The 144,179-nt window shown below is 44.9% G+C and overlaps 3 protein-coding genes across 7 annotated transcripts; all 3 read right to left on the bottom strand.

Annotated features, from left to right (window-relative positions):
* Nucleotides 1-6,843: 6,843 nt before the first annotated feature.
* On the bottom strand, nt 6,844-53,866 carry LOC102449075 (complement factor H-related protein 5-like). Of its 3 annotated transcripts, none has more exons than XM_075936703.2 (13): nt 53,529-53,866; nt 49,447-49,623; nt 46,863-47,051; nt 46,531-46,713; nt 42,533-42,736; nt 39,802-39,984; nt 37,274-37,462; nt 34,197-34,397; nt 30,258-30,458; nt 27,185-27,385; nt 25,383-25,583; nt 15,938-16,138; nt 6,844-6,982 (listed from the first exon to the last, which is right to left on the bottom strand). In XM_075936703.2, exons 1-13 carry the CDS (start codon nt 53,731-53,733, stop codon nt 6,882-6,884), a joined length of 2,436 nt encoding a protein of 811 aa, XP_075792818.2. In that variant the 5' UTR covers nt 53,734-53,866; the 3' UTR covers nt 6,844-6,881. The 3 variants fall into 3 exon arrangements, with proteins under 3 accessions (XP_075792818.2, XP_075792819.2, XP_006110240.3); XM_075936704.2 differs by lacking the exon at nt 53,529-53,866 and adding an exon at nt 50,765-50,909; XM_006110178.5 differs by lacking the exon at nt 6,844-6,982 and adding an exon at nt 9,133-10,387 and having other exon boundaries at nt 53,529-53,858.
* Nucleotides 53,867-71,507: 17,641 nt separating this feature from the next.
* LOC102457151 (complement factor H-related protein 1-like) lies at nt 71,508-143,020 on the bottom strand. 3 transcript variants are annotated; one of them, XM_075936706.2, is made up of 14 exons: nt 142,836-143,012; nt 139,924-140,100; nt 138,615-138,803; nt 138,280-138,462; nt 136,778-136,981; nt 135,960-136,142; nt 128,291-128,470; nt 123,351-123,545; nt 107,836-108,012; nt 92,509-92,688; nt 89,506-89,679; nt 82,347-82,529; nt 74,019-74,219; nt 71,508-71,862 (listed from the first exon to the last, which is right to left on the bottom strand). In XM_075936706.2, the coding sequence occupies exons 1-14, from the start codon at nt 142,894-142,896 to the stop codon at nt 71,855-71,857; spliced, it is 2,295 nt and encodes a 764-aa protein (XP_075792821.2). In that variant the 5' UTR covers nt 142,897-143,012; the 3' UTR covers nt 71,508-71,854. The 3 variants fall into 3 exon arrangements, with proteins under 3 accessions (XP_075792821.2, XP_089636697.1, XP_075792823.2); XM_089780571.1 differs by lacking the exons at nt 107,836-108,012; nt 123,351-123,545; nt 128,291-128,470 and having other exon boundaries at nt 142,836-143,013; XM_075936708.2 differs by lacking the exons at nt 71,508-71,862; nt 74,019-74,219; nt 82,347-82,529; nt 89,506-89,679; nt 92,509-92,688 and adding an exon at nt 103,589-104,127 and having other exon boundaries at nt 142,836-143,020.
* Nucleotides 111,378-114,959, bottom strand: LOC142830603 (uncharacterized). The gene is made up of 2 exons (XM_075936722.2): nt 111,921-114,959; nt 111,378-111,667 (listed from the first exon to the last, which is right to left on the bottom strand). Exons 1-2 carry the CDS (start codon nt 112,428-112,430, stop codon nt 111,572-111,574), a joined length of 606 nt encoding a protein of 201 aa, XP_075792837.2. The 5' UTR covers nt 112,431-114,959; the 3' UTR covers nt 111,378-111,571.
* Nucleotides 143,021-144,179: the final 1,159 nt, after the last annotated feature.

The following is a 144,179-nucleotide window of genomic DNA, read 5'->3' as shown; positions in this document are numbered from 1 at the left end:
GACTACCCACACTGGGCACATCACACCACTCGGCCATCAGACCGGCTGCACTTGCCGCAGGCTGCCATCTGGGGAGAGAGGGCAATTGGGGGCCAAATGACTGGAAGTCAGATAATATTATGCCAAAGGGAGATCATGCCTTACTAATGTACTAAAATTCTTCAGTGGGGGGTCAATAAGCATGTGGACAAGGGGGAATCCAGTAGATATAGTGAACTTAGATTTACAGAAAGCATTTAACAAGTTCCTTCACCAAAGGTTCTTATGCCAAGTAAATTGTCATGGGAAAAGAAGGAAGGTCCTCTCATGGATTGATAACTGGTTGAAAGACAGGAAACAAAGGGTAGTAATAAATAGTAAGTAATCAGAATAGAGAGAGGTAACTAATGGTGCTCCACAGGAATCTGTACTGAGACCAATCCTATACAACATATATGATCTGCACAAAGGGGTAAACAGTGACGTGGCAAAATTTGTAGATGATACTAAACTGCTCAAGATAGTTAAGTCCAAAACAGACTGTGAAGAGCTTCGGAAGGACTGCACAAAATTAGGTGACTGGGCAACAAAATGGCAGACACATGTTAATGTTAATAAATGCAAAGTAATGCATATTGGAAAACATAATCCCAACTATATGAACAAATAATGGGAAGTAAAATTAGCTATTAGCACTGGAGAGATAGAGACATCTTGAAGACATTGTGGATAGTTCTCTGAAAACATCCATTCAGTGTTCAACGGCAGTCAAAAAAGCAAACAGAATTTTAGGAATCTTTAAAAAAGTGAAAGATACTAAGACAGAGCATTTCAGTGGGTCTGTCTACACTACAAAGTTAATTCAAACTAACAGCCATTAGTTCAAATTAACGTTAATAGGGGCTACACACACAAACTGCTAGTTCGAATTTAAATCGAACTAGCAGAGCGCTTAATTCGAACTAGGTAAACCTCATTCTATGAGGAGTAACTCCTAGTTCGAATTAAGTAGTAAGAATTAAGGGGTTACAGTGCTTGTGCCAGTTTCAAGCCTGATTGCACCCAGCCAGCAGACCCTGCACCTGGCATGGCATGAGCCAGCCACCTGCTTCCACCCAGCCCTCCACCTCTTCCCAGGACCAGGGTGGCAGCTCCCAGGAGCCTGGCTGGGGCCGCAAGAGGCAGGTGCCCGCCTGGTCTAGTGAGGAGATCGTGGACCTCATCAAGGTTTGGGGGGAGGCCTCCAACATCCACAATCCCCACACTAGGTACAGGAATGCATTAGTCTGGGGCAGTATAGCTGCCAGGCTGGCCACAAAAGGCCACATGCGAATCCAGGAGCAGGTTTGCATGAAAATCAAGTTGGTCCAGTGAGACCCCAGACCCAGAGCCCTGAGCTTAGAACATAAGAATATAAGAACGGCCGTACTGGGTCAGACCAAAGGTCCATCTAGCCCAGTAGCCTGTCTGCTGAGAGTGGCCAACACCAGGTACCCCGGAGGGGATGGACCGAAGACAATGACCAAGCCATTTGTCTCCTGCCATCCCTCTCTAGCCTTCCACAAACTTTGGGCAGGGACACCACTCCTACCCCCTGGCTAATACCACTCCATGGATCCAACCTCCATGACTTGATCTCTCTTCCCTTTAAACTCTGTTCTAGTTCTAGCCTTCACAGCCTCCTGCAGCAAGGAGTTCCACAGGTTGACTCTTTGCTTTGTGAAGAACAACTTTCTGTCACTAGTTTGAAGCCTGCTACCCATTCCTTTCCTTTGGTGTCCTCTAGTCCTTCTTTTTGGGAACCAATCAAGAACTTTTTTGTATGCACCCTCTCCACCCCACTCATACTTTGAGACCTCTATCCTGTCCCCCCTCCGTCTCCTCCTTTCTAAGCTGAAAAGTCCCAGTCTCTTTAGCTTCTCTTCATATGGGACCTATTCCCAACCCCTGATCATTTTAGTTGCTCTCCCCTCTCCCAGCCTCTCTCTTCCCCTCTCCCACCCCCTTTTCCCAGTCTCCCCCAGTTTTGTTCAATAAAGACAGATTCCATTTTGGAAGACACGTTATCTTTATTTTGTACATCAAGAAGAGGGGCTAGGGAAGGGTAAGTGGAAGGAGGTGAGGGAGGAATGGGGCAAGAGCTGAGCTGGCTCTGCGGGCTGAGGACTGAGCTGGCTGAGCTGGCTCTGAGCTGGCTCTGCGGACTGAGCTGGCTCTGCGGGCTTCTGGGGGTGGAAGCTCTCCTGCAGCCTCCCAATTGCCCCCTCTCCCCAGACGGCAGCCTGCGGCAAGTGCAGCCGGTCTGATGGCCGAGTGCTGTGATGTGCCCAGTGTGGGTAGTCCAGGTACTCCAAGCCAGGACTGCTTTGCAAGCAGGGCACCCCTGAGAACTGTCTGACCGGGGTGGGGGTCGGGACCCTTTAAGCGCAGCCCTCGGCTAGCCTGAGACAGCATTTCCACGCTCTAAGTCCTCCTCTGATGCCCTGCCAGCACTGCTTCCGGCCATCCTTAAGCCCGGTTCAGGGTCCACTTAATGTGGACATGCTAGTTCGAATTAACAAAACGCTAATTCGAACTAGTTTTTTAGTCTAGATCCGTTAGTTCGAATTAGCTTAGTTCAAATTAACTAATTCAAACTAAGTTAGTTCAAATTAACGTTGTAGTGTAGACATACACCGAGTTAGACAAGCAAGTGGGGAATCCTAAGAACTATCTGTCCGGGGTGGGGGTTGGGTCCCTTTAAGCACAGCCCTCAGTTAGCCTGAGGCAGCAGGTCCACACTCTGGCCGTGTCCAGACTCAGGGGTTTTTTCGGGAAAAGTAGCCTTTTCCCGAAAAAACTTCCCCTGCATCCAGACTCAAGCCACGTTCTTTCAAAATTATTTTGAAAGAACGCGGCTTTTCTTTCGATGGCGGTAAACCTCATTTCACGAGGAAGAACGCCTTCTTTCGAAAGTTCCTCTTTCGAAAGAAGGCGTTCTTCAATGTAAAGAGGCCGTCTTTGAAAGAGAGCATCCAGACTCGCTGGGTGCTCTCTTTCGAAAAAGCGGATTTCTCTTTCGAAAGATCCGCGTGCAGTCTAGACGTGATCTTTCGAAAGAGGCTCTTTCGAAAGATGCTTTCGAAAGAGCCTCTTTCGAAAGAAGCCTGCAGTCTAGACATAGCCTCTAAGTCCTAACCTGATGCCCTGCCGGCACTGCTTCTGGCCAGCCTTAACTTCAGTTCAGGGTCCACTCAATGTGGACATGCTAGTTTGAATTAGCAAAATGCTAATTTGAACTAGTTTTTAGGTCTAGATGCACTAGTTTGAATTAGCTTATTTCGAATTAACTAATTCGAATTAAGTTAATTTGAATTAGTGCTGTAGTGTAGACATACCCTTACTGCCTGTATAAAAATCCATGGTATGCCCACATGGTATGGATACTGTGTACACACGTGGTCACATGTTTTTAAAAAAGATTCCTTGGCTTTGGAGAAAGCTCAGAAAAGAGCAACAAATGATTAGTGGTTTAAAACATCTGCCATATGAGGAAAGACTCATAAACTTGGTACATTCCAACTTAGAAAAGAGGAGACTAAGGGGGAATATTATAGAGGTCTATAGAATCACAACCAATATGGAAAAATAGATAAGGACAAATATTTACTTGCTCCATAAACACAAGAACTAGGGGTCACCAAAAGAAATTAACAGGTAGCAGACTTAAAACAATCAAAAGAAAGTTTTTCTTCACACAATGCACAGTCAGCCTGTTCAATTCCTTGCCAGAGGATGTTGTGAAGAGCAGGACTTTAACATGCTTCAAAAAGAATTAGATAGATTCGCGGAGGACTGGTCCATCAGTGGCTATTATTCAGGTTGGGTGGGAATGGTGCCCATAGCCTTTGCTTGTCAGAGTCTGGGAAAGAGTGAAAGGGGAGAGATCACTTGACTATTACCTGTTTCTTTTCATTCCCTCTGGGGCACCTGGTATTGGCCACTGTTGGCAGACAGGATACTGGGCTGGATGGATCTTTTGTCTGACCCAGTCTGGTCGTTCTTATGTTCTTAGAAAAAGTGGAGCAGCTGAACAGGCACGTTTGAGGAAGGCATATCACAGAAGAGAAGGGGACAATAAGTAGCCAACAGGTTAGACACGGTTCACCAGGGTTAGCCCCTGGCAGGCCACCAAATGCTTTATTTATCTGCACATCTGTAAGTGTGGTCGCTGTGGCTCCCTTTGGCTCCAGTTCATCTTCAATGGGGGTACGTCTAAACTACATGCCTCTGTCAGTAGAGGCATGTAGATTTGTTTGTTCAGCAAAGGCAAATGAAGCCGCGATTTAAATGATCGCGGCTTCATTTACATTTACATGGCTGCCGCGCTGAGCCGACAAACAGCTGATCAGCTGTTTGTCGGCTCGCGCGCTAGTCTGAACGTTCCCCCTGTCGACATCAAAGCCCTTTGTCGGCAGCCCCGGTAAACCTCATTCCACGAGGAATAACGGGGCTGCTGACAAAGGGCTTTGATGTCAACAGGGGGAACGTCCAGACTAGCGGCAAGCCGACAAACAGCTGATCAGCTGTTTGTCGGCTCAGCGCGGCAGCCATGTAAATGTAAATGAAGCCGCGATCATTTAAATCACGGCTTCATTTGCCTTTGCTGATCTGTCTAATCTACATGCCTCTGCTGACAGAGGCATGTAGTCTAGACAGAGCCTGGGAGTAATGGAAGCTGCAGGAAGCAGTGGCCCAGCCCACAACACTTCCCCAGCTCCCATTGGCTAGGAATGGTGAAATGAGGCCTATTTATTGCCCAACCTGTATTAGAATAGCCCATTGCTTAAAGGGATGCCTGCTTAAAGGGATCCCCCTGGACAGCCGTTGCTCTGCTCCTGCTTCTGGCTTCCTACCTCCTAGTGGGAAAGCAAACTGCTGCAGTGCTTGCTCTGCTTCCTTGGACACCACAGCAGTTTATTTTCTGGGGGGGGTTTCTGCTTTCGGCTCTTTTTGGCCATGGAGCCTGAGCTGCCCCTGGGCAGGCAATGGCCCCATGCTGCTGTACTGCAGCTTCTGCTGCATCTGCATGACTCTATCATAAATTTCCTGTCCCATATGGACCCGGAAAGCACCGAGGAAACCCTCCTCTGGGATGCAGGAGCTCTGTTCTTGCCCCCAAATTTTTTGGGGGATAGGTAAATTTGGCGGCACAAGACGAGTTCGGACTGGTGGGACCGGCTTGTCATGCAGCTCTGGGACAATGAACACTGGCTCCGCTACTTCCGGATGTAGGAGGCTACATTCCAGAAGCTGTGTATCTGGCTTGCCTCTGCTCTGGAACACCAGGACACTCACCTGCGGCCCACCATCCCCCTGCAGAAGCAAGTCGCAATCGCCCTGTGGAAGATGGCCACCCCAATAGCTACCGCTCCATGGGACACCAGTTTGGTGTGGGGAGGTCTCCTGTCAAGACCGTCTTGATGGAGGTTAGTCACTGTCAGGGGACAGGCCCTGCTGAGGGGGGGTTGAGAAAGGGGGACTGCCAGGCAAGAGGGAGTGGGGGATGGAGTGGCACTTGAAGGCCACTCCTCAGCCACCCCTGCACTGATGCAGGGGAAGGGGGCATGCTGACAAGGGGAGGGGTGGGTGTGTTCTCCTCCCAAGTGCTTAGGTAACCTGTCCAACTCCCTGGTTTCTGTCTATTTGTCTCTTGCTGCAGGTGGTGAGGGACATCAATGAGGAGCTGCTGAAGAGGCTCATCTGTCTTGGGAACCTGGACAACATCATTGCCACATTTTCCGCCCTTGGCTTCTTTAACTGCGAAGGAGCCCTCGATGGAACACACATCGCAATCCGCGCACCGCCCCATTGAACAGCCCAGTTTATAAACAGGAAGGGCTACTATTCCATGGTGCTACAGGCCCTCGTCGACCACCAGAGACACTTTATAGACATTTGTGTCAGGTGGGCGAGGTAGGCACATGATGTCCGCATATTCAGGAACTCCTACCTTTATCACAGTTGTGCCCTCCATAACCTGGTGGAGAGGAAAGGGGAGGCCTTCCTTCCAGGTTGGGGGATAGGTCCTTATGCTGAGGAGAGGCAATTTCAGCAGCCCCGGATAGCTGCCATCTGCCAGGCTCACCAGGCTGGTGTCCAAATCTGAGAGGACCTGAGGGAGAGATTATCAGAGGGAGCCCACTGACTCTCCTCACCATGGCTTGGCCTGGCCCATCCCTACCTTTCCCTTCACAACCCTCACTCTCTGCCCATTAAGAAGACATATGAGAGCCAGTTTTCTTTGTAAACAGAAATTCATTTTATTAGAAACACTAGCAGTAAAGAAAAAGTGTGCACTGTTTAACAAAACTTTCTATTTTTACTCTTCAACTGTTTATAAACAAAGTAAATCTGTCAATCAAAATTTAAGATTTTGTAACATAACTGAAATGTCCTTTAACTGGGATGGTAGGGTGCTGAGAACCTGGAGGGGGAAGGAGCTCAAGTAGGCTGCTGCTTCGCTGATCGCAGGGTCCTGCCACCTTCTGGCAGCCTGGCATCACCACAGTCTTGGGATCAGGTGGAGCAAGAGCCAGTCCTGGCCTGGGCAGGAGGAAGGACAGCTGTTGTGCCTGTGAGGGCTCGGGTGCAGGAGGGGCTGGGGCAGATGAGGGGGCTGGAGGAGCAGTGGGGCTGGGGGGAAGAGGAGGCTGGAGGAGCAGGGGCAGCAGGGGCCTGGAGTGCTGGAGGAACGGTGCCCATGACAGGAGCAGGCAAGGTGAAGACCTCCCGCATTGTGGCACAGATGTCAGTGCACTGCTGAACCAGCTCATCTAGCAGCCTGGTGAACTACTCGGCCTCTGCCTCTATCCTCTGCTGGAGGGTCCTGTTGAGGTCCTGCAGGGCCACTATGTGCTCCATCAGCAGGTCCGTGTAGACACACCAGTGTCTGCGGGTGCCATGGGTCCAGGATGGTGGTCGGGCGGGTGTGGTGCTCTCCTGTTGGACAGCGGGTGTCTAGCTGTGGAGGAAAAGAGGAGGAGACAATCAATATCTGTGTGCACCCCTGCTGTCACCGAGAGCATGCCGTGGCTGTAAGGGTCTCTTTTGGACAGAAGACTCAGAGGTGTTAGATGTGACACCGTATGAGAGTTGGGCAGTGGCCTGAAACCCTCACAGGGCCCCACAGAGGCAATGGGACTAGATGGCCCCCCACACTGCCAACCCACTCGTGTGTGGTGATCCCTCAATGCACTAACCTGATGTTCCCTCCCCGCTGTCCATGGATGCCTGGGAGGCCTCTGGGGTCTGGAGGACCAGCTCCTGGGAGAGGGTCCCTGCTGCCTCCTCTTCCTTCTCCTCCTCCTCCTCCTTCTGGTGCAGCTCCCTCGCCTGGTCTTCCTCCCTCAGGGGTCATTCCACGATGTGGTGGGGTAACCCAGACTCCATCACACGCAGTGGAGTCTGGGCTTCCCCACCACCCAGGATCTGCTCCAACTCCTCATAGTAAGGGCAGTTCTGTGGGGCTGCCCCGGAGTGGGAGCTCTGGTCCTGGGCCTTGGCATATCCCTGCCGCAGCTCTTTAAACTTGGCCCTCATTTGTGCCATGGTCCAGGGGTGATGCCCTTTGGTGGCCAGTGCCTGGGCCAGGTGCTCATAAATGTCCACATTCCTGCGGCATTTGTAGGGCCCGCAGGGCTTCTTCCTGGCTCCAACAGGTTTTTGATTTCTGGCCCTGACCAGGCTGGTGTCCACCTTTTGTGTCCCTGGGTGGGTCCTCGTCTCTGTCCTGAGACTGGCCGGGGGGGCCTTGAGGCTGGGACATGGTTGGCATGGGTACTCTGGCTAGCTGCAGTACAGCAATGGCTGTCTGGGTGCCTGTGCCTTTAAGAGGCTGTGTCCAGGAACCACAGAGGTGCTCTACATGTAAAGGCTAGACTGTCCACTGGGGCCTCTTCTGTTTGTCGACAGAACTGGCTCCCTGCGTCCACACACACCCTTTTGTCGACAGATCTCTGTTGACAAAGGCGTTCTTCCTTAGGGTACGTCTAAACTACATGCCTCTGTCGGCAGAGGCATGTAGATTTGTTTGTTCAGCAAAGGCAAATGAAGCCGCGATTTAAATGATCGCGGCTTCATTTACATTTACATGGCTGCCACGCTGAGCCGACAAAAAGCTGATCAGCTGTTTGTCGGCTTGCGCACTAGTCTGGACGTTCCCCCTGTTGACATCAAAGCCCTTTGTCGGCAGCCCCAGTAAACCTCATTCCATGAGGAATAACGGGGCTGCCAACAAAGGGCTTTGATGTCGACAGGGGGAATGTCCAGACTAGCGCGCGAGCCAACAAACAGCTGATCAGCTGTTTGTTGGCTCAGCGCGGCAGCCATGTAAATGTAAATGAAGCCGCGATCATTTAAATCGCGGCTTCATTTGCCTTTGCTGATCTGTCTAATCTATATGCCTCTGCCAACAGAGGCATGTAGTCTAGACAGAGCCTTACTGTTGACAGAACACCATGGTAGTGTAGATGCAGGTGTAGTTTTTTCGACAAAAGGTCACTTTTGTCAAAAAATCCCTGCAGTATAGACACACCCTCAGTGGAGAACCTGAGTTTTAGTCCCTACTCCACATACCTAACTCCAGAAGAGAGTTCACCACTATGGCTCGTGCATACAGAAAGGTGCCCAAATCCCACTCTGGGCAAGACTTAGGCCACACTTTGTCTTTTGCATTCCCCGCTGTCTGGCTTAGGAGTCTCCTTTCTCAACCTTCTGGCTTTTGTGAATCTGCTGGCTTTTGTGAACCCCAGTCTAAGGGGGTCTCTACATTTGCAGTAGGAGATTTGAAGCCCAGCTCCCATGGATGTACTCACGCTAGCTCTGCCCAGTCTAGGACTTAAAAGTAGCATTTGCATCAGCAGCACCAGCCATAGTTGGGGCTCGCCACCCAAGAGGTAGCTGGGGTCTGGCAGAGCTGTACACAGGGAAGCGAGTCTGAGTGAGTGGCCGTGCAGTGCTAACCAATGTTATGTGAACATTTGAAGGCATCACACTATTTTGAGCAAAGTGTGTGTGTGTGTGTGTGCGTTTCTCTCAGTTTTTAGAGTGTAGGAGTTTGTTTGTTTGTGTTTGTCCCAGGTCTTGAATGTGAGTTATACACATAGAATCCCATCAGTGTTCACTCTCTCTTTATTAATTTGTCATGCTAGCTTCTGCAGAGTATGATACCTTCATCTCTGCCACAGGGATGGTACAATTTCCTGTTTGTTGCATACTGTGAAAGGTATGCAGAGTCAAATTATTCACATATTACCAAATGAATCATAGAACTCTAGAACTGGAAGGGACCTCGAGAGGTAATTGAGTCCAGTCCCCTCCCCTCATGGCAGGACCCAGTACTGTCTAGACAATCCCTATAGATGTCTATCCAACCTGCTTTTAAATATCTCCAATGATGGAGATTCCACAACCTCCCTAGGCAATTTATTCCAGTGTTTAACCACCATGACAGTTAGGAAGTTTTTCCTAATGTCCAACCTATCATCAAAAGACAAGGGAAAAAAATTTCTCCCTCCTCCTTGTGACACCCTTTTAGATACCTGAAAACTGCTATAATGTTCCTTCTCAGTCTCCTTTCCAAACTAAACAAGCCCAATTCTTTCAGAATGCATCATAGTGCTAGTCAAGTTAGATGCAAGCTTTTCTTTTTGTTCCAATTTTACAAAAAATCCAAAAATTCCTTCTGACTTTTCTTCACATTGGGGTAAAAATCCCCACCAAAATAGATTTTAAAAAATGATAAAAGAAATTTACAAATCTTTTATTTAAAAAAAAATAATAAGACACTATAATTTTAAATGTTAACTGGGAATTTCAATATTTTCTCTACCTTCGTGTTAGCTGTCTGGATAATATTTTGGTTGCATGAAATAAAACATGCAGCAGAACCATGACCAGAAGTTGTTAGTGATAGACAGAACTCAAAAACATCTCAGTCCATAAATAAACCTCTTTATGTGGCAAGTGGACTATAAACCTCCCAAGATTAAGGTTCCCAGTGAAACGTCCAGAAGTTACTGATTTGGGCCAGAGGAAAATACTGCTGCCTTCTGTTTCAGTAACAGGAAGTGCATAATTCAGGAAGTGAGGCTATGTTTACAATTTCTCTTCAACCTTCCTCTGCAAATATTCATATAAAAGCTACAGTTTGAATCTTTTTGCCCATCCTTTGTTACCATTTTATGATTAATTTAATATAAACTGTGACAAAAAATCAAAAGAAGTAATTAAATGTATCAATTCAGATTATCCACATTCAAATACTGACAAAGAATGTAATGTATGGACATTATATGTAACTGGTTAATGGATTCTGATCCTCTGATCTGGGTTAAAATTATTTGCTTGATGCTTCTTTTCATTCATTCTGTCAGAGAAAGAACAAACACAAGAAAAATAATTTCATACCCCTAAATTTTTTGAAACAATACACACAAATCCCTCATGGGTTTCTTACAGGATCAGTGCACCAATCAAAGCACAACTCCCTAAAATTCAGAACAGATGATTTTATCCATCTTGGGAAACTCAATGGAAACAAACTCCAACAAACACAATTGCAGTTAACCCTGGACTGTTGTGACTCAGCTACTGTTCATGTTTAAAACTAATATTTTATAAGCAGTGGAACTTAAATGCAGCATGGAAAACCAGGCATCTATTTCAGACATAATACAGTGTTTTATCAGGAACCATGGTGGAGCTACAAGCAATGGAAAATGAAATTTTTGAAGCGGGATCTTCAAACCTGTTTCATCCTTTGACAACTTATCAGCTTCTTTCAGACAGCTCCCTTTAGATACATGCATGATTTATTTGCTTCAGTCCCTAATGATTTAAAGGAAGTGCCATTTTCTGACTTTAGAAGACATGGTATGTGAATTGTCACATTACTATAGGCATAATCCTATTATAGAAGGAAGATCAGCAGAACATAGGAGAACTAGAATAATAGAAGATAAAACAGATCTTTCCATCAATAGGGTTTTGACAGTATTTTGTACTGGAGGTTAGTTAGGTCATGGTAAAGATGTCATTAATCTATTGCAAGTATCAGAGGGGTAGTAGTGTTAGGATTTCTTTGCCCATGAAAGCTTATGCACAAATAATCTTTAAAGTGCATTGGAATCTTTACTGTTAATCTCTGTATGTCTGTACAGCAATGTAAGCTGAGGGTTAATGAGACTCAGATCAGTTGACTTGTGTCAGGGAACCCTCATCTTGAACATCTACATTGCATTTTAACCCAAGGTTAAGAATTTTTTGATCTGTGCTTTAACTTAGGGTTCTAGCATCCACACAGTGCATAGTTCCAAGTCAAAATAACCCTACTGCAGAACATCTAGTACCTCATTCCCTCTGCCCAGTGTCGACACTCTAGCCTTAGGAATATGGTGCACTGTTGGACAACTCTACCACCTATCCAGTCGCCAGTGAAGGTGCTAATGACTCTACTCAGGTGCCCATGAAGAGCACATATGCTGCCTAATTGGTCTCAAGAAAGTGATGGCAATTTGAGAACACTTTATACCAAACTACCATCTAATCTGAGATTTGGGCTCTTTGCCTCTAGACTGAGTCACGTTGGCATGTGCTCATATTTTGAGGATAATTACGACACCAGTCTCCAGGGCCAACATACTAGTAAAAGGAAATTTTAATTTGTAAAAGGGGATGTTCAATGAAGATGGGCGTCTTGACTATTTTCTTCTTAATTTTGTCTGTTTTGAAGTTAGAAGGGTTCAGAAGAAAGACTCAGAGATACCCCGCCCCCCTCCTACCCCCCGGCTCCTGATGGCTGCAGTGTTGAAGCACATCTCCAGGGCTTGCGGTGCAGGATGCTCCACGGGAATCTCTTATCCATGTCTCCACTGCAGGGGACAGGACAAGGGATCCCTGAGAGACTGGTGCAGGCTCCGACTCTCTGACCTGACAGCAGGGAGTGGCCAGAATGAAGGGAGCCACCCCTTCCCCAGCTGAGCTAAGCTGGGAGCTCTGCTTTCAAACAATGGCTGGCTGAGACCTTGCTTTACTCTTGGGCCTCCCTGGGTCTGTATGTGCCAGGACAGCTAGGAAGCGTGTGCAAAATCTGGCTGTGCTCTTGTGAACAGGAAGCAGCTCTCTGTGCAAAAAGCTGTTTCTGATCCCTCTCCCCTGCACACCCTGCAGGTTGGCTGACAGCGCTGGTGTTCAGCAGGCAATGGAGTTAATGCTGGTCGCAGCTGCTGCCATTTTCAAAGGCAGGCCTGGGCTCCATTTGCAATAGGGTGCAGTAGCCAGCACCACGTGACAGGTATTGACAGGACTTTTGAGACTCATTCGGAGGATTTCCAGGACATGGATCAAAATGGGAACCTGTGGGCTACGTCTACATTGGCCCCTTTTCCGGAAGGGGCATGGTAATTTCAGAGATCGCAATAGGGAAATGCGCGGGGGATTTAAATATCCCCCGCGGCATTTAAATAAAAATGTCCGCCGCTTTTTTCCGGCTTTTAGAAAAGCCGGAAAAGAGCGTCTACACTGGCCCCGATCCTCCGGAAAAAGCGCCCTTTTCCGGAGGATCTTATTCCTACTTCAAAGTAGGCGCTTTTTCCGGAGGATCGGGGCCAGTGTAGACGCTCTTTTCCGGCTTTTCTAAAAGCCGGAAAAAAGCGGCGGACATTTTTATTTAAATGCCGCGGGGGATATTTAAATCCCCCGCGCATTTCCCTATTGCGATCTCTGAAATTACCATGCCCCTTCCGGAAAAGGGGCCAATGTAGACGAGCCCGTGCACACAGGAAATCAACACTTGGATGAGAGGAAAGTGATTAGGAATAGTCAGCATGGATTCACAAAAGGCAAGTCGTGCCTGACCAATCTGATTAGCTTCTATGATGAGGTAACTGGCTCAGTGGACATGGGAAAGTCAGTGGATGTTATATTCCTTTATTTTAGCAAGGCTTTTGATATGGTCTCCCACAATATTCTTGCCAGCAAGTTAAGGGAATGTGGATTGGATAAATGGACGGTAAGATAGATAGAAAGATGGCTAGAAGGCCGGGCCCAGTGGGTAGTGATCAACGGCTCAATGTCAGGATGGCGGTCGGTTTCTAGCGGAGTGCCCCAAGGTCCGGTTCTAGGACCGGTTTTGTTCAATATCTTTATTAATGACCTGGATGAGGGGATGAATTGCACCCTCAGCAAGTTTGCGGATGACACTAAGCTAGGGAGAGGGGTAGATATGCTTGAGGGCTGGGATAGGGTCCAGAGTGACTTAGACAAATTGGAGGATTGGGCCACAAGAAATCTGATGGGGTTCAACAAGGACAAGTGTAGAGTCCTGCACTTGGGATGGAAGAATCCCAAGCATTCTTAAAGGCTGGGGACCAACCAGATAAGTAGTAGTTCTGCAGAAAAGGACCTGGGGGTTACAGTCGATGAGAAGCTGGGTATGAGTCCTTGTAGCCAAGAAGGCTAATGGCATATTAGGTTGCAGTAAGAGGAGCATTGCTAGCAGATCCAGAGAGGTCATTATTCCCCTTTATTCGGCTTTGGTGAGGCCACATCTGTAGTATTGTGTCTAGTTCTGGGCCCCCCACTACAAAAAGGATGTGGACGCATTGGAGAGTGTCCAGCGGAGGGCAACCAAATTGATTAGGGGCCTGGAGCATATGACTTATGAAGAGAGGCTGAGGGAGTTGGGTCTGTTTAGTCTGCAGAAGCAGAGTGAGGGGGGATTTGATAGCAGCCTTCAACTTCCTGAAGGGAAGTTCCAAAGAGGATGGAGAGAGGCTGTTCTCAGTAGTGACAGATGGCAGAACAAGGAGCAATGGTCTCAAGTTGTGGTGGGAGAGGTCCAGGTTGAATATTAGGAAAAACTATTTCACTAGGAGGGTAGTGAAACACTGGAATGGGTTACCTAGGGAAGTTGTGGAGTCTCCATCCCTAGAAGTGTTTAAGTCTCAGCTTGACAAAGCCCTGGCCGGGTTGATTTAGATGGGATTGGTCCTGCCTAGAGCAGGAGGCTGGACTTGATGACCTTCTGAGGTCTCTTCCAGTTCTATGATTCTATGATAAGGGGATGGTTTGATGAGATAACATGATCTTGGTAACTAATTGACCATTCATTATCAGTGGGAAATAGGTCAATGGAGGGATGATAGGAGTTACTATAGAGAACTTTCTGGGTGTCTGGCTGATGAGTCTTGCCCACATGCTCAGGGTTTAGCTGATCGCCATATTTGGGGCCGGGAAGGAATTTTCCTCCAAGGTAAATTGGCAGAGACCCTGGAGGTTTTTCTCCTTCCTCTGTAGCATGGGGCACAGATCACAGCTGGAGGATTCTCTGCATCTTGGGGTCTTCAAACTATTTGAAGGCTTCAGTATCTGAGATACAGGTGAGAGGATTATTCTAAGAGGGGTGGGTGAGATTCTGTGGGCTGCACTGTGCAGGGGGTCAGACTAGATGATCATAATGGTCCCTTCTGACCTTAAAGTCTATGAGTCTATGAATAGGCGCAGATCCCTAAGGCCCAGCATCATAAGGGCCCAGACCTGCTAGCACTTCAGGGTCCTGGTGCTCGAGGTGGTAGCTCGAGGTTAACACGATTGATTCAAGGTGGGGATAGGCTTGAGCCAGGGTTCAAGACCAGACATACTCAGTGACATTGATATGAAAGAGAACTGCCATGCCCTCAGGCTAAATGACGAAGTAGTTACATGCCCCTTTTTTTAGTGACAACTGAAACTCTGGGAATGGCCAATGAGTAAATCACACGCCAGGCCTGGGCAAAGGCTGGAGCATTTCCAGTTGAGTGGCTTCTCTGGGGATTGATAATATGAGAGATGTAGGTTAAATGATGGAGCCGTATGTGGTGTCTGCAAGAAGCATCCAGAAAACTGTAGAGAGCCAGCAGACAGCACTAGATGTATTGGGAACAAGGCCCTCACAGAGATCCAAAAGAGACCTTCTTGATCAAAATGATGAATGAAAAACGAGGCTTGGATTGTGAGCAAGGAAACAGCCTGCTGTTCCCTGATCTAACAGGTCAGAGGAGCAGGACTTTGGGTATGTTATTTGTAAACAACAAGGATTGTGTCATGAAAACACTGGTTTCTTCTTCTATTTTTCCTCTGTAAAGAAAAATAAGACAAAAGACCCTAACTATCAGCTAAACACTTTGAACAAAAGGGGTAAGTAAAAGACGGGAAAAATAAATTGAAACAAGAGATGCAAAAAAACTATTGAAGCATTGGAGGAGTCATATATAGAGATATATATGAGAGATGACCTTCAGTTGGAGTTAAAATATTGATCGGAGCAGCAGATATGAAGTCCCTGGCAGCAGGTGAAGACTGGCTGTGACATCCCCAGTTTGAAATAGAAAGGTAGATAAATAAGGTGACCAGTAAATTGACCCTCGTGGATCAGAAGTTTTCAAAGGAACTATGGGAGATCACGAAAGTTTTCCTTGATGTGGAACGTGTTAGCGGTGATGCGCTCCAGCAAAGACTTAAGCAGAAAAAAAAAAACTGTGGGGAAACTGAAAGAGTGTAGATCAGAATGGAAATCCATTGGCTGAATTAAGTTATGCTCTACAAATTGGGAAGTCAGAGAATTTGAGTAAAAAAAACATGAAACTTATAAAACTCTTCCACTCTGTTGATAACTAGAAAAAACTAGATGTCAGAAGGAGATTGTCCAGTTCCAGAAATAGAACTCACAATCCAAGTATCTCCTTAACCTTCCATTTCTTTTCTCTGTTCAGATTGCCAGCTGCCTGAGTCAGGAAAACAACTTCCTACTTGTGTCTATGTTGCCCATCCCAATGTTGCCATGGTATTTTTTCTAACCTGTGAATTCCTCTGTAAAAATAAAAAAAATCTTTTACTCGGGTGATTTACTGATATTGTAGTTTCACTGGAGATTACATACCTCTTCTCTTGCACCTTGGATATGTCAATTTCCCCTCCACACACTGTACTCTAAATGCAGAAGAGGTTGGATCCGTCACAAATCCACTTTTACATTGAAATTCAACATAGTCTCCACTTTCTAAATTGATTCTTGTTTCCAAGCTCCATTTCAGAACAATATTGTTCTTCTCCATATCTGTTGAGGACGTCATGCATAACTCTGGAAATAGAAACATATAGTTCCAGTATGTACATATTGATTTATTATTGATTCATTAACTGTATTGAGACTGACCCTATCCCCAAGTGATTTACTTAGCTAGCTAAAACAGGGTAATACTCTCAGACAAGATTTGAAAAGAAAAGGAAAGGCAGTATATTTGAGAAAACAAGGAGCTCTATAGAAGGAGGCTTTCACACTAACAAGGGTCACACTGTGGGAAAGAACAGAGAGGCAATGGGGGCTAAATAAATAAAGAGAGAGACCGAGTCAGATCTTATTTTACAGTCTGGCCTCTTTGGGTACATCTACACAGCAAAGTTATTTTGGAATAACAGTCGATATTTATGCAGAATCCCAGCGGTCCACTGATTGTATGTGTTGTACCTATCAATGTTTCCAGTTTGTCAACCTCGCGGAGTCCCTGAAGATGTCTCGCGGAGCACTGGGGCTCTGTGGAGCACAGTTTGAGAAACACTGGCTTATTCCAAAATAACTTTGCAGTGTAGACGTGCCCTTTGTGTCACTTAGTTGATGCGAAAGGGACAGACCTTAGCCATAATTGACCAACAGTCAGTGATGCCATTTCAGATTCTGGTTGGGAGGGGGCAACCTTAACCATGGTTCTGCTTAGACATTTGAAGACTCACGATTTCTGGCAGATAGTTTAAAAGTTAGCTGACAGATGCCCTTTATCTAATTCCTTTGCAAAAGAAAGAGAAATAAATATTAAACCCACTCAGCTCCAATAATAACATGTTTGGACATCTTGTGGCAAGTTGCTTGAGGGACATGGTTATGTTTCGAATGTTTTAATATTCTTTCTTACTAACTCTGTGGGGAAAGAGATACCCCATCAGAACTCCTAAGTTCTAGCTCAGCTCTAGGAGGGGAGTGAGTTTTACTGTGTTTCTGCAGTGGGCACATATATCTGGGTTCTGCGTGAGAACATCAGAATGGCTGTACTGGTTGCATCTAGCCCAATATCCTACCTTCTGACAGTAGCCAATGCCAGGTGCCTCAGAGGCAATCATTGTGTGCTTCATCACCCTTCCCCAGCTTCTGGCAAACAAAGGCAGGGGACATGCAGAAGAGGGTACTGGATACCTGCCCTCACTGGCTAATAACCATTTATAGCCATTGAGGGACCCATTCTCCATGAATTTAGCTCATTCTTTTTTGAACCCTGTTATAATCTTGGCCATCACAACATGCTCTTGCAAAGAGTTCAACAGGTTGACTGTGAAAAGTACTTCCTTTTGTCTAAATCTGCTGCCTATTAATTTCATAGGGTGACTCCTAGTTCTTGTGTTGTTTGAAGGAGTAGATAACACTTCTGTGTGTAATTTCTCCACCATTCATGAGTTTATAGACCTCTGCCATATCTCCCCTTAGTCAGGGATGCTGACAGGGACAAGGAGGGCAGATAATTTACAAGGGGCCCAGGGCTCTGGGCTGCCATTGCCACTACCCCAGACACTTTAAATTGCCATCGGTGCCCTCCATGGTGCAGTAAAGTATAGTGCTGAGGGTTGGCTAGGGGAGCTACTCTCTAGCCCCAACCTTTCTGCCCAGGACACCACCCTTTTCGGAAAACTCAGAATGGAGCCACACACTCAGGATATGTCTACACTACAAAGTTAATTCGAAAGAACAGCAGTTATTTTGAATTGACTTTAATAGCGTCTACACAGGCAAACAACTATTTCAAAATAAATTCAAAATAGTGGAGCCTTTATTCTGAATTTGGTAAACCTCATTCTACAAGGAGTAACACCAAATTCCAAATAGCTATTTTGAATTAAGTGCTGTGTAGACACTTAATTCGAAATAGGGGGCTTCCAGCCCTTCCCAAGGAGCCCTGGTGGCCACTCTGGGCACAGCTAGGAAAACTTACTCTCCTCTCCCCCAGCCCCGGTGCCATTAAAGGGGTAGGCCCTGGCCACAGTGCCTGTGCCAGCTCCAAGCCTGCCAGCCCGAAGCCAGCAGTGGCCACTGGGGCCCCTGACCCAGTGGCCCCAAAATGTGAGCCAGCAAGCCACTGGCAGCCAGCCCTCCACCACTCCCCAGGAGCAGTCTGCCAGCTCCCAGAAGCCTGAGAGGGGCTAGAAAAGGCAGGCGCCTTCCTGGTCCAGGGTGGAGATCATGGATCTTTGATGAGGGATGCCCCCAACATCCATGATCTCTGCACTAGATGGAGGAATGCGGCCATCTATGGCAGAATAGCTGCCAGCCTGGCCACCAAAGGCCACATGCGAACCCAGGAGCAGGTTTGCATGAAAGTCAAGTTGGTCTGGCAAGACCCCCAAACCTGAGCCCTGAGCTTCTCCTCCCCCTTGTTCCCCTTGCTTCCTCCTTCCAGCTCTCTCCTCCAACGTTTCCCCCTCTCCTCTCTCACCCTCTGTCTTCCCTCTCCAACATTCTTTTCCCAGTCTCCCCAGAGGTTCATTCCCCCCCCCCCAGTTTTGTTCAATAAACCCAGTTTCTATTTTTGAACATACGTTTATTTTATTTGACATCAGGAAGGGGGGCTAGGGAGGAGTAAGTGGATGGACATGAGGGAATAATGGGGCACGAGCCCCTGGTGGGGAGGACCAGGGAGGCTCTGAGGGCTTCTCAGGGTGGATGCTCTCCTGCAGGGCCTTGTGGATCCTGACAGCCCCCTGATGGAGCCCCTGGATGGCAGCCTGCAGCAAGTGCAGCCAGGCTGATCGCAAGGACCCCACGAGATGCACCGGCATGCTCAGGGGCAGCTCTGGCTCCATGTGGCCAAGTGCTGTGGTGTCCCAAGTGTGGGCACTCAGGGCACTCCAAGACAGGACTGCTTTGCTGTCCCTCATTGAGATAGATAAGCAAGACACTAAGTCCTAACCTGATGCCCTGCCAGCACTGGTTCCTGTCAGCCTTAACTTTGGTTCAGGGTCCACTCAGTGTGAAAGTGCTATTTTGAAATAGCAAAACGCTATTTCGAAATACTTTTTGTGTATAGATGTGTTATTTCGAATTAGCTTAATTCGAATTAACTATTTCAAATTAAGTTAATTTGAAATAGCACTGTAGTGTAGATATACCCTTACACACACACTCACACACACACATTGCCTAGGACCCAGAGTCTGAAACCAGCCCTGCTCTTAATCCTCTCTTTTCCAAATGGAAAAGTCCCAGTCTTTCTAATCTTTCTTCATATGGGATGTGTTCAGTAACTTTTTTTGTGTGTGATGGGGTCTCCAAATCTGCACACAGTATTCAGTATATTGGCATATCATGGATATATAGAGGCAATATATATCTTCAGTCTTATTAGCTACCTCTTTCCTCATGAGCCTCAATAATCTGTTAGGTCTGGCAATCATGTTTTGATTGCCACTAGACATGGAGATGATATTTTCAGCCAACTATCCACAATGATGTCAAGATTTCTTTATTGACGAGGTCAGCTAATTTAGACCCTCATCATTTTCTATGCATATTTGGGATTATATTTTGCAATGTACATTGCTTTGCATTCATCAATATTGAATTTCATCTGTTATTGTGTTGCCTAGTCACCCATTAGACTTCATTATTTAAAATAAATTTTGTATCATCTCTTCCAACTGATATGTTATTTTAGCTCCTGTTTACTTACTCTTTAATATTTCTGTGCTTGACAGCATCTCACAAACTTCAGTACCATCAGTGACTTTCACTGGTGTGATGTTTATGTGCTCAAACCCTTCCAAAGTAATCCTCTGTATTTATCATAATTATTTCTATAAGCCCTTCCGTGCACATAAACCAAAACCAAGTTGTTTGTAACCCAAAATTTATTATAGATCCATGCTGCTGACTTTTAAAGAGCTTTTGAAAATATTGTCTCACCTAATTTTGAGCCATCATTAATTTTGTCCTCCCTCCTTCATTTGTACATACTTCATCCCTCATACTACTTTCCCCCTTGATAAACTTTTAAATGTTAATCTTGAACCCTGTAAAAACCAGGAGTAGTCCTATGCCACTCTAAAGACATCTACACAGCAACATTATTTCAAAATAATTTAGTTTGCATCTACACAGCAGGCAGTTATTTCAAAATAATGTCAAAATACTGTCAAGCTGGAGGACTTCTTACTCCAACTCCTGTAACCCTCATTGTATGAGGAGTAAGGAAAGTCAGAGGAATAGAGCTCTATTTCAGAATAAGTGCTGTGTAGATGCTCCCAATTTCAAAAAAATCTATTTTGAAATAAGCTACTCAATTTGCATAGTTTATTTCAAGTTAAGCCCTGCTATGTAGTTATACTCTAAGTGTGCGTCTAGAATACACGGCTCCATTGGCGGAGCCATGTAAAGTAGTTTATTTGACACAGTCAATGAAGCGGGGATTTAAATAAAATAAAATATTTTATTTTATTTTAAATAAACAAAATAAAAATGGCCACCACGCTGTGCTGACAATTAGTTGATCTGGCACAGCGTGGCAGTCTAGACATGGCGCGGTTGACAAGGGAAGCTTTTGTCGACTGCTCCGGTATGCCTGAGGTTTACCGGAGTGATCGACAAAGGCTTCCCTTCATGACCGAGCCACATCTAGACTACTGCGCTGTGCTGGATCAGCTGATTGTCAGCACAGTGTGGCGGCCATTTTTATTTTAATGAAGCGGGGATTATTTAAATCCCCACTTCATTGACTATATCGAGTAAACTACTTTACATGGCTCCGTCGATGGAGCCATGTAGTCTAGATGCACTCTAAGGGTATGTCTACACTACAAAGTTAATTCAAACTAACAGACGTTAGTTAGAATTAAATTTGATAGGCGCTACACTAGAGATCCGCTAGTTCGAACTTAATTCGAACTAGCGGAGCGCTTAGTTCAAATTAGGTAAACCTCATTCCACGAGGACTAAGCCTAGTTCGAATTAAGCAGTTCTAATTAAGGGCTGTGTAGCCGCTTAATTCGAACTAGTGGGAGGCTAGCCCTCCCCAGCTTTCCCTGGTGGCCACTCTGGGCACCACTAGGGAAACTCTTCTGCCCCCCTCCCGGCCCCGGAGCCCTTAAAGGGGCATGGGCTGGCTACGGTGCCCGTGCCAGGTGCAAGCCTGCCAGCACCCAGCCAGCAGACCCTGTACCTAGCACGGCTCGAGCCAGCCACCCGCTGCCACCCAGTCCGCCCTCTCTTCCCGGGACCAGGCTGGCAGCTCACGGGAGCCTGCCCAGGTCCACAAGAGGCAGGCGCCCGCCTGGTCTAGTGCGGACATCATGGACCTCGTCCACAACCTCCGCACTAGGCACAGGAAAGTGGCCAGCTAGGGCAGGAGAGCTGCCAGCCTGGACACCCAGGAGCAGGTGTGCATGAAAATCAGGGTGGTCCACTGAGACCTCCGACCCCTGAGCCCTGAGCTTAGAATGGCCGTACTGGGTCAGACCAAAGGTCCATCTAGTCCAGTAGCCTGTCTGCTGACAGCAGCCAACTCTAGGTACTCTGGAGGGGATGGACTGAAGACAATGACCAAGCCATTTGTCTCGTGCCATCCATCTCCAGCCTTCCACAAACTTAGGGCAGGGACACCATTTCTACCCCCTGGCTAATACCACTCCATGGACCCAACCTCCAGGAATTTATCTAACTTCTCTTTAAACTCTGTTATAGTTCTAGCCTTCACAGCCTCCTGCAGCAAGGAGTTCCACAGATTGACTATTTACTTTGTGAAGAAGAATTTCTGTTACTAGTTTGAAGCCTGTTACCCATTCCTTTCCTTTGGTGTCCTCTAGTCCTTCTATTATAGGAACTAATGAAGAACTTTCCTTTATGCCCCTCCTCCACACCACTCATGCTTTTATAGACCTCTATCATATCCCCCGTCAGTCTCCTCTTTTCTAAGCTGAGAAGTCCCAGTCTCTTTAGCCTCTCTTCATATGGGACCTGTTCCAAACCCCTGATCATTTTAGTTGCCCTCGCCACTCCCACGCTCTCTCTTCCCCTCTCCCACCTCGTTTTCCCAGTCTCCCCGAGTTTTGTTCAATAAAGAGAGTTTCTATTTTTGACCACACGTGTCCTTTATTTTGTACATCAGGAAGGGGGGCTAGCGAGGGGTAAATGGAAGGAGGTGAGGGAGGAATGGAGCACGAGTCCCCGATGGGGAGGACTGGGGTGGCTCTGCAGGCTCCTCGGATGGAAGCTCTCCTGAAGCCCCCCAATTGACCCCCTCGGATGGCAGCCTGTGGCAAGTGCAGTCGGGCTGATGGCCGAGTGCTGTGATGTGCCCAGTGTGGGCACTCAGGGCACTCCAAGCCAGGACTGTTTGCAAGGGCGGAACCCCTGAGAACTGTCTGTCCGGGGTGGGGGTCGGGTCCCTTTAAGCTCAGCCTTTGGCTAGCCTGAGACAGCAGCTCCACGCTCTAAGTCCTCATCTGATGCCCTGCCGGCACTGCTTCCGGCCATCCTTAACCTCGGTTCAGGGTCCACTCAATGTGGACATGCTAGTTCGAATTAGCAAAATGCTAATTCAAACTAGTTTTTAAGTCTAGATGCACTAGTTCGAATTAGCTTAGTTTGAATTAACTAATTCGAACTAAGTTAGTTCGAATTAGCACTGTAGTGTAGACATACCCTAACAGATTTATTTGGGCAAAGCACTTTTTGCGGAAAAGCGTCCATACTAATTTAGACACGGTTTCGCTCAAGAAAGCCCTGTTTGCCATTTTCGCCATCGGAGCTTTTTTGCGCGAAACAGTTTTTAGCTGTCTACACTGGCCCTCTTGCACAAAAACATTTCCGGAAAAGGGCTTTTGCCTGAACGGGAACGTCAAAGCATTTGTGCAAGAAGCACTGATTTCGGACAGCAGAATGTCAGTGCTTTTGCGCAAAATCAAGTGGCCAGTGTAGACACCTGGCAAGTTTTTGCACAAAAGCAAGTGCTTTTGCGGAAAAACTTGCCAGTCTAGATGCAGCCCTTGTGAGATAGGATTAGAGAAGTCAGGGTAAGAAGTCTGACATCTTGAAAAAATTTTGAAATGCTGGCTTGCTGTGTAGACGTGCACTTTTTCTATTTTTAAATAATGTTAGTAATCTGAAATAATGCTGCTGTGCAGATGTACCCTAAGGTGTTGCAAGGCCATTTGTTCTTTTAAAAGTTTTTTTAATGAACATAAAACTAAGCCAATCTGAACAATTTGTATGATTTGGCTGCCAAAATTTGTTTGTTATGGATCTCTGCTACTAACATCCAAGATTTAATTCTATACTACAGAGTGATTCTTTTAAAATGCATTGACAGTAATGTGAATAAAGTGTTTAAATAAATAGATTGGCTATTTGGGACTAATTTTGAAGTTACTGTGGACAACTGACATATTACAAAATAGTCTCAGAAATACACACACCAAAATCTTAAATGGTGCCACTGCACCCATTGGGCACTACTAGAAGAAGAACAAGAAGGAATTTGAGAGAAGGGAAATTTCAAAAGAGTGGTCACATTCTGTAAAGGAACCATCTCTTGGAAGCTGGGGCCCCATGAGCACAGGAGACCACTACAGCCTGATTCTGTTTTACAGTCTGGCCCCTGCATGTCACTGAACTGATTCAAGGAGTTGCCTAGGCCTGAGATATGAATTCACAGGTAGAGGGACCTGAACTGTGGCCTAATTGCAGTTTGACAGGGCCAGAGCTTATTAGCACTGCTCGGTTACCCTATGGTCCAGACACAACACTACTGCCTCAAATTTGGATGGGATGACGCTAGGGGCTTATGGTCAATGGCAGTTAAACTGCTAGTTGTGGTGATACTAGTGGGGATCCTAGGAAGAGCAGATTCAGGAGGAAAGCACAATTATGTCTCACACAAACACACTTTAAATGCCTTTTCATAGCCTCTGCTCTTAGGTGTCGATGAACACAGGAACTAGGGATTAGTTGGTGGAGCTGTGTGTGTCTGAGTCACAAGCTTCCAGAAAGCCAATGGACAGCCAGAGAAGCCCTGGAAGAGTGGCCCTGAGGAAAAGCTGGAGAGCAGCTTTTCCATGGATGCTGAATGTGAAGGCAGACTTGGAACTCTGAGCAGAGAAATTGCCTCCTGATGTTTGTTTGTTTTGCTTTCAGAGAATCAGGACTATTTACATCCTTTGCTTATCGAAAACCTGTCTCTGTCCCTAATTTCTGTTCCTAACACAGACAACACAATGGAAACCTGCTATAACGACTAATCACTCAGGCCAAAATAGATTAAAGATGGTCAAAAGAAATAAAAACAAGACCTGAAACAGGATTTAGAGGTTTCACAAAGGAAATTAACATCGTATGGTTTCCTACAATGGTATGAGGCATGATTTGTCATCTGAGATAAAATATTTGTTGGGGGCAGCAACTACAATGTCTCTAGGTGATTGAGAAAATTGAGAAACCCACACTCCCAGTATGGAATGGACAGATAAAGTAGGTGACTAGAAATCTGCTCCTCTAAGATTTCCCAGGAACTCAAGAAGATCATGAAAACTTTCCCCAACTTGGATCCCCAAAATGGATCTTCTTAATAGTTCCAACAAGAACTGAAGAAGCTACAAAATCAGCTTCAGAGGGAAAGGAAATGAAGATACACAGCATGGACATCAGCAGCCTGAATGAAGAATTGGGCCAGCCAAAGAACTTAGGTAAGACAAAAACCCATATGGCTGCATCTAGACTGGCAAGTTTTTCTGCAAAAGCAACTGCTTTTGCAGAAAGACTTGCCAGCTGTCTACACTGGCCGCTTGATTTTGCGCAAAAGCACTGACATTCTACTGTCTGAAATCAGTGCTTCTTGCGCAAATGTTTTGATGTTCCCGTTCAGGCAAAAGCCCTTTTCTGGAAATGTTTTTGCACAAGAGGGCCAGTGTAGACAGCTAAAAACTGTTTTGCGCAAAAAAGCCCTGATGGCGAAAATGGCGATCAGGGCTTTTTTGCGGAAAAGCGTCCATGCCAATCTAGACGCTCTTTTTCGCAAATGCTTTTAATGGAAAAACTTTTCCGTTAAAAGCATTTGCTGAAAATCATGCCAGTCTAGACGTAGCCTACATGTTTAATTCACCATTTATCTTCATAATTCAGATTGCAAGTAGACTGGGTCAGCATCCATGACTGTCCACATGCTTCTATAGCACCCATCATAGTGGTGCCCTTGTACTTTTTCTAAATGGAAATTCCCCAATAAAATCTAAGAAACCTTAAGACTAACTTAATTGGTTAGTCTAGTGATTAACCAATATTAGAGATTTCTTACCTTTTCTCTTACACTTAGGATATGCCAGTTTTCCTTCCACACACTGTACTCTAAATTCAGAAGATGTTGGATCCTTCTTATATCCATTTTTACACTCAAATTCAACAAAGTCTCCAATTTCTAAGTTCAGTCTTTTTTCCGGGGTCCATTTCAGACCAATATTGTTTTTCTCCATTTCTTCTGGGGATGTTCTGCAAAATTCTGCAAATAGAAATATGTAATTTTAGTATGTACCTATGGACGTGTCATTAGATATTTGATGCACTACATGTATTGATGGCTCCCAATGATTTACATAGATAACAAAAACAGGGAAATACATTCAGATACAATTTGAAAAGAAAAGGAAAGATGGTACGGATGAGAAAATAAGAAGGAGCTCTAGAGACAGAAGCTCTCTCAATAACTGGGTCTCACTGTAGGTAGGAACAGAGAGGAGACTGGAACTAGAAACAAAATTTTACTGAGTTAGAATCTATTTTACAATTTGCCCCTTTGTGTCACTCAGTTGATGAAGATGGGCCAGAACTTAGCCATCACTGGCCAACAGAATATTCCCCATGCGGAAAGATACTTTCTGTTACTTGAGAAGGTATCAAGGACAATTTGCTTGTGCAGTGCTAGATAACTAGAGTAGGGTACAGGAAGTTGTGCAAAAAGATGCATGCACATGCTGAACAGACACTTCTATGTGACACCTCCGATCAGAAGAGCAAGGGGCACAAGTGTGCTGTGAAGGGGCACTGATCAGAACTGGCTCTTTAAGAGTTAAAGCCCAGCCCTGGGAGAGACCTGGAGTGGCAGAGCTGTAGAGCCAGCAGCTGTGGTAGGTCTGAGCCACTCAGGGCCCAGCAGTGGGCAGTATAAATAAAGGCTCCTGGAGGGGAGAAGACATAGACTCACTCTTGCTCTAGCAGCAGTGCAGTGGGATGTACCTGGCTGCTAGAGAATCTAGATGCTTTTGATGTAGAGCAGTGCTGGGGAAAGGCAGGCAGAGCTGGGGAAGCTCTGGCCAGGCAAGCTCCCAGGCTGGAGGGCCTAAAGCATGGTCTGAGGGAATGAGGACTGCAGAGAGGCAGTCGAGGTAGCCAGGGCAGAAGGTCCACACCCCCTTGCCAGTGATGAGTGGCCATTTCAGATGGCAGTTTGCCCTTGTGGCAGGGACTAGATGAAGACTGGCAGTGGGGCACTGAGGCAAGGTAGGCATAGGAGGCTGGGGGTGCCCAGAAGACAAAGACCCAGGAGTGTGGGGGCAGTGCAGGAGGGCAGTGCCACATTCTAGGAGAGATGTGGGTCCTAATACACAGAGGTGGAGAAAAAATAGGTAACAGTGGGCAAGACACCAGCTGAAAGGGGGCGGTCCGGCATTGAAAAGCTAATTCCCTGAGTGTCCAGCAGGAGGTGACTATGATGGTTAGGCTTGCCACATGCACCTAGAGGGAAGCAGTTATTGGGAAATTGCAAGGAAAAGAACAAGGATTTGAGAAAAGGAAGCTTTACAAAAAACTTTTATTTTTTAAACTGAGAAATCTTTTAGTAAGGTGATGCCCCAATATAGTAGTTTCACTGCAGATTCCTTACCTTTTCTCTTACACTTTTATTTGACAGCTCTATGTGTTTAACTCACATGTTATCTTCATAATTCAGACTGTAAGTAGACTGGGTCAGCAACCATGACTATCCACATGTTTCTATAGCACCCATCATAGTGGTGCCCTTCTAATTTTTTAAAGTGGAAATTCCTCAATAAAACGTAAGAAATCTTTTAGTCTAGTGATTAACTAATATTGGAGATTCCTTACCTTTTCTCTTACATTTAGGATATGCCAATTTTCCCTCCACACACTGTACTCTAAATTCAGAAGATGTTGGATCCCTCCTAAATCCATTTTTACACTCAAATTCAACAAAGTCTCCAATTTCTAAGTTTAGTATTTTTTCTGGGGTCCATTTCAGACCAATATTGTTTTTCTCCATTTCTTCTGTGGATGTTATGCAAAATTCTGTGAATAGAAATATGTAATTTTAGTATGTACCTATGGACATGTCATTAGATATCTGATGCACTACATGTATTGATGGATCTCCATAATTTACATAGGTAACAAACAGGACCGGCCCACAACATTTTGGCACCTGAGGCAGGGAGCTCAAATGACACCCCCATTCCCTCTCGCTTGGGCCAAAACTTTAAAAGGTCTCAATTCCTCCAGCACAGCACTCCGCCACCTCTGTGCATCTAAAGCAGAGAGAATACATATGCACCAGCAGCAGATACAATTTTCTACACTCTGGGTGCTAGTGCCACCCTCCCACAGTCTGGCACCCGAGGCAGTCGCCTCAGTTTGCCTCATGGTAACAAAAACAGGGAAATACTTTCAGATACAATTTGAAAAGAAAAGTAAAGTTGTTAAGGATGAGAAAACAAAGAGGAACTCTAGGGATGGAGGGATGGCAGAGGGTCACTGAGGCTGGGTGAGCATAGGGGGTTGCAGGTGCCCAGAGGGCGAGGACCCCACAGTGTGGGGGCAGTGAGGAAGGGCAGTACCCAGAGGGAAGGGTGCCACATTGTAGGAGGGACATGGGTCCTAATACCCAGAGGTGGAGAAAAAAATAGTTAACAACAGGCTCACCCTGTTACATGCACCTAGAGTGAAGCACCTATTGGGTCACTGCTAGGAATAGCACAAGAAGTCGAGGGAAGGAAGCTTTACAAAAAGCAATAGTCGTACTGTATAACAGAAAGTCTCTTGGGTGCTAGGACTAAATGAGCACTGGAAGAACCCCACAGGTGTTTCTGTTTTACACTCTGCCCCCTCTGTGTCATTCAGATGATGCAAGGAGTTGCCTAGATACCGGCTTTGAATTCAAAGGAAGGGGAACCTGCAGTGTGGCCTGATTGCATGTTGGCTGGGCCAGATCTGATCAGCACTGCTATCCTGTGCACCAAATCACAATCCCACTCCTTCACATTTCCAGGGGATGCAACTAGGGCCTCAGTGCCCCAGGAAGCTGTGCATTTGTGCAGCCATTTCTGAGAGATTTAAATGTGGACCAGATGACTAACAATGTGCCCTCAGCTCTTTTTTAAAAATTATTTGTACTTGTGGTCCACCATATCTAATGTATTATACACGTGACTGGAAAAATATCTGCACATGGATGGAAAGATTAGTGAAAACATTGGTTGTGGTGTTATCGGTGGGGAGGAAATTCAGGAGCAAAGCACGACTATGACTCACACAAACCCAGCTTAAATACACACTCCTGCCCTTAGGTATGGATCAACACCAGAGCTAGGGATTAATTGGCAGAGCTGAGTCACAAGCTGCAAGGAATCCAGGGACTCCACAAAAGAAATTAAAGCAACATTTTGTGGTTACCAATAAAGGTGAGAGTCATAACTTGCCATTGGCATAAATCATTTGTCGGGGCAGTAACTGCAACAGGCAGACAGAGAAGTCCAGCTGCAACTCTCACAGTGCAGAATGGCAAGGCAGATAAAATAGATGATCAGCAACTGCTCTTCATGGAGAGATGGTTTCCCAGGAATTCATAAAGATCAGGAAACTTTCCCCAATATGGAGCTTCTTCACAGTGATGAGCTCCAACAGGTACTGAAGGAGCTAAGCAGCGCAGGACAAAATTCCAGCCTGTCAAGCCACTGGAACTGGCCCATGAACTCAGTGGGCAGTCTCAGGGAGTTTCCATGCTTGCCCTGTACCCCCACCCCTACACTGCTCAGCAAAATGGCTGCCACAGCTATTTGTCTCTCTCAGCTGTGAGCCTGGGGGGAGTGGGTGCTTCTTGGGATGCTCCCGTCCCAAGCACAATCCCATTAGCCAATTTCTGGTCAATGAGAGCTGCCTGTTTTAAGAACCTGCAGCACAACAAGCTCGGGGTCTTAGTCCTCCTCGGGGTCTTAGTCACCAGCTCACATGGCCCCTGCAGCCTGTGTGGGGTGGGGCAGGCAGAGAAGCTGCTTGAGATCCCTGCTGGGCTGCTAGCCAGGAGTTGCCCAGATAAGTCTCCTTATCAAAGCTTATCTCTCTTCCCCCAACCCTCTGCCCCCCATTCCTGTCCCCCTACTCCACATACCCAAACCCTCTGCCCCCTCCTGAACCCATGCCTCCTCCCAGATCCTGCACCTCAATACCCTGCACAAGGTCACAACCCAAACACCTGCACCCCCTTCTGCATCTCAGTCTCCTACCTCAGTTCACAATACCCTCCTGCCGTAGGTCACAACTCAGAACCTGCACCCCAGTCCAGTGCCCCAGGTCACAATCACCTTCACCCAAACTCCATCAAGGACCCCACACTCTCTCCTGCATCCTAATCCCATAGCCCAAGATCCCTTCTGTACCCAATCTCCATCCCAGTCCCTACACCTCCTCCACTAATATCACAGAAGAGTGCGGACCTTGACCACTTTCCAAAATCTTGGAGTGGCCCCCCATCAAAAATTATTGTCAACCCCTGAGCTAAAGAATCAGCCTTAGAGGGAGAGCAAATGCATCCACAGTGCTATAGAAATCAGTGGCTTGAATGAGGAATAGGGCCAGGCAGAGAACTTAGGTAAGACAAGAACACTTACAAAATTATTCTGCCTTGATGATAATGTAAAGAGGATCAGATGTAAGAGGAAAATTGTACCAACTCAAGTAATATAGTGGGTATTTTGTGTGTTAGCTATATCTCTTTAACATACTATTTGTCTTCTCTATTCAGATTGCAAGTAGTCTGGTTCAGAAGCTATGATTTCCCATATGTTTATGTTGCATCTGACACAGTGATGCTATTTTATTTTTTAAACTGAGAAATCTTTCCGTCAAGTGACTCGCCAATATTGTAGTTTCACTGCAGATTTCTTACCTTTTCTTTTACACTTAGGATATGCCAATTTCCCCTCCATACACTGTACTCTAAATTCAGAAGATGTTGGATCCCTTCTATATCCATTTTTACACTCAAATTCAACAAAGTCTCCAATTTCTAAATTTAGTCTTGTTTCTGAAATCCATTTCAGACCAATATTGTTTGTCTCCATTTCTTCTGGGGATGTTACGCATCGTTCTGGAAACAGAAATATGAAATTTCAACTCAATGGATATACAATTGACTACATGTATTGAGACTAACCCGGGTCCAAATTATTTACTTAAGTAGCAAAAAGCAGAAAATGTTCTCAGATAAGATTTGAAAAGAAAAGGAAAGAATCATAGAATCATAGGTCGGGAAGAGACCTCAGAAGGTCATCAAGTCTAGCTCCCTGCCCAAAGCAGGACCAACCCCAACTAAATCATTCCAGTTAGGGGTTTGTCAAGCTGAGACTTAAAAAGATTCCACCACCTTCCTAGGTAACCCATTCTAGTGCTTGCCACCCTTCTAGTGAAATAGTTTTTCCTAATATCCAACCTAGACCTCCCCCACTTGAGACCATTGCTCCTTGTTCTGCCATCATCACTACTGAGAACAGCCTTTCTCCATCCACTTTGGAACCTCCCGTCAGGAAGTTGAAGGCTGCTATCAAATCACCCACCCCACCCCCCGACTTTTCTCTTCTGCAGGCTAAACAAATCCAAAGACTTCAGCCCCTCCTCATAGGTCATGTGCTCCAGCCCCCTAATCATTTTGATTGCCCTCTGCTGGACCCTCTCCAATGCGTCCACATCCTTTCTATGTTGGGGGAGGAGGGCAAAATTGGATACAATACTCCAGATGTGGTCTCATCAGAGTTGAATAAAGGGAAATAATCGCTTCCATAGATTGGCTGGCAATGTTCCTCCTAATATGTCATTAGCCTTCTTGGCTACCAGGGCACACTGTTGACTCATATCCAGCTTCTCATCTACTGTAATCCCCAAATCCTTTTCTGCCAAACTGCTACTTAGCCATTTGGTCTCCAGCCTGTAGCAATGCTTCGGATTCTTCCATCCCAAGTGCAGGACCCTGCATTTGTCTTTGTTGAACCTCATCAAATTTCTTTTGGCCCAGTCCTCTAATCTGTCCAGGTCACTCTGGACCCTATCCCTGCCCTCCAGTGTAGCTACCTCTCCCCCTAGCTTAGTGTCATCCACAAACTTGCTGAGGGTGCAATCCATCCTCTCATCCAGGTCATTAATAAAGGTGTTAAACAAAACCAGTCCCAGAACTGATTCTTGGGGCATTCCTCTAGAAACTGATGGCCCACCTGTTAATCACTACCTGTTGGGCCTAACAGTCTAGCCAGCTTTCTATCCATCTATCCAATCCATACTTCTTTAGCTTTCTGTCAAGAATATTGTGGGAGACTGGATCTAAAGCTTTGCTAATGTCAATTTATATCATATCCACCGACTTTCCCATATAAACAGAGCCAGTTACCTCATTCCGGGGTCGCTGGTAATGGGAAAGCAGAGCTGTCTGCCACCTGGCATGTCTCCAGGTGGCAGATAGGAGGCGGCCTCTCTGCTGAAAAATACGAACATCTCATTGTGCTAATATGCAGCTGCAGACCAACAGTGGCAATGTGACCACGGTGTGATGGGACATCGGTTGGCGTCCATTGTACTGATAAAAAAATCACATGTTCCCAATGATGGCGTTGTGACATGGAGAGTGTAGCCTGCCATTAAATAAGGTTGCCACCCCTACTGCTTTGTGGGTTAGCCCAGGAGGGTGTAAGGCTAAGGAAAGAAACCCCTGGTAGAAAATCTCTCACTGCCTTGTGAATAGTTCTGGGAGACTCAAAGGCTACAGGAGTAAACTCAAACAGAAAATAAGGAATGGAGACCCTAAGGCAGTTAGCAGGAAGGACATGTCCACTCTGTTTTCCGGCATCTCCTACAATCAGTCCAGTTCCAAATGTGTAGGCTTTTGTCTTTCCTTTGGGCTTAACTGGAAGGATCAAAAGGGGGATAGTGTCCTTGGGCAATGCACAATCTCCATATTATTTGCCCAGGCAATGCAGCAGAAGACAATATTGAGAGGACACTTCATCCTTGCTGTCAAGCATGGTCATAACAGAAAGTGGCAGATACGGGTTATAAGCCTTCCTAAATTGGTGAAGAGGAAGATGCCAGGGGACACTTTCGATGGTGGGAGGAGTCATTGCACTCCACTGGTCAACTACCACTGCCTTAAGCTGAGTAGCCCCAGGACAGTTAGGTGTTGACCTGCCACATCTGCTCGTCTCATTGGGAGCATGAGACTAGACCAAAGGTCAAAAAGCAGATGAAATCACATGCCTAGCAGTAATAGAAAAACCTCAGATTTCAGACTGGAATGTAGAACATAAGAGTCATGTGTCCTGGACTTAATAACAATTCCGATGATATGACCATAATCATCAGAAAATCTGTGCTAATAGAGCAACAATACATCAGGCTGAACATTGATATTGCTGCCCTTCAAGAGAATAGACTTGCAGATTCTGGATCCATAAGAGAGTTCCCCTTGTTTTGTCAAGGAAAACATAGTGTTGAGAAATGCTTGCATGGAGTTGGTTTCCCCCTTTGCAACTTGCTGCTCAAGTCAATAGACATGCCTAGTGCATTATGACTCTTCGACTATTCACTGAATCAGGCTACATCAACATTGTCAGTGCCTACTAACCAACTCTGACAACAAATAACACAGATAACGATCACTTTTATGAGAGCTTGCAGAAAGTAGTTGATTCATCAGGTGAATAGCATTTCTACAGACTGGGGACCAAACGGCTAAGTAGTAGTTCTGCAGAAAAGGACCTGGGGATTACAGTGGGTGAGAAGCTGGATATGATTAATCACTGTGCCCTTGTAGCCAAGAAGGCTAATGGCATATTAATGGCATATTAGGGTTTATTAGGAGGAGCATTGCCAGCAGATCTATGGAAGTGATTATTCCCCTTTATTCAGCATTGGTGAGGCCATATCTGGAGTATTGCATCCAATTCTGCCCCCCCCCTCCCATTACAGAAAGGATGTGGATGCATTGGAGAGGGTTCAGCAGAGGGAAACCAAAATGATTAGGGGGCTGGAGCACATGGAGGAGAAGCTGAGGGATTTGGGCTTATTTAGTCTACAGAAGAGAAAAGTGAGGGGGGAATTTGATAGCAGCCTTCAACTTCCTGAAGGGAGGTCCCAAAAAGGATGGAGAGAGGCTGTTCTCAGTAGTGACAGATGGCAGAACAAGGAACAATGGTCTCAAGTTACAGTGCGGGAGGTATAGGTTAGATATTAGGAAAAACTATTTCACTAGGAGGGCGGAGAAGCACATGAGTGGGTTACCTGGGATGGGTGGAATCTCCATCCCTAGAAGTTTTTAAGACTTGGCTTGAGAAAGTTCTGGCTGGGATGATTTAATTGGGATTGGTCTTGCTTTGGACAGAAGGCTGGACCTCTGAGGTCTCTTCCAGTCCTGTAATTCTAAGATTCTATAATTCCATGACTAACGGAGTTGAAGAATCAAGTTCAGAGAGAAAGCAAATGAGTGCACATCACAGTGAAAACCATCTTCCAGAATGAGAAATTGGGCCAGCCAAAGAATTTAGGTAAGACAGAAGCATATGCAAAACTTTTCTCCTCTGCTAGTAACCTAAAGATTACCAGATGTCAGAGAAATTGTCCCAGGTCAATATAACTCACAAGAAAAGTAAACAGTGAATCCCTTTAACCCACAATCTGTCTTTTCCAATGAGATTGCAAATTATCTGGGTCAAGAATCTTGATTTCCCACATGTCCTATGGTACCCATCATAATAATGTCTTTGTATTTATTAAAACTGAAATCCCCCCCAAAAATTAATGAATCTTTTAGTCCATTGATTGGTGAATATTGGAGATTTCTTACCTATTCTCTTGCACTTAGGATATGCCAATTTTCCTTCCATACACTGTACTCTAAATGCAGAAGATGTTGGTTCCCTCACATATTCATTTTTACACTCAAATTCAGCAAAGTCTCCACTTTCTAAATACAATTTTGTTTTCCAGGTCCATTTCAGATGAATATTGTTTTTCTCCATATCTTCTGGAATAATTGTACATGGCTCTGGAAACAGTAAAAATATATATTTTCAAGAGGTACACGTGGCTCTATAACTGAATTTTTGATTCATTAAGTGTATTGAAATTGATCCTGACCCCTCACGCTTTACATAGCTAAAGAAAGCAAGGAAATACTTTCAGATGAAAGTTTGATCAAAAAGAAGAAGAAGGAGCTCTAGAGTAGGAGGCTGTCACATCAACGGGAGGCATACTGTGAAAAGGAACAGAGAGGAGACTGAACAGAGAGAGAAACAGCATTAGAATCTATTTTACCATCTTTTGTCTTTATGCCACTCAGCTAATGCAAATGGGCTAGAACCTAGCTACACCTGGCCAACAGAATACCATGCATGTGCAAGTAGACTTACTTTTTCAACGTTTAAAGCTGGAAGATTGGTCTCCCATTGTCCTTCCTCCCCAAGCTTTGGGTAGGTGATATGGCATAAGAGAAAAGGAACATGACAGGCTAGTCCTAAGCTGTGAAGTCAGGTCCAGGATGACAAAGACTTAAGCAATCTATATATTTTAGAAACGTGCATCTATCTCTCAGTCTGTGGGTCTGTCCGTCTGTAAGTCCATTTGTTCTTGAACTCCTTCTAAACAGTAAGAGCTAGGACCACCAATTTTGTGGCAGGATAATGGGAAGTGCGTGGAATGTGATAGTTTTATATCATACAGAAAGATAGAGGTGTGATGGCTGGAACAATTATACTCATGCATAACCCTGACCCTAACCCTGGCAGCACCCGCCACCATGGCCTGCCTCAGGGAGCATCTACTGGCTGCTGCATGGCTCCTGCCTCCTTGGGTTGGCTCTGGCAAGTACCAACAGGCAGCTTGCGTGATCTACCTTTTGCCCATGGGCTGGGCCCGGGGACTGCTGGTGGCTGGGCCAGGAGCTGAGGTGCATTCCCCTTCCCCTCCGCCTCAGGCCAGTGGGGTGTGTGGACCCCCTGTCCCAGGGATAAGCCAGGAGGCATGGTGCATGGCCCCACCACCTCAGGCTACCCCCAGCAAAAAGCTGGCAGCCTCCCTTCCTCCTTCTTCTGAGTCTCTCACCCCCTACCCTAAGCCTCCCACGCTCTCCCCTGAGCTTCCCTTCCTCCCAACCCTCTGCCCTTAGCCCATCCTCATTCCCTGCTCTGACTCCTGCACTCCCCACCCCCTGCCCTGCACCCTCATCACCCTTACTCCCACCCCACCCTCATGTCCCCATCCACCTACCCTGAGCCCTTCCTCAACCTGCAACCCTGACTCCCTCACCTCCCCAATTTGCGGCCTCCTGTCCTGAGCCCCCCACACCTTCAAGTGTCTGTCCTGACTCCTACACCCAAGCAAGTAAGGTTCATCATTCGTTTAAGAACCACACACACAGAAAGCTGCTCATCTGGGGGTCACTGCACCTCAGTGTACTCTGGCCATCCCCTCACCTCTCACTCTAAGCTGATGGAGGTTGTAGAGATGGAGGTTTAGCGCAGACCACATTTGTTTTATGCCAGTTAACATTGCCCCTATGCGAAAGTGGAATGCCTAGCTAGTCTTGCCAGCCTCATGTCTACGCCTGGCATTGAAAAGCAGCAACCAATATTCCTCATCCTTTTCTGTATGCTATTGAATTGTATTTTACAGAATCTTCCATATTTGAAATCTTTTCAACTAACAGTGTATTTGAATATATCTTTTCACTTCCAATAAATGGTAGTTTCTTTATAATGCTTGTCACAGTTTTTAACTAAGATATATTTTGAGGGTGCATTATAAGTACTTATTATGGTGTGGATGCTTGCCATTTACCCATGTTTTCTTTTTAAAAAATCTGTATTAAATGTCCCTATGAAGAATCAGAGGAGTAGCTGTGTTAGTCTGTAACAGAAATAACTTAAAAAAAACAACAAACAGCACACCTTAAAGACAAACAAAATATGTAGATGGTATCAAAGGTATGAACAAAGACTCCCTGTTGTGTCAGGCCAATTCCACAAGCCAAATACACAGGGAAGTCTTAGAACTTAACTTCATTTACAGGTTTGGGACCCATCACAAAGATATGAACAAAGATATTACCTGGCTAGCACACTGCCATCCCCATCCTAATGACTTAAAAAACCAAGCAATGGGTACTTAAGAACAATTTGCACCTTCTTTATCAGCTTCATGTGGCATTAACACTCTAAGGGTATGTCTACACTACCCCCCTAGTTTGAACTAGGGGGGGTAATGTAGTCATACGGAGTTGCAAATGAAGCCCGGGATTTGAATTTCCCGGGCTTCATTTGCATATAGCCGGCCGGCGCCATTTTTAAATGGAAGCTTCCTAATTCAAACTAGCTAGTCTGTGCTGCGTGTAGCCAGGCGGCACGGGGTCCGAACTAGCCGGCATTTAAAAATGGCGCCGGCTGGCTTTATGCAAATGAAGCCCGGGAAATTCAAATCCCGGGCTTCATTTGCAACTCCGTATGACTACATTACCCCCCCAGTTCGAACTAGGGGGGTAGTGTAGACATACCCTCATTGACTATTTCTTTTCTCTCTTTTCCTTCTTCCCCGCCCCATCCCCTATTTATTTTGGAACTGGACCTTTATTAACTCCATTCCTCTGAAGAAGTGGGTTGTGCCCACAAAAGCTCATGATACTATCTACATGTTTTGTTGGTCTTTAAGGTGCTGCTAGACTATTCGTTGTTTTTAAAGTTTTTCCTATAAAGAATGTGAGCTTTCCCCACACATATCTTGTGTAAATCAGAAGTTATTCCATTCCAATTTGTGGAATTAATTTGGAATTACTCCAGTATACATGACTCCAGAACTGGGCCCATAATATGAAAAATATCAATTGAATAACTCACAGTTCTTTTCCATATCATAGATTCTTGAACCCACCTAAGCAAACTGGTGGATCTGTCCATTGACCAGACTCACAGCTAACAAATGCAGATCCCCTCATTCTATGAAAACTTTGGCATCTGTATTCCACTCTTGAACCGGATTCATATTCCTTCTGTGGAAGGATCTTGATATCTCCATTAATAATAGCAGGTGGTCTCCCACACTTTCTAGCAGCCTCTGAAACTAAGTGTAGATATAAAAAATATGCACATCAGTGATTATTTAAAGTAAATACTATCATATAACAAATATTACAGTGCTATCAATGTACTCTGATAGACTAAGAAAGATCTCAAGGTAAAAGTGAAAAAGTATCCTCTAGATATTGGAATTTAACACAAAATTCTATAAGATAAATCTTTAAAGTCGACAAAACATGGCACTTGTTCATGAACAACTGACAGTCAGGAGCATTTCCATGTGCAAGTCCTAGTCTCTCCATGGCCTTGTTACCATGTTTGATATACATAGCATTTGTCTCAGAGTATTGTGGATTATGACTTTACCATGGTATTTGCATATTGAAATACTGAGGGTAATATAATGGTTACAGGATTCATGCTAAAGAGAAGTTTGGATAATTCAAACCAAAAGAGTGAAATATGAAAAAGAGAATAACACTAAAGAGGTAAATGTGTGTGAATTGTACAAGAAAGAAATATTAAATGAATGAAGGGGAAAAAGGAAAGAAAGAACTGAAGGACATAGAAACCTCATGATGTACCTATAACTGATAAAATCATAAATGCAGCCCAGCTATGACCTTTACCAATACAGCAGTACACAGACAACCCAGGAAGTTTTTGAAGAATGTTGGGGACAACTTCCTGGTACCAGGACTGAAGGAACCGAGAAGGGGCCATGAACAGCTTTACCTGCTGGTCACAAACAGGGAGGAATTAGTAGGAGAAGTATACCGTAAATTAGCGTATATAACCTGCGGGTTGTACACTTTATTACAAACCCCACTCCCTGCCCACTCCATGGGGTATACATGTCCATGGGATATACAAGTTTATTTTTACTCATAAGCAGCTCTGCCCCTTTAGAATTGGGTCAGCTCTGCTCCGCTGGAGGGAGAGCCTAATGAGCTTCCAGCACGCCTGTGCTGTGCTCTCCATTCCCCCGCCCGGAGGAGGTGGGTTGCACCTGCCTGTGGCTGTGTAGGGCCTGGGCATGAGTACAGCTCCCCTCCTGCAGGCTGGCCAGCTTGCCTGCACTGTGCTCTCCATTCCCCCCGCTGGCAGCAGGATGGCTACCTAACAAAAGATGGGTGGAATGCAGGACATTGGCAGTTTATCCTGGTATGTGCAATTAACCATGAATTAGCCTATAGAACACGTGGGTTATACATGTCCGCAGGTAATCTAAGTTTTTTTTCACACAGCAAAGAAAAACCACAGAGTATACACGAGTGAGGGTTATACATGAGTGCGGGCTATATACGCTAAAACATGGTAGGTGGGTGACAGCCTGGGAAGCACTGATCATTGAGTATTCCTTGTAAACATTGTACTCTAAATGCAGATGATGTTTGATCCTGGCACATGGCCCATTAGCAATAAACTTCCATAAAGTTCTCAGCAGTAGAAGCAATTCTATCTGTACCTCTCCATCTTATTTCCAGAGCATTTGCCTCATCATTTCTGGGCTGCTGCAAATACCTTCTCAAAAATGAATTAAAGCTTATATAATATGGTGGAAATGTGTTTAGTCTAATGTAATTTTCTTTATTAAACCACGCTATTATGGTTATTGAACTTATCTATATCCTTTAATGATGGATTTCAAGAGAATATTGCTGATGGTTTTCTGAAACACTACACAGTAAAAATTGATTGTAACAATCGCAGAGTGGAGAAGAGCTGCACTGTTGCCTTCAGGCACCGATCTAGCCTGCACTTCAGCATGTGTGTAGTTTTAATCATGTTCCAATTATTCTGAGATAGGTGCTAGAAGCAGTTCTTAGCTCAGGATGTGCTAAATGGAAAACTGCATTCATGTGACATCTCTTTGAATTTCCACTGATCTTTCTCGATTTCCCTACACATGGCTTGTGTTAATAAAAGAAAGCCTGCCTGGCTTTATAGCTTGAGTTTTCAATGAATACCTGGCTCATGTGTGCTTGATTCGGTTCACTATTACACAGTTATATTTTGTGAATATAATTTCTATGAGGTATGAATGGATACAAAGTGACACTCAATTAGCAGGAAATGCTCTTTGTTCACACTGAATAGCGCTAAATGTTGTCCCATTAACATTCCTCTCCACATACTGTGCTCTGAAGTTTTATTTTTAAAGCCATTTCCATCAGACTTCTGTGTTCAGAATTTTGTCATTTGTATTTCCCCTAGTTGCTAGGAAAAACTGCAACACCAGATTAAATAGCCGTATAGCAAACTATTTAGTGTAGGCACAAATTCAGGTTCTTAAATGCCACTTTGGAAATCTAATAACTAGCACAGTCATGTAATTTACCATGCTCCTTTTTCATGTCACAAAGATAATTCTATATGTACCTGAACATACTGGTGGGGCTGTCCATTTGCCCAAGCGGCATGTGATTGTTGTGGATCCTGTCATTCCATGAAAACGTTGACATTTGTACTCCACTGAAGAACCTGCTGAATATACTGGCAATCGTTCAGAAATGATGTCTCCATTTTGAATAGAAGGTGGGGGACCACATCTTCCTAACTCATCTAAAACAAACACAGAGCATTGAAACAGAGAGTAATTGTACTGTCATATATATTAGGTACTTATATTATATTACTTACATTAGATATTTAAAGTGAAAATGCTGGTAGCACCATTCCCTTCCCTAATTTCATCTATGAAGTCTGAACCTTCAAGAAAGTAGATGCTCACTCCTGCTGTATTTTTAAAATTTAATATTTAACTTGCCTAATATCTTCCTTTTCTTCTAGAGCTCTCTTTATTCCTGATTCCAGGTAGTTACCTCTCACTGTATAGATAACATGGAAAGAAGGATAGTAATGTACAGTATTGGAATTACTCTTTATGGGGTGTGTTACTCTACCATGAGAGCCATTCTCTAGACAGGTTCAGTCATGTTTATGCGTCTTGGCTCGACTATATCTGTATACAGTACTCTATATTGAGGTGAGTAAGAAGATAGAGGGTGCGGTGTCCTATACTAGATGTGGTAGCGGTTACTGTGATATAGACACTTCTCCACTTAATTTAATATCATAGTCTAGACAAGCTGGAGGGGAGGGGAAATTTCCACCATCACTAAATGTTTGTGTCCCTCATCTGGTGTCCTTGTTACATGTTGTGCCCTACATTTGGACCTGGCATGTTGAGAGACTTTTCCTGATTGACTTAACTTCTTTCCATTCATCACTAATTAAACAAATCACTCATCACTAATTAAACTCTAGTAACCATACCCAGGCCTCTTTAAGGTCCTTTTGCACCATTGGAGTGATGCGGAAGAACTTTTAACCAATCTCTAACTGGGACAGGTGAAGATTTCCCCTGTGTAATGCAGTGGTTTGTCATGGGCAGCCTCTGAACCAATGGGATAGGGCTGTAATTTATAGCACCCCCACAAGACCTTCACTGGTAGAAGATTTCCTATGTGACTTCTCTTGTCAGCTTAGAACAGCCGTTGTACTGCTTCCAGGGTATGTCTACACTTGATTCCTCTCTCTCGAGAGAGGAATGCAAATGTAGACATCCGAAATTGCAAATGAAGCGGGGATTTAAATATCCCGTGCTTCATTTGCATAATTGCAGACTGCCGCTTTTCCACAATAGCACTATTTTGATACGTCAAACTCAGTCCTTGCAGGGTTATTTTGAGAGAAAACCCTTCCCTTGAAGTAACCCTTACTTATTTTTTGAGCACTCCATTTTTTTCTCCTGAAATAACCCCACGGGGACCGAGTTTGATGTCTCAAAATAACGCTATTGCAGAAAAGCAGCACTCGGCGATTATGCAAATGAAGTGTGGGATATTTAAATCCCCATTTCATTTCCAATTTCGGATGTGTACATTTGCATTCCTCTCTTGAGAGAGGACTCAAGTGTAGACATACCCCCAGTTATCCCAGGAAATGTTTTTCCCCTTCTCCATTATGTACTTGTGGCCCCAGATCTGGAAAGGTAGAAAGGTATTTGAATCCCCTTCTATTTGCTCAGCCTCATTAAGCATTGGCCCAAAGTTCCCATTGCCCAGCAAGTTTTCAACTTACATAGTATTTTATTCCTTATTCTGAGTACTTGTTTTTTTTAACAGATTCTTGTGAAGAACTTCACCGAGAACTAAAAACAAAGAAATTCTGTCTTCTGATCCCACTTATCCCATGTCTTACCAACTCTATACCAATGATAAAGGAATAGAGAAGCATCTCTGTTAGATTCATAAGCCCACCCCAGGGAACTCTGTATTTGCAAGAGAGCTAATTTACCTGTAACTACATCTAGTTTGACTTCTTCATTAAAGTCCATTTTTTCCCAATGCGTGCTGCTTTTTTTTACAGTATATCAGATAATACTTTAGGACAATAAATGCTTCTCTAAGAACATAAGAACTTAAGAACAGCCATACTGGGTCAGACCAAAGGTCCATCCTGCCCAGTATCCTGTCTTTCAACAGTGCCCAGTGCCAGGTTCCCCAGAAGGAATTAACAGAATAGGGAACCATCAATTCATCCCTCTCCTGTCACCCATTTCCAGCCCCTGACAAACAGAGACTAAGGACACTATTCCTAGCCATCCTGGCTAATAGCTCTTTTTTAACCCTGTTAAAGTCCTGGTCTTCTTAACACCACAACATCCTCTGGCAAGGATGTGGATAGATCTACTCTCTCCATTGCTTGCTCTCCCCTAGTCCCACTCACTTTTACTGGGCTTGCACAGAGGTTAGGGTTCAGAAGGGGGTGAGGGTGCAAGCTCTGGGAGGGAATTTGGGTACAAGAGGGGATTTTGGGCTGGGCAGAGTATTAGGGAGCAGAAGGGGGTAGAGGGTGCTGGTTCTGAGAGGGGGATCAGGGCTGGGATGGGGATATCTATTAAACTGTTGTTTTCTAAGAGCTAACAGTGAAGCCCTCTTAAATAAATACAAGGTAATTAATTTCACAAGTGTTATCTGTATATCACACTCTTTTTATAGTGACTTTTTTCTGCATTTATCAAATAAAAGCCTATGAAGTACTGATCTTCAGTTCCAAATTTGTTCAAAATATCTCAAGGAATAGTCATGTAATGAAGAATGCATACCTTTATTGCAGTGGGGATACACAATATTGCCTGAATTACACTGCACAGTAAAATTGGAAAGAGATAAAAATTCCTGGGGTACGTATCCTGGTTTGCAATTAAACACAACAAAATCGCGGTGCTGTATGTATGGTTTTCCATTGTATGTCTCAGTCAGTTCTATACCATGGTTTTGCATTTCTTCCTGAGAGATAATACATGGCTCTAGGAAAAAAACAAACAGTAATCTAATCATATACATATTGTTATTGTGGTATGATGAGCCAAATTAAACTATGAAGGTAAGATCACATTTTAAATTATTATGTTTTCCTTCTGGCCAATGCAAGAGCCGTAGTCACGTAATTAAGCACATTGCTTAAATGGAAGCAAAGTCAGAGGTTAGGATTGGCTCAAAGTAAAATTTTTTAAATGGGGAAGACAATGCCATGGTCAAACAGCCCAATCTAATACAGTGGTCTCCAACTTTTTTGTGCCCAAGAGCACTTTTTTAATTTAAGGGCAACCCAGGATCTAGCCCGCCCTTTCCCCGAGGCACCACCTCTTCCTCAAAAGCCTGTCCTGTTCAGATCACTCCATCCACCACCCTTTCACCATTGCTTGCTCTCCCCCACCCTCACCAGGGCCATCCCACAACATTTTGGCACCTTTTCTCTTGCCTGCCTGTTATATCTCTTGTGCCCTCGTTCCTCCAGCACAACACTCCACCATTTCTGTGCATCTAGAGCAGAAAGAATACATATGCACCAGGAGCAGACACTATTTTCTACACTCTGGGTCCTAGTGGCACCCCCCACAGTCTGGCACCTGAGGTGGCCACCTCAGTTTGCCTCATGGTAAGGCCAGCCCCTGACCCTCACTCACTTTCACTGAGCTGGGGCAGGGGTTTGGTAGTTGTTTGGGGTGCAAGCTCTAGAAGGAAGTTTGGTTACAAGAGGGGACTCTGAACTGGGCAGAGTGTTGGGGAGCAAAAGGAGGTGGAGGGTGCTGGTTCTGAGAGGGGGATAAGGGATGGGACGGGGTAGGGATGGAGGGTGCTGGCTCTGAGAGGAAGGTCTGGGGTAGAGGATATGAGATGCAGGAGGGGGCTGGACATTGGGATGTTTCCTGTCTGCCCTAGCCCCATGCTGCTCCTGGAACATGCACATTTGACCCCGGGGGTGGGAGTGGGGAGCGTTCCCTCTCTGTTCTGGCACTACCCCCTCAGTTCCCCATTCCCAGACAATGGGCATCACCAGTAGAAACAAAAAACTCTCCATAGACTATAGCTAGAGATAAACAACTCCTGTCAGGACATGTCAGGCATTTTGGAACTCACGACTCAAATATTTAAAATGTAAGGTAAATAAAAATGATTAAATGCATAGGTCAGTCAAAACATGGCACTACAGTTACAGAGAATGTTCAGAAATGTGCAGGAATGCAGGAAGCACCAAGCAGTAACAACAACACAAGTATGTGTTGGGAGGTGTATGTGAAAGAGGCAGTATGTGTAACCCAGATAGAGAGTGTGTGTGAGTGAGTGAGTGTGTTGGGGAATCTTAGGAAGAGTGCAATGTCACTAACACTCAGAGGAGACACACATACGTGGCTCCCAGTCCTGTCCTGACCCAGGCTGTGTTCTTTGTCCCCTGCTGTGCAGTGCTGGAGTCAGGGGCAGGGAGAAGGAAGGGAGAGAGAGAGAGAGTCAGTCAGAGAGCCAAAGTTCATGCCAATAAGAAAGAAAGAAAGAAAGAAAGAAAGAAAGAAAGAAAGAAAGAAAGAAAGAAAGAAAGAAAGAAAGAAAGAAAGAAAGAAAGAAAGAAAGAAAGAAAGAAAGAAAGAAAGAAAGAAAGAAAGAAAGAAAGGACACTGGGGCTATGTCTAGACTGCAAGCCTCTTTCGAAAGAGGCTCTTTCGAAAGAGAGCGTCTAGACTGCACGTTGAACTTTCGAAAAAGCGGCTTGCTTTTTCGAAAGAAAGCATCCAGTGAGTCTGGATGCTCTCTTTCGAAGAAGCCCTATTTACATTGAAGAACGCCTTCTTTTGAAAGAGGAACTTTCGAAAGAAGGCGTTCTTCCTCGTGAAATGAGGTTTACTGCCATCGAAAGAAAAGCCGCGTTCTTTCGAATTAATTTCGAAAGAACGCGGCTTGAGTCTGGACGCAGGTGAGGTTTTTTCGAAAAAAGGCTACTTTTTTCGAAAAAACCCCTGAGTCTGGACACAGCCTGTGTGAGCTGGCTAATGAGGAAATCTCAGAAAGAGTACATTGTCTCTTTTAAAAAATGCAGCACGTCTCCCATACTCAGGAAGTGCTCACGGTCCAGGGCAGTCAGGCTGGCCTCACTCTTTCCCATTCTGTGGAGGTGGGGTACAGAGGCAGAGGGACACCCTGACATCAGTGCCTGCGCTCCCTCCCTGTGCAGGAGGGTCTCTCCTAGGAACAACTGCAAAAGGAAATAAGATTGCAGGGTGTGGGGAGAGGGAAGGGAAGGAGCACTTGAACACATGCTGCTGGCCGTGTGTGCTCTGCTTAGCAGCAAGCCTGCCTTACTGACAGATTGCAAATGGCTGGGAGAGGCTCCAGGCTTGACCAGTCAATCACTATCAATGAGCTGGCAACCACTGATCTAAGATTGGCCACACTTCAGACTTCGCCAAAGAGGCCTGTATATAAGCCTTCCTGTTCCTGAGAGTGTCACACTGTATCCTTGCCAGTAGGGTTCCAGAGTGATGGTACAGGATAAGAACTTAAGTAGAATCCTGTCTCTGTGCATGTACCTTTCCTTACCTAGCGTACAGCTACACTGTGGGGGGGGGGGAGAAAGGGGGTTTGAAGAAGGTATCCAAATTGTGTTCGCATTTGCATACCTTCTTCCATTTTTTTTTCCTGGAAAAGGATTTTCCGGTATTTGTCCTGTCTACATGGGGCCAAATGCCAGGAAAAAACCCTCTTTCAAAAGTCCCTGTAAACATTGTTTTACAAGGAATAAGGGGGCTTTCGAAAGAGGGTTTTTTCCCCGACATTTGGCCCTGTGTAGATGGGCCAAATATCAGAAAATCCTCTTTTTAAAAAAAATGGAAGAAGGTATGCAAATGCAAGTGCAATTTGCATACCTTTTTTTACCCATCCCCTCCCCCACCGCCACCACAGTGTAGACGTACCCCTAGAGGGTAATTTGCCCCTGGGTAGAATCCAATACACCACTTCCATCTTACTTAAGACCCATCTAGTATAATGTAAGTGGTTCCCATCTTTGTGCACAGGAATTAATTTTACCCCCAATGAGGTTTAAGTGGTGTTATTGGTGTGGGATGGGAGAAAACTATCCGGATTGTCACGAACAAATGCTGAAGAAGACATTACTTAGCTTTCCCAATAATCTCAAATTTGTTTTGATATTAGTAATAGAAAGTTGATCTGACCAGGAACTTGGATTTGCCAGTCTAGATCAAATCAACAGGAAAGTGCAAGAGCCCTGAGGCAGGCAGAAATGGTATAAACTGCCATCCACCATTTTATACTGGATTTCAACTTGATGTCTAGTCATTACAAACTGTATTAACTCTGAAACATGAGGCTAATCATTGTTTCCAAATATATTTATCTGCATTAATCATGATATTAATATAGGCCATATAAACACTGAATCCCTCTTGATAACTTCTTGGCCTCAACCATTTCCAATGTCAATCAGTTGTCCCATCTAACTGTGTGTATTTCCTTTTATTAGTTTGAATTTTATACTTTGAAATTACATTGGATGTTCAGGAAATGCTGAATTTCAAGGAAATGCATGTTCCAAAAACAAATTCAATGGGTTTTGAACTCCCGTGAGAAATATTTAGATTTCTAACAATATAATCTCTGCATTCCCGAGTTCAAAATACTGTTACAAAACAATACGACAACAAAAATTGTATTTGAATAGTGAAGCATCTTTACCTACTATCAGGTATACTTACAGTTAGAAACATTGAAAAAAACATAGGCTTTGTTTTAGAAAACATCATCTTACCCTCACAAACTGGTATTTCTGTCCAGTTTCCATTGTCGCAGAAAGATTTATTTTGCCCTCTCAACGAATAAAGCTTTTGACATGTGTACTCCACAAAAGAGCCTGAGGTGTACTCTTTTTGGGAAAAAGTAGTTATATCTCCATTAGCAACAACAGGAGAGCGTCCACATTTCTTTCCTGCCTCTAAGCAAAAACAAAACAAAACAAAAATAACACTTGATGCACAAACATTGCTTGCTTCCCCTTAAGGCTACTTTGGATGAGATTTTCTTCATTATCTTCCCTTCATTTCATGTGATCTATAGACAGTGTCTGCAAATTACCATACTTACCAGAGATACACAATGGAAAATCCATGTGCCCATCAGAACACTTCCTGTTTGAGGGCACCATGAGGACATATCCTTCACTGCAAGAAAATTCCACAACTTGATCATTTAGAATCATTACTGTACGTCTACGGCCACTAGGCAGAAGCAGTTTTTTCTCCTCAAGCTGCTGTTTTGTGATAGTGCATGGTGCTAAATGAAAACAGGAAAAATTAAAGCAACATATTACTCATCACAAACCTTTAAGTTAATCCGTCCCAAAAATCAAAATCAGATTACATAAAATTAAAACTTTTTTATTTTTAATCTTTCACCATAATAAGAATCTCCTGTATGCTGTGGACTCAGAAAGCAATTATGTCACATACCAAAATAATCCATTACCTAAATCTCATTATTAATTTCATGAGTCTGCATTAGATATGGGACCTAATCCTACTTTCATTGGATACACCTAACATTTTTCAAACAACGGTAAAAGGGAGATGATGACGTGTTGTCTGCAAAGTAGCTGTTGCTGATTGAACATTTGGAACTGAAGTTACTGGAGAAGTCACAGAAGAAAATGCAAAGGTAAATTCAAATGACCGCTCTAAAATGACCACCTTTATTAAGCAGTTACTTTTATCGGGAGTTTATCCATAAGCACCTCAATATATACTGAATCCAATTCTGTTTAATTTTTATCAGGAGATCATTTCTGTTGACTCATTTTTATTAGTTCCTTGATGGATCACTTTTCTTGGGTTTCATTTTACTAGTGAAAATGTGCCACATGAGTTAAATTTATAACCAAGAATTTTAGTTGTAAAGGCTCAGTCAAATATACACAACACAAGGGTAAAGATTTACATGTCTTGGAAGGTGTATGTGGGAGAGGAAAGCAGTGGTTTAAAGGTTTGCCTTGTTACATTAAGTTATTAGGCTTTCTAATTTTTTTAATTACCAAAGATTTCAAATTACTATTTATAAATTGTCCTAAGAACTGGAGGAGGGAACGTCTGAACATAGATTACTGGGAGCGTGGGAAGTCAAGCCCCAAGAGGCGAGTTGTGTGAAGGAATTTGAAGGAGGAAATCTGCTCCAGGAATAAGGAATGAAGGTGACTCCACAGTTGTCAGCCGACGGTCAGGGCAGTGTGTGTGGGTATGTCTCCTAAGTCTTTGACTGCTAAGACACGAAGTCTCGTCGCAGCGGGCAGCCCAGAAGGCCGAGGTCCCGGCGCAGAGGGTAGCCAAACAGGCTAACAGACGCCCCAGTGTGTAGGAAGAGCTTATCACACCTTAGATTTTAGCTGCTAGAACACAAAGTTCCTTCCGCAGCGGGCAGCCTGGGAAAAGCTGGAAAGGTGCCCCAACGGATCTTGTCACCTGGGAGTTGACACAGATCCAAATGCCCAAGCTCTCCCTATGTCTGTCCCTTTATGACCGGCTGAAGTTCTTTTAAATTGTGCTTGGTTCTATTACAGCAACTGAAGGAGTCAGGTTAAAACTTAAACAGTTACAGGTTTATTAAAGGAACTTATAAATCATATGGTTACAATGGCTATTGCTCTATTTCTTAATTGCTAGCAAAATATATATATAGATCTTAAAAAGTGGTTACAGGAAAAGGTAAAGATAGAAAATAGAAATAATGGTACCAAATGACAGCTTAATCTTTAAAGAGCTCTAACACTACGTATATATACTTAAACAAAGGACCACATCCAGGTACAATTTTTACCCCCTTCTCTGCCTCTCGACTCCAGCGTGTCAGGCCAGGGCCGGTCTCTCAATTCCTCGGAAAGATGAATACGAGGTGGGCGTCCCCTCTGGAACCTCGGGAGGTCAAACACCAAACCCGACCAGCAGATAGGTGGTAGATTGACACACAAAGTCAGTGTGCTGCTGGACTCATCTTTATACCCCTGGGGGCCCGTATTCTCTTTCTTATCTTAAGAGGCCAAATTTTACTGGTCCATTTTGTGGTGCCAGTTCTTACAAGCAAGTTTCAAGTTAATTTACACTTGTAAGAGAGGAAGATAGCTAAATTAGGAGTGCCGGATGTTCTTGTTGGGCGGGAGATTCCTCCCCCCGTGGACGGTTGTGTGTTCGTATCAATATGGGTTAAGTCAAGGGCACGATATACAGCCTCTTGGTCAACAATTAGTTTGACCACCCTCCTATCTCTGCTTACAGTTGGTCACGGTCACTGAGCCAGCATATCTAAATCTCCTGCTCCAAGATTTTCAAAGAATATGCTGTTTTCCTGCATGGTTTCAAGCAGACAAAGATGGATGTTAAAATGGGGGTTCACGTCTGGCTACAACAGTCATTAGAATGTTAATGTATATGCTAAGTGATAACACAGTGAACCCACTGGCAAGACAATGCTGTAAAATCCAGTGACAGAAATTAAATACATAACTTGGTTTCTTCCTTGACAGATACCTGTGTCAGAATGCACTGTGATACCAATGGTAATGGCACACCAACCACATTCCTACAATACTGGAAAAACAAAGAATTCCTCTGGCCTCTGAGTGACACTACATAAATTCACCTCAGCTTTGGGAAATACAATTAAAATTCAAATTTCTTTTTACCCAGACATTTTGGAGGTGGTGTCCAGTTTCTCCCATTGCACTTTATCCATTGTGATCCTGCCAGTGTGTATCCAGGGTTGCAGCCATACTGCACTGTGTCACTCTCCACATACTGCAGTTTCTCACCACTAATAACGTTGCCAAAATCAACATCAGGTGGCTGTTCACATACTGGCACTAAACAAACCAAACACACAACATTATTCATTAGAGGTGCAGTTTGGGAATATAAGCAGCTGAAAAAGTGTCTCCGCCTATTTTGTTGGCTTGCACAGCAGTGCTCAGGTAAATTTTAGATTGAATAAATGTTTCCAGAAGATTAATTTTAGCTAAAATATAATACCTTTATCTTTCCCCCTTTATTTATCTAAATAAACCTCCACTGAAAGAGGTAAAAAAGAATTAATTTAGGACATCTTTTCCTACTTAAAAACCTATTCCATGTTGGTGAAATGATAAACTGTAAAAACCTGTAAATCTTGTCACAGCCACACTGGTCAATGCATGCAAATCTAAAATATATCCTAGGGCTCTGGGAAAGGGGAGGGAGTACTACAGAGAAAAGTAGACAAAGGCTACTGTTGAAATCAGATATTCCAATTTGCAGGGGAGGAGTCTGAAAATTGTCCAAATATCAGAACCCTTCCCACTCAAATCTAAAAAAAAACCCTGCAAAGTCTGCATTCAAAACAATTCTGTCTAATCTAGACTAGTCAACTTAAGTATTTATTATGAGCCCTGTTTTTAATTATTTCTATATTTGATTTTAGATGCATTAGGTCCAAACCTGCACATGTACTTGGAATCTAGAGGTCAATTCACCAGTGTTCTCAACTACCATTTTGCTAAGTCTTTTAGAAAAGAAATCCCTCAGCAATCCCTCAGAAATCCCTCACCAACACACTCAAATTCTGGGAAATCTAGCTCCATTGACTGAAAAATGCTGAGGTCTGGTCAAATGTTAACCAAACAGATTATGACAGAAATATTCAAAGACACCTAAAAGATGAATGAGAACTGTTATGTTACCCCCAAAAAATTCCCACTAGAGACCACCCAGGTTTACACTAGTATGGGTTTATTGTTTGAGGAATTAGCACTCCACTATACGCACTACAAAAATAGAGCTGCCCCCAAAGGTTTAAATGAAAGGGGATAGAGCTGCTACCAAAGGTTTAAACTAAAGAAGATACAGAGCTCTCTCTCTCTTACACACACACACACACATACACACACAAACAAACAAGTGCACACAAACCTGCATTCATGCACTCATTCACACACATTCATTCCTCCCCTCAGGCACTCACACACTTACACAGTCATATGGGTTGCAGAAGGAACCAAGGCATGTTGGTTCTGGAGGGTCTGTCTGCTGATCATAGCTCAGGAAGCTTGTCAGGAGAAGAGACAGTGGCTGTAGAGCGGAGTTTCTCAGGAGCAGGGGAAGAAAGAGAGAGGAGTCTCATATGTGCTCCCTCTCCTTATATTGTGTCTGAATGGCTCCTGTGACTCATTCACTTTGTCATCACTTCCCTTTATCCAGCAAAGCATTAGTCTGTGATGACTCATCACCATGTGTTCCAATCTTGCTTTGCAACTTCAAAAACACACTCACGCTCTCTCTCCATTCACTCAGGGGATAATGCAGTTTAGAGCAAGTTACAAGCAAGGTGGCTGAGAGTTACAAAATTTACAAAATTGCAGCTTTCAGTAAGTTTCTGAAAGTTACAAAGATTACAAAGTTTTACAAAGATTACAGCAAGTTGCAAGGTTTGACAAAGATTATGACGAGTTGCAGTTTAAACTTTAGACCTTACAGTTAGTGTATTTTTAGCAAATGCATGTATAAAATCAAGTAAGCTCAGGTGAAGGCTTTTTTATGCAACAATTATTAATTTCAGTGAGTATTGCACATCTAAAATCTTAGGGGATTTTGGCAATCTCAGACCAGATAGATACATTATTTGATCATCTAATCCTAACATGCATGAATCACTCACCTAAACCTGTAAATGGTGATGCTTTAGGCATTTTTGTCTTGCCCTACTTGTATTTGTCACCCCATCAGTTGCTCCTCTTAATTTAAGGCTTTTGTATGGGCTCTACTTACAAGAGCAGAGCCTTCACCTTAGCCCTTTGGTTTGACCATTTGAATGTAAAGGAAACTGCTACAAATAAAATTCAATGGTCGTAAGGCTGAGATTGCCATGTTTTGATTCAAGCATTTAGAATGATTGTAGCTGTTCATATTTTTACTGAATTAACATACCAATTAATATCACGATTTGTTATTTCTCAATGTTAATATTTCCTTCATAACACAAACACAATCTGTTCATGTAAGTAAAACTCAGTGTGAATTTCTTTGGGGAACTTCGACCAAAGTCTGATCAACTGTTTTCATTACTCAGTACAAAATAAGTGACCTCATTAACAAATTTTAGATTTTAATAAAGCAAACCCAGTACAGATCTAAAACCTCAAGCTCTACATACTCTTGATTCTTACTGAGGAATTAATGTCTCCTAACATACAAACAATTAGCTGAGACAGTGAAATTATAAACAACTGATCACAGCACAGGGTGCGGGCACCTCATGCCATATTCTATGCAGATTTTAGTGTACATGGAATCCAGTTATCTAGATGTGCATGTGTGAAGAAATGTATATCTTCCAGAAGGAAAGGCACTGAACTACTGAGCGATTTAGTTACCATGGATTCTTTGAGCAAAAACGGCCTGTGCTGAATTAAAAGTTATGGTTCAAATGGCTCCCTCATTGTATCAAAAACATTAACCCAGTCTCCCAGAAAGTCATCCCCTCCTGGCTAGTTCATTGCATGATGTCATGGAAAAGAACTCAGAGGCTATGTTTAAATTACAGGCTTCTTTCAGAAGAAGTTTTTCCAGAAGAGATCTTCCTGAAAAACTTCTTCCAAAAGAGAGCATCCACACTGCCAAAGTGCATTGAAAAAGCTATCTGCACTGAATGGACCCTATCTCGCATTTAAGCTGTGATTAGTATCAATGGAGTGGCCACCAGGGCACCTGTGCTTTTTCCTCTTTCCTCTTCTTTTGAAAGTACTCCCTCTTCCCCATCCACACCCGCCTTTTTCCAAAAGAAATCTTTCAGAAAAACACTTCTTCCTCATAGAATGAGGAATACCAATGTCAGAAAACCACCTCTGTTCTTTTGATTTTGTTTCAGAAGAACGCAATTCCAGTGCGGATGTAATTAAAGCTTTTTCAGAAAAATACCCGTTTTTAAAAAAAAGCACTGTAGTATAGACATACCCAGAATGTCTAGTATCAAAAATGAAATGTACCCTTCTCTACAGAGCTCAATGCACCATTTATTGGTATTTCTAAAGTATCTATTCCTTATATCAGGCCTATATACCATAATTTCTACAATCAGCATAACATTACACTAGAGCTACGTCTAGACTGGCCCCTTCTCCGGAAGAGGCATGCAAAGCAGGCAAGTCAGAATAGGGAAATCCCCGGGGGATTTAAATATCCCCCACGGGATTTAAATAAACATGGCCACCGCTTTTTTTCCGGCTTGGGGAAAAGCCGGAAAAAAGCATCTAGATTGGCGCGATCCTCCGGAATAAAGCCCTTTTCTGGAGAATCTCTTATTCCTACTTGCATGCCTCTTCCGGAGAAGGGGCCAGTCTAGACGTAGCCTAGGAGTAGGATGAAAAGAAAACAATTGCTAAACAAACATGAATTCTGTTGAAAACAGAAAACATATTTGAGTGCCTTAGTAAACTGTACCAGTGGCCAAGATTACTGTGATAACATACAAAGAAGAACTAGGGACATACTTTTACATTGGGACTCTCTCTGAATTATTTTGAGGTATTCACTTAGCCTTGTTTTATTAGGCAGTAGATACAGTGAATAGTCTCTAGAACAACACAAAAGTAAGGCTTCATAACTAACCTTCCATCTCTCATCTCAATGTTCTCATTCACTCTCCTCCATTTATCACTAATATCCCTATTTATTATGTTCCATGAATCTGTACTCGTAAAATGGGACTGAGGGTCCTTTAATTTATTTTGCATCTTACCTTCTCCCATAGCATAGAATGCCCACAGTATCTGAGCGATGATACATCTCAGCAAAGTCATGTTTCTGCTGGATAAAATACACCCAGCACTGGTAATGCCTGACAGAGAGTTCTGCTGTTTTCTTGATCCTGTCCTCCACAAATGAAGACTGTTTTTCCTTTCTACTCCCTCCGGTTGCACTCCCCACCTCTTCTCTTGCAACATCAGATTCCAGAGATAACAGATGTAAAGTCCATCGTGAATACAGTACAAGTTGCATGTTTGTTTCTCAGTGCTCTCCTTAAACAGAGGTTTCCCTGTACATCATTTCCCAACTCTATGACCCACCCCTTGTTTTGCGCAGGCCACAAGTTTTGATCAGCCATTTGCTGGGTCACCCCCTCTCTGAAGGTGAGACGACCAGTGAGTACCAGTGCTCTTCCCTCCTCAAAGGCAGCACCAAAAGGAGGTGGGCTGGCAGGAACCATGAATAGAACACCAAGGTTATTGCTGTGCTAGAAATGGAATGCAGGCTGATCTATTGAGCAAACCAGGAGCCTGGAGCAACATTTGGGCAGTGTTTACATTACACTTTATTTTTTAATCGCTTACCTCATAATAACTGGCAGAGAAACTCTTGTGAAGCCCAAATCTGAGATCACATTTGCCAGTGGTATTGTGCAAGGTTTACTATTTATCAGTCATTGATCTCACAGGACACACAGGACTTTGGTTTATAGAGTGAGGAGGAGCTTATTCCGGTAAATCTCGTTTTGGAGGAACTGCCCAGCAACAGTTAAAGTCTATTAATACTCATTACATATTCATATTCATAGGCTAAAATGAAGGAAAGACATATATGATCCCCTAGGAGCCACCCATACTAATGTAAAGTTATTCCCATATTACACTTTCTAGTATTTTCTCCAGTCTAATTGCAGAAGAAAGAAAGAAAGAAAGAAAGAAAGAAAGAAAGAAAGAAAGAAAGAAAGAAAGAAAGAAAGAAAGAAAGAAAGAAAGAAAGAAAGAAAGCTAACTCTGTGTGGGAATCCATGACATATCTAATAATACTTCAAAAAATCACTATTCCTACATGCTCAGAAGAGACTTGTTAAGAACATAAAAACAGCTATACTGGGTCAGACCAAAGGTTCATTTAGCCCAGTATCCTGTCTGCTGACAGTGGCCAATACCAGATGCCCCAGAGGGCACCCATTTCTAGACAGAGGCTAGGGACTCCCTATCACTTTTTAAATGATTCCTAACATTCTATTTCCTTTTTTGACTGCTGCTGCACACACTGTGGATGTTTTCAGAGAACTATCCACAGTAACTCTAAGATCTCTCCCTTGAGTAGTTGTAGCCAGTGCTTTTCTTGTGACAGTACTGCCCAGAATGGCGTACCATCACCTATTTTCCCAGCCCAACAAGCCTAACTTGTTTTTTTGCTCAACAAGTTTTCCCCACAGTACCGGCACTTTTTTTTCTTATAAAAAAAAAGCACTGGTTGTAGCCAAATTAGTCTCCATCATATTGTGTATGTATAGTTGGGATTATTTATTCCACAGTGTATTACTTTACATTTAGCAACATGAAAATTTCATTTGCCATTCTCTTGCCCAATCACTCAGTTTGGTGAGATCTTTTTGAAGATCTTCACAATCTGCTTTGGTCTTAACTATCTTGAGCAGTTTGGTATCATCTGCAAATTTTGCCACCTAACTGTTGACCCCTTTCTCTAGATCATTTATAAATCAGTTGAATAGGATTGGTCCCAGGATAGACCCTCGGGGGACCCCATTAGTTACTTCTCTACACTTAGAAAACGTACTATTTATTCTTACCCTTTGTTTCCTATCTTTTAACCAGTTATCAGTTCATGAAAGTACCTTCCCTCTTATCCCATGACAACTTATTTTACTGAAGAGCCTTTGGCGAGGGACCTTGTCAAAGGCTTTCTGGAAATTTAAGTATACTATACTGGCTCCACCTTGTCCACATGTTTGTTGACCCCCTCAAAGAACTCTAGCAGATTAGTATGGCATGATTTCCCTTGACAGAAACTATGTTGACATTTTCCTCAACAAATTATGTTTATGTGTCTGACAATTTTATTCTTTACTATAGTTTCAATTAATTTGCCCAGTACTGACGTTAGACTTACCAGTCTATAATTTCCAGGATCACCTCTTTCCAGGATCACCCTTTTTAAATATTGGTGTCATGTTAGCGATCTTCAAGTTATTAGATATGGAAATTGAGTTAAAGGATGGGTTATCAACTACAGTTCTGCAATATCCCATTTCAGTAGTTTCAGACTCTTGGGTGAATGCCATCTGGTCCCTTTGACTTATGGTTAAGTTTATCAATTTGTTCCAAAACTTCCTTTAATGACACCTCAATCTGGGACAATTCCTCAGATTTGTCACCTAAAAAGAATGGCTCAGGTTTAGGAATCTCTCCAATATCCTCAGCCTTGAAGACTGAAGCAAATAATTCATTTAAGTTTCTCCGCAATGACTTTATCATCTTTGAGTGCTCCTTTAGTATTTCGATCATCCAAGGGCCCCACTGGGTGTTTAGCCAACTTCCGGCTTCTGATGTACTTAAAAAACATTTTGATACTGCTTTTGGAGTTTTTAGCTAGCTATTCTTCAAACTCCTTTTTGCCTTTTCTTATTATTTTTTTATACTTAATTTGACAAAAATTATGCTCTTTTCTATTTTCCTCACTAGGATTTGACTTCCATTCTTTAAAAGATATCTTTTTCTCTGTCACTGCTTCTTTGATTTGGTTTTTAAACCACAGTAGCACTTTCTTTGGTTCTCTTACTGTGTTTTTTAATTTGGGGTATACATTTAAATTGGGCCTCTATAATAGTGTCTTTGAAAGGTTTCCATGTAGCTTGCAGAGATTTTACTTTTGTTACTGTACCTTTTAATTTCTGTTTAACTTCCTCATTTTTGTGTAGTTCCCCCTTTCTGAAATTAAATGCTACCGTGTTGGGCTGCTGAGGTGTTTTTCTCGCCATAGGGATGTTAAATTTTATTACATTATTGTCACTCTTTCCAAGCTGTCCAGTTATATTTTCCTCTTGAACCAGATCCTGTGTTACACTTAGGCTATTCTTGATTTAGTCCTATCTCTTTTTGGATTCCAGAACCAGCTGCTCCAAAAAGCAGTCATTTAAGGTATCAAGAAATTGGTACATGTACCTATGTCAATATGGGGATAGTTAAAATCCCCCACTATTACTGAGTTTTTTATTTTAATAGCCTCTAATTTCCCTTAGCATTCCATAGTCACTATCACTGTCCTTATCAGGTTGTCGATAATATATCCCTCATACTATATTCTTATTATTGGAGCATAGAATTACTATTCACAGAGATTCTATGGAACATTTTGGATCATTTCAGATTTTTACTTCATTTGATTCTACATTTTCTTTCATGTACAATGCCAGTCCCTCACCAGGACAACTTGTTCTGTCCTTCTGTTATATTTTGTACCCTGGTATGACTGTGTCCCATTGATTGTCCTCATTCCACCAAGTTTCCATGATGCCTATTATACCAATATCCTCCTTTAAAATTAGGCACTCTAGTTCACCCATTTTACTATTTAGACTTCTAGCATTTGTGTATAAGCATTAAATAATTTGTCACTGCCATCTGTCTGCCATCTCCTGATGTGCTATTTGATTGTGTCTCGTCTGATCTGATCCGACCCATACTTCCTACCTCTCCTCCTGACTAGAACATAGAGCATTTCTATTAATAGATCCTCCCCTAAGAAATCTCTATCCTATCTATGTGCTCCTCCGCACCTTTCAGCTTTTCCCCTGCCCTTTAGTTGTTCAAGTTAGACAACTAAATTCACCAAAGATTCTGTCTGCACTGGGCTATCTCCACTATGAAGTCATGCACCATTGGTTACAAAAAACTGAGACAGTACCTGTCTCGTGTACTGTCAGGTAAACTGAAGGATAAGTGAGAATGAGCCTGATTTGAATAAAATGGAATGAGAAATGGTGTTTCAAGAGCAAGAGCAGATGAAGAATAGAAGCAAGGAAGTTTTGGCAACCAGAAAGTGTAAGAGGAGGAATTTTATTGGGGGAATTTCAGGTTTAAAAATATACAGGAGCATCTTTATGATGGGTGCTATAGAAACAGGTTGAAAATCACAGCTCCTGACCTAGATGACTTACAGTCTGAATTATAAAGACAAAGGGTGAATTAGAAATATAGAGCTCAGAAAACAAAATAACCAATATATTACCTAAGTGGGGGAAAATGTCCACTGATCTCTGGCCCTATCTATGATACTAACTGAACAGAATAGTTGTGTGTTACATATGTTTTCTGGCTGGCCCAATTCTTTATTCAGGCTGCTGATGTCCATGCAGTGTACCTTCATTTCCTTTCCTTCTGAAGCTGATTTTGTAGCTCCTTCAGTCCTTCTTGTAACTGTTAAGAAGATCCATACTGGGGATCCTTATTGGGGAAAGTTTTCATGATCTCCCTGAATTCCTGGGAAACCTATCCATGAGGAGCAGACTTCTAGTCACTTACTTTATCCGTCCATTCCACACTGGGAGTGTGGATTTTTCAATCTTCTCAATCACCTAGAGACATTGTAGTTGCTGCCCCCAACAAATATTTTATCTCAGATGACAAACCATGTCTCATACCGTTATAGGAAACCCCCCCAATGTTAATTTCCTTTGTGAAATCTCAAATCCTGTTTCAGGTCTTGTTTATATTTCTTTTGACCATCTTTGATGTACCTTATTTTGGGCAGAGTGGTTAGTCATTATACATGGGCTTCCACTGTGCTGGCTGTGTTAAGAACAGAAATTAGGGATAGAGTCAGGTTTTCTATAAGCAAAGGATGTAAATAGTCCTGATTCTCTGAAAGTAAAACAAACAAACATCAGGAGGCAATTTCTCTGCTCAGTTCCAAGTCTGCCTTCACATTCAGCAATTTGTCCAAAAATTGAAAAATGAATTTCACTGACTGTACTCAAGCTTGAGAGACATTACTCTGCCACCCTCAGAAATACTTCGTTACACTACTCAAGTACATTTTTCGGTATTTGTACTTTACTCAAGTAATTTATTTTTGTGATACTTCGACTTTTACTCAAGTAGGTTTTTTTAGAAAATATTGTACATTTTACTCCACTACCATTTCCGTAAGCACTTAGTTACTCTCCTCTTTTGTCACCCCACGGATGGTTGTGCAAGCCAGCATTCTGATTTGCTAAAGCACAGCTGCATGCGCAAGCATCCAATCATGGCAAATTAAAACAAAAACAATCAACAAGCACAATGATCCTCAATTTTTTGGGGGAGGAGGGAAGCTGCTGCTGGCTGCTTCCTCAATGTGAGTGAGATGGGTGGGTGCAGAGAAGATAAGTGTTACTGAAATCAGCTCTCCCCTGTGGGAAATGAATCACAGTGGGTGATGTCCAGCTGGAGGCTGAAACACATTTATCTTCCATTCCATTCTTGATGATCAGTCCACACCCTTAGGCCTTGTTTATGTTTCCACTACAAGTTGTACTTATCACTACGCTGAAATTTCTCAGGTCAGGGGGCTTTGTTAAATCTGTTTTTGAGCAGTGTTGTTCTTGCACCAAGATTAAGAATAAGGAAAGTTTATTTGTTCCCATCTTAACCTGCAAACCTTCTTCATACTCTGGAAGTCAGTGGGTTCCTAGTGTGAGAATCCGAAGCAATTTGTGATTCTTGTAACTTGCAGTTAGGAATATAGGCTCTGCCCCATCCACTCATCCCCTCTTCAATACTTTACTCTTGTTGCTCTGGCTTATAAAAAGGCTTATGTTTTATAACTACGTGTAATATGTTTTAAGCTTTTGTCTTTTTATAATTTTCACAGTTATTGGGAAATTATGGCTGGAGGTCTGATAATTTTTTAATGACCGACAAAGTTGAGATTCAAAGAGTTCAAGCTTTAAAGCTGTTAAAACGTGAACCGAGCGACAAGGTGGGAAAGGTAACATCTTGAATTTTTAAAATTTTGGAATAGCTTTTGTGGTGAGACATTAGCCCTTTTCAATTTCATAAATCTGGAGAATAGTTCTGACGAGTTTCAAAAGTTGTCTCAGTCCAACCTTATTTGATCCAATTAAATATATCACTTCACTCACCTTGTAGCTTTCCACCAGGCACCAATAAGACTACAACAAAACAACAAAACCCACTGTAACCCCATTGTTCCTCCCCGGGTTACTCGGGAGCAGGTCACACTTACAGGTGTGCCTGGGCGCCTGATGGTCTTGCCATAAAAGGAGATCCTGAGTATCCCAGTGGTGATGTTGTTTGGTTGGGGAAAACCTATCCACCCCTTGCTGCAGTCCCTTGCTCTTAAAGAATATACAATGGTGGTGCATCCACCTGTCTGGCCCTGTACACACTTACTGGTGTGCTTTGGGAACCTCCAGGAATAAACTTATTCCAGCAATAAACTGGATCTAACTCCAGAACAACTATTACAAATCATAAATAAAATACATCTAATAGATTGCATTAGAATGAACAACCTTTACTTAACTTAAAGAAACAGAATTTAACAATTTAACAGTGAATAACATCAATTAACAAAGTACACAGAAATAAAAGGAACTTATCTAGCTGACATTTGCATTGCCAATATTTATCCATTCCCAGAGTGTGCACATCCCTGGACTCAGAGTCCCAGACTCTTGCTTGCCTGGGCGTGCTTGAAGAACTGCAGCTGTAATGGAGATTCTCTGTGGGTAGTATGTATGTGGTCCAAGCTAGGCAGTATCTCTGGTTCACTGGGTTGGCTTCTCTGCCTCTCTTTGAACCCAGAGTTTGTCTGTATCTCTGAGGTGTGTCCCAGGCAGCATTTTCCCAAAGATGCCCAGTTACTCACAGTCCCCTTCTGTGTGCTTGATGTAGAGTAGCTTCTAGCTGCAAGTACAGCCAAAGGGTCTCCCCTCTAGGGCAATCAGAAGCAGCCTGCTAGATACCAGTTCCAAAGGCTTATTGTCCCAGTCTGTACCTGCAACATAACAGCTCCTGAACTGGATCAAACTCCTCCACAGCAGCCTGGCTCCCTTTCTGCTCCAAAAACAGAAGAAAGAGTCCACGGACGGCTGAGTCTTCCTCCACATACATGGAGAGACTCCGATCTCCCAAACAAAAGTCACTTCCTTCCTGGTTTCCTCCAGGGCTCATGGGAGTTGTAGTCTCTGGGGCTAGACTGCAGCACACAGGATCTTCCCAGAGACTAAGCAGAGGCACCTTTAGTAAGGGGACTACACCACTATATCACATGTTAAGATAAATATCCTAATACCTGACAAGATTTGTTGATTCATTCACTCGTCCATTTGCAACAAGCCCAATTCAGAAGTTTATATAATTGAATTTTAACTCTAACAAGTTCTCAAGCAGCATTTTTCTTGCTTTCCCCATCTGAAAATAATTTAATTATTACTGATGGAAATATTTCTGGCTTTCTGTGTACTGTGAAATCAGCTAATTTCGAAGTTATCTGGAAAAAAACCTGAAGATTTCACGTGCCCGCGTATCCTCTGGAATCACTGTTAAAGTTGCCTTCCCCAGCCCCGCCTCAATCTGAACTGCACCCCTGGTGAGTCAGGAGTGGCCAGAGGGTTGCAGGAAGTCCATGGGCAAGATACAGTTCCCATCTGGCAGCAGGGAGTTCGTCATGAGCAGCAGGCCAAAAACCAGACGTCAAGAGCAGCTCAAACAGTACAAGAGGAATCCCCTGAAGGGCGAGTAGATTTTTTTACCCCCTGTTTCATTTCACAGTCTGATGCCTTTCAAAAACAGCAGCTGCCTTTTCTGTGTCATATCTTGGGGAAAATATTTAATCCAGAGGTGGGAATCTTTTTGGGGTCAGGGGCCACTGACCCACAGAAAACTCAGTTGAGGGCCACACACAAGTGAGAAGCAAAAAAACAAACTGAACTTTCACTGACGTGGTCCCCAACAGAGAAGAAGAAAGACATTCCCCCTCGCTCACTGGAGCCTTGGGGGGCCCAGGCTAGTAGATTCTGTGAGCTCCAGCCCCATGGGTGCATGGAGGGAGGTTGGAGCACTAGCTGGGGCTCCCCAATGCTGGAGGAAGGCCCTGAACTTTGGGGGCGAGATCCAGGCATCCCCGTAGGTTCCCTACCCCTAATTTAAGCTGAAATAATCCATTCTGCATATAGCTCTTAAGGGCTTGGCCATGAACAACTGTGACAACTCCCTTTGCAAGGAGGAGAGAGAATAGACCTGTTCTCAGAGGAGTAAGGGACTGAGCAGCTTCCAAGGGAAATGGGGGAGGCACCATGCCCGGGGTAAATGGATCAGGGATACCAAAAGGCAAGTTTTCCAGGGCACCATTTTCTTATGGCCAGCCCTGTATGCAGCAGTGGGGACCCCAAGCCTCGCCAGCTGGATCCAGTGTCTGTAGGAAAAGAAGCACGGTGCCATGTGTGTTTCTGGAAACTGTGGAAGTTTTCCTGCTGTTCCCATTGGTCAGATTTCAGGGCCACATCAGTGAGGAGTTTTTGTTTGTTCGTTTGTTTTGGCAGGGTTGCCTCTCATGCAGCCCCCGACTGATTTTTCTGTAGGTCGGTGGCTCCCGAACCAGAAAAGGCTCCCCACTCCTGAGCTACAGTTTTCCAGAAGAAGCGTCACACTTCATGAAGTGGTTTTTACCCACAAAAGCTTATGCCCAAATAAATCTGTTAGGCTTTGTCTACACTGCAGGGGTTTTGCACAAGAAGCTTATTACAGAAGAGATCTTCTGCAAAAGCTTCTTGCACAAAAGCATGTCCACAACTCAAAAGCACATCATATAAGTGATGTGCTTTTGTGCAAGAGCGCATTCACACTGCATGGATGCTCTTGCACAAGAAACTTCTGATTGCCATTCACAGAGCACCAGTGCACCAGAGCACCAGTGCTTTTGGCCATCAGAGCACCAGTGCTTTTGGCCATCAGAGCACCAGTGCTTTTGGTGAAGGCTCTTTTTGCATAAGAAACCCCTGTTGAGCATCCACATACACCTTTTTGTGCAAGAACTCTCGCGCAAAAAGGAGTAATTCCTTCTGGGGAGACGAATGACTCTATCAGCAAAAGCCCTCTGTCCTGTCAATTTACTGTAATTTTTTGTGTGTACAAAAATGTGTTTGAAGTGTGGACTCTCTATGGGTTTTTGTGCAAAAACAGCTGTTTTTTGCTCAAAAACCCTCTAGTGTAGACACAACCTTAGTTTTTAGAATGCCACAGGACTACTCATTTTTTTAGAGTTTAAGATTAATCTTTAAAAGTTTGTCAAGGGGAAAAGTAGAACTAGGGATGAAGTATGTCCATAAGGAGAGAGGATGACAATAATGATGGCTCAAAACTAGGTGGGACATCAAAAATTTAAAAAGCTCCTTAAAGTCACTATGTGACGTGTGATTAAATGATGGATGTGAGCAGCATGGAGCGATAATAAATTTTGGGGTACACACAATTTGGTTTTGATTTATGGGCACTGAAGACTTCATCACTGAAAGTCTCTGGTAGTACTGAAATTTGTGAGAATCTGCCACCCACAGAAATGTTAAAGAGTAAGTAAATAGGAGCTAAGATTACATGTCAGTTAGAAGAAATGATAGACAATTTATCTAATATATAAAGGAGAATGTTCGTATGTTTGTACTCTAATAACTTGGACACTATAAGAGCTACCGCAACCAAACTTTGCATGGGATAACCTTTCCTCCAGGAGAAGGTTTAAGGTAATGTGGAAGGGTGTGACGGGGGCCCCACTCCCCCTCCCACTAGCTCCACCAGGGGCAATGCACTCCCAGGCCGCCGCTGTTCTGGGCCTGTAGTGCTTGCGCAGAGGCTGTACGCAGAGGACCACCCTCATGGCGCAGGCGTGCCTCTGCTGGTGTGCAAACCGGTGGGCAGGTGGACCCGGGCAGAGCAGGAGTGCCGGCAGGGACTCCGGCGTGGAAAAGGGTGCTGACAGTTAAAACTGGCACCGGGCCAGACACAAGTGGGGAGAGAGAGAAGGAAGAAGGGGGACAGGGTTGGCTGTTTTGCACGCTGCCACCCCCCTGCTCCCCGCCACCTCCTGTGCTCCATACAGACAGTGCCCCGCTCCTTCCCACCCCTCCTCCGCACCTCCCAAACTGCCACCCTGTGCCCCACACAGACAGTGCTCCACTCCTTCCTACCACTCCCCCACCACCTCCTTAAATGTCACCCTGTGCCCCACATAGACAGCGCCCCTCTCTTTCCCACCCTTCCCTCACCACCTCCCTAACTGCCAGCCTGTGCCCCACACAGACAGAGAATCTGATTTTCTTCCACCACATCTGTCCAAGTACCACCCTATCTAATATATAAAGGAGAATGTTTGTGAGCTAATAACTTGTGGTATGTCTACATATCAAAATTAATTCGAAATAAATTTGAAATAGCAGGGCACTTAATTCAAAATATGCCCAAATAAATCTGTTAGGCTTTGTCTACAAATAGTTAAACCTCATTCTATGAGGAATAAAGCCAAAATTGAAATAGCTAATTTGAAATAAGCGCTGTGTAGATGCTTATTTCAAAATAGGGGGCCTCCAGCCCTTCCCAGGGAGCCCTGGTGGCCACTCTGGGCCAAACCAGGAAAACTGCTCTCCGCTTTCCCAGCCCCGGAGCCCTTAAAGGGGTAGACTCTGGTGATAGTGCCTGTGCCAGCTACAGGCCTGCAAGCACAGAGCCAGCAGTCACTGACCCTGACCCAGTGGCACCAATATGAGCCAAGCAGCCAGATCCAGCCAGCCCTCCACCGCCCAGTCCCCCAATTCCCAAGAGCCAGCCAGGGGCCGGAGAAGGCGAGCACCATCCTGGACTACTGCGGAGATCATGGACCTCATTGAGGTTTGGGGGTAGGCCTCCACTGTCCATGATGTCCGCACTAGATGGAGAAATGCGGACATCTACAGCCGCATAGCTGGCAACATGACCACAAAAGGCCACATGTGCACCCAAGAACATATGCACATGAAAATTAAAGGATTGTGGCAGGGATATGCCAGGGCCACATGGGGCAGCTCACCTGCCCCTATTTTGAGGCCCTAGATCACATTCTGGGGGGGCAGGACAGTCCGTGCCAGCGGGACAGTGAACCGGGAGCAGAGGGCCCTGACCAGGGCATGAAGGAGGAGCCTTCACAGAGCATGCCATGTTGGCAGACCCCCGAGCAGTCTCAGCAACTGACTCACCAGGGTCATCTGGGGAGGCAACAACATGTAAGTGCCATCACTGTCCCCTTACGGGGGGCGGGGAGAGAGACCAGGGACCACGCGCGTGGGCCTTGTTTACCACAGATCACGCAGTAACCTGTGCATATGCGAGCACATGCTGTGCCACCCCTGGACAGGTAGCTCCAACTGGCTGCCACACAGGGGCCCTGGACTGTTAGCCACACGCATGTGTGAAGAGACATGACATGCTCCTGACCCCGGAGTGGGACACAGCAGGACGTCATCCCTTCAAAAGCCACCTCTACACAAAGGCAGGGGACATCTCCCCCCCACCTCAGCCACACTGTACACAACACAGGGGCATTGGTGCGGTCTTGGGGCAGCTCCGACTCCCGCAGATAGCCAGACAATCTGATTATGGCTCTGATGGTCAGGGCTCAACAAATGCCCATGGCGAGTAGATTTTATCAACTGGTAAGTGCAGGGGCAGACTGGCCAGGTGGGCGGTTGTGACGGGCTGGCCAAAGCCCGCACTACGGGTGGCGCGGCCCCATCTGATCCACTGGCCGGGAGGAGGAGTGGAGCACCACCGGGAAGGGGGAAGTGCAGTGATTCTCAGCACCAGGCTGCCTGTGTGCAGCTCTGGTGCGAGGAGGCGGGGCCAGAGGCGGGATGGTGACAGATGCCAGGACGCTGGTGTGACATGGCCCCACTGATTTTAAAGGGCCGTGGCAGCTTGGCTCTGGCTGTGTGGCCCCAGGAGCTGGCTGCGGCGCAACCAGGCCCCACCCTGCCAGCTCCAGTCCTGCCATGTCCCCAACTCCCTTGCTGGTGAGAGACCGCTCCCAGCCGACCACCCAGCTCACTGCACCCACCCCACACTGCTTTGTCTCCATGCCACCCGTTCCCTGCACTGCCCCTAGACCCCAATCCCTGTGCCCCTCTCATTCCCCATGTCCCATTACCCATGCCTCCACCGCACACCGCACCCTGCGTCCCTCTGGCTCTGTGCCTCCCATTCCCCACACCACCCCAGTACCCCCCCCCCCCACACACACACTGTTCCTGCACCTCTCTGGCTCTGTGCTGTCCCTACACCCTGCTTCCCCTGTGGGTCAGGAGTGAGGGGTGCTTGTCCATAGGGAGGGGCTGGACAGGCCAGGGAACAGGCTGCTATGACCCAGCAGTGAGTGAAAGGGGGAGTTCACTTGAAGCGCCTTTGCCTTTATGGAAAAAACAAATGAAAATGCTACTTGCTATTTATAGAGCTAAAATGCCAGGACAAAAATGAAAACAAACACAAAAAAAAGCTATTTCAAAATGCAAACATGTGTAAAAGACAACAAAAGAGGGGTGGGGGCAGCCAAAAACATTTTGCTTGGGGCAGCAAAAAACCTAGAGCTGGCCCTGGGGGAGGGAAAGGGGCCGGGCTGGGCTGTGGGGAGGGGAGGGGAAAAATATGGGGAAAGGGCTTGTGCTGAGGGGAGGGAAGAAGAAGAAGAAGAAGAAGAAGAAAGGGGAAGGCACCAAGGAGGGACAGGGGTGCAGGAATGACAAATGGCAGGGGGCCAAGTGCAGACAATGAGGTAAAGGGCAGGAGGGGAGGTGTCAGTGGGAGGGGGGACAGGGTGATACTGGGAGAGGACAGAGTAAGGGCACTGGGGACTAGCGGGGGAAGGAGGAGGTGCTGAGAGAAGGCTAGAAAGAAGGGGTGGGCATGAGGACGGCGGGGATGGAGCAAGTCATGTGTGAGGGCACAAGGGGATGGGGGCAGAGGGTGGTGAGGGGGTGGGCATCAGGAAAAAGAGAGCAAAGGGGACAGGGGCAGTGAGGGAAGGGGGAGGCACCAGGAGGGTGCAGGTGCCAGGGGATTTTGGGGGTGAAGCAGAAAGGCAGACACCTGCAGGGGAGGGACCAGCACCAGAGGAGAAAGTCAGGCAGGTGTGTAGAGGGAGGTGTTAGGAGAGGGGATGAGGATCAGATCAGAGTGGGGCTACTGGAGGAGTAGGCACAGGGGGGAGAGAAGGGCTGGTGGAGTGGGGCAGATCTTAGGAAGGCTGAGGGCAGTGAGAAGGGCAGGAGTCAGGACAGCAGGGGAGGGTGAAGGATTGGGGGGCAGCAGGCACCAGGGGAGCTGATGGAGCAAGGGGAGGAGACATGGCAGCAGAGGGAAAAGGTAGAGGTTTATAAGATATTTATTAATAACTTAGGTGATATTTATTAATAACTTATTAGTAATTACTGTTCTTATTCTTCTTAAGAATTTATGCTATTAAAAAAACACTTTTTTGGGGGGAGGGTGGTGAGTCCCTTTTTTGTCTGATGAGTAGGGTTTTCCAGAATTTGTCGAGCCCTGCTGATGGTGCAGGGAACGGTCATCCACGCATTGTAGAGAGGGGCTGGGCTTTACCCACTGTGTCCCCAGGGAGAACTGACCACTTTTCTTCTTTCTCCACAGCTGCTTCAACCTGGGACATGCTCCTGCACACAAGGGCTCCACAGGCGGACCAGCCGAACACTGCAGGCTTACTGATAGCAGCACCTCGGGGCACTGCGAGCCTTGCACCATACCCTCGACTGCTGGATGGAACTAGATTTGGAGCTCCGGTGGGAGCAGCTTGGCCAGGGTCATGCCATCTGTGCCCATTGCAGACCCTGGTACAGACCGCGCTGCCTCCTGTTGCTCCAGCGCCTGCTACCTTCCAAGCTCCTGCTCCTCCTCTCACTTCTTCTCCCCCTCCCGCCTCTCCCTCCTCAACTTTTACTCCCTCCTCCTCAATCGCCACACCCCCCACCTCAGCTTCCACACCCTCTTCCCTATCCCCCCGGGGACACCGAGGCCCCTGCACCTGCCATGCTGGGAGACAGTTGGCCTGGTGAGAACCCCACCCCGATCCTTGAGCTTCTCCTTCCCCTTCTTCCCCTTGCTTCCCCCTTCCAGCTCCCTCCTCCCAGTTTTTCCCCTCCTCTCTCCCACACTCTCTCCTCCTCTCTCCCAACTCCTTTCCCCAGTCTTCCCAGAGTTTCATACCCCCCCCCCCAGTTTTGTTAAATAAACAGAGTTAATATTTTTGAAAATACATGTATTTTATTTTACATCAGGAAGGGGGCTAAGGAGGGGTGGAAGGACGTGAGGGTGGAATAAAGCACAAGTCCTGTTCCATGTTGAAGCTCTCCCACAGGGCCTCCCGGATATAGAGAGCCCCCCGATGGGCCTCCCAGCTGGCAGCCATGTGGGGCTGCTCATACAGGCCAGCCAAGTGGTTGGCCTCTGCCATCCAGGCTGGCAGGAAAGCCTCCCCCTTCCACTCACACAAATTGTGCAGCACACAGCACGCCGTCACCACATGCGGAATATTCCTCTCAGAGAGGTCGAGGTAGGTGAGGAACCATCGAAATCGGGCCTTCAGCCCGCCAAAGGCCCCCCCCACCACAATGCGGGCCCTGCTGAGCCTGGCTTTAAAGGCCTTCCGGGAGGGGTTCAGGTGTCCTGCGTAGGGTTTCATGAGCCAGGGTTGTAGCTGGTAGGCTGCATCCTTCACCAGGCATACGGGCATGTCTACGCCCCTGATCCTGATGTGGCGGTCAGGGAAGAAGGTCCCGGCGTGCATCCTCTGGGATATGGAAGATTTGCAGTACACCAGCATACCGTGTGCTTTCCCAGACCAGCCCATGTTGCTGTCCATAAACTGGCCCCGGTGGTCAGACACAGCCTGCAGGATCACCAAGAAGTACCCCTTCCTGTTAATGTGGAGGGAGGCCTTGTGTTCCGGGGCACGGATGGGGATGTGCATCCCGTTGATTGCCCCCCTGCAGTTGGGGAAGCCCAGGGTGCCAAACCCCTTGATGACCACGTCCAAATCCATGAGGCAGACAACTCTGCAGAGCAGCACTCTATTGATGGCCTTGACCACCTGCAGAGAGACACAAAACTGAGAGTCACTGGGGTGCCAGGGTGGCCAAGAGTGTTCCTTCCCCACCACTGCCCTGCACTCCCACTTCCCAGGAGCAACCCTCCTCCTCCCCTCGCAATCCTGGCCACTGTGGGCAGTCCCAAGTGTGGCTGGGACAGAACAAACCCTCCCATGGAGGGGACTTGAACCCCCTCCCCTCCTTTTCTCTGGTGCAGCCCATCCACTCCTTGCCCCCCTCCGGTACAATGGCCGGAGATTGCCATACCAGCATGAGCACTGCTCTGATGGTGGATTTCTCCACGCCGAACTGGTTGTCGACAGATTGGTAGCTATCTGGTGTGGAGAGCTTCCATAGAGAGATGGCCACACGCTTGTGGAGAGGAATGGCGGGCCTCATGTGCATATCCCATCACCGCAGAGCAGGGGCGAGCCATTCACAGAGCTCGAGGAAGGTGTCCTTCTTCATCCTGAAGTTCTGGGTCCACTGTTGGTTTCCCCAGCATTCCAGGACAATGTGGTCCCATCGGTCACTGCTGGTGTCCAGATGCCAGATGAGGCAGGGCATGCTGACATACAGCCGCTGCTCCTCCATGGCCCCCAGGGGGGTCCAGAAGAGGACCTGGGGCTTGGGCTGCCGCAGATGGTGCCAGGCAGTCTCCAGCACTTGCTGCCAGGTTTGCAGCAAAAGATCCAAAAGAAGCACCAGAGTTATCCATGGTGCCAAGTGCTATGGTATCCCGAGTGAGGGCAACCAAGCAGGCAGAGAGAAAAATGCTTTGCTGTCCCTCAGCGAGGTAGGTAAGAAAGCAGGGAAAGCTGAGAACCTGCTGTCCGGGGCGGGAGAGGGTAGGGGCGGTGTCCATTGAAGCACAAGCCTCAGGCAGCAGCCACATAAAGCAACTACTGACCTGATGCCCTGCCGGAACCAGTTTCAACTGTTCTTAAATGTGATTCAGAGTCCAATCAGTGTAGACTTGCTATTTCGAAATTGCAAAACACTATTTTGAAATGCATTTTATGTGTAGAGGCGTTATTTCAAAATAACTTATTTCGAATTAACTATTTCAAAATAAGATATTTTGAAATAATGCAGTAGTGTAGACAAACCCTTGGACTCTATGGATATGCCTACACTTGCCCCCTACTTCGAAGTAGGGAGGCAAATGAAGCATACCGAAGTTGCAAATCAAGCCTGGGATTTAAATATTCTGCGCTTGATTTGCATGTTCCCAGTCAGTCGCCATTTTAGAAATTCACTAACACAGAGTAACTGCCCACGTCTACACGTGGCAGTGAAACGGGGTTCCAATTTAAAGCCCTAACTCGCATTAGCTGGTATTCCTCCTGCAATGAGGTTTACCAGCTCATTCAAAATAGGGGCTTTAAATCCTGCACCCTGTTCTGCATGTTCCTTGCCTTTCTCCCTTGCACCTTCTTGAAATGTGGTGCCCAGAACTGGACACAATACGCTAACTGAAGCCTAATCAGTGCAGAGTACAGCGGAAGAATGACTTCTTGTGTCTTGCTCGCAACACTCTTGTTAATGCATCCCGGAATTATGTTTGCTCTTGCTGGCCTGGGCTGGCCAGCCTCCTACCAGAACTTCTGCCTTCAGAGCAGCAGGGTGGAAGTTTGCTTGCTTTGGGTGAGACTCATGTTCAGAAGGGGAAATCATACACTCATATTGCTCTCTGGGCCTTCACCCCAGGGCCAAACTCAGACTCTGGTGTCTCTGCAGCAGCCCCCCGGTGCCTCCAGTGTCCTCCACTGGTGTATACAATGTTGTATCTTCCCAGGAATGCCTGCAAAAGGAAATCGGAGCAGCCTTGCCTGTTCTTTCTACCCAATTATAGTGCTGTTGACCAGATTTCCAGCCTCCAGCTCTGAAGTAATGCTCCTCTCTTCCCATGAGCATCAGCTGGTCTTTACACCCCTCCCACATCTCCGCTTCTCCCACACTCAAGACTCATGCTTCAGAGTCACATTTCACCCTGCCAGTGATAGAAGACTCAGCAGCAGTAAGCCAGATTTCCTTCCACATCCCTACATCACTGGGGAGCTAACTGGCTTCTTCCTGATCAATCAGAACTTGTCAAAGATTAACCTTTCCTCAGTCTCTTGAGTGACTGCTGCACACTGCACTAACTACCACAAAAGACCACAGAACCATTTTTGGATGACAGTAGATTTGGCTCATAACACAAAAAGGTAGCTGATGGTTTCACAAGGTTGCACTTAGGGAAGCTAGTCTAAGCCGGTGCTTATGTGGTGCTTGCACACAGCTAGAGCACACACCTAGAAAAGCTGAGAATCATGTCTCACAGCTTAAACAGAGTTGTAACCTAAATTGCCTGACATTTCCCGGTCACTGAGTAGGGAGCTGGGATGATGAAATGAGGACCATGGATTCCACTAGGAAAATCAGTGACATAACTGCTACAGGAAATCTTAATGAGTCAAATGTCAGCTGTAACACAGCTCTGGGGAAATGAGCATTCAGTGTTTTTGTTTGCCACAACACCAGACTTTAGTCCAGGCACTAGTCTCATGGAATGCTATAGATTTATTTCATTAATTTGTGTGTGTGTGTTCTGATAAGCTCTTCCCTGTCACAGCATTTGTCTAATTTCCAGTATATTGAATACACTGGCAGATAATAATAGATAATTTATTCACAAACTGGCAAACACACACACCATGGTGCCGTTTGAGCCAGCTGCAGGCTATCATCTTGGTCTCCATTTCTCTCCACATCCTAAGATTCCTTGCATTTTAACGTCGGAATGATGGTGTTGAACAAAAGAATACAGACTAAGAAGAATGACAAAGGAAATATACAAATATTTAATTTTTAAAGGGAAAAATTATTAAAGATAGTATGAATTTAAACTTTAACTAGAGCAATCAATATTTTCTGCATATTTCAGTTGGAGGACAATAATTTGTCCTTGTAGTTTCATATGAGTTTGAACCTATTTTCCCATCTGTTATTACTATGTTAAAATTGTCTTAAAATATACATTGTGAGCAAAGGAAAAAAGTGATTACATATGTCAGTTCAGTCAATCAAATACTGGTAAAGGACATAAGGTGTGAACATTACAAGTAACGGTTAATAGATTTTGATGCTTAGATCTGGGTTAAAGTGAAGCTTCTTTTTGGTCGTCTTTAACTACCTGTCAGAGAGAGGACAATTATTAGAATATAATTTTAGTACACATTGATATTTTGAAACAACATTACATTGAAGTCCTATATGGATCTCTCAAAAGAACAGAATATTGATTTCAACAAGATGGTGTAAAATTCATACTGGATGATTTTAGCCTTCTTTGGAAAATAAATGGGAACAAACTCCACAAAAGATGATTGCAGTTAAACTTGAACTGCCCTGGTTTAAATACTTTTCATATGAAAACCAAATACTTCTTATGAAGTGGAGCTTAGAAGATGCATAGACAATTATACACCGATTTCATACGTATTAGTATGTTTTGAAGTATTAAATTATTTATAATGTTGCTACTAGCATTTGAAGGGGATAGAATGTCTGCAGCAATGATCTTTATTCTGTTTCATCCCATAACATCTTATCAACTGATTCTAGCCGGCACTCTTCATAAGGATGAATGAATGGTTTGCTTCTCTTTCCATAATGCTATAAAGGCGGTGTCATTTCTAACAGCACTTTAGAGCCTATTCCACACAACGGAGGAAGGTTGAACTAAGATACCAACTCCAGCTACGTAAATTATGTAGCTAGAGTTGACATTTCTTAAATCCCCATCCAGACTGTGGGAGGTCATCAGGAGCAAATGCTCCCATTGGCTTCCCTTATTCCTCCCAGGGAGTACGAGAACTGACAAGTATGGGAGGGGGGTCCTTTGAGTTCAGTCTTGAGTGAAGATGATGGACATGAGAGTTGTCTTTCATTCAGCTAACTGAGGAAGCATTTGTCTAGTGACAGCTAAAGCACTGCCCATGGACTAGGTCACAAAAACCTGGGCAAAGGCTGGAACAATTCTGGCCATGTAAGGAGTGTGTGTGTGTGCACATGCACATGTACATGTAAGAAGCAGGCAAAAAGGCAATTAAGAGGAACAGAGGCATTGGTAGCATGGCCCTAACAGAGATTCTTTCTGATCGGAGTTGTGAATGGAAAGGCAGGCTTGGACATGTGAGCAAGAAAACAGCCTGCTCTTGTCTGATTCAAAGAAACAAGGGTTTGGATACCTTCTTTGTAAATAACAAGGACTGTGTCATGAATTGTTTCTCCCTCCATTTTCTCTCCTCCCAAAATGTGGCAGAAGACCCTGAATACTGGCTAAATATTCGGCTCAAAAGGGCAAAGTGAACGATGGGACAGGAATTAAAACAAGACCTAAAAGAGGATCATGAGACTTTACAAGAGGCACTGGAGGAACAGTGGTCGGTATCCCAGAAAGGACTGAGAGGTTCCTGAAATGTAACAAAGTCTTTCTAGAGGTAGCAGCTCCCAAGTGTCCAGCCAGACTGAGAAGCCCAGCTGCAACATTCCCAGTCTGCAATGACATGGCAGATAACTGAGGGGACCAGCAAAATGACTCACCAGGATCAGAGGGTTTCCCAGGAAATAGAGGAGACTGGGAGAGCTTTGCCTGTCACTGAACTTGTTAACAGTAATAGCTGCAGCAGGGATTTAGGAGCTAAACATCAGCATCAAAGGAAAACCAAAGGTGTGCAGCCCACAGTTGAAATTTTCTACACTATCTGTAGGCCACAAAGGCCAATGTCAGAGGGTGATTGGCACAGCTCATGTAATATGTTGTTCACTTTGCTTATCAGCTGCACCTCTTTATCCACCATTTGTCTTATATATTCCAGTTACAAACAGTCTGGGCCAGGAACCATGATTTTCCTTATATTTATATACAGGCAGTCCCCGGGTTACATGGATCCGACTTACATCAGATCCCTACTTACAAACGGGGTGAGGCAACCCCGCACTAGCTGCTTCCCCCCAGCAGACTAGGGAGACACGGAGCAGCTTTTCTCAGCAGACACCTCAGCTTGAGAATAAAGGGCTGAGGGAAGTGAGGTGTGGGAGAATAAAACTGAGCTCTGGAGAAATGTTTGGCTAGAGTTTCCCCTACAATATGTACCAGTTCCGACTTACATACAAATTCAACTTAAGAACAAACCTACAGTCCCTATCTTGTACATAACCCGGGGACTGCCTGTAGTACCCATCATAAGAGTGCCACTCTGCCATTCCCTAAAGCCTGAAATGCCTTAGTAAAAACTTTTAGTCAGGTAATTAAGCAACATAGTATGCTAATTGCAGATTACTTACCTTGTGTGATACACCTAGGATATGCCAATTTCCCTCTCACACACTGGGCTCTAAAATCAGAAGATTCTGGGTCCCTCACATATCCCCTTACACAGGCAAATTCAATGAAGTCTCCACTTGGTCTATACAATTTCTTATCAGCTCTCCATTTCAGCTGAATGTTGTTTTGTTCCATCTCTTCTAGGGATGCTGTACATGGCTCTGTAAACAGAAAAATGTCACATACTTCTGTACATGGGGTCTCTTATGGAAAATCTAATTACCTGTAACTGTATTAACAGTGAGGTGTTTTGTGCCACCTCAAAAACTAACACATTGATTAGGTTGGCAGGTGTATATACAACTGCAATGTCCCCCCTTAATTTTCTTTTTTCCAAACTAAACAAGCCCAGTTCATGAAGCCTGGCTTCATAGGTCATGTTCTCTAAACCTTTAATCATTCTTGTTGCTCTTCTCTGCACCCTTTCCAATTTCTCCACATCTTTCTTGAAATGTGGCGCCCAGAACTGGACACAGTACTCCAGCTGAGGCCTAACTAGTGCAGAGTAGAGTGGCAGAATGACTTCACGAGTTTTGCTTACAACACACCTGTTGATACAACCTAGAATCATATTTGCTTTTTTTTGCAACAGCATTACACTGTTGACTCATATTTAACTTGTGGTCCACTATGACCCCTAGATCCCTTTCCGCCATGCTCCTTCCTAGGCAGTCGCTTCCCATCTTGTATGTATGGAACTGATTGTTCCTTCCTAAGTGGAGCACTTTGCATTTCTCTTTATTAAACTTCATCCTGTTTACCTCTGACCATTTCTCTAACTTGCTAAGGTCATTTTGAATTATGTCCCTATCCTCCAAAGAAGTTGCAACCCCACCCAGTTTGGTATCATCTGCAAACTTAATAAGCGTACTCTCTATCCCAATATCTACATCATTGATGAAGATATTGAACAGTACGGGTCCCAAAACAGACCCTTGAGGAAATCCACTTGTTATCCCTTTACAGCAGGATTTAGCACCGTTAACAACAACTCTCTGACTACGGTTATCCAGCCAATTATGCACCCACCTTATCGTGGCCCTATCTAAGTTATATTTGCCTAGTTTATCAATAAGAATATCATGCGAGACCATATCAAATGCCTTACTAAAGTCTAGGTATATGACATCCACTGCTTCTCCCTTATCCACAAGGCTCGTTATCCTATCAAAGAAAGCTATCAGATTAGTTTGGCATGACTTGTTCTTCACAAACCCATGCTGGCTATTCCCTATCACTTTATTACCTTCCAAGTGTTTGCATACGATTTCCTTAATTACCTGCTCCATTATCTTCCCTGGGACAGACGTTAAACTGACCGGTCTGTAGTTTCCTGGGTTGTTCTTATTCCCCTTTTTATAAAGGGGTACAATATTTGCCCTTTTCCAGTCTTCTGGAATCTCCCCTGTCTGCCATGATTTTTCAAAAATCATAGCTAAAGGCTCAGATACCTCCTCTATCAGCTCCTTGAGTATCCTGGCCCCAAACCTGATGCACAGCTGAGCCCAACCTTTATCCCTGGGGACCACTGACTAGCACCCATGACCCCATCCTTCTCAGGAAAGTGCCCTATACCCTAGGCCATGCAGGAACCCTTAGAAAGAATGGGGGGAGCTTGTACCACATCTTACCCGATCCCCTCCAGTTTGGGGCTGGGTCCTGCATTCACTAACCCTCTGGCAGAGGTGGAGGGGGTTGGGCTGGGGACAGAGAGGCAGGGAGGAGGCAGCTCCAGCCCCTGGCAAGCAGAGGAGTGATGGGGGAGTGTAGGGAGACTATACTGGCACCTCACTAGTGTGGTACCCAGGGGCCACTTCTCCATTCCCCCTGCCTCCTCACTACATCACTGTAAGTAATCCACCTCTTAGGATATTTATTGTTTAATGAATTACTTATTTTACTAGATACAGGCATATAAACTGTAAAGTTTTGTGATTTACATTCTGTTAAATAATTTTTTCTCTTTAATTTGTTCATATCCCATTCTCATTAGGTTCATGCCTTTTACATAAAAATGCCAAATTCTTAAATATGTACGTTTTATAAACACAAGAGAAATAAATGTTATACAACCTAAATATGAATTTCATCACTATATTTCATTCAAGAATTTAAAACTACTGTTATAGCAAATAAGTAACACATTGCTTTAATGAATAAGAAGTAAAAAAGATATTGAGCATATCAAAATTATCGTAATAGAGAGGTAGCTGGGTTAGTCTGATCTTGGTAAAACAAAAAGAAAAAAAGTTATGTAGCACTTTAAAGACTAACAAGATAGCTAAAACATTTATTATAAGCAATCAGTAAAGTTTCTTAATTGCTCATTTATTTACCTAGTTAATCTAATTGTTTTTCATATTATTGCACAGCAAAAAACTACATGAGAGTTATGAATGTAAGAGATTAATTTACCTGTAAAAATAAAACTCCGAAATTTTTTTAAATAAAACTAACACCCAACACAAGAATCTCTTCCGGGGCATGGGTGCCTAGTGTAAAGGGGGGCGGGGGAAGGGCTCCCCCACCCCAGACTAAGCATGGTCTAGGTAGCCCTACCCCTTCCTGTTTAGGCCCCGACCCTTCCAGGGTGACCCAGGGCTACTTCACAAATTTTTGAAGTGGTCCTGAGGCAAAAATTATTGTCCACCCCTTATGTAGATGGTATCATGAGCTTTTGTGGGTGAAGTGGGTTGTGCCCACAAAAGCTCATGACACCATCTACATCAGGCATGTCAAACAGACTTCTGGCCGGTTGCATGTGGCCCAGTCGAAATTTTTTGTGGCCTGCCACTACATTTTTATAAAAGAATAAAGTGCGGCCTGCTAGTCGCTCGGCGCACTTGGCCGAATGCAGACCATGGCTGGCCGGGCTGCTCTGCACAGGCATCAAGTGCCTGCTCACAGCTGGCTGCTGTGTTCACACCTCCCCAGCTTCCCAGAGCTTCCCCAAGTGAGGAAGAAATGTGTGGTGGCAGCAACACTGGCTCGGGGACCCAGGCATTAGAGATGTGAGGGGGTCTGGAAGTTCCTGCATCTGGGGGAGGGATGCTCTGGAGGAGTGGAGGGGAATTGAGTTAGAATGGGGATATGGGAGTGCCTGGCTCTGGGGGAGTGGAGAGGGATATTTTGTTAATGTTTTGGTTTTTATTTATTTATTTCCAAATAAAATCACAAAATGTATATTAATTTTATATCGATAAATATGTCTTTTTTTGCAATTGCATGAATAATCATGTTTATGCAAAATCTCAAACTTGCAAAGTCTCTGAAATTTTCACAGAAGCCTGTTCTATTTGATTGGCAATAGCCTATACTTGTTTTTATTTCAACAAAACATTATGTATCATATAAAAAAATTAAAAGTACTTTATATTTATATTTAAATTAAAAATTATTTGATGAGTAAATAACAATTTTACACATCAAATTATTGTATTATATTAAAACGAGACCTGAAAAAATATTATCAAATATACCTAAAACATAATCTATAATAATAAATAATTACAACTTTCCAATAGAAGTATTTTTCATTTGTGTGGCCCTCAGTGAGCTTCAAGTTTGACATGCCTGATCTACATGTTTGCTGTCTTGAAAATGTTACCAGTCTATTATTTAAGTTTTTTCCTTTTCTAAAATTATAAGTAACCCCAATGCACCCCCCTCTCCCTCAGAGCCAGCTCCTACCCAGAGTCCCCCATCTCAATGCACTCATCCCTCCTCCAGAGCAAGCCCTCCCCCCCCCCAGAGCCTCCTATTCCAATGCACTTACTCCTCCCCATGAACGAGGCCCTCCCAGTGCCGGGAGTGACCACCCATCAACCCCTCAACACACACACAGAGCCAGGCACCGGAGCAACGGGGATGGCTGGCTCTGGGGGAACGGTTAGATTAACTAACCATTAAAGTGGCAGCTCCTGCCACCTGGCAACCTGGCCTTCTGCCTCCGCTTGCAGTATGTAGAGAGCCGGGAGCACATAGCAAGCTCCCATGTCTGTATTCAAAGCGTCACGTGGACCAGAGCAGCGTGCGCTTCACTCCCACCCCAGCCCAGTGCCCCCTAGCATGGTGCCCGGGGACAACTGCCCTCCCCTTTTCTATGCCTCTGCCTCCAGCCCTTCCCAAGGTACCCTGCTGGCCACTCAGTCTACACTCAGCCACACTCTATAGTCCACCCCCTTCTCCGGGATTCCTTAAAGCTGCAGCATCAGGGGGAAGGGCTTGTGGCAAACAAGAGGCCCTGACAGCCCTGAGCCAACCAGCAACTGCCACTGCAACAGATTTAGCAAAATGAGCCAGTCTGCAGCTCCCACCCAGACCTCCACTGCTCCAGGGAGCTGTCAAGCAGCTCCCAGGAGCCTGTCTGGGCCAGAAAAAGGTGCTCCCCTCCCTGGTCTGGTGCAGAGATACAGGACTTCATTGCGGTCTGGGGTGAGGAGGCAAACCCCTAGGATCTTCTCACCAGGATAAGACACAGAAACTTGGAGAATCTGACCAATAAGAGGCACATCTGCACACAAGAGCAGCTGCAGATGAAAGTGGAGGAGCTCCGTTAGGCATATACCAGGGCCCAAGAGCTCAACTCTCACTCCAGGCCAAAACCCCAAACATGCCCTTAGTATGATGACCTGGACCACATCCTGGGAAGTAGGGCAGTCCCTTCCTCCCCCACACGCACCCACTGATAGTGGACTTGCAGCTCAGGATGCCTGTTGTCATCCCCCCCTGGGGTACAGAGACAAGCAGGAGGAAAAGGAGGAGCCAGATGAGATTAGCTCTCTCACACTTCTGACCCTGAAACTGGTTCCCCTGTGAAGACAATGCAAAAGAGTTCTGAGCAAGACCAAAAGTTTGCTTTAAAGTGAGCACTTCATGGCAAATGCCCAGATATCTCAGGGGAGCATTGGGACACACTTGGTCTGGAGGCAGGCAGGCATGATAAGGGGCCTAACCAAGCTAGCATCCTGCAGGCAGCAGGATGGTGGTGGCAGAGGACAGCTTCCTGCTGTGTCCAACACACACCAGGGCCAGCACACACAGCCTCCCAGGGACACTACTTCTTTTCCTGCCTATAGGAGGGTGTGTGTGTGTGTGAGTGTCATATGCAGCTTGCCAGAGAGTGCTTCCTCTCCTGCCTGTAGGAGGGTGAGACCTCCTGTGTGTGTAGAACACGCAGCCTCCTTGAGAGAATGCTAATAGGTGCTCCTTTCCCTCCTTCTACATTGCCATGCAAGATATTTCCTTCTTCTCTGAATCACAGTGAGTGACTGGGAGTGGATGCTGACTGAAAGTGGCCATAAACTAAGGCCTTATGCTGCACTGCTTTGTGATTCGATCATGCCAGAAAAAACCTTGTTAGAAGGATCAAAGAGTTCTAATGTGAGAGCTTCATGGAGCTGAGCAGACAAGACTCATGCTCCATCTACAGACATGTTAACAAGCTGTTCCAGATCCCCTGCACTGTGTAGGCAGAGAGAGCACTCTACACCTCACACTCCAATGCCTTAACCCACTTGTAGTTACACACATTTTGTGAACTCACCAGAAGTGTCCTCTCCACTGTTGGCACTGGACTGGAAGATGTCTTGGGGAAGACCAGTTCCAGTGTAGTGGCCAGCTCCTGGCTCTCAGGCATTGGCAGCTAGCTAGTCGCCTCTTGTTCCTTTTTCCTCCTCCTGCCCCTCCACTACCCTGCTCTCTTCCTGGCTGATACCAGACGTGTTTTGGCTGAACTCCACAATCATGCTGGGGGAGCTTCCTTGCTTCCCACAGAATGCCATCCTGCTGGTTATAGAAGCAACATGTGTGAGGTGCTGCTCCAGGCCATCTGGTCTCCTTTTTGGCCTTGCAATATGACTGTCTGAGCTCCTTGATTTTTACCCTGTACTCTTGGAATAGCATTTTGCCCTGAAATCCTGAGGCACCTTGAAATCCTTCTGTAGATCTCTAGGGGTATGTCTACACTACCCCGCTAGTTCGAATTAGCGGGGTAATGTATGCATACCGAATGTGCAAATGAAGCCCGGGATGTGAATTTCCCAGGCTTTATTTGCATAAGCCGGCCGGCGCCATTTTTAAATGCCGGCTTGTTCGAACCCCGTGCCGCGGCTACGGGCTAGATAGTTCGAACTAGCTAGCCATTCCGAACTATCTGTACGTGGAACGAGGCGTACAGATAGTTTGGAATGGCTAGCTAGTTCGAACTATCTAGCCCGTAGCCGCGGCACGGGGTTCGAACAAGCCGGCATTTAAAAATGGCGCCGGCTGGCTTATGCAAATAAAGCCCGGGAAATTCAAATCCCGGGCTTCATTTGCACGTTCGGTATGCATACATTACCCCGCTAGTTCAAACTAGCGGGGTAGTGTAGACATACCCTAGTAGAGTCTGAGAAATTGCTGAAAGAACTCATGTCCACATGTCCCTTGGTTTGCTGCTCGCTCGCAATGGGCTCACAAGTCTGGCCACATGGGGCAGGCCATTCTGCAGTTCCCAGGGCTTTTTGAGCTCAGTGGAAGAGCAGTAAAGGCAGAAGTCATGGGCAGAGCTATGAAGGTAGACAGTTGTCGGAGATCTCCTGAAGGCCAATAACATCAAATTTTTGGCAATGCTGCATCTAACCTAGAGTCACTTTGACCATGCACAGTCAGGAATAAGGTTACTCCTGGTGAAAAGCAGGAGTACAGAAATCAACTGAAAAAAGCCCCAAGTGTAGTATAACAGACTTGGTAGTGTGAACACATCACTTAGAAAATTGATGGTAGGTGGCTAAAATCAGTGTAAATCCCTAGTGCAGACAAGTCCTAAGTGATAGTCAGTGGCATTCTGTTACTTTCATTGTTGGGCCTGACTCTGTAGTAGGTGACTTTTGGATATCCACCTGGCTCTGTCAATCTGTTTCTTCACTTCCCCGGGTGGACTTGAAGAATGCTTGATAGAGATTTTATAAGCCTTTTTCTGAGAGATTGAAACAAATTTAGATGTATCTAAGGGATTGGCTGTAGATAATGGATCATGTGATGTGTCCTGGATGAAAGCTGGAGGTATGTAGGTAAGAATAATAGTCAGTAGCTTTTCAGTATAAGGTGGTGTTTTTGTGACCATGACTTGTTTCCATGGAAAAGTCCAGGTAGTGGATCTCTTGTGTGGACTGGCCAAGGCTGAGGTTGATGGTAGGATGGAAATTGTTAAAATCCCAACAGAAGTCTTCAAGTGCCTCCTTTCCATAGGTGCAGATAAAGATGTCACCAATGTAGTGCAAGTATAGGAGGGGCACTTGGGACAAGAGCGGAGGATGCATTCTTCTAAGTCAGCCATAAAAATGTTGTACTGTAGGGCCACACAGGTATGCAGAGCTGCTGCTGATTTGAATGTATGAATCATCCCCAAATCTCAACTGGTGGTGGACAAGGACAAAGTCACAAAGCTCAGCCACCAGGTGGAACAGAGGAAGTGGGATCCATCCAGAAAGCTTACGCACAAATAAATTTGTTAGTTTTAAAGGTAACACAGGACTCTTCATTGTTTTTGCTGGAACAGATTTGCCCCTCTGAAACTTGTTACTCCGCACCCTTTTGTGAAGGAGACACGGCAGAAGAGAATAGGGCCATGGCCCGCTAGAAAGTCCCTATAAAGTCACATCCAGAACACACGCCCCCACATGATCAATTCACCAAAATTTCAGATCCACATAGAGTTAGCGTCATAGCTAGACATCACTGCAGTGTACTCTATCCACCCCTCCTCAGTAACCCCAATGAGCTGAGCGTGAGAGGATGGCACAGAGCAGGCTTTATACATAAGCTTTATACCAGTTAGAGCTCCTCCTGGACAAAACTGGAATCCCTCGCTGCTTATATAGGCATCAAGTCTCCTCCAAAATCCTTAAAAGCAATAAACAATATTCCTCATCCTGTCCCATAAATTATTGGATTGTCTCTGACAGCATACCTCAAAGCTTTTTGAATAAAAATGTTGATTTCATTATAATAGGGTTTCATAGGTTGTAACTGAGATATGATTTGGAGGATCAATACATTCCACGGACTCATAATGGCATGTTTGCTGATCTTTTCTTTTTAATGCGTGCTGTGATGTCCCTAAAAAGAATGTGAGTCTCCCCCTCCCATACTCCAGTGTAAACGATGAGAGACTTCATTCAGACTTATGAATTTATCTGGTATTATACCACTACATGTGACTTCAGAACTGGGTCCATAATATTAAAAAACCATAAACACCATTGTATATTTAATCAGTTTTTTCATATCACAGCTATTAAACCTACCTAAGCAAACTGGTGGATCTGTCCAGTGGCCAGACTGACAGTGAACATATGCAGAACCCTCCATTACATGAAAACTTTGGCATTGATATTTCATTGTGGAACCTGATTCATACTCTTTCTGTGCAAAGTCAATGGTGTCTCCATTAGCAATAGCAGGTGGTGACCCACACTTTCCACCAGCCTCTAAAATTAAGTATAAAAATAGAGAATAGTTGCATCAGTGATTTCCAAAATGAGGGGAGCAAGGAAAGATCACAAATATTATACAACAGCACTATCAATGTACTTGATAGAACAGGAAAGATGCCAATGGAAATGTAGAAAATCCTCTTGATACTGGAGCTGAACATAAAAAGCTAAAAGTTGTTTGATATTTATTTATTACCAACAAGTAGGATGGAACTGATGGCAAAATAAGTAACTAGCTGCTCTAGCTTTGCAAAGATCTGATTTCAGGTCACTTCTCAAGGCCTTGTCTCCACTTCCTGGGAGATGGATGCTGCGCATATCGATGCTACGCAGATCGATCTTCTGAGGTTCAATTTAGCGGGTGTATTAAGGATGTGCTAAATCTACTGCTGATTCTATCCCCGTTGACTCCGATATTCCACTGAGTAGCAAGGAGTAAGGGAAGTCGATAGGAGAGTTTCTTCCTTAGTGGGGAAGCTGTAGATTTTGAACTAAGGTATTTCGACTTCAGCTATGGTATTCATGTAGCTGGAGTTGCATATCTTAGGCCTGGTCTACACTGGCAGAGAAAATCAATGCAATATACTCAACTCCAGCTATGTGAATTGCATAGCGGCAGTGAACATACCTTACACCGATTTTCTGGGGTGGCCATACAGCAGGAGGTTGATGTTCAGCCCTATTTGGACAGATCAAAAGTCCATCTAGTCCTATAGCCTGTCTTTTGTCAGTGACCAATGCCTGGTGCTCCAAAGGAAATGAATAGAACAGGTAACCAACAAGTGATCTGTTCCCTGTTGCTCATTCACAGCTTCTTAGAAACAGAGTCCAGGGACATCATTCGTATTCATCCTGGCTCATATCCATTGATGGAGCTATTCTGTATGAATTTATCTAGTACTTTTTTTAACCCTGTTGTGGTCCTTGTCTTAACAACATCCCCTGGCAAGAAATTCCACAGGTCATGTGAAGAAATATTTCCTTTTAAACCTTCTGCCTTTTAATTTTAGTTGATAACAATGTTAGTACCTGTTAGTATATATTTAGCTATTTAGTTCTTTCTGTGCATTTCATTAATTGATATATTAATTATTCTTCACAGTCATTATCTTTAACAAAATTTATGTCTCAATTCTAAGGCCCAAAATGTTGGTCCTTGACCTCTAAATATACCTATTTAGGAATTATTAAATACAGCATAATGAATAAACTCTTGGGCAATGTCATAAGAATCCAGATATTATTGGAAAACATCTTTTTAACATTTATATGCTTATTTCACTATTTTACGTATATAGACTTGGAAATCTAACAAGGCATTATTGTTACAGCAGTTGTTTTCTGATGGATATATTATCTTAAAAATTGTTAGTCTTTCTACCTGTAAAGTATCCTGCCTTCACGCATGGGAAAATATACTTGGCAATGAGGTTTCCTTTACCTGAAATCCTATATGATGATACTGCTATGGGAACTAAGGGTATGTCTAGACTACATGGCTCTGTCGTCAGAGCCATGTAGATTAGCTTACTAGACATACCCAAATGAAGCGGCGATTTAAATAATCGCCGCTTCATTTAAATTAAAATGGTTGCTGCGCTGAGCCGATCAGCTGTTTGTCAGCTCAGCGCAATAGTCTGGACGCCCCGCGGGCAACATCGAAGGCATTTGTCGACTGCCCCATTATGCCTTGTGGGATGAGGTTTACCGGGGCGGTTGACAAATGCCTTTGATGTCGACCGCGGAGCGTCCAGACTAGTGCGATTATTTAAATCACCACTTCATTTGGGTATGTCTAGTAAACCAATCTACATGGCTCTGCCGACAGAGCCATGTAGTCTAGACATACCCTTAGTGGAGGGAATGAAAACAGTGGGTCCCTTCAAGATGCTGGAGGGACACACGTCTAGCTCATAGTTTGACAACAAAGGGTACTAATGTATCGATCACTTTCTGTATTCTCTATAGTGCTGTACTAATTTCTGATTTATATTCTTACATGAAATAATTCCAATTGAGCCTGTTATTCTGAAAATTTGAAGTCTAACTCAGACACACAACAAGAAAATAAATGTTAAATGCAATTTAAGACATGTCTAGTATATAGAAATATACAAAGTTTTAATGACATAAGAGTAAAGAAAGACTACATGAATCCTTAGAGAAAAATGATGACTGTACTTTACTAGTTTACAAAAACCTTAGTAATGGCAGAAAAAGTGTTCCTTTATAACATGAACTTTTTCATTTTTAGATATAAAATATTTTATATACAATTAGTACAGTGCTTACTAAAGCCTAAAGGTTGGAGAAATTAAGCAGACAGGTTTATATATATATATATATATATATATATATATATATATATATATATATATATATATATATATAATCACAGCAATTTAGAAGAAAGTATTCTTATGCATTTACAGTGTTTTTAAATAAAGTCTTAAATAATTATATACAGTCTTAATGCTAGAGGCATAAAGGAGACGTGATAACACTGTATATAATACTGCACTTATATATGCCCTTTAGGCATTTAGTGCATTTCTAAATAGGCATTCAATAAGTTAATCACTCTACTCGCTAATATTTTGTAACCTTTATGGAATTCTTTCATCAACTTTATTTTGACATGTACTAACTGCATAAATTGGTTTTCTAAAAGTGCAAAATTCTCTATCTATACTCCTTTATTCCCCTGCCATTAATACGTTGTACAGTTATTTAGTGACTTTACCTAGAAATGTGATAAATGAATTTTAAAATATATTTCCTCTAAAATGAGACATGCCAGCCTATCTTCACATTTATTATCAAGGTTTTTTTTTTTTTTAAATCTACTGTGATGAAGCTCCTCGTTCCACTCAGTGGATCCTGCTATTCCAGTTAGCAGAGACAATACTCAGTCTTTCTCCCATCTGAGAAAAATGGCAGCTTCCAATCTAATTGCTCATCTCTGTTGCTCACCACAGTTCTCACTTCAACCCCTTTACTGCCGGGGCAAACTCTAGTCTGATTTGGCCACTCTCATCATCAACATAACAAGGGAAGGGAAGAGAAGGGGGAGAAAGCCCAGTCAATCGTTGGTGGACGTAGAGGCCTGTGACTGGATTTCTTGACTGAGTCTATCCCCTTCTAGCAGGTGTTTACTTCCTTTGTCTTCTGGGGCCTGAATGGACTGTTCCCTAGGCAAGATTCTCCTTGCCTCTCCCCTCTGTACCTGTAGGGGGTCTCTTCTGGCAGTGTCTGTACACCTGGCTTTCCACCATTGAATCCTTCTCCAACAGTTCTGGCACGCTACTGAACTGAAAGATGGGGAGGCTTTCTAATCAGTTGCAGTCAGTCCTTGATTGGCTCCAGATGTCCCAGACAACCTGACCGTATTAATTGACTCTTGCTAGTCCTTGAGTGCCTGCTGGTGTCTTAATGAAAATAACTGTCCCCACTGTTAAATGTAGGCTCTTGGTTGCCTTCACAGATCTTAATTAACCTGGGGTAGACCTTGTTCAGTTACCATGAAAACAGTATTAATTGCATTGAAAATCATTTTCTCTAAAACTACATCATTTTATGTAACGTTACTTTATATCCCTACCATTACTACTTTGTGCAATTGTTTACTGATCTATTAGAGATGTACTAAAGGCATGAAAATATTTCTCTCTCAAAATGCACAATTCTGTATGTGTACTAACACTTCTCTGTTTTGTGCTCACTTTAAGTCTTTCTTTAAAAATGCTATAACTGCATATTTTTCTAAAATGAAATAATTAATATTAATGTACATGTTTTAATACTTCGTTCTCTCCTTACTAAGATGTTTGTAATTCAGTACACATCTAAATAATTAGTAATAACTGCATTAAAACGATGTTTCTCTAAAAATAAGTGTTTACCCTTTGTATTTTTCTGCCATTAAGATTTCGTACACCTGTTTACTGGACTTCATTTAAAATTGCACTAAATTCACACACTTATTTTCTGCTTAAAATGAGAAGTCAGGAGCGAGAAGGTTACTCACCTGTAATTGGAGGTTCTTTGAGATGCATGATCTCTATTAATATCCCAGATATGGGGGTCCATATGCCTTGTGCACCATGGCCACGACTTTTCAGCAGCAGTGTCCATTGACCCACAGCGTTGTGCTATGTTGTCACACGCTCCAGGCAAGCTCAGAAGTTGATGTGAAGGAGGCTACACCCTCACTTTCCCCTTGTCACATGTTTAGAGTTGGAATTAGCTGAAGTATTTGAGGCTTTCTTTGCCTCTGTCTTCACAGAAAAGGTCAGCCCCTAGACCAGTGTTTCCCAACCCATGGGTCGGGACCCAAATATGGGACACCATTACATTTCAAAAGGATCACCAAGCATCTCCCTAGATGGCTCTGCCCATTCTCTTCCCCCCATTTTTGAATTGCTTTGGGTCACCAAGTCTTCCTGAATTGTCAAAATGGGTCCCTATCTGGAAAAGGTTGGGAGCCGCTGGCCTAGACCAATGCACTAGGCAACACAGGAAGGAAGGAGGATAGCCCTTGGTGAGGAAAGAACAGATTAGGGTCTATTTAGAAAAGCTAAACATACACAAATCCATGGGTCTGGATTTAATGCATCCAAGCTACGGAGGAAGTTGGCAAATGTCATTGCAGAGCCTTTGGCCATTATCTTTGAAAACTCATGGGCTGTGTCTACATTGGCAAGATTTTGCACAAAAGCAATTGCTTTTGCCCAAAATCTTGCCGCCTGTCTACGTTGGCCTCAAGTATTTGCGCAAGAACACTGACGTTCTAATGTATGAAATCAGTGCTTCTTGTGCAAATACTCTGATGCTCCTGCTCAGGGATAAGCCCTCTTGCACAAGTATTCTTGCGCAAGAGGCCAGTGTAGACAGGCAACGTTAATTTCTTGCGCAAGAAAGCCCGATGGCTAAAATGCCCATCGGAGCTTTCTTGCACAAGAGAGCTTCTACACTGGCATGGATGCTTTTGTGCAAAAGCACATGCTAGTGTAGACGCTCTCTTGCGCAAATACTATTAACGGAAAAACTTTTCCGTTAAAAGTATTTGTGCAAAATAATGCCAGGGTAGATGCAGCCATGAAGATTGGGAAAGATCCCAGATAATTTGAAAAAGGCAATTGTAATCCTCATCTTTAAAAAAGGGAAGAAGGACATCCCAAGGAACTATAGACCAGATTTTACCTCAGTCCCTGGAAAAATCATGGAGGGGATTCTCAAGGAATCCATTTTGAAGCAATGTTTTGGTCTAATTGCATTGTTTCCATGATATGACTGAACTATGTATTTAGAGATCCTAATTAGAACTACCTACTCCATGCCGCATGTAGTCACAGGCATGGAGTTCGGACTAAGGGGGATTTAAAAATGGTGGTGCCCGAGAAGATGCAATTGAAGCCCAGGATATTTAAATCCCGAGCTTCATTTGCAAACCCGGTTGCCGTCATTTGCCTATCTAGCTCGAACTAATGAGCTAGTGTAGACATACACTAAGGGTGTATAATTTAGGATTGACTTTTTTGTATAAATACCAATAAACAACCACAATTACTCTGATGTATTTATTTTGCTTCAAGGTTTCTACATGGGTACTTTTTTTCTTATTACTAGCTTTTTGAGCTCATTGCTCTACCTTGTGCTAGGAAATGCTCAGTAAGGCAGAAATATGCAGGAAATCTTGGAAGCTTTAGTCTGAAAGGTAGTGAGACTCTGTAAGGAGGTGCGGGGAGGGATTCCGAGAAACAAGAACATGTATAGAGCCCACAATGATCCATAAGCAAGGCTGATCTTGTTATTTCTGCAGTGTATTACCTGTACTATTGGTAGGCAATAATATTAGCCTAATATCGACCACCCTTTTTTATATTGAATTGTGCCCTTCTGTGAGCAATGTTACTGATTTCCTCAGCACTATCCAATGTGAACAAAAATGGTGGGCTAGTATCTAGCTACTTCTTAGAATAATGCTTTAGGCTTCCAGAAGAAATTATTGTTGTTTGTTCCTATTCATTGTCACTGAGACAGCCAATGAAATTCTGGCATTTCAAACAATGATCAAAATAAACCAATAGAGTGACATCACTTTTTTTCTGGATGCTTAAACATAATGATAAAATCTTGGTCTTACTGTAGCCAAAAGAAATGTATTCTACTGACTTCAGTGGAGTAGGCCTATCACCAATTGTCTCTTATGTACCGTCAAGCTCATTGGGAAATGGAAGTGCAATTGTGGTCCTATAAACAACAACTAATAAATAAAACTAGAGCCCCATCATACCCTTTTTTTCAGAACATGTTGTAGGGAAAATCCTGAAGTCGGTAATGTCACAATAGGGGTTCGCCTAGACTACATGCTTCTGTTGACAGAGGCTTTGTTGACAGATACTGTCGACAAAGCTTCTGTCGACAAAGAGCATCTAGACTACAGCCAGTTCTGTCGATAAAGCAAGCCGCTTTTTCGAAAGAGACTCTAGACATTCTCTTTTGAAAAAGCACAGTGTGGATGCAATAGTGCCTTTTGTCCACAGAACCCTGTCACAGGTATAGTTTTGTCGACAAAAGGACACTTTTGTTGACAAAATCCTGCAGTCTAGACACACCTTTGATGACTGAAATCAATGTGAATTACTCAACCGGAGTAGCAGTGGCAAAATTTGGTCTTGGCTTTTACCCAGAAGTTGTTCAGGCCAAATCCTCACTGAAATCTTGGGCGGATTTGCTTGAATAAGGAGATCATTGTTGGGTCAATATGACAATGTTCTCACTAACACTCAATGTTACCCTAACCACAGAACATCACAGACTAGAAGCAGGTCTGCTTTAGTGCCTGCAGGTGAGGTTAAATTTGTGCATGAAAAGAAGCGATATAGGGCAACAAACACTTGAGTGAGAGTAAAGTTTGATTCCAACAATATCCTTACTACTAGGCTATTTTAGAAAAAAATTAAAATACCTCTGCACGTTGGTGGTTCAGACCATTGCCTTTCCTTACATGTTACCATCGGAGACCCAATAAGGGACAGGCCTCTTCGACATCGATAACGCACCTTCTCTTCAGGAAAATACCTTTGCCGTTTACTGTCTGGAGTACCATTCTCAATCACTGGTGGAGGTCCACATCTCATATCTGAAAATAGATAAAGGGACACTTGCTGGCACATTCCCATGAAGGACCATAAATTCACTTCCAGTATTCCATTACTTGTGTACTAATTCTATTCAAATCCTCTAGTTTTTAATTAGTCCTATTGAAAAGAACAACTGAAATTGCAGGGGGGGTTGTGACAGTAGGGCTAGTGAATCATTCTGAGCTAAGATGCAGGGAATGTAAATAAAGGTTAAACAATGATGATGATTTGTCTAAATCATCAAGTTTCTGTTAAATGCTTAATGTTTGACCGAACAACCTTTATTCTATTGGAAAATCTTGAGCCGCTGGATCCACATTATAGGTTATATCTACACAGCAGCATTATTTTGGAATAATTTACATTTTCTGAAATATCATAGTCCGCATCCACACTACAAGCAGTTATTCGACAATGTCGAGCTGGAGGACTTCTTACTTCAACTCCTGTAACTCTCATTTTATGAGAAGTAAGGGAAGTCAGAGGAAGAGTGCTCTACCTTGGACTTCCTACTGTGAAGGCAGTGCCAAAAGCCAATATAATCTATTTCGACTTAAGCTACGCATTTCCCGCTGTGTAGACATGCCCATACTGTGCTCTTCCTCCATTTCCTGTAGAAATTCTTCTTCCAGTTCGTGTATGAAGTTGATGCTTTGTGGCAGAGATAGATATGCTAGGTTCTTCCCCAGAAAAAAAAGCAGCACAAAGCCATGTGAGCTTTCATTATAATTTTTCCTCTTTCCCCTTAATGTAGAAACAGCAGGATCTTCAGGACCTGACATTTTTTGCTCTCAGATGATGGGCCAGAGCAAAGGGAGGTCTTTACAGGAATGATGTCTCTGCACAGTTGCCTTGCTAGCCCCTTTCTTGAGAAAGTCATAAAACTGATGTCACTGATGCCTGTCTAAATCTATACCAACCCTGAAGTTATATTCTTAGGAGATGTGAATGCATTGTGACTGTAAACTATTGAACTGCTGGTCACTTATTCAATGAAGGAGGTAACCTAGTGAGAGATGATGTGGGAAAAATAGAGGTAGTCAATGATTCACAGACAAGGTCAACTCCCAGACTCCTGCACTGGGCAGCACAGTATGGAAAGGGGGTGGGCAGCCCTCGGTAGAAAAAGAACAGGTTAAGAACTATTCAGAAATGCTGGACATACACAATTCAATGAGGCCAGATCTAATGCATTTGAGAATAATGAGGGAGTTGGCTAACGTGATTACAGGGCTATTGGCCATTATTTTTGGAAATTTGTGGTGATCAGAGGAGATCCTCGATGATTGGAAAAGGGCAATGAAATGCCCATCTTTAAAAAGGAAAGAAGGACAATCCAGGGAACTACAGACTGGTCAGCTTCACCCCAGTCCCTGGCAAAATCCCAAGCACTGCTACAGGCTGGGCATTGACTGGCTAAGCAGCAGTTCAGCAGAAATGACCTGGGGATTACAGTGGATGAGAAGCTGGATAGGAGTCAACAATGTGCCCTCATCGCGAAGAAGGCTAACCTCATAATAGGGTACATTAGGAGGAGTATTGACAGCAACTCTAGAGAAGTGATTATTCCCCGTTTTCCAGCACTGGAGAGGCCACATCTGGAGTACTGCATCCAGTTCTGGGTCCCTGATTACAGAAAGGATGTGCACGCATTGGAGAAAGTCCAGAGGAGGGCAACATAAATTATTAGGAGGCTAGAGCAATGACTTACAAGAATAGGCTGAGGGATTTGGGCTTATGACAAATTAAGTGTAAAAATATAAGAAGAAAAACCAAAAAGGAGTTTGAAGAACAGCTAGCCAAAAACACAAAAAGTAATAGTAAAATGTTTTTTAAGTAGATCAGAAGCCAGCTAAACAACCAGTGGTGCCCTTGGATGATCAATATGCTAAAGGAACACTCAAAGATGATAAAGTAATTGCAGAGAAGCTAAATGAATTATTTGCTTCGGTCTTCAAGGCTGAGGATATTGGGGAGATTCCCAAACCAGAGCCATTCTTTTTAGGTGGCAAGTCTGAGGAATTGTCCCAGATTGAGGTGTCATTAGAGGAGGTTTTCAAACAAATTGATAAACTTAACAGTAACAAGACACTGGGACCAGATGGCATTCACCCAACAATTCTGAAAGAACTCAAATGGGAAATTGCAGAACTACTAACTATGGTTCATAGCCTATCCCTTAAATCGGCTTCCGTACCTAATGACTGGAAGATAGCTAATGTGAAACCAATATTTTAAAAGAGCTATAGAGGTGAACCAGGCAATTACAGACCGGTACGTCGAACAACAGTACCGGGCAAATACATTGAAACTATAGTAAAGAATAACATTGTCAGACACGTAGAAGAACATAATTTGTTGGGGGAAAGTCAGCATGGTTTCTGTAAAGGGAAATCATGCCTTACTAATATTCTAGAGTTGTTTGAGTGGGTCAACAAACATGTGGACAAAGGGGATCCAGTGATATAATAAACTTAGATTTCTAGAAAGCCTTTGACAAGGTCCCTCAACAAAGGTTCTTAAGTAAATAAGTTTTCATGGGATGAGAGGGAGGTCCTTTTTTGGACTGATAACTAGTTAAAAGACAGGAAACAAAGGGGTAGGAATAAATAGTAAGTTTTCAGAGTGGAGAAAGTTAACTAGTGGGGTCCCCCAAGTGTCTGTCCTGGGACCAATCCTATTCAACTTAATCCTGTTTTAATGTAGGGGGATGGACTACATGATCTCTCACGTTCATTGCCAGCCCTACATTTCTATGATTCTGTGTTCCCAGCTCACCAATGTGCACATGACATGTTCTTATTTGTAATTAAAATGCAAACTCCTACCATTGCAAACTGGTGGTTGTGACCATTTTCCATCTGCTTCACAAGTCACATAACTCAGCTCCATACTTTTAAAACCTTCCACACATCTATACTGCACCCTAGAACCAGGCAGATATTGTTTCTCTTCTCTATTTATAATAGCAGCCATGTTAACTGGAGGTGGAGCTCCACATCTTACATCTGAAAGGAAAGAGAGAGAGAAATAAATGGACAAGTAGGGAAACATAGTTAATGCGGTATTGCATTGCATTGCAAAAGTGTACTTACAGATATAAGCAGGGGCTGAACTACTGCTTGCAATCAGTAGGTTTTTTTTTAAGACTAATCTTTTCAAATATTCAGACTAGCATTGGTATGTTTTTAATAAAAGTTGAGATTCCTCAGTCCCTAGCATGATTGGGTAGGATCTGGCATGAAACTCCCACAAAGGAAAAAATGTACAATGCAAAGAGCAACATTTTTCTGAATTAGTTTACCACCGTTCTTAATGGCTTGTCTCAGCTAATGAAATGTCTGTCCATGTTCCACCCATAAGCATTCAGACACCAGACATTCAATGGTTCAATCTGTTCTTAGTTCTGGCCATATGATGGAAGACAAAAATCAATTTTTTTTAGTTAATATTGGAAAGTTAGACAGTAGTGAGGTGATGAATCAAATTTGGTTGGGACAACCAATATCAAACAACAACTGATTGTATTCAGCTGTTTCTAAGTGGAAGTCAAATTTTAGTGAGAAAAATAGAAAGCAGCATAAATTATGTCAAATTAAATGTACAAATATAAAAAGAAAAGCCAAAAAGGAGTTTGAAGAACAGCTTGCCAAAAACATTTAAAAAATAGCAAAATGGTTTTTAAGTACATCAGAAGCAGGAAGCCTGCTAAACAACCAGTGGTGACCTTGAATGATTGAGATGGTAAAGGAGCACTCAAAGATGATAAAGTTATTGCGGAGAAATTTTAATGAATTCTTTGCTTCGATCTTCATGGCAGAGGATATTGGGGAGATTCCCAAACCTGAGCTATTCTTTTTAGGTGGCAAGTCTGAGGAATTGTTCCAGATTGAGGTGTCATTAGAGGAGGTTTTCAAACAAATTGATAAACTTAACAGTAACAAGACACTGGAATCAGATGGCATTCACCCAAGAGTTCTGAAAGAACTCAGATGTAAAATTGCAGAACTGTTAACTGTGGTCAGTAACCGATCCTTTGAATCAGCTTCCATACCTAATGACTGGAAGATAGCTAATGTGATGCCAGTATATAAAAAAGCCTCTATAGGTGATCCTGACAATTACAGACCGGTAAGTCTAATGTCAGTACTGGGCAAATTAGTTGAAACTATAGTAAAGAATAAAATTGTCAGACACATAGATGAACATAATTTGTTGGAAAAAACTCAACATGGATTCTTTAAAGGAAAATCATGCCTTACTAATCTACTAGAGTTCTCTGAGGGGGTCAAAAAACATGTGGACGGGGGGATCCTGTGGATATAGTAAACTTAGATTTCCAGAAAGCCTTTGACAACCTCCCTCACCAAAGACTCTTAAGTAAAGTAACTTGTCATGGGATAAGAGGGAAGATCCTTTCATGGACTGCTAACTGGTTAAAAGACAGGACACAAAGGGTAGAAATAAATAGTAAGTTTTCTAAGTGGAGGGAAGTAATTAGTGGGGTCCCCCAAGGGTCTGTCCTGGGACCAATCCTATTAAATTCATGTATAAATGATCTAGAGGAAGGGGTAAAAAATGAGGTGGCAAAATTTGCAGATGATACCAAACTGCTCAAGATAGTTAAGACCAAAGCTAACTGTGAAGATCTTCAAAAAGACCTCACCAAACCAAGTCATTGGGCAACAAAATGGCAAATGAAATGTAATGTTTAATTTAATTTAATTTAATTTAATTTAATTGTAAAGTAATGCACATTGGAAAAAAATAATCTCAACTATACGTACAATCTGATGGGGACTACTTTGGCTACAACTACTCAAGAGAGAGATCTTGGAGTCATTGTGGATATTTCTCTGAAAACATCCACTCAATCTGTAGTGGCAGTCAAAAAAGCAAATAGAGTGTTAGGAATCATTAAAAAAGGGATAGAGAATAAGACAAAAAATGTCTTATTGACTCTTGTCACAGGGTCATGTGCCCCGCGCACATTTTGGGAGGGGAAAAATATGGCCTGGCAGCCGAGTCTGTGCTGCCCCCTGTCTGAGGGTCTGTATTTCCTAGCAGCTGAGTCTGTACTGCCCCCTTGTCTGGGAGGGTCAATATGGCCCAGTGGACTAGTCTATGCTGCCCCCTGGCTGGGAGTCGGTATGGCCCAGAAGCCCAGTCCATATCCTTTCAACATAGCTCCCCTCTATGGGGGGTCATCGTATGGGGGTAGGGAGGCCCGGGCCATCCCTCTTCACTGGGCTCCAGCCCAGGGCAGCGTTTCCCAAATTATGGGCCGCGGCCTGAAAAAAATGTCGGCCTCAGCGTGGCTGCCGGGAGGGGAATAGAGCGGGGCAGAGCAGGGCGGGCTAGGAGGAGGTGGGGGCAGGGAAAAACTGGATGCCAGGAAGCATGTTTGGGGGCACCAGGGCTGTCCCACGGAGATCCGAGTGGGCAGCCGGCGGAACCAGGGCTGTCCGGGGCGTGGGGAGGCTGGTCGGGGGAGATCAGGATGAGGAGGACAGGAGAACCAGCTGCCAGAAGCAGGGCTGGACGGGGGCAGTGAGGCTGGTCGGGGGACCGGGGCTGACTGAGGGAGATTGGTGGAGGGTGGGGGGAACCAGCCACCGGAACTAGGGCTGGAAGGGGGCAGCAGGGCTGGACTGGGGAGATTGGGAGGAGAAGCAGGGGGGACTGGGACTGATCTGGGCGCATGCACACACTACAGACCCTGGCAGACGAGTGAGTCTAGCCGGGGATTCCATTTTGCCCACACCCCCCCATACCTTCCCTCGAGTAGTTGTGAACTGCCTGGCAGGTAGACACACTCAGGCAGCGTGAGCACATCTACCAGCCAGGCAGTTCGCAGCTAAGGACTGATACACTTAATTATAATAAAACTTACCTAATTAGAAAATATCAGACATTTTATATGTCTGGTAATTTCTCAATTTGTTTCCCGGACAAAACCCTCAAATACCGGACTGACCGGTACAAAACCGGACACCTGGAAACCCTACTCCTCCTTATACCCTCTCTCCTAGCCAGATACCCTACCCCCAGTCTGCTCCTGCTCCCACCTCCTGGAGTGCCCATGCGGGGCTGGGTACCCCAAGCCCTGGCACAGGCTGGGTGGAGGATGCAGCCGGGTGAAACACTGAAAATATATTCATTTTTCATTCTTTTTTTTATATGCATTTATATTTTGGGGCTGCAAAAAACAGTACTGAAAAAAACGGGTTCCAACTAAAGTAAAAAGTTTGGGAAACCCTGATCTAGTCAGCTTTCTATCCACCTTACAGTCCACTTATCCAATCCATATTTCCTAACTTGCTGGCAAGAATATTGTGGGTGACCTTATCAAAAGCTTTCCTAATGCTGGCACTGGGGGCTTTGGGAGGACCAGAAACTACTCATTTGAATATTCATAATTTTCTTAATGAATATGCAAATATGCAAATGAATATTACCAGTCCTCCAAAAGCTCATGAATGGATTTACTGGTCCCCATGTCAAACAGTTTGGGAACCCCGGCCCAGCGCTCTATGTGTATGTCTACACTAGCCCCCCAGTTCGAACTAGAGTGGCTAATGTAGACATTCGAACTTGCAAATGAAGCCTGGGATTTAAATATCCCGGGCTTCATTTGCATGTTTCTGGGTGGGCGCCATTTTTAAATCCGCTTAGTTCGAAGTGACTGCCCGCGGCTACACGCGACAGTCAGAAGTTAATCCGAACTAAGTCCTTAGTTCAGATTAACTGTTACTCCACCTGCAATGAACAGTGGAGGCCGGGGGGGGTAGCTGAGGTGTCTCCAGCTGGCACTGGGACTCTAGAGGCAGATGCAGCTCTGTCTGCAGCTGGTTTGGCTGCTCTGGCTCATCCTGCAGGAGTGGTTGCTCCTTCGCTCTGGCAGGAGCTCCTTCCCGTTTCATTGTCTGCCCTTACTGAGCTGCTTCAGTGGCCTTTATACTGCCTCTGGAGTTGGAGCATGCTGAGCAGGGCCACGGGGGAGGGGCCCTCTCAGCCCAGCAAGCCTGGTTAACTCCTTCACTGCCAGAGCAGGATTGGCTCACCCTGTCACATCTCTGTAAAAAACCATGGTATGCCCACATCTTGATTACTGTGTACAGATGTGATTGCCTCATCTCAAAAAAGATATATTGGCATTCAGAAAAGGGCAACAAAAATGATTAGGGGTTTGGAACTGTCCCAATATGAAGAGAGATTAAAAAAACTTGGAGTTTTCAGCTTAGAAAAAAGGAGGCTAAGGAGGGATATGATAAAGGTTTATAAAATTATGACTGGTGTGAAAAAAAGTGAATAAGGAAAAGTTATTTTCTTATTCCCACAATATAAGAACTAGGGGTCACCAAATAAAATTAATAGGCAGCAGGTTTAAAACAATCAAAAGGAAGTTTTTCTTCACTTAGTGCACAGTCAACCTGTGGAATGCCTTGCCAGAGAATGCGGCGAAGGCTAGGACTTTAACAGGGTTCAAAAAAGAGCTAGATAGATTCATGGAGGTTAATTCCATCAATGTCTATGAGCCAGGATGGGTAGGAATGGTGTGTCTAGCCTCTTTCTGGAAACTGGAGTTGTACATTCCAAACTAGTAGTGTGCATCATTGCTGTCTTAGCTCTAACATTGTTAGTGCTCTTCTTACATGAAGAAAAAAAGGGAGCTTCTTCTGGATGAGGAGGCTGAAGTGCTGGACAATTTGTACTCCTTTAACTGGATCAGAGATAAAGAATAATGTCTTCTCTATAGTTCCTTTCGACCTTTGGATGATACTGAGTCTGGTGCTGTTGGAATCACAGTATGGCCGGTGGCTGGGTTCTAAATGAGGACACAAAGCTGCTTCCATCAAACATCTCAAAGCCAAAGTTCTTTGAACTTCTTTGACCTGTTTTTAAACCCCATATAAATAGACTACTTATGCCTAATGTGTTCTTCTCCTTTCCAGCAGTGGGGCCAATGACTCTTGGATTTATTACCGACAAAGCAGCACTTAAATTCCAAGGGTGGGACATGCACTGATACTGAACATAAAGCTCAAAGAAAAACAAGCCAAAAAGAAAATAATTTAAAATGAACACCACTAGCTAAATTTCAGCTATACTTAATATTTTACAAAACCATAATGCTAGAAAGATTTCCAATGGGAAAGTGTGAGAGAAGTTCATCCTGTCCATCTATGGGTGGCAAGAAGGATTTGAGGGGGTCAGAGAAGGAAGAAATTGAGGGGGGTCTGCCTATTTATGCACTTACCTGTGAGCATGAGTATACAGCACATTCATGAACCACCTCAAAAGGTACCACTATGGGAATATGTTCTCTGGTTTCAAGGAACTAATGCATGCACCCCCAAAATGGAATTGTGAGGTGCAAGCACTTGTAGATATAGAGTCTCTCATGGATCACAAATTCAGTGAGTGAAAAGTGTGATATTGTGATAGAAAGGGAAAAGGTCACGCTGGGAAGTATGATCAGGAATGTCATATGTAGTACAAAACGGGAAGGTACATTTTCCATCCTAACTAATTTCTAAGGGTATGTCTAAACTACAGCGTTAATTCAAACTAACTTAGTTTGAATTAGTTAATCTAGACCCAAAAACTAATTCAAATTAGCATTTTGCTAATTTGAACTAGCACGTCCACACTGATTGGACGCTGGGTCACATTTAAGGGAAGCTCAAATCGGTTCCTGCAGGGCATCAGGTCAGTAGTTGCTATGTGTGGCTACTGTCTGAGGCTATCTGAGGCTCATGCTTAAAGGGACCCCGCCCCTGAACAGCCAGTTCTCAGCTTTTCCACTTGCTTGCTTACCTCACCAAGAGACAGCAAAGTGTTTTCCTCCCTGCCTGCCTGTGTCGGTGGTTCCCATTGGGGACACCGCCGCAGTTGGCAACATGGAGCCAGAGCTCACCCTGGGCATTCTGGTGCAGTTCTTGGACTTGCTACTGCAAGCCTGCCAACAATGGCTGGAGGCTGCCTGGCACCATCTGGTGCACGTCAGCCCCCTGCCTCCCCACCTGGCCTCCTTGGGGCCGTGGAGGAGCAGCAGAACATGCCCCACCGCATCTGGTGTCTGGACACCAGCAGCGACTGGTGGGACCGCATCATCCTGGAGCGCTGGGGAGACAGACAGTGGACCCAGAACTTCAGGATGAAGAAGGAGACCTTCCTGGAGCTCTGCGAGTGGCTCACCCCTGTTCTGCAGTGACGGGACACTCGCATGAGGCCCACCATCCCCGTCCAGAAGCGTTTGGCTATCGACCTCTAGGAGCTCTCCATGCTGGATAGCTACCGAACCATCAGGAACCAGTTCGGTGTGGGGAGATCCACCGTCAGAGCAGTGCTCATGCAGGTATGCTCATCCAAGGGTTCTAAAAGAACTCAAATGGGAAATTGCTTCGCTATTATCTGTGGTTTAAATCGGCTTCTGTACCTAATGACTGGAAGGTAGCCAACGTGACACCAATATATAAAAAGGGCTCTAGAGGCGATCCTGGCAATTACAGACCAATAAGTCTAACTTCAGTACCAGGCAAATTAGTCGAAACAATAGTAAAGAATAAAATTGTGAAGCATGTAGAAGAACATAATTTGTTGGACAAAAGTCAACATGGTTGCTGTAAATTGGTTGTAAAGATAATGGCTCAAATATCACCTCAGTCAGCTGCTTCAGTACTCTACAAGGCATTTCCTCAGACCCTGGTGATTTAAAGACATGTAACTTGTATAAGTCATTTTTAATTTGTTCTTTCCCTATCTGATCCTATCCCATTTTCACTGGCATTCACTGTGTTAGGCATTCAGTCACCAGCAACTTCGGTGAAAACCAAAACAAAGTCATTAGGCCCCTATCAGGGCTGTTTCCCACTCTAGCACTCCCAGTGGAGAGGATGGGGGCCTGCAAGAGACCTTAAATAAAAGAAAAAACCCTTTATTCTTGAATTCAGAAAGAAAGCAACAGGACTTTTCCCAGAGGAATACCCCTAAGCTCCTTTAGCACAAGGGAACTTGAAAACAAAGAAAAATAACTGCAGTCTCTGGTAGCTGACCTCTTAGGCTACGTCTAGACTGCATCCCTCAAAGAATAAAATTATGAGGTATGTAGACGAACATAATTTGCTGGACAAAAGTCACCATGGTTTCTGTAAAGGGAAATCCTGTTTTACTAATCTATTAGGGTATGTCTACATTACCCCCCTAGTTCGAACTAGGGGGGGTAATGTAGTCATACAGAGTTGCAAATGAAGCCCGGGATTTAAATTTCCCGGGCTTCATTTGCAGAAAGCCGGCCGACGCCATTTTTAAATGCCAGCTAGGTCGAACCCTGTGCCGTGCGGCTACACACGGCACAGACTAGCTAGTTTGGATTAAGCTTCCTATCCGAACTAGCTGTACGCCTCGTGGAACTAGCTAGTCCGAGCCACGTGTAGCCGCGCGGCACAGGGTCTGACCTAGCCAGCATTTAAAAATGGCGCCGGCCAGCTTTATGCAAATGAAGCCCGGGAAATTCAAATCCCGGGCTTCATTTGCAACTGCGGATGACTACATTACCCCCTCTAGTTCGAACTAGGGGGGTAGTGTAGACATGCCCTTAGAGTTCTTTGAAGGGGTTAACAAACATGCGGATAAGGGGGATCCAGTAGATGTAGTATATTTAGATTTTCAGAAAGCTTTTGACAAAGTCCCTCACCAAAGGCTCTTGTGTAAATTACATGGCCATGGGATAAGAGGGAAGGTCCTTTCTTGGATTGAGAACTGGTTAAAAGATAGGAAACAAAGGGTAGGAATAAATGGTAAATTTTCAAATTGGAGAGGGGTAACTAGTGGTGTCCCCCAAGGGTCACTCCTGGGACCAATCCTTTTCAACTTATTCATAAATGATCTGGAGAAAGGGGTAAGCAGTGAGGTAGTAAAGTTTGCAGATGATAAACTGTATAGGATAGTCAAGACAGAAGCAGACTGTGAGGGACTCCAAGAAGATCTCACCAAACTGAGTGATTGGGCAACAAAATGGCAAATGAAATTTAATGTGGATAAGTGTAAAGTAATGTACATTGGGAAAAATAACCCCAACTATATGTACAGTATGATGGGGGCTAATTTGGCTATGACAAATCAGGAAACTAATTACAAGTATTAACAGTGAAATACCAGGGTCACAAGGCTTTTGAACATACAGTGTGTCCTTGGGTACATTTCTTAACAATTTCCAGGGTTTTGGTACACAATCATGCACATTGAACATTGTTACAATTCTTAGTAACAGCAGTACAGTGGTCATGGAAGTTAACATAAGTAGCAGGAACAAATGCATCCTAGGTGTACATTGACAATTCTGACCTTTTAGATTTAAAAAATTGCAGCCTTCCTTGGTGAATGCAAGTCTTGCTCCTCCCCCTTGCCCTGTGGGGTTAAGTTCAAAACTCCCTCTTCCAAAGACAAAGGCTTGGCTGGGTGTGCCTCCCCCACTCACAATGGCCATGGGATTTTCTTTCTCTCCATGGCTAGTCATGAAGCAATTTGTCCAGACAGTACCCTGGCACCCTGCTTTCAATCTAGTTTTCCAAGTGGGCCACTGCTTCACAGCGACAGGACCTAGGTGAACTGGCCTGATAGACTTATGGATCTCTGGTCCCTTCACAGAATCCAACTGGAAACATTCATGTCTCAGCCACACACACTTTCCCACAAGCTGGTCCAACACAATCACTTGGTCACCAGAGGGCTGGTTCATCTCCCTGGCTATCCTCACTCCATCTGAAACAACCTCCAGTCCCCCTGCAACTTCCTTACCCTTGTCCCCACTGGACCTTTCTAACCTTAAGTCACTTTTACCCCCCTCAGGCACAGCAACCTGCTGGCCCACCTCACCATAAGGATCCTCTTCCTGATGACTTCCTGCAAGCGAAAGCTCATCTTCCCCTGGCTCTACAGCAGCCTCACCCTGCTGAGCCACCACCAACTCCTCCCATGATCCCTCTTTCCCCTGAACAGGCAGGTCTTCACACAGCCCCCCTTCAGGAAAACACACAGACTCCTCTGGGGGAAGATCTGAGACCTCCCCCTCCTCCTTCTGGGCTTCAGCTGTCCCCAGAGCTAAATCTGGGCCCACAGAACTCTCCTCAGCCAAACGACTGGGAAGAAACCCTTCCCTCACATGCATACTTCCCTCCTCAGCAGTCAAACTGCCAGGCTCCACACACAGAGGTTGCTCCCACTGAACACCCTCCAGAATATGATCTTTTTCCCCAACTAAACTTTCACTCTGGCCAGCCACTCCAGACTGCACCCGAGGGACACTTTCCCGAAACAGGGCCGGGAGGGCACAAAAATCTGCCCAAAAATCTGACTCCAGCCTCTCCTCTGAGGCTCCAGGCAGACATGTAGAGGCCTCACTCACAGACACACAACTATCTCTTTCAGGCAAACATTGAGGAAAACTTTTACCTGGCTCCCCATAGGCCTGACTAGCCACAGACAACTTCCCAGATTCACACTCACTCCCTTCACAAACCTCATACATGTCCTGAGGCTGGATTAAGGTATCAGCCTGATCACAAGAGCATGTACTGGGTTCCTTCCCTGCCCTAGTCTAGTCTAGCTATCCAGTTGTCCCGAAAGCTAACAAAAAAACAAACTGTTTGGGTAGGTCTGTGTCTGGCTAAAGGTCTGCCCCTCCCTGAGGCAGCCCAGAAACAAAAGAAAAAACAAAAGGAAAACTGCAAAGCTTGCAACTCAAAAGAAAACTTGTGCCCTTTTAAAAATCCTGGGTTCTCAAAATAATTCCACCGCTATGCCACCATGTCATGGCTCCTTCCCCACTCTGGCATGATAAATGCAGAAGTGGGGGCCAGCAAGTGTACCCCAAAGCCTTATCTACCAGGCTTTCGTATCAAACTCCCCCCAAAATCTTAAAAACCTAGATCTTGGGACTAAAACTTCCGCTACCACCACCCAAATGTTGATAAAGAAATCAGGGGAAAGATCATTTGGGAAATCTTACCCCTAAAATAAAAAACAAGGCACACAATTAACCACTGCCAGGTTAATAAAAAGAAAAGAAAGAACTTTTATTATTACAACAATATTCCTGTTGCAAACATAATGACTAGATAGGGAGGTAACAAAATATACTCATGGAGAAACTCCATGGGCCTAGAACTTAGTTACAAAGAAAAGCCAAAACATCTTTTAAACAGTGCCAGATCTCAGATCCCATACCCAATCCATAAAACAATAAAACCTAACGAAACTACCTAAGCTTTACCCTACTTACAGAAAATGAAGAATGGTGTCTTGGAGAGAGAGAGACATGCTTGTCCCTCTCTGTAGCTGCAGAGAACTTTCCCAGAGAGACAAAAGGGAGAAAGAAAAAAAACCCAAATTCCTTTGTCCCAGTTTGAAAAATCCCACCTACATTCCTATTGGTCACTCCACCTGGCTAGGTGTAGTTAACCCCTTAATCCCCAGGCTGCTGGCTAACCCTCATAATCATGACAAGGGGGCCTTCAGATGATTGAAAGCATGGATTAGATGCCTCCTCACCCGCCTCGACCTCGCCAAGCACAATATGCCTCCCGTGGTGGCAGCATGTTGTGTGCTGCACAATTTGTGTGAGCGAAATGGGGAGGCTTTCCTGCCAGCCTGGATGGCTGAGGCTGAGCGCATGGCTGACCACTATGCTCAGCCCCGCACCGCCACCATCTGGGAGGCCCAGCGGGGGGTTGTCCAGATCCGGGAAGCCCTGCGGGAGAGTTTCCAGGTGGAGGAGGAGGACTGAACTCTCCCTGCATGCTCCATTGGGGCCTTCTTCCACCCTCCCCTCCTTCCCCTTTCCCATCCCTAACCCGCCTTCCTAATGTTAAATAAAGACACCTGTTTTGAAAACAACAATCTCTTTTTATTTTACATAACTGGGGTGGGGGGAGGGAGGAATGTCGGTGGAAGAAGGAAGGGGGAAACCTGGGAGGAGGGACCTAGAAGGGGGAGGCAGGCGAGGAAGGGAAGGGAAAGCTCAGGGTTGGGGGTTCTCTTGGCTCTCCTTTCTTGCAGCACTGCAGGTGTGGGAGTGGTGGGGGGGAGTGGGTGTAGAGGGTGGGGCAGGAGGGGTGCAGAGGAAGCAGGAGGGGGAGCAGAGGTGTGAGGAGGAGCGAGAGCTGGGGCAGCCACAGGGGCCGGAGCAGGAGAAGGCAGGAACCTGTCCACCAGAGTCTGGAGGTGGCCTCTGAGGGCATGGCCCTGCACCTCCAGTGCCTTCAAGTTCCGCTGCCACAGCCACAGGTCCTCCTGGACCCAGAGGTTCTGAGTGCGGAGCTTGTGCTCCAGAAGCTGCAGATGTTGCCACTGGTAGTCCTTGAGGTTGCGAGTGCGCCTGCTGGCCCGGGTGCGGGTGGCTGTTCCAGATGGGGTGGTGCACCCTGCACTCCCAGGTGCTGCAGCTGTGGTGAAACAAGAGCAGTGGTCAGTTCTCCCTGGGGACACAGTTGGTGAAACCCAGCCCCACTCTTCAAGGCGAGGTCAGCGTGTGGGGAATGGGCCAGGGCCCCCGCATGACATCCAGCTGCTGCTCCATGGTGGGCAAGGCACAGACGCATGGACCCTGGGCTCCCTCTCCTCCCACCCCCACCCCCCATACACATAAGGGGAGCATGATGGCACTCACATGTGGAGTCCTCCTCAGCCTCAGACGACACAGCCAATGTGCTCTGTGGGGTGCCTTGGGGATCCTGGTTCCTGGGCAGGCTCCCTGCAGGCTCCCGGCTCTCGGCATCTTCCTCCTCCTCCTTGGTGTCAGGGATGGGGCCCTCTGGCCCGGGGTCAATCACCACCCGGGGGGGAATGGACGGCATGAGCCTCCAGGATGTGGTCCAGGGCCTCAAAGTGGGGGCAGGCCTCCGGGTCGGCCCCTGGCTGGGAGGCTCTGGAGTAGGACTGCCACAGGTCCTTGACCTTGCTGCGGACCTGCTCCCGGGTCCACATGTGGCCTCTGGTGGCCAGGCTGGTAGCCATGTGGCTATAGATGGCCGCCTTCCTGTGGCTAGTGTGGAGATCGTGGACTTTGGAGGCTTCCCCCCAAACCTCAATGAGGTCCATGATCTCCACACCAGCCTGGTCCCGGGAAGAGGCGGAGGGCTGGGTGGCAGCGGGGGGCTGGCTCATCTTGTGCCAGGTGCAGAGTCTGCTGGCTGGTGTTGGCAGGCTTGCACCTGGCACGGGCACTGTAGCCAGACCGTGGCCCTTTAAGAGCTCCGGGGCCGGGAGGGGGGCAGAAGAGTTTTACTGGCTTGGCCCAGAATGGCCACCAGGGCTAGCTGGGGAGGGCTAGCCTCCACCTAGTTTGAATTAAGTCGCTACACAGCCCTTAATTTTGACTACTTAATTCGAACTAGGCGTTAGTCCTTGTAGAATGAGGTTTACCTAGTTCGAATTAAGCGCTCCGCTAGTTCAATTTAAATTCGAACTACCAGTTTGCATGTGTAGCACCTATGAAAGTTAATTCGAACTAACGACTGTTAGTTCGAATTAACTTTGCAGTGTAGACATAGATAGTTAAGTCCCCATACTTTGGAAGGTTATGGAATCCCCATCATTGGAGGTTTTCAGAAGAACTTAACTTTCAGGGATTTTCTAAGATACTTAATTCTGCTTTAATGTAGGGAGATGGACTACATGATCTCAAGTTCATCGCCAGCCCTACATTTCTAAGATTGTGTGTTCCCAGCTCACCAATGTGAACATGTTCTTACTTGGAAATAAAATGCAAACTCCTACCATTGCAAACTGGTCATTGTGACCATTTCCATCTGCTTCACACGTCACATATCTCAACACCATACTTCTAAATCCTTCCTGACATTTATGTTAGAGTGAGAGAGTGTTATATCTTTTTATATTTGTAATTTAGGTTTAATAATGTAGTAATGTAAGGTAACATATTTAACGTTTAACATTTTATTAATTAAGCTCTTTAGTTAAATGTACATGTCTTTGTTTTAAAGTTTAGTGAGTTTAGTAAGTCAAGAGACAGAGTTTTGGTATTGTGTCTATGTTAATGAGATTAGAGGAATGCTGAAAGCTGGAGTTTTAATTGTTTGATTTACAATGTCTTTTTCTTTGCTCAAAATGAGATGCTGTTGTTTATGCTTTTCTTTGAAGGTCCTTGTAAAGATTGTTTATGGGTGAAAGTGTTATGTATGTGTCAAGATAAAGGTGTGAAGGTCATCCTCAGAGCCAGATGGCCAAGGAAGGAGGGGTGATACGGGTGAAGACAGACTGACTGGCATCAGAAGAACCATCACTGTGTATCCAAGGTCAAGGATTGACAGATTGATAGCTCTACAGTGAAGGTAGAATCCCTAAAGGACAATTGTTTATAGAATGAGCTTTTCAGAGAACAAGGAAAGAGGATTATAAAAGCAAGGTGCCTTGCTATGGGTCTTTGGGTTCATCTTGCCACCAACTCCAGGAGAGCATCGGATTGTGACCGACAAAGGCCCTGCTCCCACTCTGTGATCGACCTAGCTGGCCACTAGATTGATCCAGGCTCTGGACTGGTAACTATAACATCGTCTGGCAGGACTGTGTGTGTATGGTGCCTGTGTGTGAGTGACTGAAAAGCATATGCTACTGCTGTATTCTCAATAAATGTGGTGTACTGCCTTCTCCCCTATAAAAGATCTTGTGTGCTTTGTTTAAGCATAACATTTATATTGCACCCTAAGTGCACAGTACTCTTGACTAGAAATATGGGATACCGCTTAATAAAAAGGCACTCCTCCAAAGGAAGGTTTATTTATTTATTGTGCCAATTTTGTAGACTATTCTGTTGTGAAATACCCCAGAGTGATAGATCCTTAAAACCAGAGGATAGTAACTAAGAAACCTAAAGCAAGAATAATCACCAGAAAAATCTGGAAGATTTTGTGCTCTGATGCTTTCCTCACTAATGCACTTGGGGAGAGGAGTCCATCCTTCTTTGAGGCACTGTATAGCCCCCTTTTCATTTTGTTCTGGAATCATGTGATCACCTGTATGTAAAGTAATAATAATCCCCAGAAAGTTCTTAAGATTTTGTGCTCTGGTGCTTTACTCACTAATGCACTTGGGGAGAGGAGTCCATCCTTCTTTGCGGCATTGTATATTCCCCTCCTCATTTCCTTCAGGTGTCGTGTAACCAGCCAGACACCTGTCTGTATCTTCTTCATTTAAATCAAATCTGTCCTTATTTTGGGTGTAATAACCATAGTCTATCTAAGCTTTTTCACGTTTCTAAAATAGAGAATGACATTACCTGAAGATAAATACTGTTAATTCTTCAGGTGGTTTTTTTTGTAAGAATCAGCTGACTATAGAAGAGGTACATCTGAAATGAAATGGAGCATCACTATTTTAAAAGTTTTTGAACAACCCATTCCTTCAGACTTTTGAAAGTGGGAGAGGAACACAAGAAATCATCAGCGTGCATGCCAGTGTTTCTTGTCTCTCAGATCATTCCTGATACTGACTTGCCAAAGCTAATCTCAAGAATGGTTGGGCTGAAAATGGTTATTTTGGTTCCAACACTGCTGGCTCTTATTTTGTGAGAAAAGTTCTGCCTTTTTATTCTGTGCTGATGATGGGAAGCAGCTTCATAGTTTATGCACCTGACAAATCATAAGGGGCTCATCAGTGAGAAAGACAGTGATGAAATATCATTATCACTTAATCTGCCTTCTTCAGGGACAGCCTTTTTCCCACTGCAGTACTTCCACAGTTGTGATCAATACAACATACATACTGGATCCCCTCAGTTTGAATGACAGGATGTAACCAACAGGATATTATCCATGAGAGGCATTCACATTTTGGAATTCCCTCCAGGATATTATTTTCTTAAACCCCAGAAACATGCTCATCTTGTCACAGAAGACAACGACATGCCTCATACATATTCCAAGGTCTTCACAATCTAACTTTTAGAAATAACACAGCAAATGGGGGGTGGCAGATAGCGGGAAACAGCTGGGTGAAGAAGTTTGAGAGTTACAGAAATACAGTCATGGCATTGGCATGTCAAGTCACCTGATAGAACTAGTATTTTTGAATGTATATTAGGCATGTCTACAGTTTTTTAACCAGCCCCTCAATAGAAGATAAATATTGCTTACTTTTATAGATACATCTTGGAGGAGGCATCCAGTTATTCTTTGTACATACAGCTTTGGCTTCTGGATTTTCAGGTCTATAATCACGCCAACATTCATATGAAATTTCATCATCTTCTTTATATCTCCAATAACGAAGTAGAAAATGGCCATTTGCTAAATAATTAGTATCACATATTTCTAAAAAAAGGGAAGAAAAGATGTGAGTTCAGGGAGCAAATGAAAGTCAAACATTTAACAAAGAAAAAAAGAAAACAAAAATAAACTAATCACAGTTGAGGAATCACCTGCTAAGGTGGAGGAGGAAAAGCCTGGTCCCCCCAAGACTGGGAGGTCTGCAGCCACAACTCCCAGGAGGAAACATAGGGGAGTGGTGATTGGGGACTTTTTTTGAGGGGGATGGGATCACTCATCTGACATCCTGATATGGCATTCCAAGTGCTATATGAGACATTAAAGAGGGATTGTCAAGGAATATCTGAACCTCTGATTACTACCCCCATGCTACTAACCATTGTGGGCACTAAAACTATTGTGAGGCATGACCCTCAGAAGATCAGAAGTGACAAGAGGGCTCTGGGAGAAAGAGTGAAGGGGTTGGGAGAATCGGTGGTGTTCTCTTCTATCTTTTCAGTCAATGGTTGGAGTGGAAGAAGAGACAGATGCATCCTGGTAATACTGGCTGCAAAGTTCATATCAAAAGGAGAGTTTTGGCTTCCTTGACCACAGGATCTTGATCCAGGAAGAATAAGCAGTAAACAGAGATGGGGGTCACCTATCAAGGAAGGGGAAGAGCATATTTGGATACAGACTGGCTAACTTAGGGTATGTCTACACTACAAAGTTAGTTCGAACTAATGGACGTTAGTTCGAACTAACTTTCATAGGCACTACACTAGCACTCCATTAGTTTGAATTTAATTCGAACTAACGGAGCGCTTAGTTCGAACTAGGTAAACATCATTCCACGAGGATTAAGCCTAGTTCGAACTTACTAGTTCGAATTAAGGGCTGTGTAGACCCTTAATTCGAACTAGTGGGAGGCTAGCCCTTCCCAGCTTGCCCTGGTGGCCACTCTGGCCAACACCAGGCAAACTCTACTGCCCCCCTCCCGGCCCCGGAGCCCTTAAAGGGCCACGGGCTGGCTACACAGTTTGTGCCAGTTGCAAGGCTGCCAGCACCCATGCCAGCACACCCAGCAGCTGACACCCATGAGCCAGCCACCCGATGCCCCCCAGCCCTCCCCCTCTTCCCGGGACCAGCCTGGCGGCTCCCAGGACCCTGCCCAGGGCCGCAAGAGGCGGGCACCCGCGTGGTTTAGTGCGGAGATCGTGGACCTCATCGAAGTTTGGGGGGAAGCCTCCAATGTCCACGATCTCCGCACTAGCCACAGGAACGCGGCAGTCTACGGCCGCATGGCTGCCAGCCTGGCCGCCAGGGGCCACCAGCGCAGCTGGGAGCAGGTGCGCTGAAAAATCAAGGACCTGCAGCAGTCCTACTCCTGGGCCTGCCTGCCAGGGGCCGACCCGGAGGCGTGCCCCCACTTCCAGGCTCTGGACCGCCTCCTGGGGGCTCATGCCGTCCCTGCCCCCTGGGACGTGATAGACCCCGGGGCAGAGGGACCGCTCCAGGAGACGGAGGAGGAGGAGGAGGGCTCCAAGAGCCAGGAGCCTGCCAGCAGTCTGCCCAGGACCTGGGACCCCCGAGGCACCCCACAGAGCCGCTCACCTGTGTCGTCCGAGGCCAGGGAGGCGTCAACCTGTGAGTACCATCGTGCTCCCCTATGTGTACGGGGGGCTGGGGCGAGAGGGAGCCCTGGGACTGTGCGTCTGGGCCTTGCCCACCATGGAGCAGCAGCTGGGGATCCTGCAGGGGCCCTGGCCTTGCAGAGGGGAGCTGGGTTTCACACACCTGGGCCCCTGGGGTAATTGACCGCTGTTCTGGTTTCACCACAGCCGCAGCACCTGGGCCTGCACGGCGCACCACCCTGCCTGCAGCAGCTGCCCGTGCCCGGGCAAGCAGGAGAGCCAGGAACCAAGAGGAGTACCAGAGGCGGCACCTCCAGTTCCTGGAGCAATAGCTCTGTCTCCAGGACCACTGGGTCCAGGAGGACCTGAGGCTGCGCTGGAGGAGCTTGGAGGCACTGGAGGAGCAGGGCCGTGCCCTCAGAGGCCACCTCCAGAGCCTGCTCAACCGCTTCCCAATTCCTCCTGCTCCCCCTGCTCCCCCTCCCCCTGTTCCCCCTGCTCCTCCTCCTGCTCCTGCTCCTGCTTCCTCCACACCCCCGTCCCTCCTGCCCCCCCCCCCCACAACCATTCCCCACCAACGCCCCCGGACCTGCAGCGTTGTGAGACAGGAGAGGCAGCCGGACCCCCACCCCTTAGCTTTCCTTTCCCTTCCTCCCTTCCCTCCCCTTCCAGCACCCTCGTCCCAGGTTTCCCCCTCCCCTCTTCCACCGTCCTTCCTCCCTCCCTCCCCCCACCCCAGTTATGTAAAATAAACAGACGTTTTTGTTTGAAAAACAGGTGTCTTTATTTGACAGTAGGTAGGGAGGGGAAAGGGGAAGGGGGTAGGGTGGAAGAAGGCCCCAGTGGGGCATGCAGGAAGAGGTCAGTCCTCCTCCTCCACCAGGAAGCTCTCCCGCAGGGCTTCCCGGATCCGGACGGCCCCCCGCTGGGCTTCCCGGACGGCGTCGGTGCGGGGCTAACCGTAGTGTCCAGCCATGCGGTCAGCCTCAACCATCCAGGCTGGCAGGAAAGCCTCCCCATTTCGCTCACATAAATTGTGGAGCACACAACATGCTGCCACCACGGGAGGGATGTTGTGCTCGGCCAGGTCCAGACGGGTGAGGAGGCATCAAGAGCGGGCTTTCAGTTGCCCGAAGGCCCCTTCCACCATGATGCAGGCCCTGGTCAGCCTGGCATTGAAGGCCTGGCGGGAGGGATTGAGGTGCCCCGTGTAGGGCTTTATCAGCCACGGCTGCAGTGGGTAGGCGGCATCCCCCACCAGGCACAGGGGCATGTCCACGTCCCCGACCCTGATGTGGCGGTCGGGGAAGAAGGTCCCGGCCTGCAGCCGCTGGCACACAGAGGAGTTGTGGTGCACCCGGGCGTCGTGTGCTTTGCCGGACCAGCCCACATTAATGTCCGTGAACTGTCCCCGGTGGTCACACATGGCCTGCAGGAGGATGGAGAAGTACCCCTTGCGGTTCACATAACGGGACGCCCGGTGTTCCGGGGCACAGATGGGGATGTGCGTCCCGTCGATGGCCCCCCTGCAGTTGGGGAAGCCGAGGGCGCTGAATCCCTGTGGGTATGTCTACACTACCCCGCTAGTTCGAACTAGCGGGGTAATGTATGCATACCGCACTTGCTAATGAAGCCCGGGATTTGAATTTCCCGGGCTTCATTAGCATAAGCGGGGAGCCGCCATTTTTAAATCCCCGCTGCTTCGAACCCCGTGTAGCGCGGCTACACGGGGCTCGAACTAGGTAGTTCGGACTAGGGTCCTATTCCGAACTACCTTTACTCCTCGTGAAACGAGGTGTACCGGTAGTTCGGAATAGGCACCCTAGTCCGAACTACCTAGTTCGAGCCCCGTGTAGCCGCGCTACACTGGGTTCGAAGCAGCGGGGATTTAAAAATGGCGGCTCCCCGCTTATGCTAATGAAGCCCGGGAAATTCAAATCCCGGGCTTCAGGAGCAAGTGCGGTATGCATACATTACCCTCCTAGTTCGAACTAGGAGGGTAGTGTAGACATACCCCGGATGACAGCGTCCGGGTCGGCGAGGTGGACCACCCTGCGGAGCAGCACCCGGTTGATGGCCTTGACCATCTGCAGAGAGAGACACAGCAAAGCGCCAATCAGTGGGGCGCCTGGGTGGCTGGGAGCGTTCGTGCCCTGGCAGTGCCCCGCGCCCCACTCCCAGAAGCAAACCCCCCTGGCGGCGTCTAGTACGGCCGGGACAGACCGACCCCTCCGGTGCGGGGCGCTTTCGCCTCCTCCCGCCCCCCCCTTTGTCCCTGTGGTGGCCCATCCCCTCCTTGCAGCCCTCCTCCCCCGGCGCAGTGGCCGACGAGTGCCATACCTGCATGAGCACCGCTCTGACGGTGGATCTCCCCACACCGAACTGGTTCCCGACGGATCGGTAGCTGTCCGGCGTGGAGAGCTTCCAGAGGGCGATGGCCACCCGATTCTGGAGGGGGATGGCAGGCCTCATGCGAGTGTCCCTTCTGCGCAGGGCAGGGGCGAGCCACTCGCAGAGCTCCAGGAAGGTGTCCCTCCTCATCCTGAAGTTCTGGGTCCACTGTCGGTCTTCCCAGCGCTCCAGGACGATGCGGTCCCACCAGTCGTTGCTGGTGTCCAGACTCCAGATGCGGCGGGGCACGCATGTGCTGGGGCACCGCCGCGACTCCTCCACGGCCCCCAGGGTGGCCAGGTGGAGAGGCAGGGGGCTGACGTGCACCAGGTGGTGCAAGGCAGCCTCGAGCCATTGCTGGCAGGCTTGCAGCAGCCAGTCCAGAAAGTGCACCAGAAGGTGCAGGGCGAGCTCTGGCTCCATGTTGCCACCTGCGGCGGTGTCCCCGAAGGGAAGCATTGATACAGACGGGCACAGAGACCAACCCTTTGCTGCCCCTCGGCGAGGTTGGCAAGCAAGCAGGAAAAGCTGAGAACCGGCTCTCCGTGGGGGTTCCTTTAAGCACGAGCCTCAGATAGCCTCAGACAGCAGCCACACAAAGCAACTACTAACCTGATGCCCTGCCAGAACTGGTTTCAGCCGCCCTTAAATGCGCCCCTGCGTCCAATCAGTGTGGACGCGCTAGTTCGAATTAGCAAAATGCTAATTTGAACTAGTTTTTAGTTCTAGATGCGTTAGTTCGAATTAACTAATTCGAACTAAGTTAGTTCGAATTAGCGCTGTAGTGTAGACGTACCCCCAGTGAGAAGGCTACAAATAGCGAAAAAAGGGAGGACATGTTGGCTTGTTGGTTTAAAAATGTATACTCTTGCACTGATGTTGAGATGGAAGTAGGAGACAGACTTTATGAAAATTTCTAAGTAAGAATAAGAGGGTAAAAACAAGGGTGATGTTATAATAGGGGTCTACTACAGACCATTTACCCAGGCAGAAGTAGTGTTTTTTAAAAACCTAACCATATCATCCAAAGTAGAAGTTTGGGGGTGATGGAGGACTTCGATGACCCAGACACCTGTTGAGAAAAATAACACAGCAGGGCAAAGATTATCTAACTAGATTGGAGATATCTTTTATTAGAGAAGGTGGAGAAAATTATTAAGGCAGAGACTGTTCTAGATTTGATTGTAAAAAATGGGGAGGAATGGTTGAGAATTTGAAAGAGGAAGACAGCTTAGATGAAAGTGATCATGAAATGGTGGAGTTCACGATTCTAAGAAATAGTAAAAGCGAGAACAGGAAAATAAGGACAGTGGATTTAAAAAATGCAGACTTTAGCAAACTCAGTGAATTGATAAGTAAGATCCCATGGAAAGCAACTCTAAGAGGAAAAACATATGAAGATAAATGTAATTTTTCAAAGGGACATTATTAAGGGCACAAGAGCACATCACTCTGCTGCATAAAAAAGGGTATGTCTACACTACAGCGCTAGTTCGAACTAACTTAGTTCGAATTAGTTAATTCGAACTAAGCTAGTTCGAACTAACGCATCTAGAACTAAAAACTAGTTCGAACTAGCGTTTTGCTAGTTCGAACTAGTAAGTCCACATTGAGTGGACTCTGAACAGGGCTTAAGGCTGGCCGGAAGCAGTGCCGGCAGGGCATAAAAGGAGGACTTAGAGCATGGAGATGCTGTCTCAGGCTAGCAGAGGGCTGCGCTTAAAGGGTCCCGACCCCCACCCCGGACACACAGTTCTAAGGGGTGCCCCGCTTGCAAAGACGTTCTGGCTTGGAGTGCCCTGAGTGCCCACACTGGGCACATCACACCACTCAGCCATCAGCCCGGCTGCACTTGCCGCAGGCTGCCATCTGGGGAGAGGGAGTAATTGGGGGGCTGCAGGAGAGCTTCCACCCCCAGAAGCCCGCAGAGCCAGCCCAGTCCTCCCCATCGGGGGCTCGTACCCCATTCCTCCCTCACCTCCTTCCACTTACCCTTCCTTAGCCCCCCTTCTTATTGATGTACAAAATAAAGATAACGTTTCTTCCAACATTGACTCTGTCTTTATTGAAAAAAAACTGGGGGAGACTGGGAAAAGGAGGTGGGAGAGGGGAAGAAAAAGGCTGGGAGAGGGGAGGGCAACTAACATGATCAGGGGTTGGGAACAGGTCCCAGATGAAGAAAGGCTACAGAGACTGGGACTGTTCAGCTTAGAAAAGAGGAGACGGAGGGGGGACAGGATAGAGGTCTCTAAAAGCAGGGGTTGGGTGGAGAGGGTGCATTCAGAAAAGTTCTTCCTGAGTTCCCATAAAGAAGGACTAGAGGACACCAAAGGAAAGGAATGGGTAGCAGGCTTCAAACTAGTAAGAGAAAGTTGTTCTTCTTGACAAAGCAAATAGTTAACCTGTGGAACTCCTTGCTGCAGGAGGCTGTGAAGGCTACAACTAGAACAGAGTTTAAAGGGAAGTGAGATCAAGTCATGGAGGTTGGGTCCATGGAGTCCTATTAGCCAGAGGGTAGGAGTGGTGTCCCTGCCCAAAGTTTGTGGAAGGCTGGAGAGGGATGGCACGAGACAAATGGCTTCGTCATTGTCTTCGGTCCATCCCCTCCAGGGTCCCTAGGGTTGGCCGCTGTTGGCAGACAGGCTACTGGGCTAGATGGACCTTTGGTCTGACCCAGTACGGCCATTGTAAGCTCAGGGCTCAGGGTCGGGGGTCTCAGTGGACCCCCTTGATTTTCATGCACACCTGGTCCTGGGTGGCCAGGCTGGCAGCTCTCCTGTCCTAGACGGCCACTTTCCTGTGCCTAGTGCGGAGATCGTGGACGAGGTCCACGATGTCCGCACTAGCCCAGGAAGGTGCCCGCCTCTTGCGGTCCCGGGCAAGCTCCCGGGAGCCGCCAGCCTGGTCCCGGCAAGAGGGGGTGGGCTGGGGGGCATCGGGTGGGTGGCTCTGTGCCGTGCCAGGTGCAGGGTCTGCTAGCTGGGTGCTGGCAGGCTTGCACCTGGCACGGGCACCGTAGCCAGCCCGTGCCCCTTTAAGGGGTCCGGGGCTGGGAGGGGGGCATAGAGTTTCCCTTGTGTTGGCCAGAGTGGCCACCAGGGAAACCTGGGGAGGGCTAGCCTCCCACTAGTTCGAACTAAAGGGCTACACAGCCCTTAGTTCGAACTAGCTAGTTCGAACTAGGCGTTAGTCCTCGTAAAATGAGGTTTACCTAGTTCGAACTAAGCGCTCCGCTAGTTCGATTCAAATTCGAACTAGCGGAGCGCTAGTGTAGCACCTATTAAAGTTAGTTGGAACTAACGTCCGTTAGTTCGAACTAACTTTGTAGTGTAGACATACCCAAAGATAGGAAGTATGGCAAGAGACCAACCTGGCTTAACCAGAGATCTTGAATGATCTAGAAATCAAAAAGGATTCCTATAAAAAGTGGAAACTAGGTCACAATATGCAGGAAAAATATAAACAAACAACACACAAAAAGACAGAATTAGAAATGCAAAGGCACAAAAGAAGCTCAATCTAGCCACAGACCTGAAGGGTAACAAAAAAACATTCTACAAATACATTAGAAGCAATAGGAATAGCAAGACAGTGTAGAGCCAGTACTCAAAGAACAAGGAAAAACAACAGAAAATGTGAAACTGGCAGAGGTGCCTAATGACTTTCTTTCAGTTTCCAACAAAGTTGCTGGTGACTGAATACCTAATACAGTGAATGCCACTGAAAATGGGATAGGATCAGATAGGGAAAGAACAAGTTAAAAATGTCTTATACAAGTTTGTGATGGATGGGAGGAGTTCTGGCCAGCACCCAGTGACTAAAGGGTTAAACTCAAGTAGCTAGCAAGGCTTTTGGCAGAAGAACCCATGGGGATAAAGTGCTGAAATCTGAATTGTATTTAGATACCGTGGCTGCTCTCTTTGAAAAAGAATTCTAAGTTAAGGGTTGGAGGGAGCAGATGCAGTGATCAGAATTACTATGCCTATAAAAAATATTGGACATGGGAGTGAATTGGGCCTTGAAGTACAGATCAGCATGGATCGTGAGTAGAGGTTAAAGGTGTATTTAATCACAGTCAGGGTATTTTTCTCTGTTTGGTTGTTTGGTTAAACTTCTCTGTGTGAATCTATGTCTTCCCTCCCCTATTCACTAAGAACGTACACTGCGTTTTAATTTGTTTTACTCATTTGCTCTGTAACACCTAGCAACTAAGCATGCTTCATCAAGGCTATCTTGGTGTTTTGTTAATAAAATCACCTTTTTAAGGCAATGATTTGAGTCTTGTGTCCTGGAAAGAAACAGGAGGTCTGTCTCTGTGAGTGTCTGCACACTTCAGACTAAGGGTTTGTCTAGATTACACCTCTCTGTGGACAAAGAGATGTAGGGTAGGCACGTTGAAATTGCTAATGAAGCTGGGATTTAAATATCCTGTGCCTTATTAGCATAAACATGGCTGCTGCTTTTTTTGAAATGGAGTTTTTTCGAAAAACAGTCAGTCTAGATGCAGATCTGTCAAAAATAAAGCCTTTTTTGACAGATCTTGTAAACCTCATTTTTTGAGGAATACAGGATCTGTCGAAAAAGACTTTATTTTCGACAAATACGTGTCTAGACTGCTGGGTTTTTTTTCCAAAAAACTCCATTTAGAAAAAAAAGCAGTGGCCATGTTTATGTTAATGAGGCACAGGTTATTTAAATCCCAGCTTCATTAGCAATTTCGACATGCTTGATTTGCATTCCTCTGTCAGTGGAGGGAACATAAGGACATAAGAACATAAGAACGGCCGTACTGGGTCAGACCAAAGGTTCATCTAGCCCAGTAGCCTGTCTGCCGACAGTGGCCAACAACAGGTGCCCCAGAGAGGGTGGACCGAAGACAATGATCAAGCAATTTGTCTCCTGCCATTCCTCTCCAGCCTCTGACAAACAGAGGCCAGGGACACCATTTCTATCCCCTGGCTAATAGCCTTTTATGGACCTAACCTCCATGAAATTATCTAGCTTCTCTTTAAACTCTGTTATAGTCCTAGCCTTCACAGCCTCCTCTGGCAAGGAGTTCCACAGGTTGACTACATGCTGTGTGAAGAAGAACTTTCTTTTATTAGTTTTAAACTTGCTACCAATTAATTTAATTTGGTGTCCTCTAGTTTTTCTATTAGGGGAACTAATGAATAACTTTTCTTTATCTGCCCTCTCCACCCCACTCGTACTTTTATAGACCTCTATCATATCCCCCCTCAGTCTCCTCTTTTCTAAACTGAAAAGTCCCTGTCGCTTTAACCTCTCTTCATATGGGACCCGTTCCAAACCCCTAATCATTTTAGTTGCCCTTTTCTGAACCCTTTCCAAGGCCAAAATATCTTTTTTGAGGTGAGGAGAACACATCTGTACACAATATTCAAGATGTGGGTGTACCATAGTTTTTTACAGGGACAGTAAGATATTCTGGGTCTTATTTTCTATCCCTTTCTTAATAATTCCTAGCATCCCATTTGCCTTTTTGACCGCCGCTGCACACTGCGAACTAGGAGGGCAATGTAGGCATACCGCACTTGCAAATGAAGCCCGGGATTTGAATTTCCCGGGCTTCATTTGTATAAGCGGGGCACTGCCATTTTTAAAACCCCGCTCGTTCGAACCCCGTGCAGCGCGGCTACACGGGGCACGAACTAGGTAGTTCGGACTAGGCTTCCTAGTCTGAACTACCGTTACTCCTCATAACCAATAGCCTAGTTCAAACTACCTAGTTCGTGCCCCGTGTAGCCGCACTGCACGGGATTCGAACGAGCGGGGTTTTAAAAATGGCGGCGCCCCGCTTATACAAATGAAGCCCAGGAAATTCAAATCCCGGGCTTCATTTGCAAGTGCGGTATGCCTACATTACCCTCCTAGTTCAAACTAGGAGGGTAGTGTAGACATACCCTAATAGATTAGTAATACATGATTTCCCTTTACAGAAACCATGGTGACTTTTGTCCAGCAACTTATGTTCTTCTACATGCCTCACAATTTTATTCTTTGAGGGATGCAGTCTAGACGTAGCCTAAGAGGTCAGCTACCAGAGACTGCAGTTATTTTCTCTTTGTTTTCAAGCTCCCTTGTGCTAAAGGAGCTTAGGGGTCCTCCTCTGGGAAAAGTCCAGTTGCTTTCTTTCTGAGTTCAAGAATAAAGGGTTTTTTCTTTTATTTCACTTGGTGGTGTAAGTTCCCATCCCCTGCAAAAGTCAGTGAATCTGTGATACTGGGGAGTTTTTGTAAGCAGAGCCTATACAGGCAGGGTATTTAAGGTCTGTTGTAGGCCCCCATCCTCTCCACTGGGAGTGCCAGAGTGGGGAACAGCCCTGACAGGGGCCTAATGATTTTGTTTTGGTTTTCACCAAAGTTGCTGGTGACTGAATTCCTAACACAGTGAATGCCAGTGAAAATGGGATAGGATCAGATAGGGAAAGAACAAATTAAAAATGACTTATACAGGTTACATGTCTTTAAATCACCAGGGTCTGAGTAAATGTCTTGTGGAATACTGATGCAGCTGACTGAGGTAATATTTGAGCCATTATCTTTGAAAAGTCATGGAAAATGCGAGAGATTCCAGAAGACTGGAAAGGGCAAATATATTACCTGTCTATAAAAATGGAAAGAAAGACAACCTGGAGAATTAGAGGTTAGTCAGTATAATTCCTGTACCCAGAAAGTTAATAACATCTAGACGATAAACTTAAAAAACAAACAAATGGTCTGGTAGCACTTTATAGACTAACAAAACATGTAGGTGGTATCATGAGCTTTTGTGAGCACAGCCCACTTCTTCGGATGACTGGTGTTTTGTTTTCAGGATGTGCAGGCCCAAACTAAAGAGGGGAGAAGGGAAAGGGAGGAAAGGAAAAAAATGAATGGGGTGGGAAACAAGGATCAGAGGGTATGAAAATATCAAAGGGAAAAACAAATGGGCAGAACTGATAACCTATAAGCACCTAAAGTTTGCAGATAAGGATCATAGGATATCAATTAGATAGGAAGGGTACTAACTCAAGAATCTACACAAAGAGCTGCTGGCACCTTCATTGAATGGTAGGCGGATAATATTCCAGCCATCCGTTATCTCGATTGAGGAGGTCATCAATGTCAGAATTGAATTTGTAGAAGATAGTAAGTTGACAAGTAATAATCAGCATGAATTTGTTGGGTCAAACAAACCTGATAGCTTTCTTTGATGGGGGTAACAAGCCTTGTGATTAGAGGAAGCAGTAGATGTGGTACATTTGGACTTTAGTAAAGTTTTTGATAGTGTCTTGCACGTTCCTCTAATTCACAAACTAGGAAAATTAAACTAGATAGAGCTACTATTGATTGGCACAAAGCTTGTTGGAAAATCATTCCTAGGCAATAGTTATCAATGGACAAACTGAAGAAAGTCCAGAGAAGAGAAACAAAAACGATTAAAGGTCTAGAGTACATTACCTAAAAGAAAAGATTGGAAATATTGGGTTTCTTTAGTATGGAAAAGAGAAGACTGAGAGACGGCATGGTAACCATTTTCAAGTACATAAAAGGTTGTTATAAGGAGCAGGGAGACAAATTCTGCTTAACTTGTGAGGATAGGACAAAAAGCAATGGGCTGAAATGGCACCAAGAGAAGTTGAGGTTGGACATTAGGAAAAATTTCCCAACAGTCAGGGTAGTTCAGCACTGGAATGAATTAACCAGGGAAGTTGTGAAATTTCTGTCATTTGAGATTTGTAAGAGCAAGTTTGACAAACACTTGTCAAGAATGATCCAGATCAGTCCTGGGAAAAATATGTCCCAGGGGCTGGATCTGGCCTGCCCAGCCACTGGATCCGGCCCGCAGATGCAGCGGGGAGCCAAAGACAGATTTCCTTTCTTCCCTGCGGCCATTCCTCCATCCTGCTCAGAAAAGCATTATTCTTTCTCAGCTGTGAGCCTGGAAGAGGGAGGAGGGGTGCTTACTGTCACTCTGCTCTGAGACTAGGCTGTTGTCATCGAATGGGAGATCCTGTAATGGAGACTGGACTTCCAGGAGAAGTCCCAAGGCTTGAAGCCATGCAGACCGGTGCAAAGCCACCCCGTCGAGAGAGATTGTGCCATTGAGTCTGCGGAATCTAGGGCTGCCTGGATGGAAGTTCATTGTGCAGCCCTCCTCTCGCATGGCACTGAGCTCCTGCCTGTCATCATTGGGCAACCTCTCCTTAAACTTTGCAAGGGTATCCCATGATTTGAAGGTGTATCTGCTGAGGATCACTTGCTGATTGCGATTCTTAGCTGTAGACCCCCTGTCGGCTAGACTTTCCTGCCAAACAGGTCAGTCTTTTTTGCTCCATTTAATTTGGGGGTAGGGCCTTTTGGCCTTGTCTTTCCCTCTCCTCGACTGCTGAGACCACAAACAATGAGGGGCAAAGAACTTATAACCTTTGTGTGAAACAAAGTAGCTCCTCTCAACACTTTCAGCTGCCAGAGGGATAGAGGATGGGGTCTGCCATAGGGTCGTGTAATTCGACTGTATTGTCTTTATGACTTGCAGAGCCATCTTAGAGGGCCCTTCATGTGAAAGTATGTCCACCATTGACTCCACAGGTTCCTGTATCTCCTCCATTGGGAGATTCATGTTCTGCACCACCCTGCACAGCAGCTCTTGATATGACCTGTGGTCTACAGGCAGGGGCCCCAAGATGGAGGTGCCTGCCACTTCTTCGACTGGGGAGGATGACGAATAGGCTTGGGTCTGGGCAGTGTCCTTAGCTCTGTCCTTGGGCCCACCCAAAGGACTTTTCCCAGTGGCTGCTCCCTAGACTCAGGAGATGGACTGTCGCCTCTAGGTGGATGGGACTCCATCACAGACAGTGTCCTAAGGAGCACCTGTCCCGAGGAGAATGGGATCTCTGACTTGTGGACACCATCGACCTAGGAGCACCCTGGAACTGACTGGTGATAAGACCAGGGGTCCAGAAGGGCCACTGCACTCATGGAGGCCAATGCTTTTGCTACTGTTCAGGCAGGTCCCTTGTGCTGCATCAAGACCAACTACGCTGAGCTCTGGTTGATACCATGTCTGATTGATTCCAACTGCGACAACCATGATGGTGCCAATGATGACCATGTCGGGGCCTCATCTGGGACCTAGAACAGTGCCAAGGAGATCTGGAAGAGGAACAACACCTGGAACTTCTGGACCATGACCTCGACATGGAAGCCGATTTCTTGCCAATCCTTTGGTGCCAGCCTGGCGCTTAGTGCCGGGATCTCCCTCCGTGATGGCAGTGGAAGGCATTGCACTTGCGATGGGGGACCCTCCGAGGAGGAAGACCTGTTCTGGTACCATTCTGTGGATTGTGGCCTATGGAGCATGGCCTGCTTTCCCCTTGAGTAGTGCGGTCCCAGTGGTGCAGGTGTTTTGTTGCACATCATGAAAACCTTGACCTCTGAGATTTCTATCAGATCCCTGGGCACTTCAAAGATGTCCAGCATCAAAGGGGAGTTCAAGACCTGCACTGGGCTCATGTCTGTCAGTGGAAGGTCACATGCTGAACTAAACAGCACTGGTAAGGGGGCTGGTGTCAACAGCAATTCCTGGAGTTCCCGCACCAGGGATTTTCTCCAGGCATGATCCTGTCTTTATCAGGGCCTATGAGAGGATCTACCTGTGTCCTCTCTCTTGCCCCATGGTGCCAGTGAGGTAGATCTATGGCTCTGCACTGCAGTCTTTGGTGCCGGGGAACTCTGGAGCCAAGAGTCCTTTGTCCTGCTCGGCTTCTGCATTGCATCTCTTACCGAGGTTGGGGTGCTTCACACCGAAGCATGGCTTCCATCAGGAGCTGTTGGAGCCTATGCTCCTGTACTTCTTAGTATGGGGATTAAGGCTTTGGCAAATCTAGCACTTTTCATCACAGAGAAAAACAAAATGAAGACCAAGGAACAAGAGCTACCCCTAAGGACTAGGCACTTGCTAAGCAAGAGCTAGCTATAGTTCCAACGTTGCCATGAACGGTAAGAAGTAAGTGAGGGAAGGTAGGGTTGGCAGTTGTAGGGTCGGCAGTTGTGTGTATATATATATGTGTGTGTGTGTGTGTGTGTGTGTGTGTGTGTTTGTGTGTGTGCTGATATAGTGGTGCTGCTCTAGAGGTCTCCACAGCTGATCCTATGGGAGCTGCTAGGGGAAACGTCTCTGACATTCATACACATAGTGCACGTACACCTGAATTGGATTTGATGTGAACAATCATTCAAAGAAGAACCTTCCTTTCAAATGGCCGAAGGTGCCGTCCACAACCATGTGGACCTTGCTGAACCTAGCACTGAACGTTCCTTCCTTTGGTCCTGGTATCCTGTGCAGGGCTTCATCAGCCAGAAGAGCAGAGGGTAGGCAGCATCTCCCATCATGCATATCGGCATGTCCACTTCCCTGACCCTGATGATGAGGTCTGGGAAAAAAGTGCCTGTGTGCAGCTTCTGGAAGATGCTGGAGTTGCAGTACTTCCTTCCCTGACCACCCCACATAGATGTCGGTGGTCCAGCCTTGGTGGCCCACAAGGGACTTCAGGACCATGGAAAAGTACCCTTTCTGGTTGATGTATTCTGAAGTTTGGTGGTCGGAGGCCTGGATGGAGATATAGGTGCTGCCAATAACCATGTATATACATACACCCGCAGTTGGGGAAGCCCATTGCGGCAAAGCTGGGGACAATGGGGTCCGCATGCATGCACATGTGAGTGAGTGCGTATATGTACCTGGAAGCAAGGGCAATAGTACATAAGGGAATATAATCCTTCTAAGTCCATCACTCTCACAGAATGTTTCCTGGCAACAGAAAATCCTCAAAAAAAAAACAAACATTTTAGCTTCTCTTTCAGAACACAAAATACCCCTCTTGATAGGTCTCCCCCAACACAGATTTGTATTGATCTTTGCTTATACTTTCTAAACCTGCTAGACCCCAGCATCTTCTGTTCTCTCTCTCTCTCCCTCTCTCTCTCTGGGGGATACCAAGTCTTAAACTATTCCCTTGCAACAGAGATAGAAATGCTAGTGGAGGGATCAGGAACAAGGAGGGAAGAAAAGGAACAAAAGAGAAAAGCACCTCTCCAAATCCTACAGCCAGTTCACTGAAAGCCTGTTCCCACTTCTGGTGCCTTCTAATGCTGTTGCTACTATCTGGTGTGAAGAAGAATCCTTTCAAAGAGACACTTGTATCCTTTGACAACAAACTTGGCTAGGGGACTGCAGGAGCCAGAACGGAGTAATGAAGTATTAACACTCACCCAGTTCCCAGTCCTGGTCCATCCAATGATGCATTGCACTGTATAAATATTAGTATTTATACTACAGCAGATTTTTTAGAGAAAATACAAATGTATATGTACTTACTAAGACACTGTGGCTTGGGATCCCAGCCCTCTTTAGTGCATATGGAGTATCTTTCGTTGGTTTTAGGTGTGTAACCTTGATCACATTGGTAGTGAATTGTCCTACCTAACGTAGCTGGAAACATTTGTTCTCTGTAATATTCATAAGTCCTACTTAATGCTCCATTTTCTATGTGTGGGTAGTCACAGGGCCTCCCTTTAAAAATAGTTTAAAATATATGTTATTACAAAGTACATGCAAGAAAAATTCAGTTTGCTAAGTTCTGAATATTCATATTCTAGTTCTCTTCTCAGCTTTTGTACTTTATTATTTGAATGTTACATTAACTGGACTGAGGAGATCAAAATATGTACACTCCGATGATCAGGGTTATCTTCTCTCTCATATTGGTAAAATTTTCCTACTAATAGGATCTGAGGGTATGTCTACACTACAAAGTTAATTCGAACTAGCAGAGCGCTTAGTTCGAACTAGGTAAACCTCATTTTACAAGGATTAAGCCTACTTCGAATTTACTAGTTTGGATTAAGGGCTGTGTAGCCCCTTAATTCGAACTAGTGGGAGGCTAGCCCTCCCCAGCTTTCCCTGGTAGCCACTCTGGGCGCCACCAGGGAAACTCGTATGCCCCTCTCCCGGCCCCGGAGCCCTTAAAGGGGCACGGTCTGGCTACGGTGCCCATGCCAGGTGCAAGCCTGCCAGCACCCAGCCAGCAGACCCTGCACCTGGCACGCCATGAGCCAGCCACCTGATGCCCCCCAGCCCTCCGCCTCTTCCCGGGACCAGGCTGGTGGCTCTCGGGAGCCTGGCCAGGACTGCAAGAGGCAGGCACCCACCTGGTCTAGTGAAGACATTGTGGACCTCGTCCACGAACTCCGCACTAGGCACAGGAAAGTGGCCGTCTAGGGCAGGAGAGCTGCCAGCCTGGCCACCCAGGAGCAGGTTTGCATGAAAATCAAGGTGGTTCACTGAGACCCCCGACCCTGAGCCCTGAGATTAGAATGGCCGTACTGGGTCAGACCAAAGGTCCATCTAATCCAGTAGCCTGTCTGCTGACAGTGGCCAGCCCTAGGGACCCTGGAGGGGATGGACCAAAGACAGTGACCAAGCCATTTGTCTCGTACCATCCATCTCCAGCCTTCCACAAACTTTGGGCAGAGACACCATTTCTACCCCCTGGCTAATACCACTCCATGGACCCAACCTCCATGACTTGATCTAACTTCTCTTTAAACTCTGTTCTAGTTGTAGCCTTCACAGCCTCCTGCAGCAAGGAGTTCCACAGGTTGACTCTTTGCTTTGTGAAAAAGAACTTTCTGTTACTAGTTTGAAGCCTGCTACCCATTCATTTCATTTGGTGTCCTCTAGTCCTTCTATTATGGGAACTAATGGGGAACTTTTCTTTATGCACCCTCTCCACACCACTCTTGCTTTTATAGACCTCTATCATATCCCCCCTCCTTCTCCTCTTTTCTAAGCTGAAAAGTCCCAGTCTCTTTAGCCTCTCTTCATATGGGACCTGTTCCAAACCCCTGATCATTGTAGTTGCCCTCCCCTCTCCCACCCTCTCTCTTCCCCTCTCCCACCTCCTTTTTGTTCAATAAAGAGAGATTCAATTTTTGAACACACGTTTTCTTTATTTTGTACATCAGGAAGGGGGACTAGGGAAGGGTAAGTGGAAGGAGGTGAGGGAGGAATGGGGTACGCGCCCCCGATGGGGAGGACTGGGCTGGCTCTGCGGGCTTCTCAGGGTGGAAGATCTCCTGCAGCCCCCCGATTGCCCCCTCTCCCCGGATGGCAGCCTGTGGCAAGTGCAGCCGGGCTGATGGCCGAGTGCTGTGATGTTCCGCGTGTGGGCACTCAGGGCACTCCAAGCCAGGACTGCTTTGCAAAGCGGGGAACCCTGAGAACTGTCTGTCCGGGCCCGGGATCGGGTCCCTTTAAGCACAGCCCTCTGCTAGCCTGAGACAGCAGCTCCACGCTCTAAGTCCTCATCTGATGCCTTGCCGGCACTGCTTCCGGCCATCCTTAACCTCTGTTCAGGGTCCACTCTGTGTGGACATGCTAGTTCGAATTAGCAAAACGCTAATTCGAACTAGTTTTTAAGTCTAGCTGTGCTAATTCGAATTAGCTTAGTTCGAATTAGCGCTGTAGTGTAGACATACCCTGACAGTTTTAGAAAATTGATAACGAGGGAAGAAAAAGATTATATAAACCTAGGGTTATTCTGTATGGCTTTGTCTACACATCAGCATTATTTTGGAATAACAGGCATTATTCTGAAATAACAAAAAGCATGTCTACACGATAAATATTGTCAAGGTGGAGGACTTCTTACTCTGACTCCTATAACCCTCATTTCATGAGGAGTAAGGGTATGTTTACACTACCGTATTTTTTCAAAATAGCTTATTTTGAAATAACACATCTAGACACAAAATGCATTTCAAAATAGCATTTTGCTATTTCAAAATAACGCGTCCACACTGATAGGAGTTACCTTGTGTGGCTGCTGCCTGAGGCTGAGACCTATGCTTAAAGGGATCCCCCGGACAGCTGGGTCTAAGGTTTCCCTGCTTGCTTGCCTACCTTGCTGAGGGACAGCAAAGCATTTTTTCCCCTGTATGCTCTGGTTGCCCTCACTCAGGACACCACAGCACTTTGCAGCATGGAGCCAAAGCCGTCCCTGGGCACTCTGGTGCTTCTCCTGGACATGTTGCTGCGAACCTGGCAGCACATTCTGCAGACAGTAACAGTCTCCCTGGTGTGCCCCACTAGGGACTTGTGCCTCATTCCTCCCTCATGTCCTTCCACTTACCCCTCCCTTTCTGCTGTACAATAAAAGACATGTGTTCATTACAACAAAGCCTCTTATTGAACAAAACTGGGGTGGGGGGAATGAAACTGAGGTGAGACAGTGGAAAGAAGGTGGGAGAGGGGAAGAGGGAGGGCGGGAGAGGGAAGGGGGAAACCTGGGAGGAGGGAACTGTCAGGGGGGGGCAAGGGGAGGAAGGGGGAGGAGAAGCTCAGGGCTCAAGGTTGAGGGTCTTGCCAGTCTAACTGTCTCCCAGCACCATGGGTGCGGGGGACCTCGGCATCCCTAGAAGTGTGGGGAGGGTGAGGAGGAAGAAGCGGGAAGGGGAGAAGGAGTAGAAGGAGGAGCAGTAGCTGGGGAGGCAGCAAGGACTGGAGCAGCAAGCTCTGCCCCAGGGTCGATGACCACCTGTGGGGCATGGACTATCCCGCCCTTCAGGATGTGGTCCACGGCATCCAAATAGGGACAGCTCTCTGCGGGTATGTCTAGACTACATGTCTGTCAGCAGAGGCATGTAAATTAGGCTACCAGACCTAGTCAATGAAGCGGAGATTTAAATATCCCCCGTTTCATTAAAATAAAAATAGACGCCGCACTGTGACAGCTCAGCTGATTGTAGGCACAGTGCAGCAGTCAAGACGCAGATCAGTCGATAAGGGAAGCCTTTGTCGACTGATCCTGTAAACCTCAAGGCATAAAGGATTGGTCGACAAAGGCATCCCTTGTCGACCGATCCACATCTTGACTGCCACGCTGTGCCAACAATCAGCTGAGCAGGCATAGCGTGGTGGCCATTTTTATTTTAATGAAGCAGGGGATATTTAAATCTCCGCCTCATTGACTATGTTGCGTAGCCTATTTTACCTGCCTCTGCCGACACAGGCATGTAGTCTAGACATAGTCTGCATCTGCCCCTGGTTGAGAGCTGCCTCTTTTGGCCCTGGCATATGCCTGCCACAGCTCCTTGATTTTCATCAGAACCTGCTCCTGGGTTTGGATGTGGCCTTTAGTGGCCAGGCTGCCAGCCATCTGCCTGTTGATGGTCGCATTCCTCCATCTAGTGTGGAAATCATGGACATTGGTGGCATTCCCCCAAACCGCAATCAGGTCCATGATCTCTGCACTGGACTAGGAAGGCGCCTGCCTTCTCCAGGCCCTGGCAGACTCCTGGGAGCTGGCAGACTGCTCTGGGAGAGTGGTGGAGGGCTGGCTGGCACTGGCTGCCTGGCTCATGCTGGGGCCACCGGTCAGGTGCAGCAACTGCTGGCTCTGGTCTGGCAGGCTTGGAGCTGGCACAGGCACTATGGCCAAAGTCTACCCCTTTAAGGGCTCCAGGGAAAGGGGGAGGGAGAGGCATTTTCTTGGTTGTGCCCAGAGTGGCCACCAGGGCACCCTGGGAAGGGCTGGAGGCCTCCTATTTCAAAATAAGCGTCTACACAGTGCTTATTTTGAAATAGCAATTTCGAAATTGGCATTATTCCTCGTGGAATGAGGTTTACCAATTCTAAAATAAACGCTCCGCTATTTCGATTTAATTTCGAAATAGCAGTTTGGCTGTGTAGGTGCTGTTATTTTGAAAGACCTTTGCTGTGTAGTCATAGCCAAAGGGAAATTGAAGGACGAGTGTTCTTCCTTCAACTTTCTGTTATGTAGACAGTGCCAAAAGCCGAATTAAGTTATTTCACCTTCAGCTATGCAATTGACATAGCTGAAATGCACAGCTTAATTCGACTTTAGCCCTGTTGTGTAGACATACCCTCAGTGACTGACTCAGAATCCAATTATGACCCATAGGATTTTGTTTTACCATTCATTCAGAACATCAGTCTTATTCTTGAATTCTACTCTTTGGATGGATAATGCACACAGTTACAAATCTTCCCTGTTGAAAGTTGAATCTAGCACATTTTGTCAAACAAATTATAGTGTATACGTATAGTAATTTACAACTCTACTAACTTATACCATATCATCTTATTTTCACAGGTGTTTATCTAAGTTCATTAAGGTAAAACCTGCAGTTATGTCTGTTTCATTTCTGTTTACATTATCAGTTGCAGAAATTATATAAATATTTGTATAACTGGGCAGTAACAGTTTTAAACATGATCAATTAAAACCAACTTACGGGTACATCTTAGAAAGGGTATCCACCCAGTCTTTGTGCATTCAGAAATATTGTTCCTATTATTTGTATCAAAGTGAAATCCTGCATTACAGGTCACACTGATTGTATCCTCTTCTCTGAAGACTCTCCTTAGAGGGTGGTAGGTTCCATTAGTCACTGTTGGAGAATCACATCTAATTTCTAAACAGAAACAGACAAACAAGTTTAAAAACTGGAAAAAGGACATTATGCTGTAAATCTCCCCTTCAGTTAAGATTATCAGGGCATGTCACCATTCTAGTGTTATTTCTAAATAACAAGGTAAGTATCTATACAACAAACACGTTATTTCAAAATAATTTCAAAATAGTGGGGTTCTCATTCCAGAATAATATTTCTAAATAGCTATTTGGGGAGTTATTTTTCTGAAATAGCTTATTTGGAAACTATGCTGCAGTGTAGACGTACCCTAACTTATTTACTAGATTTATTACAGGTTGAATTTCTCTTAACTGGGACTTTTTGGTCCAGCAACAGAGCTGCCCAGTGAGGCTGAATCCAAAGCAGGGCTGCCACCCACCAGTGCAGCTGGACCCCAGCAAGAGGACTGCCCTGAGGGGCTTGGAACCCTACGGTGGGGCTGTGCTTGCTGTAGTGGAGCTGTCATGGTGGGGCCGACAGCCCTGAACTAAGGGGCCAGCAGCAGGAGGAAACCAGCTGGGAGACTGGCAATGGGACTATGGCAAAGAAGCACGGTGATGGCGGGGGGCCCAGAAATGACCTTCCTTGGTCCAGCAAAATCCCTCATCTGAGACAGGTCGTATCCTGAGAGTGCCGGATCAGGGAGGTCCAATCTGTAGCTATGTCATTTATGAACTTCATCTTCATAAAACTGACCCAGAGAAATTCCTATGGACTAAAAGTCTACAGCTCTTCTGCCATCTTTAGTGATGTGAATATTTGCTTGAGATAGTTTATTTTATTGCGGGTTTCAGAATGAAGCAGCTGTTGTTTTAAGCATCGTTCTGATTACTGTGGAAAAACATTATCCAGAAAATGAAGTCTCCCTGGGTATGTCTACACTACCCTCCTAATTCGAAATACGAGGGTAATGTAGTCATACCGCAATTGCAAATGAAGCCCGGGATTTGAATTTCGTGGAATGAGGAGTACAGCTAGTTCGGATTAGGAAGCCTAATCCGAACTAGCTACTCCGTGCCGTGTGTAGCCGCGCGGCACGGGGTTCGAACTGCCGGCATTTAAATATGGTGCCGGCCGGCTTTATGCAAATGAAGCCCGTGAAATTCAAATCCCAGGCTTCATTTGCAATTGCAGTATGACTACATTACCCTCCTATTTCGAATTAGGAGGGTAGTGTAGACATACCCCCAGAGACCTAAAGCTGACTGTACTGGATCTGTTTAATCTCTTCTGCACTACATCCCCGGTGTGTTTGGCTGGATGGAATAAGAGAGCCCATGACAAACAAATCGTTTAAGTCATGTTAATATTTAAAGACATAGAAAAAGAAGAAAATGCAGGTAAAGCATTTGAAATAAGGCTTTTTATTCTAAACAACATCCCTTATGTCCTACTTCTTTAGAAGTAGAGAGGTTTTATAAGAATACTCCATTTCCATTTTTAGACAGTATTAAAGATATTGGCAATTCTTCTTTATGGGGAAAAGAGAAGTTAGTTCAGATGGGTTGGAGCTGCTACTGTTAAATTTTGATCCTGCTTCAAGCCAAAATAAAACAAAAAGGGAGAGAAAGGAATAGCAAAACAAAACAATGCAGCTTTTGTCTTTGGTGCCAATTCATACTTGCAACTTCACTGCTGGAGAAACATAAATAAAGCATAGTGATAGAAATGTAGCCGTGTTAGTCTGGGGTAGTTGAAGCAAAATGCAGGACAATGTAGCACTTTAAAGACTAACAAGATGGTTTATTAGATGATGAACTTCCGTGGGCCAGACCCACTTCCTCAGATCAAATAGTGGAAGAAAGTAGTCACAACCATATATACCAAAGGATACAATTAAAAAAAATGAACAGATATGAAAAGGACAAATCACATTGCAGAACAGGAGGGGGGTGCGGGGTGGGGGGAGGAAGGAAGGTAAGTGTCTGTGAATTGATTATATTAGAGGTAGGGAGAGTGGGATGTTTGTGAGTTAATGGTATTAGAGGTGATAATTGGGGAAACTGTCTTGGTAATGGGTGAGATAGTTCAAATGTTTGTTAAGTCCTTGTTGGAAAGTGTCGAATTTTAACATGAATGACAGTTCAGAGGATTCCCTTTCAAGTGCAGATGTAAAAGGTCTTTGTAGCAGAATGCAGGTGATTAAGTCATTGAGAGAGTGTCCTTTCTGGTTAAAATGGCAAGAAACTGTTTTCTCTTTGTGATCTTGTAAATAAATAAATAAAGCAAATCCCCGTATCAGGCATTTATAAGCCTGTAATGATGCAGCGTGGCCTCCTGATGACCCAGAAGAGGAAGTTTCCCTAAATAGCCCTTGGTGAGCTCTGCCAGAGCACCCCAGCCCAGCCCACAGGAAGCAGAAAGGCGGGACTGGAAGTATAAGAAGGGGAGCTCCAAGCTCAGCTGAAGCCCAGCAGCCAAACAGCGAGGAGGCTTGGCCAAAGCTCCAGAGGTAAAGGAGAACCTTACCTTGCCACCCTCAGCAGGATGACTGGGTTGGGACTTTGTACACTTTTTATAAATAAACAGGATGGCATCAGAGCTATGAAACTCTATTAATCAAATCCTCCTCACAGCCATTTGGGTTAAAAGGATGAAGGAAACTTCAGCTTCTTACAGGTACTCTCCTATCATAACCCAAGTCCCTGCCAGCTATTTAAATAGGTCCCTGCTAGACAGAGAACAGGAAAACTTAAGTCCCCTGGGAACTTCTTAACCATGATCAGCTGCAACCAAGACAAAGGAACTAAAACTTTCAGATTCAGAGGAATATCACAGGGACAGTCAACAACCTGGATAAGAAATTGCACTAGTGAGAGGATTTGAGTAAGACCTGCTATCATGACACATTTTTGCCACATTTATATCCCACATGAATGAGAAACTGATTGTCCTAAGCTAAGTAACACTCTGCTCACTTTGTTTATGAACTGTGTCATTTTCTTCTTGTCTATTGAGATCTCAGGTTGGCTGGTACAGGAACCATGATTTCCCACATGTTTCTATGGAAGCCCTACCCACAGAGCCACTCTGCCAGGCATACTCTGGGTATTTTTTTAAATCCTAGACTTCCTCAGTAAAATCTAACAACTGTTTTAGTCAGATACCCCTACATTGTAGTATTCCTTCTAAACATTGTACTCTAAATACAGATGACTTTGAGATCCATTAATGAGTATTCTTTAACATGTTTATCTGTTCTCCAACATGTTTTTGTGTGGTTTTTGGATGCACATCCACTAATGTGATCTATGCCATCAAAGGCCAGCAATTCCCCTCTGCTATGTATATTGGCCAAACTGGACAGTCTCTAAGAGTGAAGGAATTAATGGACACAAATAAGATATCCAAAAAGGCAACACACAAAAACCTGTTGGAGACCACTTTAACCTACACTCATTAATGGAGATCAAGTCACTGTGTTGTTTCAGTCCAACTCCACAAGCCAAACACAAAGGGAAGCATTGGAACTTAACTTCATTTCCAGGTTTGGGACCCATCACAAAGGTATTAATAAAGACATTACCTGACTAGCACTGTACCTTCCACATCCTAATGACTTAACCAATTAAACAATGGGTACGTAAGAACAATTTGCACCTTCTCTATCATCTTCTTGTAAATTGAACACTCTAATTCACTATTTTGTCACCATCCTTCCTCCTCCACTCCCTATTTATTTTTGGAACTAGACTTTTAATACTCCAAAAACTGGACTATGTAGCACTTTAAAGACTAAAAATATGGTTTATTAGGTGATGAGTTTTTGTGGGCCAGACCTACTTCCTCAGATCAAATTGTGGAAGAAAATTGGCATGACCACATATACCAAAGGGATACAATCAAAAAAGTGAACACATATAAAAAGGACAAATTAAATTTCAGAATAGAGGGGTGATGGCTGGGGGAGGGAGGTTAATGTCTGTGAGCTAATGATATTTGAGGTGATAATTGGGGAAACTATTTTTGTAATGGGTAAGATAATTAGCATCTTTGTTGAGACCCAGGCGTAGTGTCAAATTTAAGCATGAATGACAGTTCAGAGGATTCTCTTTCAAGTCTGGTGTTCGATGTCTTTGAAGCAGGATGCAGGTAATCAAGTCATTGAGACATTGCCCTTTCTAGTTGAAATGGCAAGAAACTGTTTTTTCTTTGTGATACTGTCTGATATCTGTTTTGTGGGCATTGATCCTTTGGCGAAGTGTCTGAGACGCCTGTCTAATGTACATAGCAGGTGGACACTGTCGGCACATGATGGCATAAATTATATTTCTGGATGAGCAGGAATGTGTTCTTGATCTTATAACTGATTTGGTTAGGTCCAATACTGCTGTCAGCAGAGTAAATATGTGGACAATGCTGGCACCGGAATTTGTTGCAAGGGAAAGTTCCAGGGTTGGTGTTAGTGTGGTGTGTCCTGTGGTTGTTGGTAAGAATCATCTTGAGGTTAGGTGGTTGTCTATAGGAGAATATGGGTCTGTCTCCAAGGCTGTGTCCAGACTCCATGCCTCCGTCGACGGAGGCATGTAGATTAGCCAGCTCGGAAGAGGGAAATGAAGCCGCGATTAAAATAATCGCGGCTTCATTTAAATTTAAATGGCTGCCCCGATCTGCCGATCAGCTGTTTGTCGGCAGATCGGGAGAGTCTGGACGCGATGCCCCGACAAAGAAGCCTTTCTTCATCGACACAGGTAAACCTGGTTTCACGAGGCTTACCTGTGTCGATGAAGAAAGGCTTCTTTGTCGGGGCATCGCGTCCAGACTCTCCCGATCTGCCGACAAACAGCTGATCGGCAGATCGGGGCAGCCATTTAAATTTAAATGAAGCCGCGATTATTTTAATCGCGGCTTCATTTCCCTCTTCCGAGCTGGCTAATCTACATGCCTCCGTCGACGGAGGCATGGAGTCTGGACACAGCCCAAGAGCCTCTCGGAGTGTAGTATCCTGTTCCAGTATAGGGTTGTAGTTTATTGATAATGTGTTGGACGGGTTTAATTTGGGGGCTGTAGGTGATGACAAGTGGTGTTCTATTGTTGGTTTTCTTGGGTCTGTCTTGAAGTAGATGGTTTCTGGGTATTCGTCTGGCTCTTTCAATTTGTTTTTTTTTTTATTTTTCCTGGTGGGTAATTGAGGTTTATAAATGCTCAGTAGAGATCCTGAAGTTTCTGGTCTCTGTCAGTGGGATTAGAGCAGATGCGGTTGTATTGAAGGGCTTGGCTATAGACAATGGATCTTATGGTGTGTTCTGGATGGGAGCGGGAGGCATGTAGGTAATTGTATGAGTCAGTGGGTTTTCTGTAGAGAGTGGTGTCTAATTTACCATTGGTGATTTGTACTGTGGTATCCAGGAAATGGATCTCTCGTGTAGGATGGTCCAAGCTGAGACTGATGGTGGGGTGTGGGTTGTTAAAATCTCTGTGGAATGTCTCCAGTGTTCCTTGGCCATGGGTCCAGATCATAAAGATGTCATCGATGTAGCATAAGTAGAGAAGGAGTAAAAGGGGACGGGATCTGAGGAAACATTGTTCTAAGTCAGCCATAAAGATGTTAGCGTACTGTGGGTTCATGCAGGTACCCATGGCTGTGCTGCTGATCTGGAGGTATAAGTTGTCCTCAAATTGGAAATAATTGTGGGTGAGAAGAAAGTTACATAGGTCTGCTGCCAGATTGGCAGTGGTGTCCTCTGGGATAGTGTTTCTAATTGCTTGTAATCCGTCTTCATGTGGAATGTTGGTGTATAGAGCTTCTACATCCATGATAGCAAGGATGGTGTTATTGGGGAGGTTATCAATGTTTTGTGGTTTTCTCAGGAAGTCAGTAGTATCTCGGAGATAGCTGGGAGTGTTGGTTTTGTAGGGTTTGAGAAGAGAGTCTACATAGCTGGATAATCCAGTAGTGAGCGTGCCGATACCTGAGATGATGGGACGTCTGGGGTTTCCAGGTTTATGGATTTTGGGAAGCAGATAGAACAATCATGGTCGGGGTTCAGAAGGTGTTTCTGTGTGGATTTGGTCCCAAGTAGATGTAGGGAGTTCTTTAAGCTGACAAAGGAGGTGCTGTGGTCATTATGAATAAGCCCAACTATAAGCAGTAGGCAACCAGACAACTCTCCAACACCACATTTTACAAACCTCTCTTCTCTGATCCCACTTCAGAATACCAAAAGAAACTACACTGTCTCCTTAAAGAAGCAGATAGAACAATCCTGGTCTGGGTTCAGAAGGTGTTTCGGTGTGGATTTGGTCCCAAGTAGATGTAGGGAATTCTTTAAGGAGACAGCGTAGTTTCTTTTAGTTAACCAATTCAATTATAAGATCAAGAACACATATTCCTGCTCATCCAGAAATATAATTTATGCTATCATGTGCCGACAGTGTCCATCTGCTATGTACATTAGACAGGCGTCTCAGACACTTCGCCAAAGGATCAATGCCCACAAAACAGATATCAGACAGTATCACAAAGAAAAAACAGTTTCTTGCCATTTCAACTAGAAAGGGCATTGTCTCAACGACTTGATTACCTGCATCCTGCTTCAAAGACATCGAACACCAGACTTGAAAGAGAAACCTCTGAACTGTCATTCATGCTTAAATTTGACACTACGCCTGGGTCTCAATAAAGATGCTAATTACCTTATCCATTACAAAGATAGTTTCCCAAATTTTCACCTCTAATATCATTAGCTCACAGACATTAACCTCCCCCCCTCCTCTGTCATCACCCCTCTGTTCTGAAATTTAATTTGTCCTTTTTATATGTGTTCACTTTTTTTGATTGTATCCCTTTGGTATATATGGTCATGCCAATTTTCTTCCACAATTTGATCTGAGGAAGTGGGTCTGGCCCAGAAAAGCTCATCACCTAATAAACCATCTTGTTAGTCTTTAAAGTGCTACATAGTCCTGTTTTTTGTTTCAGCTAGAGTAGACTAACATGGCTACATCTCTATTATTTTAATACTCCTGTCATCTGAAGAAGTGGGTTGTACCCACGAAAGCTCATGACACATCTACATGTTTTATTAGTCTTTATGGTGTTGCTAGATTATTTATTGTTTTTTAAGTTTTTCCAGTGACAGACTAATTCAGCTACCCCTCTGAAGTTTCAGGCTATTATGGTTATTGAACTCACATATATCCTTTAATGATTAACTTCAAGAGGATTGAACTGATGGTTTTCTGAAACACCACATAGTAAAAATTGACTGTAACAATAGCGTAATAGAGAAGAATAGTGTAGTAGAGAAATACTCTGCACTGTTGCCTTCAGACACCAATCTATTCTGCACTTCACCATGTTCCAATTATTCTGTGATAGGGTTAGAAACAGTATTTGGCAATACCAAATTAAATAGCTATATGGCAAACCAGTTAGTTTATGCACAAATGCAGGTTTTTAAATGCCACTTTGGAAATCTTCTAACTTGCACATTCACTTAATTTACTGTGCTCCTTTTTCATGACATAAAAATAATTCCATATGTACCTGAACATATTGGTGGGGCTGTCCATTTGCCCAAGCGGCATGTGATTGTTTTGGATCCTGTCATTCCATGAAAACGTTGGCATTTGTACTCCACTGAAGAACCTGCTGCATATACTGGCAATTGTTCAGAAATTATGTCTCCATTTTGAATAGAAGGTGCAGGACCACATCTTCCTAATTCATCTGAAATAAACACAGAGCATTGAAATAGAGAGTAATTGTACTGTATTATATATATTAGATACTTAAAGTGAAAATGCTGATAGCACTCTTCCCTTGCCTAATTTTACCTGTAAAGTCTGAACCTTCAAGAAAGTAGATGCTCAATCCTGCTGTATTAATTCTGCCTTCTGATCCCACTTATCCATTTTCTTACCAACTCTACACCAACGATAAATGAATTGAGAAGCATCTCTGCTAAGTTTATACACCCTGACCTGGGAACTCTGTATTTGCAAGGAAGCTAATTTACCTGTAACTACATCTAGTTTGACTTCTTCACTAAAGGCTAATTTTTCCCAATGTGTGCTGATCTTTTCCGAGTTTATCAAATAATACATTAAAGCAATAAATGCTTCTATCTACCCTAATCTATTAAACTGTTGTGTTCAACAACTAAGCCAGTGAAGTCCTCCTAAATAAATACAAGGTAATTCATTTCATAAGTGTTATCTGTACATTGTGCACTTTTTATAGTGATAGTTTTCTGTACTTATCCAATAAAAGCTGATGAAGCACTGGTCTTCTGTTCCCAGATTACTCATTTTCCTCCCATCTCTGAATATCCCCAAAATAGTCATGTTATTAAGAATGAATACCTTTATTGCAGTGTGGATATGCAATGTTGCCTGAATTACACTGCACAGTAAAGTTGGAAATAGATAACAATGCCTGGGGTATGTGTCCTGATTTGCAATTAAACACAACAAAATCATGGTATTGTACGTATTGTGTTCCATTGTATGCCTCAGTCAGCTCTATGCCATGATTTTGCATTTCTTCCTGAGAGATAATACATGGGTCTAGAATGAAAAAAAAACGGGAATATAATTATGTACATATTTTTATTGTGGTAAGATAGCATGTTAAATTACTATGTTTTCCTTCTGTCAAGGAATCAAAATGTCAGAAGTTAGGACTGGCTCAAAGAAAAATTTTAAATATGGGGAAGACAATGCATGGTCAAACAGTCCAATCAAATACAATGGTCATAATCTAAAACAGTCGTCTCCAACCTTTTTGCGCCCAAGAGTACTTTTTGAATTTAAGGGCAACCCAGGATCTACCCTGCCCCTTCCCACAGTTGCCACCTTTTCCTCAAAGGACTGTCCAGCTCACTCCATCCACCCTCTTCCATTGCTTGCTCTCCCCCTCCCACCCTCACTTTCACTGGGCTGGGGTTGGGGTTCATGAGTGGTTTGGAGTTCAAGCTCTGGGTGCAAGAGGGAAAGAGGGGATTCTGGGCTGGGCAGAGTGTTGGGGAGTAGAAGGGGGTGGACGTTGCTGGTTCTGAGAGGGGAATAAGGGCTGGGATAGGGGTGTGGGCAGGGATGTAGGGTGTTGGCACTGAGATGAGAGTCTGGTCTGGGGTAGAAGATATGGGGTGCAGGGGGCTGGATGTTGGGGTACTTCCTGCCTGGCCTAGCCCCATGCTGCTCCTGGAATGTGCCCACTTGACTCCTGGGAGTCAGGGTAGGAAGCGTTCCCCATCTCTGCTAGCACCACCCCCTCAACTCCCAGTTCCCCATTCCCAGTCAATGGGCATCACCAACAGAAACAAAAAAAATCGAAAAATGCAGCAGGTCTCACACACTCAGGGAGTGCTCTCAGTCCAGACTAGTGAGGCTGGTCTCACTCTGCCCCACTTAGTGGAAGTGGGATACAGGGTAAAATATTTTATCTGAATTAATCATGATATTAATATAGGCCATATAAACACTGAATCCCTATTGATAATGTCTTGGCCTCAATCATATCCAAAGTCAATCAGTTGTCCTATCTAACTTATGTGTATTTACTTTTATTAGTTTGAATTTTATACTTTGAAATTACACTGGATGTTCATTGAATGTTCATGAAATGCTGAATTTCAAGGAAATGCATGCTCCAAAAACAAATTCAACAGATTTTGGACTCTCGTGGGAAATATTTAGATTTCTAACAGTAAAATCTCTACATTATGGAGTTCAAAATACTATTACAAAACAATTTGACAACAAAATTTATATTTGAATTGTGAAGCATCTTTACCTACTATCAGGTATATTTACTGTTAGAAACATTAAAAAAAGAGGCTTTGTTTTTGAAAACATCATCTTACCCTCACAAACTGGTATTTCAATCCAGTTTCCATTGTCACAGAAAGATTTGTTTTGCCCTTTCAATGAATAAAACTTTTGACATGTGTACTCCACAAGAGAGCCTGAGGCATACTCTTTTTGGGCAAAAGTAGTCATATCTCCATTAGCAACAACAGGGGGATGTCCACATTTCTTTCCTGTCTCTAGGCAAAAACAAAACAAAACAAAGCAAAAATAACACAATGTACAAACATTGCTTGCTCACCTTTAAGGCAACTTTGAATGAGATTTTCTTCATTATCTTCTCTTCATCTCATGTGATCTATAGACAATGTCTGCAAATTACCATACTTACCAGAGATACACAGTGGAAAATCCATGTGCCCATCAAAACACTTCCTGTTTGAGGGCACCATGAGGACATATCCTTCACTGCAAGAAAATTCCACAACTTGATCAGTTTGAATCATTAATGTACGTCTACGGCCACTAGGCAGAAGCAGTTTTTTCTCCTCGAGCTGCTGTTTTGTGATAGTGCATGGTGCTAAGTGAAAACAGGAAAAATTAAAGCAACATATTACTCATCACTAATATTTAAATTAATTAGTCCCAAAAGTCAAAATCAGATTACATAGAATTAAAGCTTTTTTATTTTTAACCTTTCACCATAATAAGAATCTCATTTATGCTGTGGCCCCAGAAAGCAATTATGTCACATATCAAAATAATTTATGAACTAAATCTCATCATTAATTTCAAGAGTCTGCATTAGATATGGGACCTAATTCTGCTTCCATTGGGTTCCGAGTTGAATTACATTTCAATTGCACTTTACATTTGTCAAGCAATGGTAAAAGGGAGATGGTGACATGCTGTCTGCAAAGTAGCTGCTGCCCGTCAGACAGTTGGAACTGGGGTTACTGGAGAAATGACCAATTAAGAGATCATCCCTAAGAACCTCAATATATACTGAGTTCAGGTCTGTTTCATTTTGATCAGAAAATCATTTCTGTTGACTCATTTTTATCAGTTCCTTGATAAACTTTTCTTTTATAACTAAGAATATTACTTGTAGAGACTCAGTCAAATATACACAACACAAGGGTAAAGATTTACGTGTCTTGGAAGGTGTATGTGGAGAGGCAAGCAGTGGTTTAAAGGTAACACAGTTTGCCCTGCTACATTAAGTTATTAGGCTTCTTAACTATTTAAATTGCCAAAGGTTTCAAATGACTATTTATAAATTGTCCTAAGAACTCGAGGAGGGAACGTCTGGACATAGATTACTGGGAGTGAGGGAAGTCAAGCCCCAAGAGGAGAGTTGTGTGAAGGAATTTGAAGGAAGGAAGCTGCTCCAGGAATAAAGAATGAAGGTGACTCCACAGTCATTAGAATGTCACTGTATACATGGAGGGATAACACAGTGAACCCACTGGTAAGACAATGCTATAAAATCCAGTGACAGAAATTTAATACACTATTTGTTTTCTTCCTTGACAGATACCTGTGTCAGAATGCACCCTGACACCATGGTGATGGCACACCAACCACATTCCTGCAATACTGAAGTAACAAAGAATTCCTCTGGCCTCTGGTGTCTGAGTGACAGCTACATAAATTCACCTCAGATTTGGGAAATACAATAAATCCAAATTTCCTTTTACCCAAACATTTTGGAGGTGGCGTCCAGTTTCTCCCGTCACACTTTATCCGTTGTGATCCTGCCAGTGTGTATCCAGGGTTGCAGCCATACTGCACTGTGTCACTCTCCACATATTGCAGCTTCTCATCACTAATAATGTTGCCAAAATCAACATCAGGTGGCTGTTCACACACTGGCACTAAACAAACCAAACACACAGTGTTATTAATTAGAGGTGCAGATTGGGAATCTAAGCAGCTGAGTGTCTCAGTCTGTTTTGTCAGCTTGCACAGCAGTGCTCAGGTAGATTTTAGATTGCATATATGTCATAGAATCATAGAATACTAGGACTAGAAGGGACCTCGAGAGGTCATCGAGTCCAGTCCCCTGCCCTCATGGCAGGACCTAGTACTGTCTAGATCATCCCTGATATACATATATCTAACCTACTCTTAAATATCTCCAGAGATGGTCAATGTCTCCAGAAGATTAATTTCAGCTAAAATATAATACCGTTATCTCTTCCCCTTTATCTATTTATATATATAAACCATCACAGAAAGAAAAAAAATTAATTTAGCACATCTTTTCCTGCTTAAAAATCTATTCCATATTGGTGAGATGATAAACAGTAAACACCTGTGTAATCTTGTCACATCCACACTGGTCGATGCATGCAAATCTAAAATATGTCATGGGGCCCTGGGAGAAGGGAGGAAGTCCTATAAAGAAAAGTAGCAAAAGCTACTGTTGAAAATCAGATATTCTGGTTAGGCATGAAGGGGTCTGAAAATTAATGTCTCCTACCATACAAACAATTAGTTGAGACAGTGAAAATGTAAATAACTGATCACAGCACAGAGTGTGGGCACCTCATGCCATGTCCAGTTACCCAGATTTTCATGCGTGAAGAACTGTGAATCTTTCAGAAGGTAAGTTGTTAAACTTCTGAGTTGCTTAGTTACTGTTGCATAAAAAAGCCTCCCCCTGAGCTTACTTGATTTATGTACATGGATTTTCTAAAGCTACACCAAACTGTAAGGTCTAAGGTTTTAAACTGCAACTCACTGTAATGTTTGTCAAATTTTTGTAATCTGTGTAACTCCCAGAAACTTACTGTAAGCTGCAACTACATAATCTTTTTAACTCTCAGCCACCTTGCTTGTAACTTCCTCTAAGATGCATTCTCCCCTGAGTGAATGGAGAAAGAGTGTGAGCATGTGTTTAAAGAAGGCTTGGAACAATGGAGCACATTTCAATGAGTCATCACAGTCTGGGCATGCTCCCTGGTGGATAAAGGGAAGTCTGGGCATGCTCCCTGATGACAAGGTGAATGAGTGACAGGGGCCATTCAGACACAATATAAGGAGAGGGAAAACATGTGAAACTCTTTTTTTCTTCCCCTTGCTCCTGAGAAGCTCCTCTCCAGTGTCTCTCCTCCTGACAAGCTTCCCCAGCCATGATGAACAGACAGACCCTCCAGGATCTACATGCCTTGGCTCCTTCTGCAACCCATATGCCTGTGTAAGAGTGTGAGTGCCTGAGGGCAGGAATGAATGGGTGTCAATGAGTGAATGAATTGTGGGGTGTGTGCTTGCTTGTGTGTGTGTGTGTGTAAGAGAGAGATAGCTCTAGCTTCTTTAGTTTAAACCTTTGGTGGCTGTTCTCCCCTCTTTAGTTTTACCTGGTGGAAATAAACCCATAGCAGTGTAACCCTGGATGGTATCCAGTGAGAATATTTTTAGGGCAACGGTTGCCATGGATTATTTGAGCAAAAACAGTCTGTCTGATATTAAAAGTTACAGTTCAAATGGCCCCCTCTGTGTACCAAAAATATTAACTGTTTGCAACCCTCCCAGTCTCCCAGAAAGTCATCCCCTCTGGGCTAGTGCACTGTATGGGTATGTCTACACTACCCCGCTAGTTCGAACTAGGAGAGTAATGTAGTCATCCACAGTTGCAAATGAAGCCCGGGATTTGAATTTCCCGGGCTTCATTTGCATGAAGCTGGCCGGCGCCATTTTTAAATGCCGGCTAGTTCGAACCCCATGCCGCGCGACTACACGTGGCACGGAGTAGCTAGTTCGGATTAGGCTTCTAATCCGAACTAGCTGTACTCCTCGTGGAACGAGGAAGCCTAATCCAAACTAGCTACTCCATGCCGCGTGTAGCCGCACGGCACGGGGTTCGAACTAGCCGGCATTTAAAAATGGAGCCGGCTGGCTTCATGCAAATGAAGCCCGGGAAATTCAAATCCCGGGCTTCATTTGCAACTGCGGATGACTACATTACCCCCGCTAGTTCGAACTAGCGAGGTAGTGTAGACATACCCTATGATGTAATGGGAAAGGACTCGGAAAGTCTAGTGTCAAAGATTAAAATATACCCTTCCCTGTAGAGCTCAATGCACCATTTATTGGTATTTTCAAAGTATCTATCCCCATAGCATCTTTATATCAAGCCTATATACCATAATTTCTACAATCAGCATGACTTTACACTTGGAGTGGGATGAAAAGAAAACAATTGCTAAACAAACATGAATTCTGTTGAATTCATAGTTAATTTAGTGTGACAAAAATAACTCTGGAGAAACACAGAAAACAGATATTTGGTTGCCTTAGTAAACTTCATCAGCGGCCAAGATTACTGTGAGGACATAAAAAGGGGAATTAGGAACATACTGTTACACTGGGAATCCCTCTTAACTATTTTGTGGTATTCACATAGCCTTGTTTTATTAGGCAGTAGATACAGTGAATAGTCTCTAGAACAACACAGAAGTAAGGCTTCATAACTAACCCTCCATCTCTCAATATCCTCATTCATTCTCCTCTCTTTGCCACTAACACCTCTATTAACTATATTCCATTAATCACTGTTTTACCATGGTACATTAGGACCGAGGGTCCTTTCATTTTTTTTGCATCTTACCTTCTCCTATAGCATAGAATGCCCACAGTATCTGAGCGATGACACATCTCAGCAAAGTCATGTTTCTGCTGGATAAAATACACCCAGCACTGGTAATGCCTGTCAGAGTTCTGCTGTTTTTTTAATCCTGTCCTCCAAAAATGAAGACCTGCCCTTCCTTTCTACTCCCTCTGGTTGCACTCTCCACCTCTTCTCTTGCAACATCAAATTCCAGAGATAACAGATGTAAAGTCCATCGTGAATACAGTACAAGTTGCATGTTTGTTCCCCAGTGCTCTCCTTAAACAGAGGTTTCCCCTCACACCATTTCCCACCTCTGTAACCCACCCCTTGTTTTGCTCATGCCACAAGTTTAGGTTAGCCATTTGCTGGATACCCACTCTCTGAAGAAGGCAAGATCACCAGTGAGCCCTAGTGCTCTTCCCTCCTCAAAGGCAGCACCAAGAGGAGGCAGCTGGGCAGGAAGGAACCATGAATAGAACACTGAGGTTGTATCTGTGCTAGAAATGGAATGCAGGTTGATCTACTGAGCAAACCAGGAGCCTGGAGCAACATTTGGGCCATGTTTCCAGTACACTTTTTTTTTTTTTTTTGAGTCACTTACTTCATATTAACTGGCAGAAATCTCTACTGAAGCCCAGGGCTGAGATCACATTTGCTTGTGGTATTGTGCAAGGCTTGCTATTTATCAGTCATTGATCTCACAGGACACACAGGACTTTGATTATAGAGTGAGGAAGAGCTTATTCCGGTAAATCACATTTTGGAGGAACTTTCCAGCAATGGTTAAAGTCTATAAATACTCATCACATTTACTTACTTTAAGTTATCAAACTCTAGTTGATTCTTTTGTCCCTGTGGAGAGTATATTTGATTTGGGGATAGGAAGGAGGGCAGTATATTTGCAAACATTTAAAGTTCATTTTCCTAGGCTAGAATGAAGGAAAGACATATATGATCCCCTAGAATCCCCCCTAGTAATGTAAAGTTATTCCCTATATTACACTTTCTAGTATTCTCTCCAGTCTAGTTGCAGAAAGAAAGAAAGAAAGAAAGAAAGAAAGAAAGAAAGAAAGAAAGAAAGAAAGAAAGAAAGAAAGAAAGAAAGAAAGAAAGAAAGAAAGAAAGAAAGAAAGAAAGAAAGAAAGAAAACAATACATAGCTCTGTAGCTCTGTGTAGGAATTCATGACATACCAATAATACTTCAAAAAATCACAGTTCCTCCATGCTCAGTAGAGACTTGTTAAGAACATAACAACAGCCATACTGGATCAGACCAAAGGTCCATATAGCCCAGCATCCTGTTTGCCGACAGTGGCCAATACCGGATGCCTCAGAGAGAG

This window comes from Pelodiscus sinensis, chromosome 9, assembly GCF_052426305.1.
Source record: "Pelodiscus sinensis isolate ZL-2025 chromosome 9, ASM5242630v1, whole genome shotgun sequence".
NCBI lineage: Eukaryota > Metazoa > Chordata > Testudines > Trionychidae > Pelodiscus > Pelodiscus sinensis.
This window is presented reverse-complemented; position numbering and strand designations above follow the sequence as displayed.

Coding starts and splice junctions, on each gene's coding strand:
- LOC102449075 (XM_075936703.2), bottom strand. CDS start 53,733: ATGTTGCAAGAGAAGAGGTGGGGAGTGCAACCGGAGGGAGTAGAAAGG. Junction 49,624..53,528: donor ATTCTATGCTATGGGAGAAG/GTAAGATGCAAA, acceptor TGGTTTGTTTAG/TGCCAGTATGTGAACAGCCA. Junction 6,983..15,937: donor TCCAAGGTGCAAGAGAAGAG/GTATGTAATCTC, acceptor TTTCCTCCACAG/CTAGACACCCGCTGTCCAAC.
- LOC142830603 (XM_075936722.2), bottom strand. CDS start 112,430: ATGCTTCCCTTCGGGGACACCGCCGCAGGTGGCAACATGGAGCCAGAG. Junction 111,668..111,920: donor TCAGAGCGGTGCTCATGCAG/GTATGGCACTCG, acceptor CTCTCTCTGCAG/ATGGTCAAGGCCATCAACCG.
- LOC102457151 (XM_075936706.2), bottom strand. CDS start 142,896: ATGACTTTGCTGAGATGTGTCATCGCTCAGATACTGTGGGCATTCTAT. Junction 140,101..142,835: donor ATTCTATGCTATAGGAGAAG/GTAAGATGCAAA, acceptor TGGTTTGTTTAG/TGCCAGTGTGTGAACAGCCA. Junction 136,982..138,279: donor TGAAATACCAGTTTGTGAGG/GTAAGATGATGT, acceptor TTTTCATTCTAG/ACCCATGTATTATCTCTCAG.